The sequence below is a fragment of the Micromys minutus genome, assembly GCF_963924665.1.
Source record: "Micromys minutus genome assembly, chromosome: 4".
Classification (NCBI taxonomy): Eukaryota; Metazoa; Chordata; class Mammalia; order Rodentia; family Muridae; genus Micromys; species Micromys minutus.
This window is the reverse complement of record NC_137973.1, coordinates 62,199,848-62,334,161: the sequence shown is the minus strand read 5'-3', so window position 1 is coordinate 62,334,161 and position 134,314 is coordinate 62,199,848. Positions and strand designations below refer to the sequence as shown.

Sequence of the window (134,314 nt, the reverse complement as noted above, 5' to 3'; positions counted from 1 at the left end):
ATGGTGATAGTGGTGAAGGTTGTGATGGTGATGATGATGGTGACATGGTGATAGTGGTGATGGTGGCGATTGTGAGGATGATGGTGACATGGTGATCGTGGTGATGGTGGTGATGATGATGGTAAGGATGATGGCGACATTGTGATGTGATAGTGGTAATGGTGATGGTGACGATGGTGAGGATGATGGTGGCATGGTGATCGAGGTGATGGTGGTGATGGTGATGATAGTGATGATGATGGTGACATGGTGATAGTGGTGATGGTGGCGATTGTGAGGATGATGGTGACATGGTGATCGTGGTGATGGTGACGATGTTGAGGATGATGGTGACATGGTGATCGTGGTGATAGTTGTGATGGCGATGATGATGGCAATGGTGATGATGGTGATATTGATATTGATAATGATACAATTAAAATTTATTCGTGAATATTTTTATTTAGTCAACTCTGGTACCCTTTTTGAGATATTCCCTGAGAAGCAAGATGCAATGAAAACAACACCAGTTAGCACCTATTATCCCAAAGATTTACAGCCCTCAATGACCAAGCCGAGGATGGTGGGTCCTACAAAAGCCGCAGAACACTATGTCGGATTAGACTTTTCAAAGGACTCTAGTTCAATACCTGTTGTGTGTAAGTGAGGAAAGTATCTTCACAGGGACAAGTGACTGAGTCATCCTGGGTCGCAGCACCCTTGATCCAGCTTCTTCTTGTGCTAGCGCACTAAGTGCTCACCTAAGGAGTGGACACCGCCATCATTCTGGTGTGAACTGACAGCGAGGTTTGTGACATGCCCCAGAGACAGTCCGAGGTTCCCTGTGATCTTCTAAGTAACAGAAAGGACGTGCCACCAGCCACCTTGTGGCTCCACCCTGCTTGCCCCTGTTGCCTTATGGGCTGGCTGTGTTAAATTCACACACAGGCTTGCTGCGAAGTGGTTGCCTGATGGTCATTTTATTGTTATGAATCATAATTTGGACATTCTTTTCTTTCCAAAACCACTTATTCACATTAAGCCATTCAGATGGGTGTTGGGGATAAAAAGGCAGTTTTGTGGCTGGAACGAATCTAAGATTTGAGATTCCTCACATTTAAACCCTCAGGACAGGTTCTTTTTCTGCTCTATTTTATTCATGCTAACTGACAGGTTCAGAGAATGACTGGTCAAGGACTGCCAAAAGAAATTTGTTTGGTTTCTGGTCTATTCCTTAGGCAGAAAGAGATGCATTGATATCTGCCCCTGCCTCCGTAAGTGGTTCTCTCATAAAAGGATCAGTTTGTTTTTTTAAGATTTATTTATTTTATGTATGTGAGTACACTGTCACTGTCTTCAGACACACCAGAAGAGGGCACCAGATCCCATTACAGATGGTTGAGCCACCATGTGGTTGCTGGGAATTGAACTCAGAACCTCTGGAAGAGCAGTCAGTGCTCTAACCACTGAGCCATCTCTCCAGCCCTGGATCAGTTTATTTTATTTTATTTCATAAGCTCTCATGTAGTCTGGGCTAGCTTAGAATTCCCTATGCCTCAGGATACCGTGACTGGTTGAACCTCCTGCCTCTGACTCCTGACTAAGGTGACTACAGGTGTGTGCCGTGACTGGTTTATGCTGTGCTAAAGACCTAAGAAAGGGAGTGGAGCTCTCTGGGCTAACACTTTACAACAGAGGTATATCCCAAGCCCCAGCGTATGGTTTCGAGTGGATTCTTTTAACATTGGATGATTCTTTTAAAAGAGATTCACTTTGAAGTTGGACAGAAGTGGGTTGGAGGGGTCGTTCCGTAGTATCCCATGGGCTGATGGGCAGAGAGACATCATCTACCATTGCTGGGCACGGATTATTTTAGATGCTTAATCAGTTAGTAACAGCGGCAGATGCTGACTGAGAATTTATGCACCAGGAAGACAGAATTCAACATCCATTTAAGCCAACCATAAGACAACAATGGGACGATGGGACCATTGTGCGTCAGGTGAAGTAGCAGTCCCTGGTCACAACTAAGGCGGAAGAGTTTAGCTTTCTTTACTCTGTTTCCCATTATCTGCCCCTTTGGAAAGCTCTGATGACTAATAAAGAAATGGATGTGACTGGTGTTTCTAAAGCCTAGCATGAGAAACCTCTATAAATATCCATGACCACCATGACACTGCTCATATTTGATCAATTGTAACTATGAGAACGGCCCTTTTGTATGGTTCAGTCAAATGGTTACCACATTGTGATAATGTTGAGGAAGGAGATGATGGTGGTGATGGTGATGATGATGGTGGTGGTAGTGGTGATGGTGATGGTGGTGGTAGTGGTGATGGTGATGATGATGATGATGGTGGTAGTGGTGATGGTGGTGATGGTGGTGGTGGTGGTGATGGTGGTGATGATGATGATGGTGGTGGTGGTGGTGATGATGATGGTGGTGGTGGTGGTGATGATGATGGTGGTGGTGGTGGTGGTGATGATGATGATGGTGGTGGTGGTGGTGGTGATGATGATGATGATGGTGGTAGTGGTGATGGTGGTGATGGTGGTGGTGGTGGTGATGGTGGTGATGATGATGATGGTGGTGGTGGTGGTGATGATGATGGTGGTGGTCGTGGTGGTGATGATGATGATGGTGGTGGTGGTGGTGGTGATGATGATGATGATGGTGATGGTGATGATGATGATGATGGTGGTAGTGGTGATGGTGGTGATGATGATGATGGTGGTGGTGGTGGTGATGATGATGATGATGGTGGTGGTGGTGGTGATGGTGGTGATGATGATGATGGTGGTAGTGGTGATGATGGTGATGGTGGTGGTGGTGGTGATGGTGGTGATGATGATGATGGTGGTAGTGGTGATGGTGGTGATGGTGATGATGATGATGGTGGTGGTGGTGGTGGTGGTGATGATGGTGATGGTGGTGGTGGTGGTGGTGGTGATGATGGTGGTGATGGTGGTGGTGGTGGTGGTTGTGACGATGACGTAATATTGACATTATTGATAAACAGGTTTTCCAGACTAAACAAATATTATGTAAAAACCAGTAGGGAATGAAAGACACACATGTTTCATATGAGGCTTTATTTTAAAGTGAGTTACAGGGAGTAGCTCTTCTTGCGTTGCTCTTGTGATGACAGGTCAGTGCTGTGTAACGACCTGGATATGAATGAAATCCCGACAAACATCCCTGTGGACACCTCGAAGCTTCGCATAGAGAAGACTGTGGTCCGCAGGATCCCCGCCGAGGCCTTCTACTACCTGGTGGAGCTGCAGTACCTCTGGCTGACTTACAACTCAGTGGACAGCCTAGAAACCAGTAGCTTTTATAACCTAAAGCAGCTGCACGAGCTGCGTTTGGATGGGAATTTTCTGACCGCTTTCCCTTGGGTGTCTCTGCTGGACATGCCCCGTCTGAGGACACTGGGCCTGCACAATAACAGAATAGCCAGTGTGCCAAATGAGGCGGCCAGATATCTGAAGAACCTTACCTGCTTGGATTTGTCAAGCAACAGACTAACCACACTGCCACCAGACTTCCTGGACAGCTGGTCTCATTTAGCGATGTCACCTTCTAGAAACCCGGACCTTCCACCAAGAAGAATTATTCTTGGTAAGTTTGAAAGCTTCTGGTCATCTTATGTATAGGAACCTTGTTATGCATAGTTTTAAATGTGTGTGTGTGTGTGCGCGCGTGTAAGTGAGAGAGAGAGAGAGAGAGAGAGAGAGAGAGAGAGAGAGAGAGAGAGAGAGAATCTAAAGTGGGGTCTTGCACCAGCTAAGATATAAACATATGTCAGTGAGCTACACTGCACCCCCTGAATTCAATTAATCTACACCTGCTTAGCTGTGTTTCCTGTAATCTGTAATGGCTGTGCATGTGAGCGCACCTATGTGCATGTGAGCATGTAGAAAGCATGGGGAGAAGGCTGCTCTTGATCTGAGTTTTACCAGCCTGCTACACTCCATATGACCACACCAATGTCCACACAGCTACTCTCTGTTTTCAAGCTCTTACTCGATCCTTCGGTACTGAACGGGGTACTGTTGCTTTTATTAAATCTGCAGAGAGCCACACAGGGCTACACAGAAAAAACCCTGTCTTGAGGGGGAATGGAGTTTCTACATATGCCTACTTTTCTGGTCTTGGGTACTAATTGTGGTAAGAACCATTTTATAGTATTTATAGATAAAGGCATAAGGCACAATCAAGCCGCTTGCTCGGATTTGCTCACCACACAGTGGGGAAGCTGAGGTAGGACTCTGGGTCCCCTGGGCCCCAGATCCATGCCCATCCCCATTTCTGTGTGATGTGGTGTGGAATGTATGCTCGCTTGGACGGCCGTTTCTGATCGTGTCTTTAATTAAAAGAGAAGAAGTAGGGACAAACTTGCTCTCTCTGATCTAGAAGAGGAAAAGCACCAACTTAGAACATTTTAATGTATGGATAAAACCCTAAACTAGAGTCACAGAACTCAAGTTTAAAATCATAATGCTCGTAGACTCCCAGCTCTTTACAGGAACATATGTAAGGACATCTACTGTTTAACCTCGGAGGGAAACCTAATAGTTGGAGAGAACACCAAATGTTTATTCAGTAGTTTTTAATTGATACCCAAATTTATCCACTTGTAAACATGGTAGAATTTACAGAATTCCCCAAAGGCATTAATTTAGTTCAACAACCATTTCCCAATATCTGTGGATACACCCTGGCTTCTTGCTAGGTCACAACAGCCTGGTGGGGCTGGGGAGTCGGTCTATAATTATCACCCCCTCTTACAGGCGAGGAAGGAGGTAGAATCAAGTCTCAAATTCACCATTCAGACATCATTTGGCTTTTATAAGTTTTTTTTTAACTGAGGGACTGACATATACTTTGTATATTGTGAAATACAAGATCTGAAGTATACAAATCGGTAAATTCGCACATAAACATGCCCTTGAAAAGGATACCATCATTAAGATGGAGAATATTCCATCACTTAAAATGGCCATGGTTTTGATCTTTCACGCTAGCGATGCTGCCATATTGTGGAGATGACATGTTGATTTGCATCACCTGTGCTATCGTGCTACAGGAATAGCATGTGACACCTGTGGCTTCTGTCACTCGGCAGATGTTTCCGAGGCTGATCCATTCCTGTGACCTGACAGCGGTTCCTTACTCCAAAAGTTCACTGCACGGACCAGTTGTTCTGCTTTTCTCTGAGGATTCTATGAATTTACATACTCTCATACTACCACCAAACGGTTTTATGTGGTGTATAATTTTATTTCTCCTGCATAAGTTTCTAAGGTCAACATAGCTGTGTTAAAGAATGGCCGAGTGTGTAATTTTTAATGAAACTGCTCATTTTCCAAAGCCGGTACACAGCACTATGTACGTATGTACGTACCCTGGCCCTGTGTGACAGCCTGGTTGTTCTGTGTCCTTCTAAATACTTCATGATGTCAAGCCTTTGTTTCAACTCTTCCGGGGAGTCAGCAGACCAATCAAGTAGCTGAATCATTTTGCTTTGCCTTAGTGACTAATGCTGTCAGCCAGGTTGCTATTTTTCTCCCCAGCCTGTTTTTAAGGGTCATTTTCCATTGGACTTTACTGCTGGATATATCTCTTTAATCAATTATGCGAATTATAAACACTTTAATTCTGGATGACCCATTCCCTTCTATGTAGTGTATTTGGTAAGAAATATTTAAAACTTGATGGCATGTGACTTATTATTACTTTACTCTTAGAGCCTCCTGGGAACCGTTTAAGAAATATCTCTACACCACAAGATTACAGAGAGACTCTGCTTTCTTTATAGGTAGAGTCTTTAAATTCAGTTTTTAGCATTATATCCTTATCTTCCATGCTTTGGGCTATGACTAGTCATAAGAGTCTCTGCAGAGGTTCAAAGCAGAGCACCCTTTGTTGAAGAGGCTTTCCTGTCACACGACTGCACATTGCGGCCACCACAAAGCTAAACGGGGTCCTCCTCGATTTGGAGGGTTACAGTTCGAGTACTAAGCTTTGTACTAGGACCTGTTTCTGACTTCCCAAACACACACAGAAACAGTCGATTTAATCCAACTATTCAGATGCCTAAAAAGTACTGAATCTCTCTGAGAAGGGATAAAGCAGCGCTCAGTGGCCCTGTCCAAGAACAGCCCTGAAGTAATTAATGCAAATCACTCTGTGACTTGTGTCTTTCCGTCAAGGAATGCGAGTGATAGTTTAACCTTAGCAACCTCTTGTGCCTTAGTACCCAGGAGGAAAAACACCAGGTGGACGAATGGACCCAGTCAGTTCTCATGTAACCGTCTTTAATTCAAATCTTAAAGTCTACACCTCTGACCGTACATATTTCAAGATTAAAACAAATAGGCTTCATATTTTTGAGGAATTAAAAAAAAATCTTTCCACTTGGTTTATATAACTTTTATATGTAACCAGTAGGGCTGATTTTTTTATTTTTTTCCTAGCTGCTACATTTTAATAATCGTTTTAAAGCATGAATGGAGCTGTTAAAGTTCTAATTCTTGAATATTTCCCTGTATAGGTGTTTGTATTCCAGACAGCTGTTGCTGCTTTCGAAGTTCCACTAACAGATAGTAGCCCTTAGCGCCACCGCCCAAAGGTGCGGGTGTTTTCGGTTGGCTGAGATGAACTGTGCTAGGTTTATTAGATTAGGAGGCTAAAGAAATGTGGGGTCAGTCGAGACTCTAAGAGACTTAAGAAATCAAAGAGGTAATCTCTATGCTTTAGCTTCCTCTGGTGTGGAATCGGGAAAAAAAAATCATCCATCTTCTTAAGGTGGCAAAGAGCGGAGTGCGGTGTGAGTCACAGCAAGGTAGCCTGCTGGAGGCTTTAAGATCCGGACACCTGAATTCAGATCCTGCCTGCCCAGTTGTGTAACTTTCGACAAGTTTTCCTCCTCCTAGAACCCCGGACTTTCTATTGATGCTGTTGTGAGAACCCAGGGCTGTTTGCTCAGTGTTCTTAGCCAGCAGTTTCCTGTGCTCCACTTTCTGAATGTCTGTGAGCACAGCTGATTAGCGATGCTCCCATTTATTCTGCACGAATTTGGCGATTTTTGTTAAAGAAAAAGAAAAACTCTGTGTGTTAGAGATAAGACTCTCCCCAGAACAAAAGTCCGGTGCGTTCACAGCCAGTATAACTAAGAAACTTACTTTCCTCACAGCTGTGGTTTCAAGGCCTTCTACTCTGGTGAAAGACCCACACAACCATGGCAGGCTGGCTTGTCCAGGATTGAGAGGTTTCTCAAGCCGTGGTTCTCGGGAAAATCCTGGGCAAATGCATCTTGAATTGGGGTAGAATGCTGACGCTTTTGTAGTACTTGACAAATGCTGTATTTGTCACGTGGGAAGGTGTTCGTGAAGAAGAACGTCCAGCAGGACCAATCAAAGAGTTTTTTTCAAAGCAAAGTGTTCTGCACACATTAACTGTTATAGAACGCGGTGACTTTGATCTGTTGGTTATAGCTTGAACAGAGGACCCTTCGAAGCCCACCTCCACAGTGATGCATTTCCTCCATCATGGCCACACCCACTCCAATAAGGCCATGCCTCCTAGTAGTGCCACTTTCTATAGGTCAGGCATTAGAACACGAGTCTATGAGGGCCGTTCCTATTCGAACCACCACTCCCCGTCCCTCATGTCTTCCTCATACTGGGAATTTAACTTAGGATGGCAAGCATGGTTGGCAAGCCACGCAAGGCTTCCATAACCAGGGCTACATCTTAAGTTCTTTGGTTTCTTTTTCTTTCTTTTTTATTGGATATTTTCTTTACTTACATTTCAAATTTTATCCCCTTTTCCGGTTTCCTCTCTGGAATCCCCCTATCCCATCTCTCCTCTCCCTGCTTCTATGAGATATTCCCCCACCCACCCACTCCTTCCCATCTACCGGCCCCTACACTGGGGCATTGAGCTTTCATGGGACCAAGGACCTCTTCTCCCATAGATGCCTGATAAGGCCATCCTCTGCTACCTGTGTTGCTGGAACCATGGGTCCCTCCATGTGTGCTCTTTGGTAGGTGGTTTAGTCTCTGGGAGCTCTGGGGAGGGAGGGTGTTGGGTCTGGTTGGTTGATATTGTTGTTCTTCCTGTGGGGTTGCAAACCCCACCAGCTCCTTCAGTCCTTTTTCTTAACTCGTTCATTGGGGACCCCATTCTCTGTCCATTAGTTGGTTGAGAGCATCTGACCCTGTATTTCTCAGGCTCTCGCAAAGCCTCTCAGGAGACAGCTATATCAGAGACCTGTCAGTATGCACTTCTTAGCATCCACATTATTGTCTGGGTTTGGTGACAGTATTTAGGATGGGTCCCCACAGTCTCTGGATGGCCCTTCCTTCAGTCTCTGCTCCACATTTTGTCTCTGTATTTCCTCCTGTGTCGTTCTGACTGCAGTGAGATGAAATATTAATTTCAATCTGCATTTCCATGATGACTGAGGCTATAACACATTTTTGTATGTTTATTGACCATTTATACTTTGAAAGGTGTCTGTTCAGATAATTTGTCAGTTAGTTAATCAGATTATCTGTGCGTATGCTGTTTAATTCTTTGAGTTCTGGTTTTTAATCCCATGTCGGATAAGTGGCTAGGCAGGGTTTTGTTTCATCCCGTCAGTTGGTTATATTTTTGTTGCTAATTGCTTCCTGTGCTGTGCAGAGCCTTTTAATCTGATGCAGTCTGTTTGCCAATTCTTGCTATTACTTTTTGAGGTATTGGAATTTTATTCAGAAATTAATTGGTTATGCCTGTATCTTGACATGCTTCCTCTGGTAGCTTCATAGTTTCGGGTCTTATATTAAAGGTGTTGGATCTGTTTTGGAATGGTATCTATACCAGCTGATGCAGAATGATCTTTTCAGAACAGTGGTTCTCAACCTTCCTAATGCTGTGACCCTTTAATACTGTTCTTCATGTTGTGGTGACCCCCAACCATAAAATTATTTTTGCTTCTAATTCATAACTGTAAAGGAGATAGAGCTTGTCAAAGGGGTTATGATCCACCTGTTGAGAACCACTGTTTTAGACGTTTTTCCGGGTTTACCTCATCATAATAGTTAATTCTTTCTGAATTTCCTTTCTTCTAGTTAAGTGTATTCTTGTCCTATCTCTCATGTGTGTATGGATTTCTTTTCTCTTATTATATGGGTAGGATTCCTTTAGATGTCTTCTGCAGTATTGCTTAGTGGTTGTAAATTGTGTTTGTGTTTAACTTGGAAGGTCTATTCACTAATCAGTTTTAAGAGACAACTTTAATGAGTATCATGACTAGGTTGGTGGATATCTACTCTTAGAATTTGGAATATATTACCCCATGATTGCCAAGCCCTGTCCCAAGAGGTCTTCTGTTATTCTGATCGGTGACCTCATGGGTAACTTTGTGCTTGATAGACAGTTGGTGCTTCTGTCTGGCAGCTTTCAGTATTTTTGCCTATTCTGTATTCTTGATATTTTAACTATCATGTAACACAGAGAGCTTTCTTTTCTGGTCACATCTAGTTCAGGTTCTAGATAACTCTTGTACTTAAATGCACGGGTTTCCCCCGGTATTTGGGGAGTTTTCTGCTAAACTACATTACTTTTAAACTCCATTTTAGGTCCCTCTGTATCAAAGCTTTGTGTGTTTGTGTGTTTGGTTTCTTAGACATGTCTCAGAGAGCTTGAATGTTGTGGTCATTATCGTGTGTGTGTGTGTGTGTGTGTGTGTGTGTGTGTGTGTGTGCGTGTGCGTGTGTGTTGCTATTCAAATGTAATATTTTTTCAATCTTGTCTTCAATGCCTGATATTCCTTCTGCTTGATTTATTCTATTGGTGAGACTTCCTGCTGACTTTTAATTTTGTCTTGTATTGGAACTGTCAAGATTTATGTTTGGTCTCTTTTCAGAATCTTTACCTCATTAGTAAATTTCTCATTTAAGACTTGACCTTTTCATTCATCTGCTTATTTGTATTTTCAAGGAGGTTATTATTTTCAAAATTAGACTTTTGAGTTGTTTGTCCAGTAGTTCGGTTATTTTGATATTGTTGATCTTTGAGGTCATATTGCTTGGCTTTTTGTACATTTCTTGTGTTTTCCTGGCCACAGTGATGTGTCCTACTGCATTGACTGTATCTTCTAGCTTTATATGAAGGGTTCTTCTTTAATACTTTTTAACTAGTTTTCTAAAGTTAGCACGTATGTAGTTTTCACATGTATACATTTCACATGTATACGTTTCACATGTATACATTTCACATGTATACATTTCACATGTATACATTTCACATGTATGCTTTGCTCATATTCAACCCCCCACACACACCGACCTCCCTCCTGTACCCCTTGCTGCTCTCTTGCTCATCCCCTTCCTTCCCAAGTCATCTTCCCACTGCCTCCAGGTCATATTTCATTACCACATCTCTCCTCCCTGCTCACAATATCCTCCTCCCCTCTCCTTGTCCCTTTTCGGTTTTCATGACTTATACATACATACATGTGTCCACCCAGAGATATAATTTAAACCCGGATTCTGAATGAAAACATGCAGTGCTAGTCTTTCTGAGCCCGGTTTATTTCATTAACACAATGATTTCCAGATTCATCCAATTTCCTGGGGGAAAAAAAAGCCCCAATTTTGTTTTTTCTTTACAGCTGGAAGAACATCTGTTGTATGTATGCCTCACGTTTTGTTTATCCTTTTGTCTGCTGTTGGACATCCATGCCAGTTCAATGTCTTGTCTGGTGCAATAGTATGACAGGAGACAGGATTGTGTGTGTCCAAGGTGTGCTGACTTAGAGTCTGTTGGGTGTATCTATCCCCTGTAGTGATGGGCCTGAGTGATTTGTAGTCTGATATTGTTTTTTGTTTGTTTGTGTGTTTGTTTTCAGGAGCCTCCACGGTGACTTCCATAGTGGCTGCTTCAGCTTATGTTGTTGGTAACAAGGTATAAGGGCGAATATAGGGTCAGAACAACCTTCTCTTGAGGTTTCAATCCCCGCTTACACTCAGGGGAGAAAGCAGATGTTCTGGTTACTCCTCTATTGCTGAGACACTATGCAAGGAACCCGATAAAGAAAATTTATAAAACGTACAAATCAAGCAATTAATTGGAGGGTTCCTTAGAGCGCCAGATCATCCATGATTGTCATGATGGGCAGTGTGGTGGCAGGCACACATGCATGGCCCTGGGGCTGAAGCTGAGTGCTTACATCTAATCCATATGCCTGTAGCAGGGAACAAGAGACTGGATCTGGCTCAATGCTCAACCCCAGCGACACACCTGCCCCAACAAGACCACACCTCTGAATCCTTCCCAGACAGTTCCACCAAGGGACCAAGTATTCAAAAAATGAACCTACAGAGGTCATTCTCATTCAAATCCCATCAGACCACAGTAAAAACAGCAACAACACAAAACCAAATGATACTTTTAAGTACAGAAACAAAAAAGGAAGCAGCAACTCTATTAGAACACCTTGTCTGTTTCTATACCTACCTGGATAGATAGTCCTGGAGCCAGAGCTGCCCTGTCAGGAAGCTTTCAGGCTTTTTCCCTTCTCTCATTTAGACCTCACTAAGGAAGATCCTCCCCAGACTGCTGTGATTCTCAGCACATCATGTGGAGTAAGCCAGTTGAGTTCTAAGAGATCAAGCAAGCAATGGTCCGTGCATGTCTTCTCTCTGCTTATGACTGTGGATGTGATGTTTTAAGAATCCACCTTGACTTCTCTATGATAATGAACTCCTAAGCCAAATATCTTCTCTCCCCAACCCCTGCTTTTGGGCAGTGTGTTTTATTACTACAACAGGAACAAAACCAGGACAACTTGTTTTTGTGTTAAATCTAGTGAATTACTTAATCCAAATTTATTAAAACCAATTCATTAATTAGAGACAAGTCTCACTATTTAGCTATGGCTGGCCTAGAGCTTGCTATATAGACAAGGCTAGTCTTGAACTCATAGTTTATGAAATGTGTCTTCCTTTTTCTCCTGAGTACTGAGATTAAAAGTATATACTGCCATACCTGGCCCTACTTGTTTTTATGAATAGGCACCTTTCATACCTCAACTGATCAATTAAAAATGTAATTCTACCACATTATTCTGCTTCAGACTGGTGGTGACTGGTTGTAATGTTGATTTGCTGTTCAAGATTAAATGTCTCCCAATCCATGATTATTATTTTTATTTTATAGACTGACAGGCTCTGGAGATTTCTCAGTTTTCTCCACTTACAGATGAAGAGGTAGGGGCTCAGAAGCATCAGGCTTCCCAGTCCCCATTGGAACCCCCATACAGTAGGGCTGGTGAAGGTGCCATTTCCTCTCCATCTCCACTCACCTTCCACACCGTATGAAAACCTTTCCTTCGTATGTCAAATCAGCTGTACTGACAGCAGTGAAGGAATATCTAGCCATCTAGGAATGAAGTGAGGCTGAAACTCGGCTGTATTCATTTGCAGTTAGAGGTGTGCTCATCTTACCATTTAACGCTGTCAAGGGCCAGAAAGTGCAGATTAGAGAAGAGAGAATCAGTGTACTAACATTTCTATGTTATTAACTGCTTATTCACAATTTGAAACTTTGACTATATCAACAACAGGTTTAAAGTATTATGTTTAGGAAGGATGGTTAAAGTTTACAGATGTTTTTTTAATCACGGCCATCCTTTGTCAGATAGTTTATATTAATTAGTAAGTTAACATTTATGTAAATCTGTGACAGAGTAGCTGCCCTTTTATACATTCTGGGAGAGGTTGCCGCATCTCTCCAACGCTGTGGAGCTTTCTAGAATTGAAATTTTAGCTTAGATATTAGGCTTCAGACTCAAATTTAGTTATCCTATATAAGAAAGAAAGAAAAGCAAAAAATAATAAACCGAGAAATCTGCTTATGGCACGTAACCAGGTGAAGGAACCAATATTCAAAAGAAAAGAGTGCAAATTAGCATTCATTAGAGAACTAGTCACAGATTCACAGGATTTAATGTAAGAGGAAAGGGGATTCAAGGTTATTCACCCATAGGAGAAAAACAAACTTCTCAAATAGGAGATTAAAAAGTAACCAGTCCTGGCAGGAAAATGAGCCCCATGGCCTGCCATGACCAGTAGGCAGAAGAGAAAACACAGGACCCACAAAGAACACTTCTGTGTCCAGCACTGTTAGGATTCCTTCCGTCACAGTTCTACCTTTTCTTCTGAGCTCAGACCCCAGACCATCAGCAACAGCTGTGCCTACGTATCTCCAAGAACAGCCCTTGTCTAAAGCTATCGGGGAAGCCGTTGGTTAGAGGACCGCGTCTTTAGAGAGACATTTGTCCTACTGCCTGTTATAAAGAACCGCCCCGGGTTACCGTGGGCTGTTTTGTTCTAAATGGCTTTCTTAGTCTGGTAATTTTGCAGAGGCTGGGAATGAGCCAAACAGCTTTGGTTCTTTTCCATCGAGCGGTTCTTCAGCTGCACCTTCGTCAGTTACAAGAGGCTCTGTCTCCAGCATCAGCTTTGGTGTTCGGCCTGGGTGTCCCCTTAAGTAGAGATCATTCCGCTAATAAACATGTGTTCTGTTCTTTGCACACACCCCAGACAACAGTGCCACTAACCTTTCTGCCCTTCCACAACAAGACTCTTTCCTTTTCCTTTCTGGAAACCGCAAAGCGCTTTCCTTTAGGCGCTCAATGACAGGACCCTTGAGGGTCAAATGATGTCAGCTCACAGATCCCGAAGCTGAGGTAGATGCCGAAGGTACTCCCGGATGGAAACCTTCAGCCTGTATGTATGTCCCTCGCTGCTGGTCCCTCTTGTGCTGAGATTCAGGCACATCACCTTGGCGGCCACCACCTGTGGCATCCATTCAAAGTGACTTTCTGACCTTATCTTCTCCTATTGCTTGTTCTCATTCTACAAGCCTCATTCTTTCTCAATCTGTCTTCCAGTTACACAAACCCATGACACTCCAGGCTCTGCTAGGCAGCTCTTAGCACTCTCTGAGTACTCCAGGACTGTGTGTCTCTGCCACATTCTTATGGCATTCTGTGGTACCTGGGTTCAATGACAAGGAGGGGGCATCGCATGGGACGTAAGTGAATAAGTTAAAAAAAAAATATATATATAATATATGTTGGAAATATATATTCAAAATTCAAAATATATAATTATCATATATTTTAATATATAACATATATAATTATTTAACTCTACTCGAATCACACCCACCGGTGGCAGCGTGTCACCCACCAAAATGCTCTGAATTCTCCAATGAAAGACACGCACGCACGCACGTATGCATGCACGCACGCACGTATGCATGCACGTGAAGCTTTCACTTTAATATGCCTTAAACATTGCGATGGCCGGGCTGCTCTTAAGCTTCCATGTAGCCAACACCTCCCCTCTGATACTCCTGCATCGTTACTTACTAAAATCTGTTTTCTATCTTTGCTGGACAGTCCCGAGCTGGGGAGAGGCCCCAGGGGCTGCTCTTCCCTGGCTCTTACATGGCTGATTCTCTGTCTTCCGCAGCTCTCAAGCTTCCATCCTTTCCTTTTCTGGCATGGCGATTTTAAATCCTCTTCTTCCAGTGGTAAAGCCCCAATTCTGTCTCCCTGCGCAGCCATTGGCTGCCCAACTTTATTTACCAATTAGAACTAGCTGGGACCCCCAGGGTCTCACAGGCTAGTGAATTCCCGTGTAATTTGGGACCCAGTTAACATAATATATGCAGTAAACCAAACCCACAACACGTGTATAGATTGAAGGAAGTGCTAGGTATGAGTGCTATAACTAGAACGGAATATACTCACTGAGATCGCTGGCTTTTGACATGCCGGTGACTCTATTTGTCCCTCCCAGGACTTCTCTTAGGAGAGAGACAATGTGGCAACCTCCCGTCACAAGACAAGCTGTGCTGCAAACTTACTTCTCAGGATGACCCTTCCCCTTTCTTTCCGTGCTTTAGGTCTACAGGACAACCCTTGGTTCTGTGACTGTCGCATTTCCAGAGTGATCGAGCTGTCGAAAGTCGCCGACCACACTGTGGTGATTCTCGATCCTCTGATGGTCTGCAGCGAACCTGAGCGTCTCCAAGGAATCTTGTTCCAGAGGGTGGAGTTGGAAAAGTGTCTGAAGCCATCAGTGATGACGTCGGCTACCAAAATCACATCTGCTCTGGGTAGTAATGTTCTGCTGAGGTGTGATGCCAAAGGCTACCCCACCCCACAGCTGATGTGGACCAGATCGGACAGCTTGCCAGTTAACTCTACAGGTATAGTTAGTATTCCGACTTGAAACAAGTTTACAAAAATCTGGATTGCATCTCTTGCTTTTGTGCAAATTTAAATGTCTAGGTATGGTATGACAGCAAGATCACTGGATACAAGGACACGGGTTGCAGTAGCTATGTCTTCATTTTCAGTGGCCCCAGGGCCTTCCTGTGCGTGCTAGGCAAGTGCTCTACCACTAAGTCACGCCTTCAGCTACAAATTCAAAACCCAGGGCTTTCTGTACCTATGTTCCTAGTTCTGTGGATGCAAGGGGTTTCAACAATGCATCTTATTGATTAATATTTTCTCATTTTATATAAATACCTAGAAAATAATTAGACAATCAAGTCATTTTCTTTCTTTAGGTAAAAATTTCATTTGGAAAAAAATGCACGATATCCACCGAGACTTTTTTCTTGTTCATTTCTCTTGGATACATTCATTTTAAGCTGTAAAACCTAAGAAACAGGTTCAAAGTCTTTCATACAATTTTTGAACAAGTATTTAAATACTAAATTATACAGAGAGCTTATGGTGGGGCAAAAATACTTTTAGAAATATTTATTATTTAGATTTTTTAAAATGCCTATGAAGATCAAGCCCATGCTTTGGGTCACTTAAGCAAAGATGTTCTGACAATTAGAAGAGACTCTTTAAAATAAAATTAAAATTGAGGTTTTAAAATTAAACTTGATGAAATATAGGAATTAAGGTCTAATATTCCTATAGATTGCTTGTGGGTGATCCACAGTTTAAGCTCCCGAGGTTTAAGTTCACAAATGGGCTGTTGGCACCCTGCGTTCTGTAATACTGTTTCTAAGGAATCTTCTGTCTTGATTTCAGATAAAAATTTTAATGCTTAGCAAAGAAATACTGCAATATTCTATATATTTTATATGTTACTCTGTGAAGAAAGAAGCTTATAGTTTTCTAATTTATCTGAGTTCAATATGGGATAAATGATTTAGAATAGAAGTTATAACTCTATGCCAGAAAATGACATTTTGTTCCTCTAAGTATAGGCAAAGATGCATTTAATTACAGCAGTAAAGAATTTTTTTGAGAGTTAAGTATATTCTTACAATAAACACTTTATAGATTCACAATCAAAACTGAGAGGGAACTTTTAAGTTTAGTTTTTCTCATACTCTTGTTTGACAAACACGAGCCAACTGTTTGGGAAGCAAAAGTTTACTATGATCCAGATCTCCTGATTTTTTCCCTACACACTTCTAAACAGTCACTTCCAAACAGACAGACACCACAGCACTTGGCAGGTCCTAGACTTCATGTGTACACATTTGTTTTCTTCTAGTAATTCAGGAGTCTCCAGGAGAAGGAGTCCAATGGTCCGTCATAAGCTTGTCAGACATCTCCTACAAGGACGCTGGGAATTACAGATGTAAAGCCAAAAATCTGGCAGGGATGTCGGAAGCTGTGGTTACTGTGACAGTTGTCGGTGCTGTTACCACCACCCTTTCACCAGATACCTCAGAAAAAAGCCCTGGAGAGCACCCTGAACAGCCGGGATTAGGAAGATCAACATCTCCATCTACATCCTGGTTCTTGCCAGGATTCTCTTCCACCTCTTCCTACCCCACTTCCTTGGCTGCTCTCTCTACATCTACATTGTCTCCTCCTCCCTCCTCTTCCTCTCCCATCTTCTCGGCTGCTTCTGCAACCACAAGTGTCAAGACCAGCATCTCGGGAAGCACCCCCAGGACTAGCTACCACCCACCCCTGCTCCACCCCAGTGGGAAAAGCAATACGAAGATAGAGAAGAACGGAAGGAAGTTTCCCCCACTCAGCGCAAGTAAGAAAGAAGAGTTGGCGCTGTTGGATCAGGCTGTGCCAATGGAAACTAACGTCACTATCCAAGACCTCAGGGTGGCCCGTGAAACCAGCGTGAGTGTGACTCTGACCTGGAACAGCAGCGGTGGCGGCCGTGGCGGTGGTGGTGGTGGTGGCGACAACACACAGGAGTCCCCTGTGACTGTGCTGTATTCTAAGTATGGTGAAAAGGACCTGCTGCTAGTAAATGCTGACCATGGCCAGAACCAGGCAACCATAAATGGCCTGGAGCCCGGCAGTCAGTATGTGGCATGTGTCTGTCCAAAAGGAGTGGGTCCCCGGGAAGATCAGTGTATCACCTTTTCTACCAACAGAGTAGAAGGGCGGGACTCACAGTGGTCACTGCTCGTCGCGGTGACCAGTACTGCCTGTGTTCTAGTCCTGCCCCTCATTTGCTTTTTATTATATAAAGTATGCAAACTGCAATGTACCTCAGACCCTTTCTGGGAAGATGACTTGTCAAAAGAGACATATATCCAATTTGAGACCTTGTCGCCCAGGTCACAGAGTATTGGGGAGCTGTGGACACGGAGGCACAGAGACGATGGGGAGAAGTTGCCGCTGTGCCCCAGTGTGGACTCTCAGATGGATGTTAGGCCGGAGTATTACTGCTGAGGTTTGGCAGGCGAGATGAATGCGAACAAGGAAACAATCCAGCAAAGGCTACCTGTTGGGTGACTTTTGGACAGACTTCTGTGTGATCTGTGAGAATCATAAAAGGGGTATTTTTTTTGATGTATTTAAAAATTTTTTTAGTTGAGAAACATCTCAACTGAAACAACAAATGATCCTGATTTTTATTACACGAAAGACATCTGTATAAATGATTTTCCAGTGGTATTTAAGAAGCCTGTAATAATTTTAATCTTAGGGAAATCTAGTTCCTAAAATAAAATTGACAAGAACATTTTCAGTATAGGTAAACTCTGCATTTAAGGAGAGAGAATATTTTGAAGAGTAAAAGAACATTAGCCTAACCAGTCAAGCCTGATGACCCCGAATGCTCAAAGTGCTTTTGAAGGTTTGCTGTGGGCTTTTGCTGCTGTTGCTTGGTGTGTGAATGTGGGATTCTAATGAATTTTGTGTCAAGAGATAGTTTTTTTTTCTCATTGTTTGCAGTTAGGAATCATTCAAATTTAGTACAAAAAGATCATAACGAACACAGAATTTTTATAGAATTAGTGGTTGTATTTAACACAGTTAATAGATTGTATGGGTTTCATGATGTGTTAGTTTAAGAACAACCTTCTTAATTTCTTTCATTTTTCTCCTCTTAATCTCATTGTCTTCCTTCCTTCACTTTTTTATTCATCCTTTAAAACTTCTGTGAGGGTCAGAAGACGAACAGCAGCCAAAGGACTCTCTAAGCTCAGCCGTCTTCTGCTTCAGTGTATTATTTATTCTCTGGGCAGAGCAAAGGCCTGTGAGGTTTCTTTGCTGCTGTTGTTGTTGAGGTATAGTGGCTTCATCCTTCATTTTTTATTTTTTCATTTTTATAGGGATTGGTGTTTTGTCTGAACATACCTTTGGGGATCATGTATGTGCCCTGTGCCCTCAGAAGATAGAAATGGGCATTTGGCTCCTTGGGACTAGAGATTAGACCACTCATTCACTGCTATATAATGAATGGGTCAAAGGAAATCAAGAAGAAAAAAACATGTATGTATGCATGCATGTACACACACAAACAGGAGGAACATTCACAAAGTCCTTCTATACAGCTAGTTTCATGCTAATACCAAACCAGGTAAAGATACAGCAACAGAAGAAAGAGTGTTGTAAAGCAGAAAAGCTAGCAAAGCCATCAAGGAAGTGGGAAAAGAGAAAGAGGCCAATAGCCCCAAAGAACATAGACTCAAATATACTCAGTAAAATACTGGCAAACAAAGTATAGACATACATTATAAAGTTTCACTCACCATAGCTGAGTTAGCTTTATCCCTTAGACACAGGGGTAGTTCGATGCATGCAAGTCAATATGAGTAACAGTTTTCTTAGCCGGGGTTTTATTGCTAAGATGGAGCAACTCAGGGAGGAAAGGGTTTGTCTGGTGTGAGCTTCCATATCCCAATAGTTCGTTATCAAAGGAAGTCGGGACAGGAATTCAAACAGGTTAGGAACCTGGAGGTAGGAGCTGATGCGGAGACCATGGAGGGATGCTGTTTACTGGCTTGCTCTTAGTGTCTTGTTCAGCCTGCTTTCTTATAGCACCAACAGGCCCAGGGATGGTACATGGGCCCTCCCTCAACAATCACTAATTAAGAAGATGCTCTACATGCTTGTCTATGGCCTGATTTTACAAAGGCAGTTCCTGAATCGAGGCTTCTTGTTCTCTGATGACTCTCGCCTGTGTCAAGTTGACATAAAACTAGCTAGCACAGTAATGAGCCACATAAATGGACTGAAAGACCATGTCCTAAAAAATGTCTTAAAATTTTGAAAGAAGTGTTGGTGGATTCATTTGTTTGTTTTGTTTTGGTTTGTTTTTATTTTTTTTAGTTAAAAAAATGAACAGAAATTGGAGGAGGCCCATATACACATAGAAGAAAGAATTCATAAATACTATTTAGTTTTTAATTTTTTTCATAAGTATTGCACTCATTATAAGAGGTAGTATGACTACAAAGGTGGTCTGGACTGAGATGTCCTTGTCTATGTCATCAGACTCTGTGGAATGTGGCCACGGCACCAGCATTGGTCCCTATTCATCTTCTACAGCACTTTCGGAATGAACTGCTAACCAAGACAGGTCGTTGATGATTGGTTCGAAGGAGAGAAATTGGATCTTAGCAGGCTGGCCTGTGCTTAAACCTGAAAACTGTTAAGACAGGATTCAGCACTTAAATGAATTCTGATGGGCATTCGGTGGCTGGACGTGGTGACGAACTTCACAGTGCTGCTCCGTGAACTGCTCCACAGTGGGCCTGAGGGCTTTGTTCTGCTCGCTGCCCTTACTGACCTCTGCACGTGCTTTTGTGTGTCTGCTATGGACACGCCAGGCTAAACCTGCCAACATTGTTCCCGAGTTGGTCCAGCCTCTTGGGAAGATAGACAGGCTCTGATGAGGGGGAAAGGTCAGGAAGACATCCTGGCTGGAAGCAGTGAGTGCCACATAGTATGTCTCCAGTTCCAGATGTGTGGTGGAGCGTCTCACCTGGAAATTCCTTGGCACTATAATGCCAGGCGGCCAAAGATGGCCAAAGAGCATTTTCTCTTCGGGGTGCTCTAGTGTTGTCCGTCAACATAGGGACTGATTAAACACACCAGCAGAGTCACAACATCACCCAAAAGGATTTGACTGAGGTCCTCTGCCCATCCCTACACTATCTCAGTGAGGCAGCTTGGCCTCTGGAGGGGCTTGTCATCTCCTGTGACACATGCTGGGGTCCAATGGCAGCAGACCATGAATAACATGCTCAAGTCCTTCTGCCAAGTAGATTGAAGGCTTTAAAATAATCTGAAGTTTGCTAGTCACTGCAGGAAGCCCACAGCTTAGAAAGCAACTGTCTCTGCCACATAGTTCTGCGGGACACCTGGCCTGGCTGGCTGCGTATCTCTCACGTGGCTGCCCCTGGAGAAGCATGACTGCTCTGTCCTGGTCACGGTGTTTTATTTACATATAATCTCGTCCACCCTTTAGGTTCCCTTAACATCCCTGGTGTGGCTGGAAATCTTGCCTGTGTTCTGAATTACAGGTGCACAGTGGGGCTTCTGTAGAACACTCCACTACAGCAAACTCTGTTTTCCCTGCACTGTGAAGATGTGGAGGCGTGGGATAGATTTCTGAAGTTGTGTCGGGAGTTCTGAAATATTCTGAGAGGCGAGTTCTGATGAAATATATTTTGTGTGAGATGCGTGTTGGCTTTTAATGTACTACACTGTAGAAATTATAAGTAGCTGGGGAATTAAGTTATTCGAAACGTCTTGTTAAAAATTAAAAGGAATTTTAGTTTAGACATGGTGTGCATACTGAAAGAACAGCTGCAGATGGATAGCTTGTTTAGATTCTAAAATCTTCCCTGTGGCCCATAATTTCCTCCTTTTCTTTCCCTCCTCTTTGCCTTTCTCTTTCTTCTTTCTTTCCTGTTTCCTTTACCCTACCCTTCACTTCTCTCGGCTTCCCTCCTCTTCCCTCTTCCTCCTACCCCTTCGCTTCCCCCTCCCTTCCCCCTCCTCATCCACTCCCCTTCTCTCTTCTCCCCCCTCCCCTCCCCTTCTCCCTCCTCTCCCCCATGCCCTCCCCTCTTCTCTTCTTTCCTCCCCTCCCTTCCCTTCCCTTCTCTTCCCCTTTCCTTCCATCCCCCTCTCCCCCATTCCATCTGCCCTCCTCTTCCCTCCCATCCTCCCTTTTCTCTCCTCCCCCCTCCCCTCCCCCTCCCTTCCATGTATCTTTGGTGCTCTCACCACTGAGTGCATTGTGTAATGATCTAAAGCTTTTAGTTTATTATTCATTGTTAAGGATTTAAAAACACTTTTTATAAATAACTTTCTTTAACTTCAGTTGATCTTAGATTAAATTATTATAAATTAAAAGGTCAATAAACTTTTATTTATTTACCATTCTATAGGTGGCATTCAATTTTGTCATCATGTATTTAAATGGTTCAGACAAATGCTAAGTCATTCACAGCATGTTCTATGACTGTAGGGGAATGTTACAGATTTCTGAGCCAGCAGTGGATACGGGGAGGAGCCTAAATTATGCAAAGAAATTCGTCAAGACAGAGGACTGGACCCTCAGAAGTGATATATTACTGATTTCCTTCAAAACAGGTCCAGCTGGGGGTTGATTCTGACCATCAAGGAAAGGCTGGTTGGGGATGTGGAGTCAAGGGGCTAGGAGTACATGCTGTAGTATTGCTCAGCCTAGTAATGGCACATGAAGTGTGTTACAAGTAATTCACGACTAATAGTGAACGTTGTAGCACTGTAAGTTGTATATCTTAAAAGTCAGTGTCCCAATGATGCCATTGCTATTCTGGCTTTCTCAGGGAAGAAAGGAAGATTTGAGTCCAGATTGGGCAACATGAAATACGTAAACTAATAACTTAATCATGTTAATGGAGGCACCTGCTGAGCAAGCCTAAATACCCTGTAACTAATGGGTGTGCCAATTACCAACAGTTATGAGGTAAGATGGTTCAGCACGTAAAGGTCCTTTCTGCCAGAGGATGACAATCTGATGACATGAATTTGATCCCTGGGACCCATGTCAAGACAGAGGAGGGAACTGACAACCCAGTTGCTCTGTGTTCACCAGAGCTGTGTCATGGCACAAGAGCCACACGCACTAAAATCACCCCTCTCTCCCTCCATGATTATGGTATTGTACATTTAGGAAAAAACATTTTATTTTGTTATCTTGTGCTCTAACGTGAAACAATGAAATATCTAGATTCCTTTTTTTTTTTGAGATTTTATTTATTTTTATTTTACGTTATGACTCTTTTGCCTGAATGTATGTCTCCCACACAATATGTGTGCAGTGCCCATGGAGGTCAGAAGAGGGCATCAGATGCCCTGGGACTGCAGTTAAAGTTAACAGTTGTAGGGCACCATGTTGGTGCTAGGAATGGAACCCAGGTTTTCTGGAATAGCAGCCAGTTCTCTCAACTGCTAAGCCATCTCTTCAGTGTTAAATATCCAGGTTCTTAAGATGTTCAAAAAGATAGTACCAAATAGAGTCAAGCAAGTATGTCCTGGATTTTGAAAAAACATTCACAAAAGTTTAAAGGAAAAAAAACAACTTTTGACCCTTAGACTTGGATCTCAAAACACAAATGAAAAGATAAGATGGTTCTGTAGGAAGAGTGAGTGATACACAAGCACACGTTCTTGCACTTACATTCCCTAGCGTGGCTGTGTAACAGCGGTGATTCGCCGACACCTTCAGCAGAGGCAGGTAGATCTTGGAAGCTTGCTGGCCAGCCAGGCTAGTCAAAATGATGAGCTTGCTTGCTCTTTTTTTCTTTCTTTCTTTCATTCATTCTTTCTTTCTTAAAGGATTTATTTATTTCATGCATGTGAGTACACTGTCTTTAGACACACCAGCAGAGGGCGTCAGATGGCTGTGAGCCACCATGTGGTTGCTGGGATTTGAACTCAGGACCTCTGGAAGAGCAGCCAGTGCTCTAACCACTGAGCCATCTCTCCAGCCCCTATAACAAGCTTTCATCTCACTGAGAAGCTCTCTTAAGAGAGTAAGGCCAAAATCTGACCTCTGCATGTGCTCATATGACCATGTGCATCTTATGTTCAAGGTCATGCAACACACATACATACACATACATTGCCCACATGTATAGATGAACATTTGCATGGACACACACACACACACACACACACACACATACACACACTCCCCCCCCCACATGAACATATCACAAAAACCAAAAAGAATGTAGATAATGCAGAGGGAAAAAATTAAAAAGAAACAAAGCTGAGCAATTTCATTGACATGTGTTCATCTATAATAGATTGTAAAACTGAGATTTAAATAAGTAAAAATGGTAATAATTTCTTATGGGAATTTACTACAATTTTTTTATAGACTCACAACCCCCCCTAAACCAGGTGTATCATCAAGTGTCTTTCTGACTATATAACTGCAGAATTATCATTTCATTATCGTTGTTTAATTTTTTTTGAGACAAGTTCTCTGTAAATCCCAGAATGACCTTGAACTCACAGTTCTGCATCGGCTTTCTGAGTACCTGGATATTCCAGGTACCCGTATTTCACTGCTGCCACGGGTGATGAAAATGAGATCTTAAAGTCAGAAACGTCTAACTGCACAGCCAGGAAATAATTAGAAGGCTCTAGGCCATAGCTCCGGAGCCTTAGTGACAAGGCAGAAAAGAGAGAAACAGAGCAAAGCTGTTGTCAAAGTGTCAAAAAGATCATGGGTAAACTGAAAGAGAAAGAAAGAAAGAAAGAAAGAAAGAAAGAAAGAAAGAAAGAAAGAAAGAAAGAAAGAAAGAAAATGCCTTCTCAGTAGGAAAAATAAGAAAGGGAAGGGAAGGGAAGGGAAGGGAAGGGAAGGGAAGGGAAGGGAAGGGAAGGGAAGGGAAGGGAAGGGAAGGGAAGGGAAGGGAAGGGAAGGGCGCTCCTGGTCCATTCCTCTCCAATGTAAGGCTCATCCAGCAGCTCCTCACCTATGAGAATGTGTTTGTAAAACTCGCCGAACTGGCCAATGAGCCTGAGATGCTGGCTTGGGCCTCAGAATGAACGCAGGGCTCGCTGGAAGGGTAGGGGCAGTCTGACTTAGGCTGTCTTCCCCCTCCCTAGCCCCCTCCCACAGCACCCCACAGATGGGCTGTGCCTGGAACCGTGATTTCAGTAGTGGGCAAAGACCACCAGACCTATACCACAAGTTAGGTCCTCTAGCATCCTGAGATGCTGTCCAGAAAACTCCTTGTTAGCCCTTGGGGTACAGAGGCCAGATTTTCTGTGGTCAAATAAATAAAACGAAGCAAAAGAGGTAAGGTGAAGACACATTGCCATTTTTCCTGGCTTTGGCATAGGGTACAACATTTATGAATTAGGAGAAAACACGTCATGTTTGTGCGTTGGTTTAGTGTAGTTCACTGTTTTTCTATTGCTGCTGTTATTTTAACACTCCCTTTATTAAGTGTTACTTATTTTGCTTTACCCAATTTCCTAAATATTTAATGTCATGGCAGAAGTTATATTCCTAAAATAATTTTATAGATGACACTGAGGTACTTATCAGATTCTTTGTGGTTCTTGTTGTTAAAAGATGACATCCTGGGTTTCGGCACCAATGTTAGAAAAAGGATGAAGGGAGTGGGGGGATATGGAGGTGCAGAGAGGCCTGGGGGCAAGGGGGATGCCTCTGGGGGGCCCATATTGGGAATCCCTCCCCCGCTGAGGGACCAGCTACATGAAGGTATAGTACAGAATAGAGTTTATTCTGGTCATGGTGGAGTTAAGAAGGTAGTAGAGGCAGAGCGAGAGAGAGAGAGAAGAGAGGAGAGAGAAATAGAGGAGTAGAGGCCGGCCATGAGCACATGGAGAGAGGGGGGAAGGGAAGGGGAAGAGGAGGGGTAAGGGTGGGAGAGCAGAGGGCAAGAGAGAGGGGAGAACAAGAGAGAGAGAGAAGGGGGGGCAAGCAGCCCCTTTTATAGTGTCAGGTAACAGATGGAGCATACCTGGTTATTGCCAGGTAACCAAGGGGTGGGGTTTACCGAGCTGTTGCCAAGTAACTGAGAGGTGGGCTTTAGAGAATCCCAACAGTTCTTCCTGGGGAGAAAAACAATCTCAAAAAGCAAGACCTATAGATCTGTATGTTAGGTCTATATGACAACGGTGCACTCCGTGTGCTATGGTATCTCCATGCATCTATTCCCAAATGACAGTAACAAATCTTATAAAATACAAATATGGTCACATATGACCTATGTTTTGAGGGTTTGCTACCAGCTAGAACATATCATGGACTTCAAATTGCTTTTGAAAACACCAGAGGCTCACCTACTGCCATGCAGCTCGGTTGACAGTCAGAACACAGCGAGAGGCCTGCCTGCTATGGGGCCACCTGCAGAGGGTACCACCACCACCACTATGATGTCCACGTTTGTGGTAGAAAGATGAGACACACACACAAACACACACACACACACAGAGAGAGAGAGAGAGAGAGAGAGAGAGAGAGAGAGAGAGAGAGAGGGAGGGAGGGAGAGAGAGAGGGAGAGAGGGAGAGAGAGAGAGGGAGAGAGAGAGGGAGAGAGGCAGAGAGGCAGAGTAGTTTGAGAATTGTGAAGAGAGGCAGTCCTGGAGATGTGAGTGTGGAAAGGAACATCCCCGTGAGAGCAGCCTGCCCCACCACCTGAGGCCATGGTGAAATCCCAGCCTGTGCTGCCTTGGGGAGCAAATGCGACACAGATGTCTCCTTCCACTGATACTTTTCTGAGCGCTCTGACCAGGTTCGAGTTTCTGCACTAAACCAACTTGTGCCCCACAAAGACACTTCTTTGATGATGTCAGAGAGCTCCACTAATCTATTAGAGAGCAGTTCGATACTACGTTCACTTAGCAAACCGATAGTGGTCAAACTCACCCTGGGCCTGTAAGCATTCTTCAAACCGGGATTTTTCTAGAAAGCTAAGCTGTCCTTTGCACTGCCACAGACAACAGAGATTTCCTAAGAATCTTAACGATTTTATAGGAGAGGAGTTTAGGAAAAGCCCCGTTGAGTTGTTCTTGGCTAACCCACATGATCTACATGACAACAAGGGTGGCTGGGGCCGCGGGACACGCTTTTGGGATGATCTCTTTCCTGACGTCTGATGTCCTTGTGGGCACGGAGAGAGGCTAGATTAAGCTAGATTTCTCTTCTCTGGATAACTGCAGAGCCCCCTGGTAGTCTTTGTCGTTGCATGGTTGCGCTGTTACAACAAAATAAAAGACAAGATAAGGCATCACTAAAGTTCGTAAGGGGAAATAAACCAAGTACCCAAAGCAGGGGAAGGGCTGTCTCTACCAGATCTTAAACCCTGTTTGGTTTTTAAGAGTTTTATTAATTTGTTTATATGAGTACACTGTAGCTGTCAGACACACCAGAAGATAGCATCAGATCCCATTACAGGTGGTTGTGAGCCACCATGTGATTACTGAGATTTGAACTCAGGACCTCTGGAAGAGCAGCCAGTGCTCTTAACCACTGAGCCATCTCTCCAGCCCTAACCCTGGTTTTATGATGGAAGATTTTCCTCTTGAGCACGAAGACAAATATTAAAATGGGATACCAGGGAAGACTAGAAATAGCCTCAGCATCATGTGGAGAGTTCGTGTACAGTACCGAAGGCACCGGAGACAGTGGCCAGCTTCAGTTAAATGCTGATGCTGTCGCCATTTACCAGTTGTTTGGAAGAAGGTAACGTTGGGCCGGGTTCTCAGCATGTGCAGAAAAACAAAATGACTATGCATCAGAGTCTAACTACAAAACCCGAAACTTTGCATGTAATAGAAGGCAAGGCTTTCTCTAGAACTTGCTTTAGAAGTCCACTTAATATGATTCAAAATGTAAAGGCAATAAAAATTGAGATATTTTTACATAAAGGTGAAACAACTTTCACATAGCAAAAAGATAAACATTGAATGGAAACTAATATTTCAAAACTGTCACAAGTTACCAATCGCTCTAATATATACAGATCTTTAAAATGAAAGAAAGACACTTCCGTTGGTAAGAGGAGAAGGGGGAGCACCGGTAGTCCACAGAGGTGTCTGAAGGCATTAATATATTCTGAGTTTAACTTGCAGTAAGAGAAATGCACACTGTACTGAGAAAATAAATCCGAGATATTATTTCCTCTTCTGTGTGCTTGGCAACAGTTCATAATCTTTACAATTTATTCTATTGTTGAGATAGAGCTATTTTCTTATGCCCTGCGGGGACGAATTCAAAGTGCACTGCTCTGGTGGAGATCCCGCTGGTGCCTACAGAGACTTCCATATGCATGCAGCAATTTAAGCTCTTGAAATTTATTCTCAAGCTCTGCCTTGAGCAAAATAAAATACCTGAAATAAATACTTTCCAGTATTATTTGTCATTGAAAATAGATGGATGTTATCTAATTCCCAAGTCTTGAAAAGTAGTGGAAAAATAGAACCTGGAACTTCGAGGTAATGGAACGAACCCTCTGCTACTCACTCAAAAACTGAAGGACAGATGCCCACGTCTTGGGCGTGGCTGCTGTCGCGAAATGAAAACAGGCTGGAAAGGGGGTGTCTCTATCACCCACGCAGCTAGCTAAAGGAGCGTGGCTTCTGGGTAGAGACGGGGAAATAATAAAACACGATCGGATGGGTCTGCATGTGCTTGTAAAAGGAGTCATGGGAAGGCACAAGAGAAAGCAGAAAAACAGGTTACCTACAAGGAACGCAGCGTCTAGGGAAGGGCGTGGTCAGGGGTGGGGAAAGGATCTGTAGTGTACCATTTTACCACTTCAGAAGCTTCTTACTGCTGTATGACGCTTCAGGAACTCAAAAGCGAAACTAGTAAGGGTAAATGAAAAACTAATACTAAAAATAAGCAGAAACAAGTGAATATCACCTGTATTTCTAAGACATAACATTTAAAGAAGAATAAAGGAAGAAAAAAATACAACAGGCAACTTCATTTTATTTACTTTTTTATTTTTTATTTTTAAACAAAATTTATTCGGTTTATTTATTTATTATTTTGTTTTCTTTTTATTGAATATTCTCTGCCTTTACATTTCAGATGTTATATCCCCTTTCCCCATTCCCATCCCCCCTCCCTCTCCCATTGCCTTTATGAAGATGCTCCCTCTCCCAACCCTCTCCCGCCTCGGCACCTTGGCATTCCCCTACACTAGGAGAACGTGTCTTCGCTGGACCAAAGGCCTCTCCTCCCACTGATGCCAGAGAATGCTGTCCTCTACTACATATGCACCTGGGGCCATGCGTCTCTCTGTGTGTGCTCATTGCTTGGTGTTTTAGTCCCTGGTAGGTTTGGTTGCTTGATAATGTTGTTCTTCCCATGGGGATGCAGACCCCTTCAGCTCCTTCAGTCCTTTCTCTAGCTCCTTCATTGGGGTCCTCATGTTCAGTCTGATGGTTAGCTGCAAGCATCCTGCTCTGTATAATTATTGCTCTGGCAGAGCCTCTGAGGAGGTATCCATATCAGGTTCCTGCCAGTAAACACTACTTGGCATCAGCAATAGTGCTTAGGTTTATTGGCTGTATATGGGATGGATCCCCTGGTGAGGCAATCTCTGGATGATCTTATATTTGTAATTAAAATTTTTACTTCATTTTAAAATTTGTTCTTTTGTTTTAGTGTTTTGAGTCAGGGGGACTCTTTGTGCAGTCTAGATTAGCCTGAAACTTAGGATTCTTCCTAGTGGTTTTCCTAGTGCTGGAACTATGGGCTGTTGCATGTATGTGATGCACATGTTTGCATGTATGTTTGTGTAGGCACACATGCATGGCTGCGGGGTTGGTGTGCACAGAGACTGCCATTGCATGTCTTCCTTGACAGCCCCACTTTATTCACCAAGGCTGAACTCAGACATTGCCCATTCTATCAGGGTAGCCAGCCAGCTTGCCCCAGGCTATCCCGTTTCCATGTTCCAAATGTTGAGATGGCAGGTAGGCCATCCCTTCATTACCTTTGCTATGTGTGCTGGGGACCCAAACTCCAGTCCTTACCCTTGTACAGCGGCTTATCCACTGAGCTATCGCCCTGGCCCTTGCTTTTGTTTTTTAAATATTACCTTTTATTTTGTGCTAATTGAGATTTCACATGAAGTTGCTATTGAAGAGGGGTTAGTAGGGTAGCATTATAGAACCTGGCAGAGGTAAAAACCTTCGGTTTTTTCCTTGTTTTTTTGCAGGCATGGGTCTGTTGCCACCCTCTTTTCCCTGTGGTATGTAAGTGGAGTAGTTATTGTTGAACTGGGCTGGTCATTGTCCTGTTGGGCTAGAGAGTGTGATGGCTGCCACTGTTGTCATCTGTTGTGTAGCTATTGCTGGGTTGGCTGGTTGAGCTCCATGCTGGAACGTCTGAGGCCCCCAAACCCAGCAGCAGCAGCAGTGACAGCAACAGCAGCAACAGTGACAACAGCAGCAGCAGCAGTGACAGCAGCAGCAGCAACAGCAACAGCAGCAACAGCAGTGACAGCAACAGCAGTGACAGCAACAGCAGTGACAGCAACAGCAACAATAGCAGCAACAGTGACAGCAGCAGCAGCAGCAGCAGCAGTGACAGCAGCAGCAACAGTGACAGCAGCAGCAGCAGCAGTGACAACAGCAGCAACAGCAGTGACAGCAGCAGCAGCAACAGTGACAGCAGCAACAGCAGTGACAGCAGCAGCAGCAACAGTGACAGCAGCAGCAGCAGTGACAGCAGCAGCAGCAGTGACAGCAACAGCAGCAGCAGCAGCAGTGACAGGAACAGCAGCAGCAGCGACAGGAACAGCAGCAGCAACAGCAGCAGCAGCAGTGACAGCAGCAGCAGCAGTGACAGCAACAGCAGCAGCAGCAGCAGTGACAGCAGCAGCAGTGACAGCAGCAGCAGTGACAGCAGCAGCAGCAACAGTGACATGAACAGCAGCAGTGACAGCAACAGCAGCAGCAGTGACAGCAGCAGCAGTGACAGCAGCAGCAGTGACAGCAAAGCAGCAGTGACAGCAGCAGCAACAGCAGCAGTGACAGCAACAGCAGCAGCAGCAGCAGCAGTGACAGCAGCAGCAGTGACAGCAGCAGCAGTGACAGCAGCAGCAGCAGCAGCAGTGACAGCAGCAGCAGTGACAGCAGCAGCAGTGACAGCAGCAGCAGTGACAGTAGCAGCAGTGACAGCAGCAGCAGCAGCAGCAGTGACAGCAGCAGCAGCAGCAGCAGCAGCAAATGAGACAATGGGAATTCAGGAGTGAACTCTTCTCAGGTCTTTAAGTCTGTGGCTGTTATTTCTTCTCTTCTTTCTATATTGCTGTGTTTATTCTATATTTGAAGGTTGGTGCTTTTAATTAAGTTAGAATTATAAAACGGAATTTTTGTCTCCTCGGTTAAGAAAGCTCCATCTCTCTAGACCCTTCCTCAAATATATTTTGAGTATAACTTAAAGAAAAAAAAAAACCAAACTGAAAGAACCCAAAGCCACTATCCTCATCCCCTGACTTGAGGTAACCAAAAGAACGTGTCATGGCCGTCTTTGGTGGGTTTGTTCTGTGTTGTACTATTGGTGCCATGATCCTGAAGCTAAAACAAATGAGCAGATGTGTTGGTATTTCAGAACCAGGATTTTCCTGGGGTAGAAGAATACATATGTGAGGAGAGAAAAGGCAAGGAAAGGCCTTGTGGATTGGATTGGGGTTTGGAGTCTATGTGTGTGAGTGTGTGTGTGTGTGTGTGTGTGTGTGTGTGTGTGTGTGTGTATGTTTATGTATGTATATATGTATATGCGTATGTATGTATGTGTGTATGTATGTATATATATGTGTATGTATATATGTATGTATGTGTATGTATATATGTATGTATGTATGTATGTGTGTATGTATGTATATATGTATGTGCATATGTATGTATGTATGTGTGTATGTATGTATATATGTATGTGCATATGTATGTATGTGTGTGTATGTATGTATATATGTATGTGTATGTATATATGTATGTATGTGTATGTATATATGTATGTATGTGTATGTATATATGTATGTAGGTGTATGTATATATGTGTGTATGTATGTATGTGTATGTATGTTCAACAAACACTGCAAGAAACGCAGCACCTCTATAAACATAACTGACCTGGCTCCGAAGCGTCTTAAAGACAGACAGATGTTAAAGCAGTGGTGAAGCCTTGGAAGTTGAACGTGGATACGGATGCGATTAATGTGTCTTTTTAGAGAGGACACAGCGCTGCGCATGCATGATGAGAACAAGACTGTGTAAGGCTGGCATTTGGGGTATTTGTTTAAACACGATCTATGGCAATTACCAGCCAATGTTCAAACAGCAGCTGTTTCTCCTTCCTCTGCACTGATGCAGTAGCTCTGGGAAGTACAAATGGAGCACTCACTGGATGTCCTTTCCTGAAATCTCCTTTCCACACACCCCTTGTGATCTCCACACCCCTTTACTCTCAGCGGTATCTTACTCCCAGCCCCAGCAAAATTGGACACCCAGGATTTTTTAAGGGTGTGTCCCAGTTTCCTGGCTTCTTTCAACATGCACATGTGTGCATTCTTGCATGCCCTGAATGGTCAGTCTACTCCTTCATAAACTTGTCTTTCTGCATGCTTGTGGAATTCACATAGACTTCTTGACCTGTAGCTGTGTATGTTGACTGTGGATGGGATGTAGAGGCCATACTTGCAGAAGGATTGACCACACCTATCTGTTTGCTGAAACTAGATATGTTTGTTAAACATGTGTTATGGTGGTGAGCACCAGAACTCGTATGGAAAATATAGGTAGGTTTATGGTCCCCATACTCACTATGTTTAACCCAATGGTTATTCTTTAACTCGCTTGCAAGAAATAGATCTTTACAATAGATAATGAAAGATTAAAATGAATGTTATTTCCTACCATAAGAATCCCATCTGACTATATACATTGTGTCCCCTGGTCCATCCATCCATCCATCCATCCATCCATCCATCCATCCATCATCCATCCATCCATCCATCCATCCATCCATCCATCCATCCATCATCCATCCATCCATCCATCCATCCATTCATCCATCATCCATCCATCCATCCATCCATCCATCCATCCACCCCTCCATTCATTTTATTTACTTATGACTACTTGTGCAATACAGGAAAAGGTAACACTGGACTCATTTAAAGCCAATCTTTTGAAATATTTTGGCTTCATAATAGAAAACTTGAGAGCCATATATCTTACAGATTAATTCACTATTGTACACAGAAAAGGAGCTCAAAAAACAATTGATCAGTTTAAATCTATTAAAAATCTATGCCAGTGTTTTTTTAAATGTAATACTGTTTATTTAATTTCAAAAACATTTCAGCATTCTAAACATACAAAAAATAACAGAATGTTGCAAAATTGCGTTTAGATTCAGAGGGTCTTGAATGTCCATTGATGCAGTAGTTTTTCCACTTTGCTGACAATGATGAGTTCTACAGTTTCTTTAAAAAGTTTAAAATGCACTTAACTAAAGAAAAAACTCCAAACACTTCTTTCTCATGCCAGCTGACCCCTCCCCCCTCACAACTAAGAATGTCAGCAGAATGCTATGCCACTATATACAAAAACAAGACAACCTGAAGCTAAATGGATGCCCACCGCAGTATCAACAGGTCCAGCCTCAGTGCACACCCTGAGCTACGCCCCCCCCCCAAAAGGCATCTTCCCTCACGGCCTCCACACCAAACAAGGATATGCCAGTGTTTTATTAGCTATTGAGCGTGGGGCTGCCCAGGAAGCTGGTGGCAGTGTTTTTCTCCTATTGCAGCAGCTGTTCAAAAGCAGCTGCATGAACCAGAGTGTCACAGAGGACAGCTATTGTTCTTTCTAAAGTAAAAACAGCTTTACTATGTTGGGTTATTATAAAAGTAGTGTGTTTTTCAAGTGGCTTAGAAATGTTATATTGTTAATATTATATATTATAGTAAAAAACAAATGAAAGATCATATTTGTTCTATGGTGACCTAGCCATCCATATCTTTAGTTTCAGGGTATTCAACACCCTCTTCTGACTTCCTAACATACAAGGTACACGTATGGTGGTTGGGCATACATGCAGGCAAAACACTCCCACACACACATAAAATAAACAAATACAGAAATGTTTAAAGATAATAACTTAAAAGTCAGTATATTGGCTTGGTGTGTGACTGTAATTCAGTACTTGGAAGGCTACTGTACTGGTAAGAGGTTTAGGACTTTTAGACCACCCTGAACTACACAGTAAGTTCCAAGTCAGCCTCCATGGACTTCGTGGAGAGATTGTGTCTTAAAAAGAAGAAGCAGTTGTACATAGCATATTTTGTCAGACTTTTAAACAAAAAATGTTTTACAAAGGAGAAGAAATCATACACATTATTTCTGAAAGTGTTTTTTATCACAAATATTTTTAAATTTAGTGTTAACACATAAAAGTATTAAGGTGTATGTATTAATGGTGTCCTGTGCAATGTTTCTAAACACTGAGCTGTTCACCTCATTAAACACTTATTTCATGATGATGAAAACTTTCCAAATCTGTCCAGCTTTTTGAAATGTGAAGTTCGTTGCCACCTCTTTGTCCGTCTTTGACCCTCTGTTCTATAAAACCTCAGAACTTCATGCCCCATCTAACTGGAGCACCCTTCCTTCACCCACCTGTATCCCCGTGGAATGACATGGAATGGCAGTGACTTGACATCATCTTGGAGCCAAGGACAGAGAAACAACAAGGTGAGAAGTCAGAGAACTTGACACCTGTGCTGGAGAGATGGCTCAGTGGTTAAGAGCACTGGCTGGTCTTTCAGAGGCCCCGAGTTCAAATCCTAGCAACCACATGGTGACTCACAACCATCTGTAAGTGGATCCAATGCCCTCTTCTGGTGGGCCTGGAGAACTTGACACCTGCATCCCCTCATTTGAATTTTTGATATTTTTGTACCTTTCTTATTTCTTCTTGACACTATAGTGCTTGTGGTTTCTAATTGCTTTTGGTGTTTATACTGTAGACACAAATGGTTACAGTTCTTACAAAGCCACAGTGTTTCCATCTTACTCATGTGGTTACTCTTAACAGCAAGTTTTAGAGTAGTGGCTCTCTGCCTTCCTAAGGCTGCAACCCTTTAGCACAGCTCCTCTTGTTATGGTGACCTCCCAACCATAAAATTGTTTCCATTGCTACTTAACAACTGCAATTCTGCTACTGTTATGAGTTGCAATGTAAATGTCTGTGATTTCCAATATTTTTAGGCGATCCCTATGAGGGGGTCTTTCAACCCCAAAGGAGTCTCGATCCACAGGCTGAGAACCACTGTTTTAGACGGCCTTATGTTGTCTTTTAGCCACTAATGTTTCTTCTGCTTTGAAATATTCCTTAACAATTCCAGTCAGTCAGAGCTGGTAGAAAGTTTGTTATCTTTCCTTAAAACAGCTGCTTTAAACTCTCTGAAAGCTCTCCCGTACTTCTCCATGCCGAGTGTCCTTCCTCAGGAGCTGTGCGTCTCGGTCTTTGAGACAGGTTTTCTCATTGGCCTGGTGCTCGGCAAGTAGGCTAGACTGGCTAGCTAGAAAGTTGTGAGCTCCATTCACCGTCACTTGACCAGTGCTGGGGTACTGCCATGCATACGATGTTTTAGGTGGGGTCTGGACTTGAACTCAGCTCTCAGTGCTTGCTCGATAACCATAAGGACATGTTGACTCCTGCATTATTTCAGTGTATCAGTTTTTCATTTTGTTTTACCAAAGGCAGGCACTATCTCTTATCTGATGCACTCGGGTCTTGTGATGGTAGTGTGACTTGTGACTATTTATTTCACTTGTGCTTGTGGGAAGACATTATCACAAGACTTTAAAGTTCATCTCATCCCACTTCCAGAAACTTCCAGAACCATCTTTTAAATCATATCATGAGCTGTGTCCCATATCAATGACTAGCCCAGCCTTATCCTTTTAGATAAATATAAACTTTTATATCATTTTTTCTAATAAAGATAAACACTTTAAGACAGTAGTTTTATTGAAACTTTAATACAGCTAATTTTGATCATACTTTCCTCTTTTCCCATTAACTCCTCCAAGTCTGTCTTCACTTCCTGATCCGCTGACTTCTTTCCTTCCATTCTTTTCTTCCTATAATGCTCTGACTCTAACTTTGTGCTGCCCACATTCTCCTGGACATGTGTCCATCTCCTGGAGTGTGGTGGACCTACCAGGGGTCACATCCTTGGAAACCAACTCTCTGACCATACTCCAGTGGGGTGCGGCTCATGAGCTCTTTCCTTCTTCGTGTTAGCATGCCGTCTGTCAGCCACAGCTGCTGTGAGTTTCTGTCATGTCCACAAGGCAAGTTTGTTCCCATCCCCCCAACCCTCACAGTCTTTCCACACCTTCTCTGGAGGATGTTTCTGAAGCTTGAACAGGGAATGAGACATAGACACCCCACATGTAGCTGAGCAACCCGCTTGTGCTTATTCTTTATACTTTGATCAGCTGTGGGGTTCCGCAGTAATCACCATTCGCAACACAGCCTCTGAGGAACCGGAGAGATGCATTAACCTATGGGTAGAGAAACAGAACTTAGAGGCAGTTCGAACAGGACTAGGTTTCCCCGGGGGTCTGTGAGCTCGTGAATCCTAGGCTCTTATCTGTGGTACTAGTCCTCTGTGTTGTAGGCCATGAATTCTTAGGCAAACGAAACTTCTCCCTGACTGCGGCTGTACTGGACAAAGTGCTTGAGCAAGTGTCCTAATTTACACCTCTCTGCCAATGTGTCTAACTGTTCTCTGATGTTAGCTATCAGAGGAGTGGAGACAAATTACCTCCCACCATTGTGATGTGTATTTCCAAACTGCAGCTCACCTGGGATATTAGGTTCGTTTTGTTTAGTGTGTTTGTTTTCCACACACCGATGAAAGCACTAGGTAGTATCCAAATAAATTGCCTATTCAATGCGTGGCCAAATAATCCTCTTTAAATTCCAACTTAAATTTGTGCTTTCTTTGTTGAGATTGAACATCTGTTTAAACTGCTTAGTTGGTTTTGCTTGTTTATTTTGTTGTGTTGTGTGGATAGCTTGGATTCCACACATTTTCTGGTTGATGAAGATATTTGCATCTGTAAGTAAATGTGGAGGGAACCATGGCTCCAGCTGCATATGTAGCAGAGGATAGCCTTGTTGGGCATCAATAGGAGGAAAGGCCCTTGGGATGCCCCCAGTGTAGGGGAATGCCAGGGCAGGGAGATGGAAGGGAGTGGAGTGGGTGGGGGAGCACCCTCATATAAGCAGGGTGAGGGGGGGTGATATAGGGAGTTTCTGGAGAAAAAAGCAGGAAAGGGGATAATATTTGAAATGTAAATAAAAATATTCAATATAAGAAAAAAAACATTTACTTATTAAGAATATCAGTTACCATGTGTGTGTGTGTGTGTGTGTGTGTGTGTGTGTATGTGTGTGTGTGAGAGAGAGAGAGAGAGAGAGAGAGAGAGGGAGGGAGAGAGAGTATGTGTGTTTATGGGGGGGAAGAGACTTATTCTTACCTTGTTTTACTTTCTAGTATCATGTCTAGTGCATTACTTCCTGTGTCATCAAATCAGAAGACATTCTCTCTAATGACTTCAGTCTTTACTATGCCCAGAAACGCCTCCTCTTCCCACACATAGCCTCTTAGGTCTCTGTGTTTTTTATAGTTGTATCTTACTTTGAAATGTTACGTCTCTATGCACCTGTAATTTATCTATTATGTGAGATAGAAGGCAGATACAATATCACATTTGAGTGAAATAAAAGTAAACACAATGTTCTTAAATTAACAATAGTTCTTGTAACTATACAACAGATCAGACTATTTACATTTGAAATGTCATACTTATGATAAAAAAAAAGAAGAAGAAAAGCGGTCCCAGTTGTCTCTGAGGTGAATTGGTAACTGGAGGGTTTGTTTGTTTGTTTGTTTTAAGAGTTATTTATTTTGTGTGAGTACACTGTCGCTGTCTTCAGACACACCAGCAGAGGGCATCAGATCTCATTACAGATGGTTGTGAGCCACCATGTGGTTGCTGGGATTTGAACTCAGGACCTCTGGAAGAGCAGTCAGTACTCTCAACCATTAAGCCATCTCTCCAGTCCTGGAATTATTCTTTATGAGTTGGGGAGCATGCCATAAGGAGTTTCACAGTTTACCCAGATGATCTGTGTCGTGGAGAAACATGGTCACCTGGGAGATATGCTATTTTAAGGACATGGAGAGAGAAGAAAAGCTTCTTCTCTACGTCCAGAAAATGGACTGCCCCACTGGACCTTTAAAAGATGCCAATCCAGTCACCAGCCGTTCTGCCTCATCAGACGTGCTCTTGATGTGCTGGGTTACAGAAGTTCCTGGGCACCGCTGAGGCTGATGCTGTGCACGGAACTACACAGCGTATGGTGATGCTAAGAGCCTTTGTTGTTCTGTGCATTTGTGTAGGTGTGGGGTGTGTGTGTGTGTGTGTGTGTGTGTGTGTGTGTGTGTGTGTATGCTTGCATACTTGCATGGGTCCATGCGTCTGTGGGTGTATGCATGGGTGTGTGCATAGGTGAGTGCGTGTATGAACGCCTAGTCATGAAGCCTATCCCATAATACACACTACACGTGGAGACATGATTGGAGCTATATTTTCTTAAACATCTGTTCAAAGCTCCAATTTCTGGGGTATCACTGCCTTTCCTATAAAACCCACTAGGGCCTTCCTTGGTCATGGGTTCAGAAAACCTGCACACCCCTCTAGACACATTTAAGTATACACAATGAATTTAAGAGAATTGAAACAGAGCTGTAACTAATTCCAAAGTGATTTCTGGGAATGAACCAGAACTAACCCTTTAACCCAATGGTTCTCAACCTCCTAAGACTGCAATCTTTTAATACAGACCCATGTTTTGGTGACCCATCCCCTCAGCCATGAAATCGTTTTCATCACTACCTCAGAAACTGTAATGTCCCTGTTGCTGTGAACCATAATGTAAATATCTGTGTTTTCTAATGGTCTCAGGCAACCCCTGTGAAATGATCCTTCATCCTCCAAAGAGGTCTCGACCTATAGGTTAAGAACCACTGGTTTAAACTGTGATTTCTTTGCAGATTCAAGATGGAGGCCTGTTGTAAAGGCTTTGTAAAAGAAAACTTTGACACAGATGCAATGGCTCCACATTTTTTCTTTTTCAGAGGGCCATGAGAAAACCCATCAACTATGGACATTAGCACCTCTGGCTTGCCAGTTTCGTGCAGGTGAATTACTTGGTGCTGAGTTAAACCGGGTCATTGAGGTCTGCTCGGAAGTTTAGGGATCAAGTGTGCAATAGAATTTGCTTTTGCTCAATGAGCTTAAAAATCAAGGCAGGTAACCCAAGGGGACTTCAGGGGAGACATGTTCTCTTGAACATCACCTGGACATTCTTGGCACCAGAGACTAGGAAAATAGCTGCAAGTACTATTCTTCCTGTCCCCAGAAAATCTACCTTTTTTAGGAATGCAATTAAATGGCTTGGGACTATAAATTAAAAATAAAACCACGAGAGGACCAATGTGCTACAAAACACTCTTTATGCCCTTCAGAAAGCATAGCTGGTTTCAGCCAATTAAGGGAAAGGCTCGTTGCTGGGCGTTGGGTCCTTTGTGCTCAGTATTTCCAGGTGAATGTTAAGGCAAGGTCATTTAAGTTCGAACTGCAGCAAGCTATGCTGCTCTGGAGCGCTAGAGAAAATGGGAACTCGGAGCCACCAACTAATGCTCTAGGTTAAAATGGGTCCATTCTAGCAAAGGTCAGCTCTAGCAGCTAGTGGGTCCAGCTGCCAATTTCACTCCCATGACCTTAGCCAAAGCTCTCTAATTTTGTGCCCAGTTGGCCTCTGCCTGGTCCTTGCCATCCAAGAATGGCATGGACAGCTGTGATTAAAAAAACAGGGTGTGTCACCTGCTGCGGGTCACAGATGCCACACTCCAGAATCTTTCTCTCATGGTGGCATTTTGAGAATCATGCCTTGGCTTCGTCCCCTGAGTGACCGAGAGGTTGTGTGAGGTTTCCACAGCTTCTTGGCTTCTTGTTTCTCTCCCCAAGTGGTTTTATTTCCTTCTATGGTAAAAATGACCCGTTCTCCTTGGGGATTCTTCAGATGTTCCCAAATTGTCGGTGGGGTCTTCCTATGAACGGATGTTGTATATGGGGGTTGCCTCCACAAGAGGATGTCACTTTTGTAGTGGTCAGCATTGTGGAGGTTTGGTGGGTCTGTCTTTTGAGAATCTCTGTGCTTAGGTTTCCATGTGCACCTGCTGAAAAAATATTTTCCTCTGCTTTTTTTCTTCACTTTAACCTAATAGCCATTCATTCATTTAGTTAAAAAATATATTTACTAAGGGCTCCTCTGCTGTAAGCACGCTGCATGGAGAAGAGCCCTGGTTGGTCCTGTGACATGTGAACCTGGCAGGAGTGTTTTGGAGGGACCTCCACTGAGGTAATTCACCTTAAAATAGAAACGTGCCATCCGCTGAGCGGTTAGGTATTTTAGGGACCTCAGGGAAGAAGTGGAGTGAAGTTTATAATGTCAGTTTTTAGTTGGATGATCAGGAGTCAGTGAAAGTCTTCATTATTTGCCTCAAAACGAGGAAGTTTGCAAAGCAGTGCACCAAAGCTCCCAGGGAGATGCCAATGCTGTCCTCCATGACTTTCCAACAAAGAAGACCCTGGAAACATCAAATGTGAGTTAGCAAATGATTTGCAATTTAATTTCATACTTTTTTACAATCATTTATTTATTTGTTTTGTAAAATACTATTATAGCTCACAAAATTTGTTACATAATAATATATGATGAATACACGATTTTTTTTCTAAGAAGGATTGAGGCTTCCACATCTAGGCATTCCTTCTTTTTGAGCTTCATTATATTTGTAAGTTGTTTCTTGAGTATTCAGAGCTTTCTGGGGTTAGTATCCAATTATCAGTGACTGCATATCATGTGTGTTCTTTTGTGACTGGGTTACCTCACTCAGGATGATATTCTCTAGTTCCATTCATTTGCCTGGAATTTTGTAAAGTCATTGTTTCTAATAGCTGAGTAGTACTTCATTGTGTAAATGTACCACACTTTCTGTATCCATTCCTTTGTTGAAGGACATCTGGGTTCTTTCCAGCTTCTGGCTATCATAAATAAGGCTGCTATGAACATGGTAGAGCATGTATCCTTGCTATATGTTGGAGCATCTTTGTGGTATATGCCCAGGAATGGAATAGCTGGGTCTTCAGGTAGTACCATGTCCAACTTTCTGAGGAACCACCAGACTGATTTCCAGAGTGGTTGTACCAGCTTACAACCCCCACCAACAGTTGAGGAATGTTTCTCTTTCTCCACATCCTCACAGCCATCTGCTGACATCTGAGGTTTTGATCTTAGCCATTCTGCCTGGTGTGAGGTGGAATCTCAGGGTTGTTTTTATTTGTATTTCCCTGATAACTAGGGATGTTGAGCATTTCTTTAGGTGCTTCTCAACCTTTCGGTATTCCTCAGTTGAGAATTCTTTGTTTAGCTCTGTACCCCAATTTTTAATAGGATTGTTTGAATCTCTGGAATCTAACTCCTTGAGTTCTTTGTATATATTGGATATTAGAACTCTATCAGATGTGGGATAGGTAAAGATTCTTTCCCAGACTGTTGGCTGCCATTTTGTTTTCTTGACAGTGTCCTTAGCCTTACAGAAACTTTGCAATTTTATGAGGTCCTTTTTATCAATTCTTGATCTTAGACCATAGGTCATTGATGTTCTGTTCAGGAAAATTTCTTCTGTGCCTGTGTTCTAAGATTTTCCCCACTTTCTTTTCTAATAGTTTCAGTGTATCTGGTTTTATGTGGAGATCTTTTTTTTATCAATTTTATTTCTATAAAAGTTGAAAATATGAAAATGAGAATCATTATAGTGTAGTGTTAAACTGTCTGTTTTTTTTTAACATCTTTATTTTACAAAACAAAGGTAAATGTACAGATTTCAAGGATTTTTTTGCGTAAAATTATACAATACATTTTTGTTAGTACGTTTTTTTCAGATTTTAAAATAATTTTTACATAAATCTATATGAATAGTCAGTACTTGATCTTTTTAAAGGTTTGACAGTATGCATAGAAAACCCAATAGTTACAATGAGCACAAAGTACATGCAAAACAAAATGTAACATGAAAATAGTCAAAGTTTTCTTGTTGTGTAAAGATTTTTTTGTTTTGTTTTGTTTTCTTTATTTCTTGGACTTCCTACAGTCTGTGAGTTGTTTCTGGGGCAGTGCGAGCCTCTGGGGGTTAGCATCCCACTATCAGTGACTGCATATTATGTCTGTTCCTTTGTGACTGGGTTATCTTACTCAGAATGATATTCTCTAGATGCAGCCATTTTCTTAAGAATTTGGTCAAGTCATTGTTTCTGGTGGCTGAGTAGTATTCCATTGTGTAAATGTACCACAATTTTTGTATCCATTCATCTTCTGAAGGGCATCTGGGTTCTTTCCAGTTTCTGGCTATTATAAATAGAGCTGCTATGAACATTGTGGTGCATATATCTTTGTTGTGTATTTAGGTGTCTTATGTGGAGATCTTTGATCCACTTGCACTTGAGCTTTGTACAAGGAAATAAGAAAGGATCGATTTGCATTCTTCTGCATACTGACTGCCAGTTGAACCAACACCATTTGTTGAAGATGCTGTCCTTTTTCCATTGAATGTTTTTTAGTTCCCTTGTTAAAGATCAAGTGACCACAGGTGTGGGGGTTAATTTCTGGGTCTTCAGTTCTGTTCCATTAATCTACCTGCCTGTCTCTGTACCAATACTATGAGTTTTGTTTTTGTTTTTGTTTTTGTTTTATTTTAAATCACAGTTGCTTTGTAATATAGCTTGAGGTCAGAGATGGTGACTCCAGAAGTTTTCTTGTGGTTGAGAATAGATTTTGTTATCCTATGTTTTTTTGTTATTCCAGATGAATTTGAAAATTGCTCTTTCCAATTCCATGAAGAATTGAGTTGGAATTTTGATGGGAATTGCATTGAATCTGTAGATTGCTTTTGGTAAGATGGCTATTTTTACAATGTTGATCCTTCCAATCCATGAGCATGGGAGATCTTTCCATCTTCTAAGATCTTCTTCAATTTCCATCTTTCGAGATTTGAAGTTCTTGTCATACAGATCTTTCACTTGCTTAGTTGGGGTATCACCAAGGTATTTCACATTGTTTGTGACTATTGTGAAGGGTATCTTTTCCCTAATTTCTTTCTTAGCATGTTTATCTTTTGAGTAGAGAAAGGCTACTGATTTTTTTGAGTTAATTTCATATCCAGACACTTTGCTGAAGTTGTTTATCAGCTGTAAAAGTTCTCTGGTGGAATTTTTGGGGTCACTTAAGTATACAAACATATCATTGGCAAATATTGATGTTTTGACTTCTTCCTTTCTGATTTGTATCCCTTCGACTTCCTTTTGTTGTCTAATTGCTCCAGCCAGGACTTCCAGTACTATGTTGAATAGGTAAGGGGAGAGTGGGCAGCCTTGTCTAGTCCCTGATTTTAGTGGGGTTGCTTCAAGTTTCTTACTATTTAGTTTGATGTTGGCTACTGGTTGCTGTATATTGCTTTTAGTATGTTTAGGTATGGGCCTTGGATTACTGCTCTTTCTGAGACTTTTAACATGAAGGGGTGTTTTTTTTTTTTTTTTTTTTTTTTTTTTTTTCAAATGCTTTCTCAGCATCTCGTGAGATGATCATGTAGTTTCTTTTCTTTGAGTTTGTCTATATGGTGGATTACGTTAATGGATTTTCATTTATTGAGCCATCCCTGCATCCTTGGGACAAAGCCTACTTGATCATGGTGAATGACCATTTTGATGTGTTCTTGGATTCAGTTTGCAAGAATTTTATTAAGTATTTTTGCATCAATGTTTATGAGGAAAATTGGTGTGAAGTTCTCTTTCTTTGTAGTGTCTTTGTGTGGTTTTAGGTATTAGCGTAATTGTGGCTTTGAAGAATGAGTTGGGTAGTGTTCCTTCTGTTTCTATTTTGTGGAATAGTTTGAAAAATATTGGTATTAGGTCTTCTATGAAAGTCTGATATAATTCTACACTGAACCCCATCTGGTCCTGGGCTTTTTTTGTTTGGAAAGCTTTTGATGACTGATTCTATTTCTTTAGGTGTTATGGGACTGTTTAGATGATTTATGTGATCCTGATTTAACTTTGGTATCTGTTATCTGTTTAGAAATTTGTCCAGATTTTCCAGTTTTATTGAGTCTAGGCTTTTGTAGTAGGATCTGATGATTTCTTGAATTTCCTCAGTTTCAGTTATTATGTCTCCACTTTCATTTCTGATTCTGTTAATTTGGATTCTCTCTCTTTGCCCTCTAGTTAGTCTGGCTAAGGGTTTATCAATCTTGTTAATTTTCTCAAAGAACCAGCTCCTGGTTTTGTTGATTCTTTGTTTAGTTCTTTTTGTTTCTACTTGGTCAATTTCTGCTCTGAGTTTGATTATTTCCTGCCATCTACTCCTCTTGTGTGTATCTGTTTCTTTTTGTTCTAGAGCTTTCAACTGTGCTGTCAAGCTGCTAGTGTATGCTCTCTCCAGTTTTTTTTTTTTTTTTTTTTTTTTTTTTTTTTTTTTTTTTTTTTTTGGAGGCACTCAGAGCTATGAGTTTTCCTCTTAGTACTGCTTTCATTGCATACCATAGGGTTGGGTATGTTGTGCTTCCATTTTCACTAAATTCTTAAAAATCCTCAATTTCTTTCTTTATTTCATCTTTGACCATGTTATAGTTGAGTAGCACATTGTTCAGCTCTCATGTGTATGCAGGCTTTTTGTTGTCTTTGTTGTTATTAAACAGCAGACTTAATCCATAATGATCTGATAGGATGAATGTGAGTATTTCAATCTTATATATGTTGAGGCCTGTTTTGTGACCGACTATATGGTCAATTTTGGAGAAGGTGCTGTGAGGTGCTGAGAAGAAGGTGTATTCTTTTATTTTAGGATGAAGTGTTCTGTTAATTCTAATTGGTTCATAACCTCTGCTAGTTTTGCTGTATCTCTGTTCGGTTTCTGATTCCATGATCTGTCCATTGATGAAAGTTGGGGTGTTGAAGTTTTCCACTATTATTATGCTTGGTGCAATATATGCTTTGAGCTTTAGTAAGGGTTCCCTTTATGAATGTTGGTGCTCTTGCATTTGGAGCAGAGATGGTCAGGATTGAGAATTCATCTTGATAGATTTTTTTCCTGTGATGAGTAAAAATTGTCCTTCCTTATCTTTTTTGATAACTTTTGGTTGAAAATCTATTTTATCCAATATTAGAATGGCTACTCCAGCTTGTTTTCCGGGATCATTTGCTTGGAAGGTTTTTTTTCCCCCAGTCTTTTACTCTAAGATAGTGTCTGTCATTGTCTCTGAGATGAGTTTCCTGTATGCAGCAAAATGCTGGATTCTGTTTATGTATCCAGTCTGATAGAGTATGTCTCTTTATTGGGGAATTGAGTTCATTTATGTTAACAAATATTAAGGAATAGTGATTGTTGTTTCCTGCTATTTTTGTTGTTAGAGGTAGAATTATGTCTCTGTGTCTTTCTTCTTTTGGTTTTCTTACTTAGTTATTTTCTTGCTTTTCCTAAGGTGTAGTTTCCCTTCTTGTGTTGGACTTTCCATCTATTATCCTTTGTAGGGCTGGATTTGTGGTCAGATATTGTGTAAATTTGTTGGTTTTGTCCCAGAATATCTTGGTCCCTCCATCTATGGTAATTGAGAGTTTTGCTGGATATAGTTTTACTGGTCTGGCATTTGTGTTCTCTTAGAGTCTGTATGATGTCTGTCCAGGAGCTTCTAGCTTTCGTAGTCTTTGCTGAGAAGTCGGGTGTAATTCTGATTGGTCTGCCTTTGTATGTTACTTGTTTTTAGGATTCTTTCTTTGTTTTCAGCATTTAGTGTTTTGACTATTATGTGTCGGGAAGAATTTCTTTTCTGGTCCAATTTATTTGAAGTTCTGTGGGCTTCTTGTATGTTCATGTTCATCTTGTTCTTAAGGGTAGGGAAATTTTCTTCTATGATTTTGTTGAAGATATTTACTGTGCTTTTAGTTGATATTCTTCACCCTCTTCTACACCTGTTATTCTTAGGTTTGGTCTTTTCACTGTGTCCTGGATCTCCTGAACATTTTGGGTTAGGAGCTTTTCGGTTTTTGCATCTTCTCTTACTGTTTTGTCTGTTTTCTATGTTGTCTTCTGCCCCTAAGATTCTCTCTTCCATCTCTTGTAGTCTGTTGGAGATGCTTGCATCTGTGACTCCTGATTTCTTTCTTAGGTTTTCTGTCTCCAGGGTTGTCTTTTTTTGTGGTTTCTTTATTGTTTCTATTTCCATTTTCAATTCCTTCACCTGTTTGGTTGTGTTTTCCTGTAGTTCTTTGAGTAATTTCTCCTGGTTCTCCTGTAATTATTTAAGGAAGTTATTTATGTGCTTCTTGAAGATCTCCATCATCATCATGAAGTATGATTTTAAGTCTAAATCTTGTTTTTCTGTTGTGTTGGGAAATCCACTACTTGCTGTGGTGGGAGAACTGAGCTCTGATGTTGCCAGGTTGTTTTGGTTTCCATTGCTTTGGTTTTTGTGCTTTCCTCTTGCCATCTTGTTGTCAGTGATTGTAGATGATCTTTTTGTTTCTGATTGGTGCTTGTCTCTCCTGTAGTTCTGATGGCTGGTGGGCTCAGAAGGGAGATTGCTCCTGGATGTTCAGCTCTTTGTGGGCAGCCAATGAGTTCTGATGGCAGTGACTCAGTTCTGTCTCCATGGGCTCAGGTGTTCAAACTCTTGTTAGGCTGTTCTGGGAGCTCAGCCCTCTGCCCACATTATCCTGAGTAATAGTGGAGACCTGGCTCTCTCTCTCTCTCTCTCTCTCTCTCTCTCTCTCTCTCTCTCTCTCTCTCAGCCAGAAAGGATTCTTTTCCCCGAGAGCACCACGCTCCCTGCACTCCAAGAACTCCCAGTGTTCCCTCGACATACAGCTGGTGGGCCTGTGCGTCAGGTTCACCCTTGGTCTAGGTGGAAGAGCGCCTGTGCAGCTAATCTGGGAGCTCAGCCTCCTGAGGTCAGATCCTGAGTCCCGATGGTTGAGATGTGGCCCTCTCTCTCTTTTTAAAATAGTCTATGTAAATACAGGAGATTCACAATGTGTTTGCTTCTGTATGTGTAATGGGAGCAAAGAGTAAAATTCGATCATTTTCAGAAAAACAGAGAGAACTGGAGGGCTTGTGTAGGAAGCCACCACATTCGCCATTACAAGATGGCACTCAGCCCAAAGGGAGGATGGCCAGTTTTGAGAAAAACAACCTAAGTGTGCATGCACAACCTGTCTGTTTTGCTGAATCATGGTGACTCTGAGTATGCTAATTAGGGCACACAGAATGCACCAATCAGGTGGCGGCACAGTCCTCCTAAGCATATATAAGGAGGGTTGGTTTCTGGGCTCGGGGTCTTTCGCAACTACAATCAAACCTGCAATAAACGCCTGTAGAAGGATCCTGTTGTGGCGCGTCTTTCTTGCTGGCGAGATAGGCGATCGCTGCAGGCTTGTAGCAAAGCAGCCATTTATCAACTGAGACACAAAGTACCATGTGTTAGCATATAGTATAAGAATACATTCTAGGGTAAGGACAAGATCTGTCATGTCAAGAGGTCAGGCAGTCACAACCCTCTGTTCTGTTCAATTTGGATGTAACTGTGGAGTAAAGCGTCTCTTCTTAAGTTAGGTTTTGGGCAAGCTGTGGCTTAAGCCTCGTGTACAATAAATAACCCATATTATTTCTGCCACAGCATACAGGTAGGAGAGAGGTTATAACAGTGTCCGTGTGGTCACATAGTATCTCATTTTATCTTATGGTCTCTCACATCAGAGGGACTAGAAATAAAGGCTAACACTGGCTCATTCTGTGAAATCAACAAAAAACTCTTTTGTAGAGTGAATAGAATCTGACCCACAGTCTAGAGCTGCCGCACACGGGCCATTTTGTTTGTATGATTTCTCAGTTGTCTTGATTTGTATTCTTGCTTTAGTGTAGCCAAGATACGTGTCCTAAAAGGGATGAGATGAATGTGCAAATGCACTCAGGGAAATTAGAGTCCTCGTAATCCTGACAGAATCACCTCTTTCAATGGTGTGGATCAGCTAAGCTGTCATATGATCTTAGCTCCTGCGATTTTTAAAATTGACTAAGTTAGTCTTTTAGTCTCAGCTAAAATGGCTCCATGTCTTCCTTCCTGTCCTTCTCAGTGCACTTAAAATCTTTTTGTAGAACTTGGGGTCCCACCATCCGGTGGTTATGCACCAGACAAGACATTCACCTGCATTCATTCTTGGAGCTGTTTTCATATATTCATATTTCATTTCTCTATCCTGAGTGCCTATTTAAGCATTCCTGAAGACCAACATGGCTATCCATCAAATTTAATGCTGACTCTTTTTCTTATTATCTCTAGAAACAGCTTTATGGATCACTGAAAAAGAAAAACTGCTCCATTTTTGCCAACAGGGCAAATTATGGCATTCACGAGCAGCCAGAGAAACAGTAGAGGTGACATTTTGATTGCGGAAAAGACATAAAAGATGTTGGTAGAAATAGAAGAAAGGGTAGTCTATGTTGGGGTTGGAGATACACATTATCCCGCCATTGTCTTGGGGTCATGAGCAGAAGTAGAGGATACAAACATGCTTGTTCTGGTATTATTAATAAAAGAAAAGAAATGCCTGTGATTTTAAGAAAGAAGGAGCAGGAGAATTTCTGGTTAAAGCTCAACCTGGGTTACCTAACAAGACTCTGTCCTAACACTTCCCTGTGCCCAAATAAACAGGGCAGGAGAGTGTGGTTTAAGTACATAGTAGATGTTCCAGTGACAAACTTAGGCTGTAAATAAAATCATCCCATGGTTTATTAATGATGAATATTTGGGACAAGATGTTGGCTTTTTTGACTCCAAGCTTATCTTCTATCAAATGGAATTAATGTCTATTTCCAGAGAGCCTAGACAGAAACTCTCTTTCCTTAGTCTTCCTGGGCGTGGGTCCTGAAAGACTGTAAACAAAGGTGATTGATGTTTGGAAAAATGTCGTGGGATCCTTTATCACATTTCGTTCCTGATACTGTGGAGGAAACATTAGGCTTCGCAACTCATCAAACTCTAGATGTAATGAAATGCATATCAAGGAGAAAAACGAAAAGCTCATTATATAAAATTCAATTTTATGTAAGTTTCTATAAAGGACCAGAAGAAAATTGAAAAATAAAATTAATAGAAGCAACCCATTTACATGAGATTCACAAGCATAATTTGACCAAAAAGAAAAAGAAAAAGACTCTACATTCAGTCAAAAAATATTGTTGAGAAAAATGTAAGACTCGTAAAAGCTGAGAAACATGCTAGGTTCATAGGGACTCGGTGTTGTTAGTTCTTCCCAACTGGCCTACAGGATTAAAAGGCATCCTGATAAAACCTTCAAAAGAAAATTATGTAGAAATGGCCATGTTAAATCCCCAAATTTACATGTGAATGTAATGAAGCCAGAATAGCTAAAAATAATATGGAAAAAGAAACCAAATTGGAGAGGATACTCCAGCATGTGTGAAGACTCCCTCCAGAGCAACTTGGCATTGCCATAAGTCCTGCAATCACTACAGTAATAATCCAAGATGTAAATCCTAACAATAACTAGCAAGTTCAGAAACAGACCCACCCGACATTGTTGTAATTCTACAGAAAGATTGTCCACTTAATTAAAAAGAAAACTCTTCATGAACGGCACAGGAACAATGGGATGTGGGGGAGAATTAAACTCCAATTGTAGTTAATACCCAGATAGTAATTAAGATAAATTATGAACCCAAACACAAGCACTCTGAAAGTACCCAAGGAAAAATGAAAACCTCTGATATTTTAGCATGGTTGATGATTTTATGGAGTGAGAACGTACATGCCTAAAATGTTAATTATAGCAGAAAGACATGAATGAACTGGTTGGACTTCATCAACGCAGAGTGAAGGGACCCCTGTGGAACAATGGCTAGCCAGCCTAGCCTCGTTGGCTACCTGGGGGTCCCAGCAAAAGACTGACTTGAAACACAAAGGCACCCAAAGAATGACACTCGAGGATGACCTCTAGTAGCCTTACATGAACACATGCACATACATGAACGCCCACATGGACACATACATACAAGTAAGATTTTGGATAAACAAGTTTTATTGTGTTCTCACAGAAGGATACAATCCAGCTCAGAATAGAGCGATGTGCTAACATGCACAATCCAGATAGATCTCCAAACCTGCTGAACAGAAGAGCCCCAACGCAAGTTGCCATTGCAAGCCTCTGACGTTTAAGAACAAAACAACAGAAATCTAATTGAGGAAAGAAAAACAAATGGCTGACCGTGAAATGGACCCACTGCATTCTGGCAATGGAAGCATTTTGTATTTGACAGAGGCACCGGTCAAGTATCTGCATACAGTTATAAAAATTTATTAGACTGTATTCCGTACACTAGAACTTTACTATAATAAATATTCTTAAAAGAGCTAGAAGCTTGGTTGAAACAAAAGCAAATAAAAGCAACTCTGTTTCTCTGGTCTTTGGAATTTGAAAACTCTAATATTTTCCCATCTTCTATTTTATATCTTGCTATGTTTTTATTGGTAAGTCACAATTATTTCCACCTATGATTTATGTTCATGGAGGTGGAAGAAGGAACAAAGGCACGGAATCACAGTTTTATCAACAGAAGACCAAAGGAAGAGCAGCAGATGATGCTAGCTCACAGTTTTTTAGCTTCCAGCAGAGTCTGCTGTTGATAGCATCTCCAAACGTTCTCATCAGGGCTTTGTGCTTTATGGAGCTACATGTTTTGCGGAGCCAGCAGTACCAAACACTGGGAAACAACACATTATGAATGACAGAAAAGCCGAAGTTCTTACTCTAAATTTTAACATTTGAAGACGTTAAGGAAGAAATAGGCCAGTGAAATTGTGTCAGCAGTGCTAGGCAGTGTCAAATGAACGATTTAGGAGGCTGGAGAGGAGCTCGGTGGCTAAGAGCACTTGTTAGTCTTTCAAAGGACCCAAGTTCAATTCCCAGTACCCTCATGTAGCTCATAGCCATCCATAAATCCAGTTCCAGGGGATCTAGTGCCCTCTTCTGACCTCAGCAGGAACCAGGCACAAATGTGGTTCACATACATACATGCATGTAGGCAAAAGCAGTCATATGTACAAAATAAATGAATTAAAATTTTTTTCAAAGAGGGGTTTATGGGGCTGGAGAGATAGTTCCTCAGTTAAAAGCACTGGCTGCTCTTCCAGAGGTCCTGAGTTCCATTCCCAGCAACCACATGGTGGCTCACAACCATCTATAATAAGATCTGACGCCCTCTTCTGGTATGTGGATGTATATATAGCAGGACACTCATACGTTAAATAAATTCAAAAATAAATAAATAAATAGTTAAATTAAAAGAATGAGTGGGTTAAGCTTTTACATTTAAATTGTGCTGCTCCGTCGCTGATTTAGAAATCATACTTTATGGGCTGTTATACTCCTGAGTTATTATGTATCCGTTTTTAGATAATCTTTATGAGCTGTTATACTCCTGAGTTATGTATGTATCAGTTTTTAGATGATCTTTCTTAACTCCGCCTGAGAAACTTTTCTACATGGTTGGGGTTAAAGTTAGCACATGAGCAGAACCAGGAACTTTAAAAGAAAGTTCATTCATAGCAGCAGGTTTATAGTTTTAATACATAGAACTGAGTCATCAGCCTTCTCCTTTTCACTGTTTTCAATCACTGGGGTCATTTTTAAGAGCAGGGAAACATTTACAGATCAACGAGGAAATATGAAGAATTTCTATAGTTTCCAAATTGGTGACCAGCATCATCTTGCCTTCGTTACCACTGGTGATCCAATACGAGTTCACTGTTTCTAACCACAGTTCAGTTTACATCATGATTTTGTCGTATCGTTTGTTTCTACTGAATAATAATATTCCGTTGTGTGGATGTCCGGCAATTTGCTGAGTGAATTCTTGGATCCTCCCAACTTTGATAGCCATGAGTCAGCTCTCTCTCTGAATATTACTTGAGTCTGTTGGAGGCAGGGTAGAGATATCGTCAGTTATGTGAAGACAGACATGTTTCCAAGTCACTTTAGAAATGCCCGTAAGTGTTGCCCTTCTTTTGAATAAGGCTTTCGAATCTGGCCTTCCTAAAATTTGTACTCTTACCTCAATAAACGATCGTTGCTCCATGTAGCTGCCAGTGCCCCTCACAACCTCTTTATTTTGGTTTTCATCTCATTGTCTCCCACCAATGAGTTACATGGAATGCCAGGGACACGCCAACTACATTCTGGAGAGGACAATTCTCTTCCTGGCATGCTGACCTATGACCCAGCCTGTGCACTTACGTTACCTGCTTTTCTGTTACTGTGATAAAGCACTGTGACCAAAACGCCTCACAGAAGGAAATATTTCAGGGGAGATAAGAGTCTGTCGTGGTAAGAGTCACGGCAGGAGGATCAAGCGACTGAGAGATTGTGTCCCAACCACAAGGACAACGCAGAGAGAATTGCAAGCAGGAAGAAGATAAAGACTTTCGCAGCTCCCCTCTAGAGTCACTAAAGGAAACCAAGTGTTCAAATATCTGAGGCTGGGGGAGACATCTCATTCAGACCACCACGTTCTACTCCCTGGTCCCATTACTTGTGGCTACATCACTATGCAAAATGCATTTAGTTCAACTTCAAAAGTCCTGGTAGATTTTCACATTCAATTTTTACTTATTTATTTTCACGTGTATGGGAGTTCTGTCTGCATGTGTGTCTGTACACCATGTGCATGCTTGGTGCCTGTGGAGACCAGAAGAGTGTGTTGGATCCCCTGGGACTAGAGTTAAGACAGTTGTGATCTGTGCTGTGGGTGCTGGGAATTAAACCTGGGTTTTCTGGATGAGCAGTTAGTGCTCTTAACCACCGAGACACTGCTGCAGCTCGTCTTTAACATTTTGAGCACTGTAAGCCCCCTGTAAATTAATATGTATATATACATATACATATGTACCTCCGGCATGAAATTCTACAGAATTATCATTCCAAACGTGAGGACTGGGGTCTAATGAGTAAATACTGGACCAAAACATAAAAGAAACACATCAGGACAAACCCCAAGTCCTGTAGCTCTGTGACCATTCATTATCGGGGACTTTAACTCCAAAGGGCATTAGAGAACATCTTAGTTAGGGTTACTACTGCTGGGATAAAACACTATAGCAAAAAGCAACTTAGAAAGGAAAGGATGTATTTGGCTTGCATATCATAAACTACAGTCTATTGTGGAAAGCTAAGACAGAAATTCAAACCAAGTAGAGACCTGAAATCCTAGGAGCTGATGTAGAGGCCATTGGGGAAGGGGATGGAGTGCTGATTACATGGCTTGCATAGCCTGCCTTCCTATAGCATCCAGGACCACCAGCCCAGGGCAGGGCACTACCTACATGGGCTGGCCCTCCTGAATCAACCACTAGTTGAGAAAATGGTCTACAAGCTTGTCTAACAGTGCAGTCTTATGAAGGCATTTTCTCAACTGAGGTTCCCTCCTTTCAGAGGACTCCAGCTTGTGTCAAGTTAATACAAAGTATTCAGCACATGTAGCTCTGTCTTTCCTGGTTGTCTGCCTGCAATACACCTTTCTTTTGGGCTCTTTCAGTGGTCAGTAGCTCTCCTTAGTGGACGCTTCATTACCCTAGGATATCTACCATCTTGGAGTCTCCACTATAACCCAGGCTTCACTTTTACACTTCATGAAGTGGTCTCTCCCAGCCTTTTGCTATCTCGGGGACTTCACACAGGAACCCCTCACCTTGTCACATTCAGCCAAGTCTCAGTGGATCTCTGAAACTGTGACCCCTTTTCTTTTCATTCCTTCATGTTTCAAAAGCCAGCACCATATTGATGACACTGCCAAGTTTGGCTGTCAGCCTAGGATTGATCCTGGTCTTCTTGACTCACATTAACAGCAATCTGCTTTTCAGTTTCTTTCCTAGAGCAGAAAATGCCTTAGGTTCTTTTTCACCCCTTGGAAGCTTACATGGTAGGGTTTTGCCTTGAAGGTTTAGTTTTAGTTCCAGAGCAGAACAGAATTTTCCTTTATGGCACTAATCTCCTTAATAGTTATAGCCTTTCTTCCAGCACATGCTTCGGCTGTAGCTGTAAGTTTCCTAGTGTTCCTTTTCTCTCCAAACCACACATTTGACATTTCTTTCTGCCCCACCTGCTCTTTTTTTTCTGCAGATCTGCATAAGCAGGATCAAAAATAACTACACTACAGACTCAAAGTTATGCAGTCTTGACATTGTTTCCATCAAAGAAATTAGTTTGTTACTTTTTAACTTAGCTTCAGGCAAGTTCTCAGGACACAAACAGAAAACAACCAGCTTCTTAGCCAAAATATACATCTGGCCTCCAGCCCAGTTGCTGTTACAATTCTTGCTACTTTCTGAGATCCCTGGGGCTCCTGTTCACAGTCTTCATTATTCTCAGCAATGTAGCCTAGGATCTTACTAGTATTGGCTTTTAAGCTCTGCTTAAAGCATACGTCCATTTATCTAATCTAATGTTCTAAAGTTTTCCACAATCCTCCAAAAATCAAGATGGTTGGGTTTTTCCCAGCAATAGCCCACTTTCTGGCACCATCTTCTGTATTAGGTATTTGTATGTTGCTGTGATAAAATACTGTAATAACATCAATTTACAAAAGGAAGGGTTGGTTTGGACTTCCAGAGGGGGGTATGAGTTCATTACAGAGAGACATGTCAATAGCAGCAGGCTTATTGGGAGCAGGAGGCTGAAAGATTATGTCTCAACCACAACCATGAAGCAAAAAAAAAAAAAGTAAACTGCCAGTAGAGAGAGGAATATGAACTTCCATAGGCCATCTCTAGTGAAGTTACTTCCTCCAGCAAGACTATACACCTTAAGCCTCCTTGAATGGTGCCACCAACTAAGGATCAAGCATCCAAGTCCATGGGGGACAGTCCTTGTTCAAATAACCATAGCATTGTTTATTTAGGTGCATGCCAAGTGCTAATAATCACTTTACGAACACAGATGATCTGTCACTTCTGGCTTCTGCTCTCCGGGCTCTTGGTGATCTCTACCTGTTCGTTCAAGTCCTAGGCACTGCATAAGAAGGAAAGAATAACACTGCAGGGTTCCCATCCCTCACAAATGTGGACAATCTTCTATGCCTCAGTTGGCGACATAGGATGATAATATTAACCCCTTGGCAAGCTGATGTTTATGGTTAGAGGTGGCATGCATAAAGCACATGGTACAGAGGAAGCAATCTTAGTGACATGGTGGTGGGGATGACTCTTCAGAAGACACACACACACACACACACAAAACTCCTTTCTCTTTGCCATTATTACCCACCCACACTGAGAAGTACCTAGAGGAATGACCTTGCCATTCCCTTACAAGCCTGCCTGAGGGTTCCCTCTGCCCTCCAGTGTCCCTCAACACCTAAGAATCTACTAAGTCATCAACTATTTTCTTTGTCCATTCTTGACCCTCATCTTCTTGTCACCATGGCTTTCTCCTCTTCTGAATCCTACCCCAAGGTCCCAACCATTACACTGAGCAGCTCACTGCTTGTTTCTAGTTCTTTTGCTCTGCTGTTTTCTGCTCTCCAGAATACTTGGTGATGAGGATTCACTAGCTCAAGCTTCCACACTCTTTTTATTGTTGTTGAAAATCAACTCTAGCAAGCCCTTGATGTTAAGGGCTTCTGTTCCTCACCACAGTGCCTTATCAATAAAGAAGTAAGAATACGGAATTCCTCTGGAAGCCCACTGTTATTGAGTGGCTCAGCTCAGTGGTTTTACTATTTGGGTAATAGTGGGTATTCTGGGAATTCGATGGATTGATTTTTTTTCTTTTTTTACTATCAGCTATCAATTAAAACCTCAATTCTCTCTCTTGTTGATTCCACACTCTTAGGTGACTCTACTGTGTTCCTACACCAGTGCCATTAGCTCAGATGGCATGTAATGAGGGAAACAAACATTTAATTTTTTTTGTTGCAATTAATTTATGTGTGTGTGTGTGTGTGTGTGTGTGTGTGTGTGTGTGTGTGTACTTAAGTGTGGGTGAGTGTGCCATGCACATCAGTGGAAGTCAGAGGACAACTTGCAAGAGTGGATCCGCTCCTTCCACCATGTAGGTCCCAGTAATTAAACTCATGTCATTGGTCTTGGCAGCCCTTCCTTCGACCTGCCTGAGCCACCTCACCAACACGAAAACAAATGTTTTGTAACTGAAACTGACATAACTATTTCCAAACCCAAATAGAACGTGGTTGTGGGTTATGTCGTATTTATGTTTCTACTAACACAATAAATCACTTTCATGCTATACTGTGTTCTAGCTCCCCTTGAGAACCAGTGCCCTTGTTGATCACCACCATCAATACCAGCAAGTGTGTTTTGCTGAAGGGGACATTCATGGACAATGTTAGTGACAAATACTCAGCGCAGGTTATTTGTAGGACATTCATTCTTAGTCTTGAGTCTCCGTGAGTCTAGAAAGCAATAAAACATTTTGCACATGACTTCTGTTGCTCCTTCAGGGTCTGTTTCTCCTTATACAGGGTCAGAGCTGCCTGGGATAAAGAGAGTGGAATTTGAGAAACAGAACGCAGTTAGGCACGGGCAGAGGATTTGGGGCTGTTCTGTTCTCTATGATGATTATCTACAAGTGCATCTCTTGCCTTTGAGATGATTGCCCACAGCTATAGCTACATTTTGATTTGGATTTGGAACCTACCTCAGGGCATCTTAAAGAGGAACCCATCTCCAGGGTGAAGTAAACAACCAGAATTTGGGGGTTCTGTGTATATTCACGAAGGAGCAATGGTGTGGTCTATGGAGAGCTGACCGCCCGTGGAGAGCCAGACTATTGTTTTCTATCACTGAGATGTGACAGATGGCCCAAGTTGTCTGAGAAGGACTTCTTCTCTAATATGCTTCATGGGCTCCCAGCTTTGACACAATTCCCTTGTATTCTTTTTCTAATACAGTTCAGTCATAACAATCCACGCCCGCCCCGCTCTCCTGACCCATGGTGATGCTTTATTACACTAGTGCTGAGAGGAGACTCATCTGTCCACCTTGTATCTCTCCACTTGGCTACAGGGATTTCCCTTTGGTATGGAAAAAACTGATCTTACAAATTCCACTATAAAATATACAGGCGAGAGCTGAGATTAAGCTGCAGGAATGTGAGCTGCCTTTGACACTTCCTTCAAATAATGAGCTGAAGGTGAGCTCTCTTTGACATCACTCACGTCAGTGATCAGTTATGATACATTGTCTGAACTGGCGACCATGTTACTCACCTTTGATTTAAAACGTGTGGTTTAATTTCGTCTCCGTTCTCCAAGATACACGGACCGAAGCGGTACTCAGCAGGTCTCTCGAACCATTAGCTGTGCCACACTCCCTAATTGCTCTTTCCCCTTCTCTGCCCTGAATATTTTTAGTGAGTAGCAACTATCTCTTCCCTGGCACCCAGCCCTGCTCCGTGGAATTGCCCTCATGGGTGTTTGCAAAGAGGCTTGTCTGCTACTCAAGTGTCACTAAGGAGAGGGGGTGGGGCCAGAAGAGCTTTAAAAGGGAAAGGAGAGTCTTTCTGGGTTCCAAAAGGAGAAGGCATCAAGGAAGGAATCCTATCTGCATATTTTGTCTTTAGCCCCATCCCTCATCCCCAGTGGGGTTTGAAACTTTCCACCAATTCTTTCCCGTCTCATTTCTTTCTTTGAGCCTCTGCCTGGTTGTGCCCGTCACAGGGAGAAATCAGTCACCGGCAGGTTTTCCAGCGCCCTTAGGCTCGGTGAAATTTGTCATACGGGGTGTCAGGTATTTCTTATTGCTGTCCAAAAAAAAAAAAAAAAAAAAGTGAGATAAAGAACTCTCCCAGGGCTGCACTCAGAGGCTCTCAGCAGAGAAGGACCTGAAAGGCAGCCTTAAAACAGCTAAATAAAAGATGCCCTGGGGCCGAAGGCCAACCTGGCTGGAAGTTCTGGGGGTCAGAAGTGTGGGCTCCGCCTGCTCCAAGCTCTAGCAACTTAAGTCACCCGGGGAGTTGTTGCTTTTTGTCTTTTTTAACCTTGAGCCACTGAGACCATGCTGTTCTCGCTCACCTTCCTGGTGTTTTTAAAGATTAGTGTACTCAGCGTCACAGCACAGCAGCCCGGAAACTGTCAGCCAGGTCCTCGAGAAAGAAGCAGGACTTCCATTTGTGTGAGTAAGTAATCCAAGAACAGGAGCCCACCGCCCGGGCCAACGCCTCCAGGCATCTGCCTTGTACACCCGCGCCTTTCCCCCTGCTTTGTTTTTGGGTGTGTATGTTATGTATTCTGAATTAAGTGTGTGTGTGTGTGTGTGTGTGTGTGTGTGTGTTAGTAGATAGAGACAATTATAAAATGCCACTGTTCTGTGCATGGGTAAATAAGCCTCACTTAAAACCAACTGAATATTTGTTTAAACCCCAGTCTTTATTCTGGCGAGATAGTAACACCTCGCTGATCAGGTTGGTATTAGAAATTGGGAGACCATATGGTGGCAGCTGATCTTGTTGAAAAGCCTTCCTTCAGATAACTTCATAGGAAAAAATGGCAAAAGTCAATAATGTTTTTTTTTAAACAAACAAACAAAAGCCGGTCTCAAGTTCAACCTCTGATCCTCCCCACGCCGAAGCTCTGACAGGCTCCTGTTCCTACTAACAGGTGCGTGGTGACTCTGCAAACCGCTGAGAAAGGAAATAGCAAGGAGCCCCAGCTCCTCTCCTACAAACAGCAGTTTCTCCAGGAGGAATTGGGAATTTTTCTGATTGCACATTATGGGCACCTAACACTCCAGTTGGAAACATTTTCTTACCGTCAATTCTTTATGGGGTGGGGTGGGGCGGGGCGGGGTGAGTCCCTAACCTGCTGCAAAGGCAAGGAAGTTACTTCCATTCATCCGAGGGTCCACACCGTCCTGGAAATCCTTTCTTGTCATTTTTCACCTATGGTTTTGAGACGCTGTCTTTCTCCATAGCTCAGGCTGTCCGGGGACTCACTGTGCTTCCGAAGGTGGGATTTCCGGTGCGCACCACCACGACTCACTCATTTCTTATCCTCCAGCTCATTTAAGATGGGGTATGAGTTCCCAATCAAACAAATAAATAAAGTAGATTGATGAGGACATACTGTGCTTTCAGAAGAGAAACCTCTGCAAGATAGAAGAGACTCATGGGAGTAGGCTGCTGTGGTGGGGACCTCCGGCCTGAGTTGTTCAGAGGAACTGCACAGAAGGAAATCAGGCATTCATGCCCACAGGCCCAGTGTTACCAGGAAGCATTCACTGCAACTGCAGAGCAGATCTCTGGGGTTTTGAAGGAGAGAGTGATTGCTAATTACATGCGTATCTCCAGGACCCAGGGCATTTCCACTTCACATATACTCAGATAATAACATCAGAAAGGGGTTGACAAAAGACAGAACTGAGCCCCCTGTGAGCCATTAGCTATTGGAGACAGAAGAGAAAACTCTTGGGCACAGTGGAATGTTACTGGGGTGGAGGAGAGCTCTTGGAGTAGCTGGAGAGTGACCAGAGGCAGGTCCTGCTACCCGTGTGGTTACCGAGAGGTAATGGTGGGAGTCTATCATGCAGCTGGTAGCTAGAAGAGATGAGTCCAAAACAGAGCTTACAAAGAGGAAGCAACCTAAGCAATGATCATGCGTGTGTGGCTCTTGGTCCTCGGGAATCGTGTGTGATTCCTCTGCCTTGTTTCTAACCACTCATGCCGGTGGCTTCCGAGATAGTTTGCATCAGATTCACAGGAAGCTCAGACAGAAATAATGACGTGGGGAGAGTGTGCCACAGTGTGGAAGAAATAGATTTTGGAGGCAAAAAAAGCTAGATTTCAAGTTTGCGTTGCCTTCTTAAGAGTTGGGTTATTTTACAATATCCCGGGAAGTGAGTGGTTGGCCTCCATTTCTCAGGATCGTGGTCGGTATGACTTGAGGCACTGTGAAATGTCCCTCGCCCAGTGGTTGACTCCATGCCTTGACTGAAGTCCTTTGATCAGATCACTCCTTGGATTGTACTGTTCTTTGAACACCGCAGCAGCAGGGTGCCGGACTTCCAGAGTGTGGCCCTCGGCCTCTTTGCTCCCCGTTGTTGCAGGCCACTGTTTTAAGCCCTCTGCTTCACGATGCATCTTGGGTTAGTGGCGAACTGCCTGGATCACACCCTGTCGCCCGTGCATTCCAGCGGATAGCATTTCTTTCTCCTCTGTAAATAGATATTGGTGACATCGTCTATTTTCTTCCCCCGACTAAAATCCTGCTTATATCTCTTGCCTTTGGCATCGAGACTGTTCACCTACGTGGCCAAACTGACCCAGCAAGAAGAATGCTTTGTGGCCAAACAAAATCCAGGTGAAATGTCGTGAGGTTGCTGTTCATGTAAATGTCAGTCAGCCAAACCAAGAAGTAGACGGGATCTGGAGTTCTTTCCATTCCCCAGACTTGAAATCAAACATTTTCTTGGTTTTTATTTAATCGAAAGACGATGAGAACAGTGGCGAAGAACAGTTAGTGAGTGGTTTCTGAACTTTAAAGCTCTTTGCCCTGGAGGACAAATGTCAGCTGGACAGGGAACTGTTCCTGCCTGGCGTCTAACCTGTGTTATTTGTTCTTGGTAAATGACAGTCTCAGAAGAAAACCAGCCTCAGAGAACTGATTGTGGGAGGGATCTGGGCATGGCAGAGATCGAGTTAGCTCACAGGGTAGATTGCTTTTAGCAGTAGACAATGAGGTCACTGATTTCAGAGAGGCTGAAGCTTGGTTGGCCTCCCAGTCATGTGCAACGCAGAGCCATTTTCAGATAAAAGTCTCATCATGTTTTAGAAAAGTCTCTTTTGTTACCTACAGAGAAACTGTGGGACCGTGTTTACCTGTGTCCTGTCTGTCAATACAAACTCTAGTAACAGACACCCCACCCTGCTCAGGCTACATGTGAAAGGTCTGTCTTGTTTTCTACACCAGAAAAGAAAGCTGGTTGTGCTGTACTCGTGGGATTGTTGTCACTGTGTACCGTGCTCCTGTTCCTCAGTTGCTTAGAGTCACCCGCAGAAACAATACACATTCTCCCAAGGAATTCCTAAAGGTTTGTGAGAAAATTTCCAACCTGGTGAAGCAGCCTAGTGTTTACTTTAGCGTTAATTATTGCTGCCAACCTGAACAATGCTAAACCAAGAGAACAGGGTGGTAGTTTTTTTTACGCTGTACTTTCTAACACTAGAGTTTCACTAGGAGTCCTGGGGATGAACCGTCTTTGCTGTTTGCCCAAGTCTTCCCTGCTGCCCCATTTGCTAGGTGCTGAGATAAAAAGATTACTCAGAGTCAGGCCTGGGCAGATGATGGCTGTTTTTGCCAGGTGTGAAAGAAGAAAACTTTTTAAAAAATAACTTTTTAAAGAAAAACAAAGGGATCTTTCCATTTTCTGACAGACCACTTGCCCTCTGAAAATGCATTCTCTTCTGTCGTCGAGCTACAAGCAGGCAGTTATGGGATGGCGCATGCAACCATGTCTGCTTTAATAGCTTTGCTCCTTAGCATTGGCTTTCAGAGCTGAGAATTGGGGACTTTAGAGAAACGCAGTTCTCTTAGCCTGGTGCAGGCAGGACCTTGTAGTCTCTTCACCTCTTCACCCTTCCAAGCCTAGAGTTTGAATCCACACATCTATTTTACTTCTCTCCTTGGGTTTCTGGTTCTCCCGAGCAGGCCAAACATGCTCATATCTGTCAGTGTTTGGATTTCCCAGCTATTCCCTAGGATACTTCATGTCCTGGAATTGTGTGAATGTGCAGGTATTTCGGACCCAGCTTGCTTCTGTGGTAAAGATTTGTGATAACTGCTAGTTTATTTATTTACAAAGCCCCCAGTGCACAAGCTCTAAGGGATGCCCCATTTCATTCAGAAGGCAGCTCTTTCTGTGGGTAAGGTGTTGCTAGGATACAGAGACTCAGAAGAACATCCCAGCAGCTGCCTTGATCTTCCATGTGGTACCTCAGTTAAGAAGTAGCATTTCACCTCACTCATCTTAGGCATGCCTCTGCTTTGTGTTACTCTAATCATATTCTTAGAGGCTGCAGTTAGCTCTCTGGATGAGCCAAATTTAGGATGCTATCATCCCTGACAGCAATGTATGTTAATATTTTTACTGTTACTGTGATCACATTTGCTTTTGACGTTTTAAATAAACCCCTTGTTTAAAGTATTTTTCAGTGTATTTCTGAGAATATAAGCTGTGGGCTAGAACTCAGGTGTGGCCAGATTGTGACAGAGAACAGTGAGAACTCAGGAGTAGGCTTGGCACCTTGAAGTGTTTTTCTTAACACTTTCTGTCTTAAACACCTGTTTGGGTGAAGTGCAGCTGCACAGGCCTTTACTCTCAGCTTTCAAGAGGCAGAGGCAGGTGGAACTCTGAGTTCAAAACCAGCTCTATCTATAGAGTGAGATCCTGTCTCAAAATACAGGAAAAAAAACTAAGAGCATTCATGTAACATGTATCTATTGGCAAGTATGTCTATGTTTAAGCCCTGCAAATTGAGAAACATTACTTACATTTTTGTTTCTTAAAAGCAACAACAAAAAAGGCAGTTGTGTTTGTTATAAATAAGACCTACATCAGATTTTATATCTTAAAATTTACTTAAAGATTCTAAGCAATTGACTAATTTTTTAGATCTTCTTTGGGGTGTTAAACATTAAGTGTCACTGGGTGAAAGTTGTTTATTTTGGGTCATTTAAAAATGCTTTCTTTAACAGAGATCTTAAGGGCACATTTTATCCAGTATTAAAAGCCTAGAGGAGCAAAGGAAAGGGCATATTTCCCAGACATAGAGGCCGGGAGTAAAGATATTTACCCAAGAATTTAGCATAGGATTATGCTTTTTTATAAAACTGCCTCAAGAATAGAAATGTAGAACGTTCTAGAACATTCTAGAACGTAGGCAATTAGGAATTGAGGTGATGGATATTATGGCAAAGGCCTTTGGGGGTCGTGTAGCTGACCTGCAATTTGAGGTGGAGGTCCACAGAAAGGCCACGGTTCAGGGGGATCCTCTTCTGCACACAGAGAACTCCAGGCTCATGCCCTGCACAGTTACAACGCACACTGGCACTTCCCAAAACAGGCTTTCAAATGTCCATCCACGTGACGATTTATTGGTTCTCCTTGCCAAAAAACGTATTTCTAATTCTAACTTGGATTAAGAAAACTTTCTTGGGACATCTGCTTTATTGGGGTCTGTCTTTGTGTATGTATGTATGTATGTATGTGTGTATGTGCACATGTGTGATAATCCTGTGAGGGTGTGTGTTAACTGTCTGTGTATCATGTGTGTGGTGTGGGGGTGAAGAGCACACATGCGGCACAGAGCTCATGTCAGAGGACAGCTTGGGACGTTGCTTCTCACTCTAGCTGACCCCATCTGCACCTCGCATCTCAATGTAGGAGGACTGAGATTACAAATGTGCAGTACCACATCTGACCATGTGAGGGTCTGTGGATTTGAACTCAGTTCCTTATGCTTGTCAGGCAAGTACTTTACCCACTGAGCCACCTTCTTAGGTCAGAAAAAAGTTTTCTAATTCTTTGAGTTTATAAATCCAATGAGTTTAGTTATAGTGCTCTTTCAATAGGTGAGCATAATTCATGTTGAGCAGCAGAGAGGTACTTAAACCGCTCACTTAAAATGAAAAATCCCTTACAGCGCAGATCATTACAATAGTCCATTGTTTCTCCAAACCCCTTTTTTTGAAAGAGCTTTTCTGGTTATCTTGACTGTGGAACTGGCCAAGAGACTAGCACATGACTCGATGGAACAGACAGTAAAGTCCAGATATGGATTCACAAACATGCCATTGGATCCTTCATGGAGCTACAAGCGCCATTTTATGGTGAATGAGTTTTTTTTTTTTTTTTTACCAAACAGTGTTACACCATTGAGACAGCTAGCGGGCCGGACGCTCACTGCACACTCTACACAAAAGTGGGCTTGAATGTATTGTAGGCCTGAATTCAAAGCATAAAACTACAAAGCTTTTTCAAAGGAGACATCTTTGTTCTGGGGTTAAGTGGGAGAGTTCTGAGACATGATACTAAGAACAGAATTTATAAGAGAAAAATTGATGGGGGGCTGGAGAGATGGCTCAGTGGTTAAAAGCACTGACTGCTCTTCCAGAGGTCCTGAGTTCAAATCCCAGCAACCACATGGTGGCTCACAACCATCTTTAGTGGGATCCACTGCCCTCTTCTGGTGTCTGAAGACACAGTGTACACATGTACATAAAATAAATAAACCTTTAAAAAAAAGAAAAAGGAAAAATTGGTGAATTGTATTTCATCAAAATTTAGAAGTTGCTCTGCAGAAGGTGGTGATGACTGATGAAGCCAAAGTCCTGCTGGAAAAAGACTGCAGCCATCCGAGTCTGTGTGCGGAAGGCGCATCTCGAAATGGATTTTCAAAGACCCCAATAATAAACAACAATGTAAAAACCGACACGGACTTAGATACTTAACAAAAAAGACACGAGGGTGTCAGGTTAGTCCATGGACACGTGACCAGCACTATGTCAGAGAGAAAACTATGCAGTCCCCATTCACCTTAGTAAAATGAGGATTCCCACAGGGTAATGGCAGGAGAGTGGGTTTATAGAACGGGAATAAGGACCCAGGAATAAACGACTGGGGAGCAGCTTTGCCTTGCATCATGTTAAGATTTATTTCTAGGCTTTAAAATGGTGCGTGTATGCATGTGTGCATGTGTTTGTGCATGTGTGTGTGTATGTGTATGTGTGTGTGTATGTGTAAGTGCAGGTACACATGGATGCCAGAGACAGATTCCTCTGGAGCTGGAGGTACACCACTTGATTCAGGTGCTGGTAATCACATATGGGTCTGTTAGAAGATCAGTGTATGCTCTTAACTGCTGAGCCATCTCTTTAGCCGCTATATTATGTTTTCCCAGGGATTACAGTGGTGTGTGTGTGTGTGTGTGTGTGTGTGTGTGTGTGTGTGTTCCTATTGACAATAGTTTGGTCTTTGGGGAGAAATTGTTACTTCTTTCAAGCTTCAGTTTGGATACATTACACTGAGGGTCAATTTGGGGCTGGTCTTGTCTCTTGGGGGAGCCTAGTGGGCTTCAAGCACTGGCATCCCATTGAGCTATACTACAAACCAGTCCATGCTTAGTTCCTGGAGTCTGTGAGTGTTACCTTCACATAGAAAACGAGCTGGCCTCCCTCCCTCTCCCTCTGTCTCTCCCTTCCTTCCTTCTGCCCTCCCTTCTGCCCATTTCCTTCTCTCTCTTCCCTGCTCTTTTTGTTATGCAGCCTTGACTGGACTAGAACTCTTGGCCAATCCCTCTGCCTTAGCCTCACAAGTTTTTTTTTTTTTTTTTTTTTTTTTTTTTTTTTTTTTTTTTACAAGTATGCCCCACCATTCATGACTGCAAAGGGAACTTTCTAGATGTGATCTTGGGGTAATGCCAGGAGCTATCCCTAAGGGGGTCAACTACTGAGGAAGGACACTGGTCCTGAGGAAGGCCAAAGGCTGATGACCTCTAGTCTGTAACTTTTTCTTCTGTTCTGGGGACCAGAAGCTGAAGCTGATGAATTCTGACAATCTTTCTCTGCCTCTGTCTCTATCTCTATCTCTGTCTCTGATGTCTCTGGCAATCAACTCCTGCTGATTCTATCAGGGGAGTAAGAAAAGAAACTCAGTCACTTGGGCTCTTTTCTCTTTGACTTCTGTGGGGTGTCTCTGGCCAGGTGAGAGGCTGGGAGTTCATTAACTCTTCATGAGCCAGAGAGAAAAAAAGGAAGGAAAAAAAAAGGAAGAAAGTCACAAACACATGTACACTGGGCGATGCAGAAAGGGCTATACCCAAAACTTTATTATTGCTTTCAGCTTTTTAGTAAAATTTCTCTATGTAAAATTTTTACATAGAAATCACCTCATAGATAAAATGTTACACAAAAAAGTGAGTTACAGAAGGTTGATAGTTCAAAGCAATGTTTCATTCTATAAGCTTATTATAAGTTCAAAGCAACAGTTTCACATGACCTTGCTTTATCATATTGAACACCTGTGGCTTCTTCCTTGTACTTGACCTAGACTGTTCCTTGATCACAGATCTGTCTCAAGCCTATTTCTCTTCTTAGTATAAGTTATGACAGCTCATTGTATTTCTTATTATGCATCCTGTACTTAACTATTCTATGAAGAGGGAACAGATTCTATTCTTGATTCTAACTGTATTGCATCATCTGACAAACCAACTAAAACCATTTCCTTAAACTTTCTTCCTAAAATTATTTTAATCAAATCATGAGTTCTATAAAGTCATTAATTCATCTAAACAGCATTAATTCGTGAAAATTCTTCTTTATGTTGGTCTGTAGAAAATTTGCCCAATAGGGTAGGCTATTATGCAGGAAGTAACCATACCCAGATATAGGCAGTGAGGGTCTCCCGGTGTCCACTCACACCAAGCCAAACAAATGAGGAGTATTGCTGTGTTTTTACAAAAAGACCAGGATATGCTTTATAGAGAGTGGTATGGTGCGGTGGGAGGGGTGCCTCAGTGGGCCATGCTGAGGCATCCCTTCCCCCTGAGGTACCAGCCATATAATGGGTATAGTGTAGAATAGAATTTGTTTAGTATATGGGAAGGGAAGTTGAGAAGGGAGAAGAGACAGAGACAGAGAGGCCAGCCAGAAACAAGTGGAGAGAGGGGGAAGAAGGAAGGGGAGAGAAGGAGAAAAGTAGAAAGGTTGCAGAGAGAGAAGAGAGTCAGAGAGAAGGGAGGGGAAGGGAGAGCAAGGGGCCAAACAGCCCCTTTTATAGCAAGCCAGGCCTACCTTAAGGGTGGGAGGAACCTAGAAGGAATGCTAACAAGTATGCTACAAAGAAGAGAAAGCACAGCAGTAGTAAGAAGCAATCCTAGTACAAAGTCTCTAGGGTTGTACTTCACTAGAGTGAGATGATAGATCATCTCCAGGGAGCTCACTTGTCCACTGCAGCTCTTCCTGCATGGAATCCTCCAGGGTAAAAGGACAATCTTGAGTTCTGGGGATAGCATAGAAGGAAGTCAGAAGGGGGAAGCAGGGATTTTTTAAGGTGCTTCACTGCAGTTTTCAAGATGGGAAAAGGAGCAGGAAGCTAACACATGCAAAGAATGCATTCCATGTGAGCTTCAATCTACCACAGAATTGAGTAGACAGTTTCCAAGTGGTGCAGTTTCAGGAACATAGGAGTGAAGAAAGCAGCCTTGCAAGGAATATGCCCAAAACAGCATTTCCTACCGTGAGTTCTTAGTTCTTCAGAACTACAGCATGCCAGACACTAATGGTTCCTGGTGTGTTCGGTTTGAGATCAGTAATGCAGCCTGCGGTGTAGAAGCTAAGATCTGTAATAAAAAAAAAAAAAACCTTACCTTACTTAGTAGATTGAATCAACTAGGTCTTGGCTTTGGGAATCTGTGGCTAGGCAGCTGCTCCAAACGTCAGTGTCTTCTGAGCAATAGGGGTGGTGGCCACTTCCGTAATACTATCCAATTGATGGAAGGGTACAAAGTGCTTCCTGGATAACTGACATACTGCCTTTCTCTTCTGTTAGTCCCCAGCACCTCCTTGGTACATTAACTTGTGTAATAGCCTTAAACACAGAGAAATCCAGTTGGAAATGAAGGTTTACATTGAAGAGACTGCTGGTTTGATTATGGCCCTGAGGACTTAGAGCAAACCTGAGTCCCTTGACTGTGGATGGGGTTAGGAGTTAGCACTGGCTGTGGCTGGCTTGGGCGGTGATAATATTTTGTCACTTATCGGGTCTCAGGTGGTAACCCCATTTATTTTTAGGAAGTGAGACTGAGCCCCAGAGAGTTATCTGCAGAGCTAAGACTCAAACCTTGCAGCTTTGGTATCATTCCTGAGTCACCTGGACACTACATCCAGCCCACCTTGATTCTGTTCTTTGTGAGTGAGACAAGATGAAAACAGCGGTTCTCAAAGTCGCTTGGTACCCGTGAAAGTACCGTCACTGTGAAGAGACAGGGCGGTCTCAGCATAATATAAAAGTGTTCTTTACGTCATACTAGTCAAGCTAGGCTCTCTCTCTCCTTCAAGTCACCAGGCTGGGAGCGGTGTTAAGTGACCTCCGTGGGGCTTCAGGTGGTTGCTAGGCTCAGCATCTCCAGAAAGTGGCAGGCTTTCTTCCTGGGGCTCCCTGTTCAGAACCAAGTTCTTACTCATGGTGTGGCTGAATCCTGAAAATCCTGAAATTAGTTCATATTCACCTCCTTTGTCCTGGGAACCCTGTGTAGCGACAGGGTGCAGCATCAGCCACTTTTTTGTGTTAATCTAGTGAGATAGTTCTGGTGGCTCCTTGATCCACTAATGCTTCAAAGGCTCCAAAATGAGGAGAAAATTGTCAAGGCCCCCCCCCCCACTCAGCCTCGTGTTAGTCCCACAGGCGTACAGAGATGCTTTGTCAGTTTCCTAGTTCAGTCCTCATTGGCCTTTTGTCTCTCAGTTGTGCCATGTCTCTCAAAATGCTTCATGCCTCTTGGACTCTGTTCTGGTCCCTAAAGTTACTCTACCAACCCAAAGGTTGAGAAACCAGGGGTTCTCGTTGTTTTTGTTCCTTAGAAAAGTGGTTAGATTTTCCTAGCACTTTCTTCCTATTGCACTATGGATTTGTTTGTTTGTTTGTTTTTCTGAGATGGGGTAACAGAACCCTGACTGTCCTGGAGCTTGCTTTGTAGACCAGGCTGGCCTAGAACAAAGATCTGCTGGCTTCTGACTCCTGAGTGCTGGGATCAAAGGTGTGTGCCGCCACACCTGGCCTTCAGATCACTTTCTTGTATAACAAAGTTCCACCTGCTCAGAGTGGCACTGCCCACAGTGGGCTGAGTCCTCCCACATCAATCATCAATTAAGAAAATTCCTCACAAACAAGGCCATAAGTCAATGCCTCAATTGAAGTTCTCTCTTCCCAGGAGGCCCTAATTGGTCACAAGTTGACAAAACTAACCATACAATATCTAATCTGTCTGGTTCATGGTACCATATGAAGATAAATAACATGCTGTGAAAATCTGCTGCTATTATATCTCCATTAAAATAACTGACCCAGGCTTGAATGAATTTAGTAGATCTATTACTCTCTGTGCCTTCTGAAAAAATTCCAGGCAAATAAATAAAAAACAATTATTCCTTGACTTTTTTACTTTAAAGTTTATTTGTGTGTGTGTGTGTGTGTGTGTGTGTGTGTGTGTATCACATCCTCTGTGTCTACAGAGGCCCCCAAACTGGAGTTACAGACTGTTGTGTGCTTGGAACTGAATCCAGGTCCTCTGGGAGAGCAACCAGAGCTCTTAACCACTGAGCTAGTTCTCTAGCCCCTGTTTCTTGATTCATTCATTCATTCATTCAAAGAGTTTTTTGAGTGCCAATTATGTGCAAATAAAGAGACTATAATCTGGGGTGATGAATATTTAAAAAGTTAGACCACCCTCCATGCTTTTTAATCTACAAACTCTCCATGAAGTGACATAAACAAAAGGTTGTATTGATTATATCAATATATCAGTGCAACAAAAATTAATCACATGTGTTCGACAAATCATTCATTCTTTTTAGAAAAGGCATGCTATATATGAACAAGAAGACCCTTGTCAATAAACCTAGTAATCTGTAACACTTTGTGGTTCACAAATTAGTATCTCTAAGCTTAGGCTGCCTTTCCTCTATAAAACAAATTATGCCCGCATTCAAGTCCCTGGCTTCCCATTGAACAGTGGCACAAATCTGTGTGGCACAGCCTGGGCTGTGGGAAGGCGCAGCAGAAAGCTCCTGATGTGTGGCCCTCCATCATTAACGAAGTGCCTTCTCGTATGTGGTTTCACTTTTCCTTACTCTAATAGTCCCATAGCAGGAGAAATTCTGGAAGACGGTCAGAGAGCCTTGCTAGCAAGCACAGGAAGACAGGTATGTCCGAGGAGTTTTGTGCTGCTAGGTCCAGAATAGCTCTTCAGGAGAAAGGACTTAGGTTCATAGGTTCAGAGTTTTGGTCTGTACTTGCTGGGCTGCGTGTTTGGTCCACTACGAGGCAGAACATAACAGAAGCGAGAACATCTGTAGAACATCTGTACCTCTCTGCTGGCAGGAAGCAGAAACAGCAATAGAGGAAGATGCCTCGGTTCCACAGCTCTCAATGATGCACCCCTACTGACTCACTTCTGCCTTCTCTACCTCCTAATAACGAGTTGTCCATTGAGATTCTCGTCCATTGCTATTTGGAGACAGCTGACCTAGTTGTCTCAGTAAATGGCCCCAGACATGAGCTTGGGTATTTTATAGGGTCCGTGTGTCCTCCTCTTTCCCCTGTTGGTCCTGTTTGGATACCCACCTTGTTGCTTCTCCTCACGATGTCTTCCAAGAATAAGAAGCTATTGCTCCCCCCCCCCCCCACATCTCCTGTGTACCCATATTGTGCTGACGTTTCTCCACGGTCAAAAATGTTTCCTGACATTTAGAAGCCAGTATCCAAGTCTCTCTGCTTCCACTTAAGACTCCCCTCTGCTCTTCACCCTATTCTGTGTCAGTACCTGGTGGCTTTGGCCACAAGGAGAAGCTGGAAGAGAGAGCATCCATTTCCACAATAGTATCTGTAATTGTTATGGTTTGGATCTGCTGTGTTCTCTGTGGGCTAATGCTTGAGCAGTCGGTCCTCACGTGCTGCAGTGATTGGAGGAACCTTCAGGAGGTGTCACCACAGCAGATAACCAGGGTTGGAGTCAGTATTTTGTCTCTGCCGCTCTTTTTGCTCTCTGGTCCACTATGATGTGAGCATCCTTCTCCACGCACTGGTGCTACCCTCATGTAGCAGCCTCCCCTCCCCACCACAATGGGTTTGATGCTATTACACTCTGATTCAGAGCAAATCGATCAGGCATTTTGGCCATAGCAACCCTAAGTGATTAATGTAGTAATTTTATTCCCAGTTTACACAGCTAAAACCAACATCCATACAGACCCTTTTTTATGTTAGAAAACCTTACCTTGTTTCTTGATAATGTGTATCAAATGTACATCAGTAGAACATATATGTCTCTTTAAAAAATTAGCTTTTTCATAATTAGCAATGCACATTTCTTATAATCCACCTATAAAGACAATAGTTTGTAGGAATAGGCAGAAGTCCTCTATTCTGTATAGAACAGCTTTTATTTAAAATATAAGAGTAAAAATTTAAGTTACTTCTGCATATATTAGTTGTCATGGGAAGTATTTTATGTATATAATATTAAATATCACTGAAAATTTATATGTTGGTTTCTTTCTCCCCTCCCCAACCAGGTCCTGGCCCCTTCCTGCTTTTCTCACAAGGAAACAGCATCTCTCGGATTGACCCAGATGGAACAAATCACCAGCATTTGTCGATGGATGCTGGTGTCTCGGTGCTTATGGATTTTCATTACAAGGAGCAGAGACTCTATTGGGTGAATTTAGAAAGACAACTTTTGCAAAGAGTTTTCTTTAATGGGTCAGGACAAGAGGTAAAGTACCATTATCCCACATGGTATATGAAGAATTTATACAAAAATCTGACAAATGTATAAATTTATAATACTAAATTTATAATGTGTAAGTAATTTGTCTAAGGTCGGAGTTCTCTGAATGGGCCTGATCTTGGGAGCTAAAGAGTACTTAGAACTTGGATGGGGAGATACCCAAAAATACACCATGGTTCAAAGGCGCAGGGGCTAACTGTAGGCATTTAATATGCACACTGATCAAATCGACACTTGGAAGCCTCTATCACGGGAGAATAAGTGTAATTCTGAAAACATTTTATCTTAAGTCCATTGCCATGAAGACTTCATTTGCATTTTGTACCTCAGATGGTTTTGTCCCTCTATGAATATTTGACAGCTGTCTTTTTTGGTTGTCACAAGTAAATACGATAGGCAACGAAGATGCTTCAGGCATCCGGTGGGCCCAGGGCAAGGCTATTGATCAATGTCCTGTGATGTCCTGTGCTGTGTGAGACAGCCCCGTAGTGAAGCACTACCCACTTCAAGAGTCAGTAGTGTGTTAGTGAAGAAAGTCTGTTTTATCTGTAAACATTTTTCTTCTCATGGACAGTGGGGGGGGGGGCGGGAATGCCAACAGTACCCCCCAAAGTTGGCTTTGTATTCTCAAAGTATTTGTACCCTGGGGGGGGATGAAGCCAAGGACAGATAAAAAGTGTTGTATTTCAAGTACATACAAAAGACCCTTAATCTTTCTCTTGAACTGGTAGAACTCAGCAGTGAGTCCCAGGAGGAATGTCCCAAGGGATGGATTACAGAAAGCAGGTGATTAGCAGAACCTTGAGCATTTATTCCCAACACAAAGTGCTCAGTGTTTGGCTTTTTTTTTTCTTCTCTTCCAAACTAAACCTCTCTCCTTCCAATTATCCCTAAAAGCTTCAATTAGGTGCTAATCTGTCTTAGCGCATCTCTAATGCTGGCTAGCCTCACTTTAACAAGTTCTGCTGTTCCATACACTCCAGCCATGTGCTAGAACAGCGTGGAAATCTAAAAGTTTGGAGGATCTGGAGATGGAGGGCACCCTCAAGTGCTCAGACAGTTCAAGGCCAGTCTGGAGGACCTGAGATCCTCTTTCAAAGGAGGTTGGGAAGGGCTTCCACTTGATAATTCTGCTCAAAACCCCAGTGGAATTTTACCAGAGTTTAGAAAGACCTAAAATTGAATTCATGTTATAATTGCATCAACAAATGGAATTTTTAAAAAAATGGTGGGTTTTTTGTATTTTGTTTTTAAAGATTTATTTATTTTATGAATATGAGTACATTGTTACTGTCTTTAGAAACACAAGAAGGCATCAGTTCCCATTGCAGATGGTTGTGAGCCACCATCTGGTTGCTGGGAATTGAACTCAGGACCTCTGGAAGAACAGACAGTATTCTTAACTCCTGAGCCATCTCTCTATCCCTTAAAAACTGTTTTAAGCATTTTTTAAATATCTGTGAAAAATATATTGTGGCTGGTGTTCTGATTTCAATAGTCTATAGGATATTTTTAGGTTTCAAAGCTATGATATAAAATGTCTATTCAAAAGGAGGGTTGTACTGTTTGTGAATCAAAATGAAATCTCTGTGAGCATCTCATTATTTAAGAGATACAGGGAATGCATTTAAATGCTAAATACTAAAATGGCAGACTTTAAATGTGCAATAAAGTAGCAATTTCATTGTGAACTGTGAAATATTTATAAAGTTGAAATTTGGTTTTGCAGACAGTGTGCAGTGTAGAGAAGAATGTTTCTGGGATGGCCATAAACTGGATAGATGAAGAGGTTCTCTGGGCAGAGCAACAGAATGGAGTCATCACCGTAACAGATATGAGAGGGAACAATTCCCGTGTTCTCCTAAGTTCCTTAAAACATCCGGCAAATATAGCAGTGGATCCAATAAAGAGGTAAAAAATGAATAAATAAGTAAAATCTGTTGGTTTTATTTTAAAGAAGATTGAAATGAGCTTCAAATCTTACCAAGATTTGTACATTGTATTACTTGAAAGGACTCCTGCGAGAGATGCACGTCTTTGACAATACACGGGCGCCATTTTCCCCAAAACAAATGACTGGATTGGGACTGTAGACCGGTCTCCCTGCCTGACGCTATTCTATAAACGCTTACTTTCCCTTCCCACTTTCGATCATGCGGCGCTTCCAGTAGGAAATACATACACATATTTAACTTCTCGTTCAAAGCGCTCAGACTCCCCTGGGCAGGCACCAGAGGTGGGATCCCCTAGAGCCCCCCACTTGAGTGGCTGCTCATTCAGTAATGGTTCTGCATGATGTGTTGACCCACAGGTTGATATTTTGGTCTTCAGAGGTGGTCGGCAGCCTTCACAGAGCAGATCTCAGGGGTGTGGATGTAAAAACACTGCTGGAGACACCGGAGCAGATATCGGTACTGACTCTGGATGTCCTGGACAAACGGCTCTTTTGGGTTCAGGAGAGCAGAGAAGGAAGCCGAGATTACATTCTTTCCTGTGATTATGACGGAGGCTCCACCCTTGTTATCAGACATCAAGCACAGTACGTTTTGCTTTTGACATGCAGCCAAAGCAATTAGTGTAACAAATTAACTTTACTCTTGTCAACCATCGGTGACTTTGTTAATGTACCTGATTTAGGTTTCCTTTAACATGGTTCTGGTAAGAGTGTACGCGTTTGTTGGTGGCTTTGTGAAGATTAAGTAAATATATGCGAACAATACTTAGCAATGTGTGTTAGCCTGGGGTAAGCTTCTACGGTTGATCATATTTATATGTCCTTCTCCTTTATTTTCCAATCTATTTGTGAAGCACAGTCTCTTGTGAGACTTGCTCAGAAACCAGCTTGTGGAGAAAGCACAGCCCACCCTGGTGTGAAGCTACCAAAGTCAGCGTTTTACTCAGAGGTGATCCCTGGTTGTGTCTCTGTTTTCACCACACCAGCGACAGAGGATCAGGGATCAAATGGAAGTAAACGATTTACCCTAGTCAGTCTGAGTACGGCGACATAAGCCAGATCTTACACCTCATTTGTTCTTCTAAACCAAAGTGAAGACTGAAGATAAAGTGACTAAAATTCAAACAAAAACAAACAAAATTCATGTGGGGGAGGAATTCAGCTCTAAAAATTCAAGTAATACACGTCCTATTATTCAGCCCCCCCTCCACCCCACCCCCTTTACTTTCTGGTTGTTTTTAGGCACAGTTTGTTTACAATGGCCCTTTTTGGTGACCGGATATTCTACTCGGCGTTGAAAAAGAAGGCAATTTGGATAGCCAACAAACACACCGGGAAGGACTCGGTTAGAATTAACCTCGATCCATCCTTTGCACCGCCCAGAGGACTGAGACTGGTCCACCCACGTGCACAGCCCCGGACAGAGGACAGTGAGCAGGGCTCCGGTGAGTCGCTAGGTACCTGGCTTGTATTCACTTCTTCTGTCCCGGCTCAAGCTAGATCAGGAAGTAGGGTGTGTAGGAAGGTAATATTTTTAATTCGCCCTCCATCAGTTCTTAGCTAAGGTAGTTCTGCAATAAAACAGATTACAGAGAGAGTAAAACACATGCATTAGCATTGGCCTTTGTATATATGAGGGAGACATTCAGGATTCCTAATGAAATTAAGCCTAGGAAGTGACTAGACTTAGTCAATTATTCATTTATTTGGCTAACATTTCCTGGTCGAGATTCACTTTTTTATGAATGGCCATTGTATGTGTGGTACTTAAAACCCAAATAATAAAACAAAATAAAATGGTTTGACTTGATATGCTTGCATGCTCTATATGAACAGATGGGAAACATTTTTTTTTTTTTTTTTAAGAAAAGCAAGTTGATACATCATAATGCATTGTAATGAGTTCACTGAAGGGTACACTGAGAGCAAAGCTGAGCGCCAGGGGCTGTTTGATTGGCTGATGGAAAAGGACCCATCTGAGCACATGGGCCCTTAGAGAACATATTCATGGATGAGTGAGTGACAGAAAACAGTCTTTGAGTCCCTGCTGGTGGCCTCTGTGGGTGGAAAAATTAATGATGGTCAGAGGCTGCTGGGAGCTGTTAGAATCTACATCTCTAGGTTTGTCTGGCAGGGAGGGCGAAGCTAACTTTGGTACTTTTGTCCTTGCCCTCCCTGTGAGACCATGCCTTGCCTTAGGCAGGAGAGAGTGAGGGCAGAGATCTTGCCTGGGCCTGAAGAGGTTAAATTGCTCTCAGCTCAACTGTCTCAATATTTTTGGGGATATAGTCTGGGGGATCACCATTCCCCCACCAAGTTCCTTCCATTCCCCCTCATAAGTTCATCCCAAATGTGCAATCTCTCTGCTATACCAGATGTCCTTCAGGTCCTCCAGCAGCTCCTGCTGCTCCTGCCTTTAGGCTTCATTAAGTTCTTCTGCCTGGTCTGGGTGTCCCTGAGTGTCCTGTGTGCTCGGATCACATTCCGAGTGAGTGCTCCCTCACCTCCTGCTTCCGAGTGAGTGCTCCCTCACCTCCTGCTTCCGAGTGAGTGCTCCCTCACCTCCTGCTTCCGAGTGAGTGCTCCCTCACCTCCTGCTTCCGAGTGAGTGCTCCCTCACCTCCTGCTTCCGAGTGAGTGCTCCCTCACCTCCTGCTTCCGGGTGAGTGCTCCCTCACCTCCTGCTTCCGAGTGAGTGCTCCCTCACCTCCTGCTTCCGAGTGAGTGCTCCCTCACCTCCTGCTCCCTCATCTCCCAGTTGCCTTTCATTGCACCTGTCATCGGATTATTATTGGGTGTAATTATGCATTAGCTCGCTTTCGTCTCTGTTTTCCTTCCTGCTTGTTTCTGTGTGACACGAGGAAATGTATAGCCAAATCGTACGTCTTACTGCTGTGTATTTTTGGCCATTGTAACTGCAACATATAATTGTGAGTTTTAAATAATGTTAGCCAAGTGAATGAATGATTGACTAAATCAAGTCACAGACTCAAATTTCAACTTCCAAGCGTAGTAGGTTTTCATTGAACATTTAAGCATCTAATTGCTGGGGTTGCATGTTTCAAAGTGTGTGTATTTATTTATGTGTGTGTGTGTGTGTGTGTTCGTGTGTGTGTGTGTGTGTGTGTGTTTGTGTGTGTGTGTTAGCTAGTTCAATGTGGAATCTGCCACATAACTTTATATTTATTAGCACAAATTACTGTGTTTTGTGATGACATCTTTGCACATGTGCTTTAATCAAGCTCGCCTCCCTTGCCCTCTCTAGAACCCCTCCCACTCTTCCAACCAGTCCCTCCTCCTCTCTCACCCTCATGCAAACATTTTAAGGAAGTTTCCAAATACCCTTAGTTTTATTCCCAAATAGCCGGATGAGTCACTCATGGTAGATGTCCTGAGTCCTTCCTATTGAAGGCCATAGGGTTTGCTGATAGTGTGGACATGTTTCGGGCTGATGGTCTGTGCTGCATGTATGTAGATGTTCTCATGTTTGGGCATGTCTCCTAAGGGAACCACACAGCTGAGCAGGTGGCCTGGGCTCGTGGGAGGGTGGCTGTCATCAAGGGGGAAGGGGCTCACCTTGCTATCTGTCTCGAACTTGAAGAGCTAACAGTGAGAATCTTTTTTATTTGGCTTTAAACCTGAGCTAGAAAGTCAAACTTCTGTAACAGCGATGCTTCCAATGGAAGAAGAGCTGCAAAGAACAAAAACACTTCGATACTTGGTGAAGTGCTCTGACTTCTAACTGCTGATCTCAGAAAGGAATTATCTGAGAGCTATAGCAGTGCCTTGAATTTCGACAACCTGGCAGCAGCTTTGTAAAATAAAAACTAAAAATGGTCCCCAGGTGAAGGCTGTGAATTCCAAAGGCTGCCAGTTTCTTCCCAGAGCAGCCTGACTCACCGCCTTCAGCTAATCTCACTGCTGGAGCGCTGATGGCATACAGTAAACACAGAACGGCTGCTTTGGGGAGGTGTTCATTAGTCTTAGTGATTTCAGTTAACTGTTCTCACTTACTAAATCACAGTTACGGATGTTGGCCATCACCACCAGCTTCCGTATTTCCATGGTGCCTTTGCACCTTCCAATGTGTGTCCATGTATGTCACTACTATGCTGGCCCATCAAGCAGCATTGTGAAATAACTGGAATCATTGTATGTATGTCCTAGTTCTGACCTTAGAGACCCGGAGTGAACCTTTTGGTGACTAGACAGCTAGTTAATGCCCAGTGGCCTTTTCTCAGCTCTTAGTTTGCAATCTATGGATTTTTTTGGGGGGGGGACTACCATTCAATACTTCCGATTATGTTTTCTCTACCATGAGCATATCTCTCCAGAATCCATGATTCTTGGCCAGCACTTTTGATAAGTATTCAAGTAAGACCGTTGACAGCATGATTTTCAGAAGATTTACTGAAGAGCAGCCTCAAAACACAAGACAATGAGTAGACCTTGTTTGGAAAGCCAAGCCCAGTGCCAAACCATAAGCCTGGGAATTAGCTCCAGTCTTTGACCTAGGTGTGACTTTCATACGTACTCCATGTGCAAGGCACCTGTGGATTTCAAGAGCATTGCCACATTGGCCATCATTAGTGAGTTTAAGTTGTTTTTAAGTCATTAGAGAGCAGGGGTTCTTCATCTGGGACACAGGGGACCAACACACATTGGTTTTATGTGTTAGATGACGCATATGAAATATATCATTGTCTCCCCTAGGGATAATATAAGCATATTACTTTGATCAGGTCCTCAACGTGCCTGAGACCTTTTAACTATAAAGGCACGCTTCTCTGGAGACTGCTGGGTTCCTTCTTCAGGCTTGTCTGTAATTAGAGCTTCTCTGAGAGTGGTCAGCACCCACGCGGCTGTGAAGCTACTTCTGTGAGGGAAAAATTAAGTAGCCCAGCTGGTGTCATTTTTTGGTATGGCAAGTACTTGATGCAAAGAGCATCCACAAATTTATTTCTTCTTGACAATAACTAAGCCACTCCTTATCAGGGATGTGCTATAAGATTCTGTATGTGCACTCCAGAAGGACCCTTCCAAGGCCAAATGACTCTGGGATGCTGGGTTTAGCAAGTGGTTTAAGCAGGCTGACTCTCCTCGAATGGAGCATTACATATGGTTAGATGCACTAAGGACCATTAAGCTTGTAGCGTTTTCCCATGTGATTTCTTAAACATCAGTCCATGACTTAAGTCTGTTCTTTCTAGAGCACACCCAATCTTGACAACTTTGACTCTAGACAAAATTTAAATTGTGATGATGTTATTGTAAAGGAAAGCTGCAAGGGAGATAGAGTCAAAGCATTGAGACTTATCCATAATGTTTCATAGGGGGCCAGGCAGAGATGCCAATCATGGAAGCAAAGCCAATTAGCTCTTCAAAAAGACTGATGTGCTGGTCTATGTGTATTCTCATTCCTGTAAGACAGGCTGACTTTACACATAGAAGCTTCATGTTACTGCCCTCTCATTCTTGGTAGGAGGCAGAAAGACCTGCTGGCTGGAGAGCTCTTTCCTTGCTTGCTCTGTGCATCCTGCAAGGACAGGATTCTGCATCACAGACAATAGTTGCATACACTTGGTTGCAGGACATCTTCACTGAAGCTTCCATTTCTGCCTTCTGAGCATCCTTCCTGGATATCTTTGCTCCAAAGGGGATAACTGACCTGTGAACCTTGACCACCACCCTGCTGTCTCCTAGTCTCTCTAGCTCAGTGAAAGGGGTCAGTACTGACCCTGTCTCCCAGACTAGAAATCCAGGAGTTGCTCCTTCCCCCCTGTTTGATGTCCCAACCTCCAGATCCAAACAACTCTTCACCTATAAGCAAAACTTGGTCCTGCTCCCACAGCTTCCCCTCTTCACTGTCCCCACCTCATCCCATGAAGGTAGGTACCCTACCTCCATTGCCTAGGCTGCAGGGACCAACAGCCTCCACAGGTGAGAACCTGACCTTGTCCCACCTTGGTTAAAACCTTTCACAACTCCCAGCAACAAATGCATAGGCTCCTCACTGGCCCCTCTGCACATTTCACGGCTTTTTATCTTACAAGGGCACTTCATTTTCTGCCATGGTGTATTTCATTCCCTGTCCCAGACAGCCTCAAAGATGTGACATTCTTCCTGAGGAGGGTGCCAGGCCAGTCAGCACACTCAAGAACCCTTCTCTTCCCCTCCCCCATTCCCCCTCCCTCTCCTCTTCTCTCTTCCCTTCTTCCCCTCCCTCCCCTTCTCTTCCTTGGCCTGCTTCTTATCCCCTGAGAAATAGCTCTACACCACCACCTTCGAGAACACCTTTCCTGACCAACTCAGTGGTTGTGCCTCAGAGTTCTGAGACTGTATTTGCAGAGAATGTGTTCTTGGAGAAGTTCTCCAATCATATGGCACCAGCAAGCCTAGTTGTCATTGTCTGTCTAAACTTCCTTAGCAGCTAAGACAGGGAATACAGTTCTCTATTGTGCTCCAATGCCAAGAAAATGTAAGCACCGCTCCACCCCCACCCCACCTTTGTCACACCCTCCTCTAGATTATAAGGAACCGGTTTTTAAGACAGGCAGTACCTAGGAACACTGCCTTCATGCGTAAGAGCAACAGGCCTGCTCACTGAGTGTCCCCAGAGTTTTCTACTTGGAGCCTTTCCCTAGATTGTGTCCTCTAACTTTGTGATAACTTTCTGGACAGGGGTGTGATTTGAGTACTGTCTTACAGACTAAAAACACATCTCAGAGGTTTTTCATTGTGGTGGGGTTGGATTTGAACTCAGGCTGGTTGACACTGTACGTCCCTTCCTCGGCCCTTGCTGGACTCTCATTCCACTGGTCATTTGTTTCATAGCACAGATTTCTTTGACGTGTTTTGGGAAAACCTGTTTTCTGCCACATTGTCATCTACCCTTCACACTATTGATGTATTAACAGTGAACTTCTAAAGACTTTATGTTTTGACTGCTCACAGGTGTGATTTTGTAGAAGGTCTAACTTTATCACTATTATTTTTACACTTTCTTCTGCTTTCCTTAGATGTAGACTCGAGCTTTGAGATTATGAGTCTCGAAAATTATTCATTGGCCAGCAGGGGAAGCCGTCATCCAAATGGTGTGAAAGATTTTTAAAGTCACTTCATGCACAAAATACCACTGGCTTTCTTTAATTCCAGAAGCTAGTATTTGTAGACATTTTAAATAAAATGTGGGTTGTTCTATCCTTCACAGCTACTGCCATAGCTCAGCGAGCATCAGAAGCCCGTGCTGCCGGGTGAGCAAAGCCAGACTTGCAGTGTAGGCTTCTCCTGCTGCTGCGAGGGCTCACACCATGCTGGTTCCCGCGTGCCTGCTGAATGGGGTCTCTGATCATTCTTTAACCTGTGGCCTTTCCTTGTCATGTGTTTGTCCTAGAGAGCTGTCCACTTTCTGAATTCTCCATACTGAGTAATGGTGTCACTTAACATGTTTGTCTCCCTTGTCATTCCTAGAATTGGAGCGTTAGCCCCAGAGGCCTGGTAAGAGCCCGTATGCTTTTTCCAGAACACTTCCCAGATGAGACTGCAGGTGGCGCTGCATTCCTCCTATTGTACCAATTTATGGACGCACAGGGGCAGCTCCTGGTCTGGTTTTGGCTAACAAGCAGGTCAGAAGTTGACAGCTTGGTCTATCATCTGTAAAACGTCCCGTCTTCTCTTCTCACAATGGCTTTAGAAGCTGCTGATTAGTGCCTACGTCACTAGCGTCATTTTTTTTTAAATAAGAGCTCAGAGTGAAACCATCTACTCTAACACTATGTATCTGCTAGAATTCCTTTACACAGAGGAATCTTTCTATATCAAGTAAAGTATTGCTCCAAGGAGCTAGTATAGGAAATGCAAATTCAAAACTTGATGCTTTACCTTGACATACATGTTTGCAGAAGAAAGAATTAGCTTCCCAGGATCACCCAAAGCATCTTTTATAAACCGCTCCCCCGTTTTTAAGTGATTGGCATGTTTCTGTTGGTTGTTACTATTCTCTTGATACTCAAACAGCACCATCTTTCCCCAGAGAAGCTTGTCTGAGGCTTGTCTGCATGAGAAAGATGAACACTAGGCTCTCCTCTCTGTGGCGATGCTGATGCTAGAGGCCTGAGATGCAGGGCCAAGGCCAGGCTTAGAATGACCATTGGAGTTGTGCAGCCACTGTGTGAGTGGGGACACAGGTGACCTGGGAGCAGGGCCGTGCACACCTCAGATGCCCCACCTTTACTCTGTGGGATGGCCAGGCTTGTCAGACATGGGCATGAAATAAGAAAGCGAGGGTGTCACCGATGCTAGTTCTCTCTACCTTCCCCAGTGCTGGGGATTGAACACAGGGACTCGTACATACCAGACAAGTGCCTGCTACATCCCCAGCCCCAAAGCACCTATTTTTCAACTACTTCAAAGCCATTGGTTGGTTTACATTCTAATTCTTAAAGGACTCCAGAAAAATAAAAATAGCAAGAAGCCAAATCCTATTCAGGTGATATCTTTAGTGTGTGTGTGTGTGTGTGTGTGTGTGTGTGTGTGTGTGTGTGTGTTCACAGAGAACCCTCTTGCTCACCCCCCAAATCTATGCCAGATACTTTGGGGAATCTTTGAGGAGGTTCAGGCAATGATTTATGAGAGCTCACCAATAAGAAAGGCAATAAACAAGTGAATAAAAATGTAATCACAGGTTTTACAGAGCTTTAGCACACTGTAACATTTTAATTATTATGTACACAGGCACATACACATGCACACAGAAAGAGAGAGAGAGTCCATATATACATGATAGAACATGTAGTCTGCATTCAGAAGGCCTGAGGCGGAGTCACAATTTTACACTTATTTGATCTTTCACTAATTCCGATACTTTATCGGTAAAACAATATCTGTTGTAACTATTCTGAGGGTTTGTTCTGAACATTGACATAATTTACTTTGTAAAATGGTACTCTAATTCTATTGATATGTGCTAAATATTTAGGGAATGCCAAATACTGACTTATAAGAATCATTAGGGTTGGGTGGTGGTGGCTACACAGAGAAACCCTGCTTCCAAAAAAAAAAAGAACACCGAATCATTAGGGTAAAATGACTGAACAAAGACTAGAAAAGCTTTCTTGGTGGGGTGTATGCTACACAGAATTTAAGATAGAATCAAAGCACGAAGCACAGGGAGTGGAGGGGCGCAGGCTAGGAAATGTCATGCACCCTGCTTAGAACTAGACCAGGAACAGGCAGCTGAAGGCACGGTAGGCTGTGGACATTAAACTCCACCATCGGGCTTCAGTTGATCTGGAGATTAGGTAAGCCCTCTGCCGGCCCTGCGGAGGGGTGTTACCTGAGGACAGACGCAGTATTTTGAGTGTTAGCTTTGGCTGATTTGGAAGCTAAAGAATGGCAGCAGCTTAAAACGATTAAACAAAAATACGACTCTCAACCATGTGTTTGGCAGCTTCCTGAAATGACCTTTCAAGTGTTTAGCGTCTGAATTCAGGTCACGCAATCAGCATAGCCACAGAACTGGGATCATTACGCCCCTCCCCCCCCACCCCCTGTTTAGCGTCGGGGAGTGGCTCATATTAATACTGGCTATCACTGGAAACCACCAGCAGGGGGCAGAGGAGAACTTTCAGGTTCTCAGTTCTATCAGCAAAGTTGACTGGGAATTCAAGGGCAAACCAAGCAGGGGTGCAGTTACCAGGACCACATGATGGTCTAACAGAATAGAAATAAAAAGTACGATCGTCAGTAGTAGACTCGAATAAAACCCAGCATACCTCCTTACAGAGCAAGGTTTTCTTCGTCAATTAGTTTGATATTTTTTATTACCGTATATTAAGCAGTCACCAAGTTTGACATCTTTGAGTTGTAAATTTAAAGAATTACTATAAACAATTCTTTTTAGAATCATAACTTTTTCTAAAAGAAGAGCTGGGGGTTGTGGTTCACACCAATCATCCCAGAACTCAGGAGTCTGAGCATGAGGCCCGAACATTTGAGCTCAGGTTGGATTACAGAGCATGGCCCTGTTTGGGAAGGGAAGTGACCTGGGGGTGTCGGTCTGTGGTAGAGCGCTCGTCTAGTGTTACAAAGCCATGAGTCTGATCCTTGGCGCTTCAAAAATAAATTTAAAACAAAGAGGGAGGGGGTGTCAGAGAGTATCTGTTTCAACAATTCCATTTCATGGATTAGGAATGGAAGGTCAAAGGCATAAAGTGATTGTGGAAGGCAGAAACAGAACTTGGTTTTCATGGCTCTTAATCCTATAATTATCTACCACGCTGGACTCAAAAAGATGTTTATAAGGAGTATTTATAGGAAACATAATCTTCTTTCTCCCTTAGGGAAGTGGTAGCATTTTGGTGACATTGAGAGGCTGATGCAGCCTCCTCTGGATTGTAATGTGCACGTGTAAAGTTACAAAATTAACATGTTTATGCTTTGATTTTTTAAATTGAAATGACTATGTTTTGTTTCCAATAACTATGCATTTCTAATTTTACTCATTCTTTATTTGAGCCATTTTATTTTTAACATTACTTAACAGTTAATTCCTTTCTTCTCCTCCTTCCTTCCTTTCTTTTTGACAAGGATTTGTACACCAGACTGGCTTTGAACTTACCACATAGCTGAAGATGGCCTTCATCTTCTCTCCTGCCTCCACCTTCTGAGCATATCATAGATGTACAATGATAAGCCCAGGGCTTTCTGCAAGTTAGGCAAGAACTACATCCCTGGTTCCTAATTTTGCTTATATCCGAAGCACAGAAATATTAATAATTAATATGTGTGCATAACTGATATAAAACCAGAGAGTAAACAAAATTTTAGAATTAATTTCCAAAAGACTGTCCACATAGCTCAACATATCCAGTAGACTTTGAATTTGTATTGCTAGTTGGCGAGACCGTGCACTTAGTTGTTTGGGGAAAAATTAGAAATATTTAAGGAAATAAGACAGATTAGCTAAAAGTAGTTACCCACAAGTAACACATGGCTATACTCAGTTCTAAACACTGGGCTAGAGTTCCTAAAAGTCTACTTTGAATACTCCCAGCATCAGAATCACTCTAGAGTCTGTACTGTGTAGACTCCTGGGGTTCCCTTTTCTATGTTTCTCATTGACACTGACTAAAAATGCCACTGGCTTAGACGGAGTGTGAAGCTGCCCCGGGACAGACCCAACCGTATGACGTTCCACGTGACCGATTGTTTCCCTAACCTGAGCAGTCAGGAGAATGGCCATAGCCAAGCCCCCCCCCCCCCACGTTCCATCCCCCGCCCCCAGTCCTGCTGGTTTAGCCCTGACAAGCGGGACCCCAGCCAATCTGGTCTCCTATTGCCACTTCCTCTTTCCCCGCAGGCCAGTGGTTCGGTCCCTTGCGGCTCACATAGCGCCTCTCCAGGGTTAGATGAACTGTTGCTCGACTTATGGATTGCAAATAAAAGACAAAGACCTCATTTAACTAAATTCGTTCAAATTTTATCTTTTGACAGTGACGTCTTGTTTTTAAAGACAGAGTCTCGCTAGACACATTCTTGCCTTTGCCTCCGACTACAGTGTACGGGGGTTAAAGGTCTGTGTCTCCACGCCCACCTCCAATCTTCTGTCTTGATTGTCACCTCTTCCCAGGTCTCTGTCACTACATCTCTAGCATTCTGAAAAATTTCACTCACCCATAGGCTTACTTCTGTACTTCTAAAGCACTTTACAAAAGTTCTAAAGCAGTTTATAAGGGGTCTACAATTAAAACTGGTAAAATGTGGGAGGGAGCAAAATGGACAAAGCTCTTGTTAACATTTTGAAAAGGGATACATGTTACCGTTGTTAATTCTTGACGTTTGGGTCTGAAAAGTAAAATTACTATATGAGCCATTTATTCATCAGTGAATTTAACCTAAGCCTCAATTTATGGTTAATAACTACATGTAACAGTAGCATTCAGCTAAATGTGACTTAACCCAACTCTGGCTAATTCGCCCCAAGCATTCGTTTTACTGAGCATACTTTACATTTTTCCCTGGGATATTATTTCATGACATACTGGATGCTACCAGCAGTAAAACAAAATATTCAGAAGTAAGGCAAATGCCCATGGTATGAAGTCTAAAACCCGATTCTTTAAATAATGGCCATAAAAAACCAGACCTGAGATGTATTTTAGTCAAGAAAAAACGCATTTTAAAGTGTGAGGCTTTTTAAACTCAAAGATATCGTATTGTAGTTTTAATATACAAATGTAAAGCAAAATAAAAGCGCTGATAAACGACGCTCATTTTGCAAATTGAATACCATCTCCAGCTAATTAGGACGCCCTGCCCTGACCCTGAACAGGAGCCTAGTGATTATGCAAATTAAGAGGCTTGGCCACCGGTGGTGCAGGGAGGGAGATCCTGCTGGCCGACTGATTGGAGCGAGCTGTAGGCGGCACCGCTGTGACGTCACTGCGAGACAAGAGTTCTAGCATGGCCCTCTGTCAAAAATCCGCATCGCCCCTTGCTCTGAAATAAATAATCTTCTGTTTTAGACTCCGAACGTTGCAAACAGAGAAGAGGACAGTGCCGTTACAGTGTCTGTGAGCAAGACCCTAAGTCCGGTTCGTGCGCATGCGCTGAGGGCTATACGTTAAGCCGAGACCGGAAGTACTGCGAAGGTAATGTGCACATGCACCGAAAGCTATCCTTTGACAAGTGCAAAGAGCTCTGCTTGTTAAGTGCGTCTGTTTGTGGCTCGCATCCCTGGGGGCGGGTTGTCTAGGGCTCCCCAAAAATCAAATTTGTTTTCTTCCTCTCTTGCTCGCTTCCTCCCTTCCTTCTTTCCTCAGAAAGAAACTTTTTCTTCTGTCTTAATTTCTAATATACTCTCAGGTCTTTTCATATATATATATATATATGAATAGAATCATCTGGACCTGTAATTAAGAATGTGAGCCATCGTGTGGGTACTAGGAACCGAACTCAGGTCTTTTGTAAGAACAGCAACTGCTTTTAACCTCTGAGCCATGTCTTCAACTTTAAGCCAGAGGTTTCTGAATACAGTCAAATAATCACTCTCCCTTTCCCTCTCACCCTCCTCTCTGTGTGTCACTGTCTCTCCCTCCCTATCTCTTTCTCTCACACTCTCTCCCTCTCTCTTCTTCCCTCTCTCTTACTTCTCTTGTATTTTGACTTTGTGCAAAATATCAATATGAGCAAATTCTTTTCTTAGATTTTATATGTTTTTAGGAATAATTCCATAGGTACCACCAGATTGAGAGTCTTCCATACATATCTCACCCCTCATGAGATCTAGAGAGAACCTAGGGAAACTGAATCCAGCTGCTTCCTTATCTAGACCTCCTCCTGTTCGGAAGTTCCTGGTCCAGTATAATCAACCCTGGAGCCCTGGAGAAGTGACTTGTGTTTTAGAAGGTGCACGTTCAAAGGAATCCGTTGACTTCGGGCACATCTAGCTTACAGAGTACAGTCCCTTGCTCATGCCCAGAGCTGATGCTGCTGAGGCAAAGGCTGAAACCAGGCACTCCAGTCAGAGCAGAATTGTTGAGAAGTGTCCCTCCTGAGGAGGGGAAAGACCAAAAGCAGGGAATATCCTAAACTGGCTAAAATGTTCTAAGCCCAGCATCAAGGGAGGCCGGAGTAGGATTGCAGTTCAAGGCCACCCTGGGCTTCATAGTGAGTTCAGGCCAGCTGTGGAGGCTTGAGGAGAACCCTTCTCACACAGAGAGGAAGAAGGCATGCAGCCGAGTGACTGACACAGTGACACCCACAGATCGATCCTCAGAGTAACAAAAGGGAGTTGGGGATTTCATCTTAACTTTTCTTTATTTTTTAAAAAGATTTGTTTATTTCATGTATGTGAGTACACTGTCACTCTCTTCAGACACACCAGAAGAGGGCATCAGATCCCACTGTAGACGGCTGTGAGCCATCATATGCCGGGAATTGAACCCAGGACCTTTGGAGGAACAGTTAGTGTTCTTAACCACTGAGCCATCTCTCCAGCAGTAAAGGGTAAATTCTGTCTATCGCTGTGAGAACGTTGTCTCTTAGTAACCCTGGACCGATGGAAATTACTTTCGTGAGCACTGAAGTCTTCCATTGCCCTCTCTGAGGGTTGGGAAAGTGTCCCATGGTTATTTGTGCCAACTAGGGGACATCACAACTTGTTTTCAAGGACAATGTGACTGTGGGTTGCTGTTGTCGTTGTACAGATGTCAATGAGTGTGCCTTTCAGAACCACGGCTGTACTCTTGGGTGCGAAAACACTCCTGGATCCTATTTCTGCACGTGCCCTACAGGATTTGTTCTGCTCCCTGATGGGAAGCAATGTCATGGTAAGCCACAGCGACTCATCATTGCGTTGCTTTATTTGCAGTTGTGTCCCTAAGGTGGCTATGATCTGAGTTGGTGTTTGGTTAGCAGTGGGCATCAAAATTACCTGGGATTTATTTCACTTTAGACAACATGGCCGGCTGAAGCTGGGCATTGTGGTGTGAGTTGTACACCCAGCACTCTCCAGGCAAAGGTAGGAGAATCACAAGTTCAGGGCCAGCTTGGACTACAGAGAAGGACTTTGTCTTAAAAACCATCAGCCACATGTATAACTAGGCTCTACTACAGACCCATTGAGAAAAAGAAAAGACAAAGTCCAGAGCAAGGGAAATAAAACTATATAAACAAACACATATATTTCTATTTTAATCTATATCACCTAATACTTCAGTGTGTCTTTAAAAGAGGGGCATATAATAACCAGGGATGATACATTATTACATCTTAAATGAACTATGACCCCCTAGTATAATATCTGTCAGTTTTTAGATACAATCAAACGTTACTGTTATACCCCTAACATTGACAATAATTCTTTTTTTAATTACAAAATGAAATTTATTTCAAAAGCATAAGGGAACATTTACATTTAAACAAAGGGATAAGCAGGTGTCCATGCAGAAGAAAGTGATTCATGGAATGAAAATTTTCTTTCAATTTTTTTGAAGCAAAAAGAACACTAAGTTATGAACTACTGACTAGGCAAAGACTAGGAACCAAAGGATGAGGAGGGAATGAATGCAGCACACTCTGCAGTAGATGTGAGGTCAACTTACTTCTCAGTTTAAAAACACCACCAGACAAGAGAGGAAAAATTACTCTGTTCAAATTTATATTGCTATAGTTCAATTCATTTTAGTACTTGAAGTGGCTTCAGGCCATGCTGACTTATCTCTGAGGTCCATAACTAGATGGTCACAGTATTTAAAAAAATCACTCCCCCTTGTGAGCATCACTACACATATTCATGGCGAAAATATTTCTGCAAGTCTAGAATGATACAAGTGAGCAAACGAAGTTGGTCAGCTTGACTATGGAGTGCTGGCAATAAACTCAACATTCGACAATAATTCTTAATAGCATCAAGTATCAATTTTTTCTATTATGCAACTGTATAAAACACGAATAAAAACAAAAAATGTATAATTTTAAGCAAAAAATGTTTAAAATCTGTACATTTATCTTTGTTTTGTAAAATAAAGTCGTTTTAAAAAATAAAAAAAAACACAAAACCTTCAAGTATACATAAGCTTGTGCTGCAGAGGGTGTTGTTAGTTTACAACATCTTTAAAAATTGTTCTACAAAACAGATTTGTTTGAATCCCATGTTTTAGCTTGATGCACCTGTCTCTCATAGTCTCTTCTCATCCCTCGTATAGTGTTAATTAAATTAACTATTTTTATTTGCTCCAGAGCTTGCTGCTTTGTGGCTTTTGTCGATTACATTTTCTAAATGTCCCTACAATGTTCTGTGAACTTGTAATTATACCTATAAACTGGATTAGATTTGGCATTGACATTTCTTGGCCAGAATACATCGTAAATATATGTGTGCCTCCACCACGGTATAGATAATGCCCTGTGGTTCCTTTGTATTGTGAGGTCAGCCATTCATGTGTTATAGAGCTCACCAGTCACATTTTTTAATATCTCCCAGATCTATTATTTCACCAATAGTTTTGAAGTAATATTCTTGTCCTTCCATTTCTTTCTAATTATTATTATTATTACTTAGGAAGCTTTTGTAAAGGAAACTTTATCTCATTAACTGTCTGCTTTCCCAAGACACAATTCTTACAGTATAGGACAAAACAAATGTGACAAAATTGTATTTAGAGGAGATAATTTGCTAGTGAATTAGTCGTTTCTAAATTTGGGGGGTATCAATGTTAGCGTGTACTTAAAGAGAAACAGAGAATATTGTGAATTCCTGTGGGTACCCCCCAGTGAAAATTGAGGATTGCATATTCAGATATTGTCTAGTCCTGGTTTTTAATTGACTCTTAGCATGACTAATGTACAGACACGTGTTTGAGATCATGCTTATTATGTAGATGGTGAAGAATTGGTCTGTCTGTGTATCATCTGGTTTTATGAAACCTGGCTCATCGGAACTGATGGATAATAAATAACAAACTGTATGGAAATTACCTATCATCACTGACCTGAAAGACTAGATGTAAAAGGGTAGAATATAGGCCCCATCATATGCCAACAGGGACACATACAGTTTTACTTCACTCCCAAAGCTTCAAGAACTTTAATGATAGACATGTTAAATTTACGTTCAAATTTGATGCAGTTAATTTTTATGCAGGGTATAGAATAGGGTTTAAGTTTCTTAAACCATGATGCAGTTGGACTGTATTACTGTTGGACTTTTATGTGTACACCTGTCTGAAATAACACTTTCTCTAGTACAAGTTTATGTGCACTTGGAGGTTTTATTTTCATTAGGTTTATTTCGACACTTTAGTATAGTGTAGGTTGGCCCTGATCTTGAGGTTCTCCTGCCTCAGCTTTCTGTGGCTGGGATTATAGGTGTGTGACATCACTCCCAGTTGGAGCCCTTTCTAATCTGAATTTTCTATCCTTTCCTGATGTCTTCCTTTCTCTTTTCCTGACCCCATTTCCCAGTGTTCCAAAGTTGCATGTTAGCACACATACGTGGTGTATTCCTATGTATTTATCATAAATTTTGGTATTTCTTAAGAGCCTTTCATTTTTCTTCCAACATTTAAGTATACATACAATACCTTTGCTGTTTCTGACTTGTATAATCTCCAGAATCACTTGGTAAAATTCTATGTAAAATATTTTGGAATTTTGGTTTCTAACAACTTAAAAAATCTCATTCAAAGTAGGAAAAACTCATAGGAGATTGGTGGTAGTTTCCCAAAATTCTCGTTTTTTACATTTTTTAAACTTAAATTGATATTTTGTTCCTTGTTTTGGTATTTCTCAATATTGTGGTATCTCATAAATGTTAGATTTTTTTAAAATTCAACTTTCTCCTTTCAGAGTAGCAACTGGTTACAACCAATTTAACACTAATCTTCCTTTGTTCTTCTTAATTAGAACTTGTTTCCTGTCCAGGCAATGTATCAGAGTGCAGCCATGGCTGTATCCTGACATCAGATGGTCCCCTGTGCATCTGTCCCACAGGTTCAGTGCTCGGGACAGATGGGAAGACATGCACTGGTGAGTTTATCGGCCCTTCGTTGACTTAACAATATGAATCTTCTAAGAGACACTGAAAATTTTACTCTATTGCCAAAACAGACTAGGTTTACCAGTTACCACGTATTGAAAGACATTTATGTAACAGATTAGTAGATAAATCTAGGAGGTTCTTAAGACAGTAGAGTGGTTTCTAGAATGTCCTTTGACATTGTTAGTCCTGGGCTAGCATTACCAGTTACTAGCAGTTTTGTAAACCCCTGATGTGACTCGGTGCTCCAGAAGGATAGAGTGCTCAGCATATTGGAGGCAGCTGATAAATATCCCCGTGGTTTTCTCTTGCTAGAAAATTAAGCACACAGAAGTCTGGATAGAACTCATGATTGGCAGAAGAGTTTTAAGTAGTTTTTAATTATTTAAATAAAATTTGTAAAATATTATGACTCAGAATTGTTGGGATTTAGTATTAGCCAAATCTAGAATTGAAAATAAAGTGAGTTAAGATTGCTGAAAAGCAAAACAAACAAAAATGCCAAAGTCAAAAGGCCAAAATGTATGAGACAGAAAGATTGTATTGCCCAGCAGAAGAGTTAGGACAAACTCAAAATGCATTTCTTTTTTTTAAAGATTTATTTATTTTTATTTATATGAGTACACTGTAGCTGTCTTCAGACACACGGATGGTTGTGAGCCACCATATGACTGCTGGGAATCGAACTCAGGACCTCTGGAAGAGCAGTCAGTGCTCTTAACCAATGAGCCATCACTCCAGCCCTCAAAATGCATTTCTTTGTTCAGGCAGCTGCTAGTGTGTGTGTTTCTGGACCTAGCGGTAGAACACAAGAACGGGGGCCAATGGAATGTGAAGGGTTAACATCCAAATGCTGGGTTAAGGGGAATAGGATGCTGTGACAGACATTTCCTCTAAACTCTGAAAAGAAACTTGGTGGCAGCACTATCAGTGATGAAGAAAATGGGTCTAAAGGACATACAGTTGGTTCCTCAGAGTACTTTCCTGAAAAAAAAAAGTGACATTTTGTGTGCTATAACATCATTACCTGGTGGCTGTTTTTTGTAGGTTGTTCATCACCTGATAATGGTGGATGCAGCCAGATCTGTCTTCCTCTCAGTCCAGTGTCCTGGGAATGTGGTTGCTTTCCTGGGTATGACCTACAGTTGGACCAAAAGAGCTGTGCAGCTTCAGGTTAGCACCGTGGTTGTTTGAAAGTATCAACTTGCAAAAGAGATTACACAGAAATAACGTTACATTAGAAATATGCCAAGTAAAATTGCTTCTGGGTTCCTGGTAGAAAATATTATTTGGGAAAAAAAAATGTTGGAAGTAGGAAATGAATCTTGTTACTATGAGTAATTATAAGTAACTGCAACATAAATAATGACTATTTCTTACTTAAGGGGCATCCATATAGGGTCTGGTAACTTTGGTAGATAGAGAGGCCATCATGGGAATGGTCTTAAAGAGCTTTACAGTTAACTGATGTATATTACATATTTGTTGACTGATTTGATTTTGATCTCTCCAGTAAATATAGTAATCCTAACACTTTGACAAATTTTTCCCCCTCAACTTTAATGTGAAGTTTTATGCTTCAGCTGCTTCTTTGCATCTGATGATACCGCGTCTTTTCTGTCTGTCACCACCTTTGGAAATCTTCGATTTATGCCATATTGATTTTTGTCTGTTGGGGGTTGATCATACCGATGATCTAAGATGCTGTAATCCTGATTCTGTGACGCTTGCCTAAGTCTGACCTCAATACTCTTGACTCCTTAAGGTCTTGGCTAATAAAACATAATGAGCCTAGAGAATGATCAGAGAGCCTCATAACTCAAAGGATTGTATGATCCCCTTTCAGAAGAGCACCCAGCCATGAAATATGAATTGATAACTTCATCCTGTGTGAGTGAAAGAGGTTACAGCCAAAAAAACATCAGAGGGATTTGACTGTGCTTTAGATTAAGGTCGCCCTTTCTATAAGTAAGGACCCAGAGATGGACTCTCGCAAAGATACTTTGCAAGAGGGGGGTGGTGGTCGTCTTTCCGCCTGCCTTTGCTTACGTAACCCTGATGGGAGATTGAGCAGACTAGTATTGCAGGAATCAAAGAAGATCGTGCAGTGAAAAGCAAGTGTCACAAATGCCGTGGGTTTTAAAGCACTTTCAGTTCAACTGCATTTGAAATTTTTGTTAACAGGACCACAGCCACTTTTACTGTTTGCAAATTCCCAGGACATCCGACACATGCATTTTGATGGAACAGACTACAAAACTCTGCTCAGCCGGCAGATGGGAATGGTTTTTGCCTTGGATTATGACCCTGTGGAAAGCAAGGTACACTTTTTTTTGATGTATGGACAGATTATGAAATTGGAGGAGTTTAGTGTCACTGATGACCCAAATGCTCTGCCACACTTGCAGTATTAGACCCAAAACAAGTTAAATATATGCATTTGAGGATCGTTAAGAACCTCTGTGCTCCGATAGCCATACCCTGTTCCCCATTAGCCATCTTCCTGGGGAGACTGCGCAGCATCTTCTTTCAGTAGCCTCTCTGGAGGGGCAACGGGGAGCCCAGCCTGATGCTTGCCCATAGCTGTTCCAGCATCAGGAGACCAGCCTGATGCTCGCCCATAGCTGTTCCAGCATCAGGAGACCAGCCTGATGCTCGCCCATAGCTGTTCCAGCATCAGGAGACCAGCCTGATGCTCGCCCATAGCTGTTCCAGCAGGAGGGTTTACATTATTTACTAGTATAAGCAGATGATGGGTTGGGCTTAGGGGTGTCAGAAGTATGAGTTAGTAATTGGCATTTGATATAAGATCGGGAGAGGGGAACAAATGACTTTCTAAGTATGAAAATCGGGAAACAAGCTTCATGACTTGTGAAAACAGCAGCCTAACACATAACAGTTTACATAAATGATTCTGAGCATAAGTCAGGGGCTGTTCGCCATTCTCATGATTACAGTTCTCATTTTCTTGCTACTCAAACTGTGGTCTTTGGTCCATCTGGAGCTTATTAGAACTGCAGAATTCTAGGCTCCACCCCAACCACTGAACTAGAACCTGAGTGTTAGCAAGAGCCCCGGGTGACAGATTAAGCCCTATGGCTACTCCTCTTCAGAAGCAGCAGAGTCTATGTCATAGCTGAATAGTCACCTAGAAAGCACTTTGCAGCTGCAGAGTTGGGCAAGATGAAGGACTTGAGATGAAATGAGCTTCCGGAGATAGCTGACCAAATGTCCTCATGTTTGTAGTCTGGGAAATTGAGGCGTCACGCCTCGGCTGAGACAGGTGAGGAAGCAAGCATCCATGTTTTCTGAACTGACCTGAAGTGGAGTGCTGGGGACATGACCAGTGCAGATACAGCTTGGCTTCCATTCATCTGACTGCAAATCACTGTTTTCTGTCCAACTGAAGGAGCTACTAGAGGTTAAGTAGAAAGGCTGTGTCATTGAGCAGTGGTCCAAGATAACTAATAGTGTAGGGGCTAAGAGTGTGTGTGTGTGTGTGTGTGTGTGCGTGTGTGTGTGTGAAAGACAGACAGAAAGACAGACACAGGGAGAGAGACGAGTCTTAGGGTTTTTCTTGCTGTGAAGATACACCATAACAAGGGCGGCTCTTATAAAAAACATTTCACTAGGGATGGCTTACAGTTCAGAGGTTTATTCCACTGTCAGTATGACAGAAAGTATGGCAGCCACACCTCTCCAACAAGGCCACACCCACTTCAACAAGGCCACACCCACTTCAACAAGGTCACACCCACTCCAACAAGGCCACACCTCCTTATAATGCCACTCCTTGGGAGGAATCATTCAAATCTATGAGCCTATGGGGACCATGCTTATTCGGAGCACCACACACAGATTAAATTGCTCAAGGTTACTTGTATTCAGAGTAGCAGAGTTGGGGCTTACTGTAGCTAGCTATGTCTGTCTATCTCTGATAATTACATTGCATGACCTGAAGTCCTCCTGTTAATCCTTCATGCATAGTCTACATGAATATTTGAAATACAAACCAGAAATGCCTGGTTCTCTCTTTCAGATATATTTTGCACACACAGCCCTGAAGTGGATAGAGAGGGCTAATATGGATGGCTCCCAGCGAGAAAGACTTATCAAGGAAGGAGTAGAGACGCCAGAAGGTCTTGCTGTGGACTGGATTGGCAGGAGGATCTACTGGACAGACAGTGGGTATGTTTCTTGCTTTGGTTTTCTGTCACAGGAGATGATGGAGGTGAGGGGACAGGCAATACTGTTGCTTTTAGCCTCTACTTTGAACACAGGGAAACACGGCTGGCCACTTTGTGAGTTCGAGAGATGACGCCATTGGTGTTCATACCCCTACCCTTCCCCACCACCAAGCAAGGCACTCCTTTCACGGGATAGGGTCCACAGTGATGGGCTTCCAGGACCAAGAAAGTGAGGCGTGCTTTGTGGTTCAGACCATTGTCAGCAGTGCAGCCTCAAACCTGTCTGAGCACCATCAGGCTTGCACAAGGCTCTCTCCCAGGTGTCTTCCTGCAGAGATGGGATCCATGTTTGTGGTCAGCTCTCAGTTTAGCTGAGAAGAAAAGACAGATTTTTCCCATTTAACAAATGACTACAAATGCTTGGTGTTAACAGAGGTAAGGGAAGTGTGGGGCCATGCATAAACACTTACCCAAGGACAAAAAGGTACCTGAGGCAGAGGGATCGGTGGGCCCCACCCCTTCATTTTCCAGCCCAGAGAGGCTGAGGTTGTTCAGGGTTGTTTACAAGCCTGTGAATGGCAAATCTTACACTAAAATCCTTGCCCTGGCTCCTGCTGAACAGTCATGAAAGGCTCCCTAGAGATGGGAAGACATTGTCAGAGGTTGGGCAGGGTGTGCTTCTTCCCTTTGTGGGTGACAAGAGAAATGAAGTTGGGACATTTCTGTGCTCTCAGCCCCCTCTGTCCCTGTGGCCTCTGTGAGCCTGAGAACAAACAGGGCTGGACAGGAGGAGGATGGATTGAGGGGAGGGGCTTCCTCCTGCAAGAAAACCCACTTCCTTGCTGCTGCCAGAGAAGCAGGAAGCAGACTCCCTCACAAGAGGACTTGAGAGAGGCCATGTGCCCTATTTCTTCCAAGTAACTGGGAAACACTGAGTGATTGGTGAGGGAGCTGAGCATCTGGAACGTATGCAGCTATAGAAAAGGAAAGGAAAAACAGGGCTTCACATCTGGGTGGACGCTAGTGCCACTCAGAGAGCAGAGTCCCAGGGACCAGGCACATGGGCTCGTGCACAGCTATTCTGTGCACAGAAAGCCTCTGGTTATGGGAAACGAAGGGTTCTTTACAGTGAGCCTGGTGTGCGACGAAGTGCTCTCGCCATGTCCTGGTTGTGTCCTGGTTGAACATGGCTCTTTACTCAATTGCTTATTTAGCCTTCACCTTCATTCTTTTATGGTTTGTACATCTGTCTATTAAGTAATTCGACTGTGCCAAGGGGTTCCATCTAGGAAGCTATTAAGTCCTAAATGGCTACGCTTCCATATCTCTTAAAGATCAAGAGAATATATAATCACAGTACTAAAACAACTTTCCCAGGGTTAAACAGTGAACTCAAGGTTAGCCATTCCCAGAGGCTGTTCCTGACTCATCACAGAAATGAGTCTGGGGTGCTACTTGTGGTAGAAATGCACTTAGCATGGGAAGGCTTGGGTTCAAGCCCCAAGACCCTAAAACCTTCATAGAGGGGTACTGTCTCCTTCATTCAGTGTCAGGATGGGTGAGACCCAGAGTCATGGAACAGATTAAAATCAACTCCTGCCAAAAACAATTATAAGTGTCATAATAACAGCCTTCTCCATGTTGAGCTGACTTAAAAGGATGTTCCCCCTGTCAGCTGTGGGTAATGACAGAGCTCGTATGTGGTTGTTCAGAGTGTAAACGTTTATCAGGGTTACAGATGGCAACAGCTCTCAGCTTGTCTGGGGTAGCTTTCCTCCCACTTCCACACACTCAGGGGGCACCTCTAATTTTACCAGAGTGTGATTAGTGCCTACTGCCCAGGCAGTGCCTTCAGAGGGGCACAGCTGGAGCTCAGAGTCCCAGACCTCCCATTCCCGGCCCATTGACTTCAGCAATAGCAAACCCTCCTTAAGCCCTCTCCTCTCTGAAAGACAGCTGCTTAAACAAAACCTTTAATTTGTCTGGAAATGAGAGGTTTGTAGTTTAAAAGCCTTGATATTAGCTAGAAATTTGATTTAAGTAACTGAAACTTTAATCCTAGGTATTAGATTACGTGGCAACTCTTAAGTCAATGAAAACCAAAGAGGTGTGCCCCTTTTGGTGAAGAGAAAAGATATTCATGAACATGACCCATTGATAATTCTATGCGATTATTAATCGGCATCAAGGAATCCTGACTTCTAAAGTTAGTTCAGCCATAAAGGAAAAGATGTATGTGTGCTTGTTTTTTGGGGCCCTCTCTGTGGAGAACTACAGCAAACACAAATTGTCCCTGGGTCTTTGCTTTCTTATCACCATCCCTGGAGTCTCTGCTTCGTTTTGGGCCTGACCTGAACAGCACACGGGGAGCTCAGTTCTCATTGCCTAACTCCTGCTCCAAGCAGTTGAACTTATTAGTGATGTAACAGTGAGATCAGAGAGGGTGGTTTTTATTACCTCTGGTCACACACTTCAGAAGGAGAGAAATACAGCCACAAAGGAACTGAAAGTATGGGGAGCTAAGGGAAAGATAAGGGCTGACTACAGCACCCCATTGGCTCTGAAGCAAGGTGGAAGAAAACTGAAGCCCATGTGAATCTCCCCTGCTGTCCTTATGCTGGCTCGTGCCTTCTTCCCATGATCTGTGACCTGGCCTCCTATGACTCTCCTGGCCTCCTAGTCTCTGGCTTCCGTGAGTTCCAGCGGGAGATGGAAGGTGGTGAAGAGAAAGAGACTAAATAAATATTTGCTTTTTGGCTTTGTCTCTGCCAGGCTGCCCTTTGTCCTGTCCTGTGCCTGGGATCAGTAGGAGATGCTAGTTAACTGGTGTTTTGTTTGTTTAATTGGTTGGTTTTTGGTTTTTCAAGATATGGTTTCTCCATGTCTCCCTGGCTGTCCTCGAACTCACTTTGTAGACCAGGCTTGCCTCAAACTCAGAGATCCGCCTTCCTCTGCTTCCCAAGTGCTGGGATTAAAGGTGTCTGCCACCACTGACTTGCTGTATTTTAAATCAATAGAATTTTTTTTATGTAGAGAGCTTGCTGGTCCTAATTTGATGAGTGTGTGTGTGTGTGTGTCTCTGTGTGTGAGAGAGACAGAGACAGAGAGAGAATATTCGTGTGTCAGCATGAGAAGAGGAAAAAATTTATTTGAAAATGATGAGGTAACACCTCCCTACTTACATTTACCTCTTAGGAAATCTGTCATTGGAGGAAGTGATTTGAGCGGGAAGCATCATCAAATAATCATCAAAGAGAGCATTTCAAGGCCACGAGGAATAGCTGTGCACCCAAAGGCCAGGTAGATATTTATGAAAAAATGGTACCATTTATCTGAGTGTATGCAGTTGTTCATGTCTGCCAGGCTCATGACCAGAATTTGTGCTAAGACTTCAGGTGGTCAGTGCAGTCCAAAGGCAAGCAAATCGGTGAATTTTGTTCAGATCTTCAGAACCAGTATGTCCAACAGCTTATATCCCTACCTTATCTCTTGGTTCTCATTAATCAACGGTGCTTAATTCCATGACTCTACTTTTCTTAAAGATCTTAAGGAGAATATAAAGAGTTTCTTCAGAGTTATTAAAAAGCAAAGAGAAAAACAAATACCCTTTTTTTGTTTTATTGATCATTTCAATCACAGACTGTTCAATGCCACACCAATACATGTCTGTTAAGTAGTCAATTGTAATTCCACTGGGTTCCAGTGGGTTACATCCAGCTCTCAGCATCTGGCCAGAACCTTATAGTTTTTATTTTTGATGGAAATTTTATGGTGGTGTCTGGATAATGTATTAATAGTAACTGATAATTGATCTGGAGTTGATCAAATGGCTAAAACAAAGAGAACTATCTCTAAACAAGCCAACTAGATATTAAACCAGATTGATATTTTTAAATATGTGAAGTTAAAGTTATCTTAGAAGGCACAATACCTTGCATAACTCTAAGAAACAGGTAAACACACTATTTCTTTTATGCTGTAATTTAATATGTGCATAATCTAAAAATGAGCTACCAAATTGTGTGCATTTTGCTGCTAATTTACTACTGTTCATTCAAGTACAAATTTGAATCATAATATTCTACAATTTCAAAAATTCCTTTTTCATCTAATGATCTGATACCATTTTTTTCTTTTTTCCTTTTCTGGATGCTTTATACAGACCAGATAATTAAGGGTTTTCTTTGTTTCTGTTATTTAATTGGTTAGCATGCATTGATGCATTTTCTCCTTGAATATTTCTTGGTTTGCCACTCTTTAAAGTCATTAATATTGGTTTCCTAAGTCTTGAGAGAGTATAAGAATTTTTTCCTGCAAATCTGACTTGTGAGTTTTCTTGATTGAAGGAGACTATTCTGGACAGACACCGGGACGTCTCCACGGATTGAAAGTTCTTCCCTTCGAGGTTCTGGACGGATGCTGATAGCTAGCTCCAATCTGCTGGAACCCAGTGGAATTTCGCTTGACTATTTAACAGACACGTTGTACTGGTGTGACTCCAAGCTGTCTGTGATTGAAATGGCCAATCTAGATGGTTCTGAACGTCGAAGACTTACCCAGAATGATGTAGGTGAGGCTTTGGGCTATGTGACTTTTCTCATCTTTACTTTAGTCATACTATTATTTTTTAAACTGTGTAACATATGTATGTGTTTGGGAATGTATGCTTATGAGTGTGTGTAACCACAAGGGCCAAAGAGAGTGTCAGGTCCTCTGGAGCTGGAGCTTCAGGTGGACTTGGGTGCTGGAAGCCATACGTGGATTCTCTGCAAGAACAGTACTTGCTCGTGGTACTGGGGCCATCTCTCTAGCCACTGACATCCTTGATTAGTGCTGATGAATGTTAAATCCAGAGTGTGCTTACACACGTACACACTTAACCAGACTAGAGAGATAGTTTTTTAAGAATTATAAAACAGAAAGATTGCCCGAGCCCAAGCACTGGAATATTGAGTAAAATGTAGTATTGTATAATCACTTTTCCTCAAGATTTCCCCATATAAAAGTGAAAAATCTTAATTTTTTTCCAAACGTATTTATGAATAAAAATCTTATTTCATGTTGTTGTTTTTAGTCTGTCATACCAGAGAAGATATCACTTTCAGGCATTACTGAATGTTGGTCAATAACACGAGCAAAGATTAATTAAGGAAGTTTTCTCCCCTATTGCTTTTTCGAATTCTTCAAGGGAGATCATGAATTCTCATAAATATTTTTAAAGCACTGAGCCAGGGGCTGGAGAGATGGTGTAGTGGTTAAAGGCACTTGCTCATCTTCTGGAGGACCTGAGTTTGGCTCCCGGCAGCCATGTCGGGCAGCTTACAACCACCTATAACTTCAGCTCCAACAGTTTTGATACTCTCCTCTGGCCTCGGCAGGCACCCATACAGATATAGGCAGAACACATACACACACACACACACACACACACACACACACACACACACACACACAGTAGCCTATAAAGGAGCACAGTACAGGGAGTCTACAAAGGACCCCTCTGACCCTTTTGAACTCAGCCATGTGATAAGAAGACCTGTCAGGATAAAGTACGTGAACCTAATTTTGAATTTACTAAGGAAACAGTAAGTGTCCTTGAGCAAGAGATATATGTAACAAGATTGCCATTTCAGGGTAGCCATTTAGGTTACAGCTCAGTGGTCAGATTGAAGTCTAGAGAGAAGGAAATCAATAACAAGCTTAGTGCTAGTCTACACATCAGTTCTTGAAGACCCAAACCACATTGTTATTAAACGGAGAAATAGAAGATTAGGGTATTAACACTTATTGTGAATAAAACTTAGAGAGGGTCTGATGGCAAGTTGGTATAAGGAAAAATGAGAGCTCAGCATGTTGGGAGGGAGGGTTTAAGGATTTAGACACTGGCTGGGAAGATCAGAAACCAGTCTTATTTAGCAAGGAACTAATCAAATAGTTACCTTGCTAATTCTCTTTAGTTTAAAAACAATAACTTTCTAGATAATATAACATGAAATAGAGCATAAAAGATACTTAAATTGTATGTATTTCTAAGATTCTTTAAGAAACCATATTCTTCATAAACAGTGATAAGCTTACGTACATAGTTGGACCATATCTATCCTTACACTTGGCAGATTATATGAACTGTGGTGATTATGTGAACATTCCTAACATGAAGAAACCATCACATTCTGGATCCAAAACCATAGTATATAATATTCTACTTTATTTATTCTGGGCCAGGGTCTCAGGCATTCCAGTCTGGATTTGGACTTTCTGTATAGTGGAGGATGACCTTGAACTTCTGGTCTTCCTGCCTTTGCCTCCAGGATGCTGAGATGATAGGGCCTGTTTCCCACACACAGTGTAGATGGTGCTGGAGATTAACCAGAGCTTTGTGCATGATAGGCAAGCACTTCACCAGCTGAGGTGGGCCAGAGATTTTTTTTTTCCTTAAGATTTTATTATTTCATGTGGGTACACAGTCGCTGTCTTCAGACACACCAGAAGAGGGCATCAGATCCCATTACAGATGGTTGTGAGCCACCATGTGGTTGCTGGGAATTGAACTCAGGACCTCTGGAAGAGTAGTCAATGCTCTTAACTGCTGAGCCATCACTCCAGCCCTTTAGCGGAGATTTTTAATCCTGTTACAATCAGGATAGTGCAACTTTCTCCTGAAGAGCAATTTACATAATGTTGAGTTTCTCTTCATCTCTACTCTAGAGCACCATCTACGCAGAGACATGTGGTGTGGTCTCAACTGACAGCTCAGGGTTGGTTTTTTTCTTCTTCTTTTGTGTATATGGCTGTTTTTGTTTGCTACATGTGTGCTTGGGGCCATGGAGGGCCAGAAAAGGGCATTGTATCCTCTGGTACTAGAATGATAGACAGCTGTGGGACACGATGCTGGTGTTTGGACTTTAACCCAAGGTCTTTGGGAGAGCATTCAGTGTTCTTAACCACTGAGCCATCTTCTGAGTGTCAACAGTTCAGGACTTTTAATGAAGAGATTGGATGAATTTATCTTTAATCAAAGTACAATTAATTGTGGTTCTTAGCCTTAAGATAAGGAAGATGGTGTCTAATGTGTTTGTCGAACTTTGTAGCTAATTCTAGTGTTTTAAATGAACAGACCTTGAGGATATTATGCTAAGTGAGTAAAAAGACAAATCGTGGACAAGCAGCCTGGCAGCCTCTTATGCAAAGTGGAATAGCATCTCTGCGGGGGGTGGGGGTTAGGGGGAAGTTGGCATAGGGTTTCAGATTTCCAAAAAAGCAAAAATTCTAGAGATTGGTTGTGCAGTAGTGTGTGAGTGTACTTAGCATTTCTGAACATAGAGGCTAAGGTAGTCAATTTTGTGTTGTATGTTTTCTAATCACGATAAAAGAAAAAAAGAACAGTAGTCAGGTAGAACAAATTTCCATGATGTATGTATAGGTTTACTTTGAGGCAAAGGACTAGAGGCTGAGATGAAAACTAAACACCCTGGCCAACAGAGGTGAAGTGGAGGAGGCTTGCTGTGGCCAGGACAAGTCATTTGTGTTTTCTACCACAGGGGGGAGACATTCATTACCCAGCTCCAAACACATGCCTCCTCCACCCTGGTGTCTAGCAGCTTGAGACCCCCTGGGTGGCATTCTCCTGAGTAGTGGTCCTTGAATCCCTGCTCCCAGCAATTCCAGAGGCCTGCAGAGGTGGTTTTGGTTGAGCAGGAGCTCAGAAGGTAGCACACTGGATAGGAGCCGTGGAATCGGAGGCAGTAGATAAATGTGTTCAAAAACCTCCTTCTGTAAGGCAGGAAAGAGTCAGAGAGTCTAAGGGGCTGAGGGAAGGAAGCCATTAGTAAGGAAGGTTAGGAAGCTAGTAGGCTAAACTTGGTAAGGAGAGTGCATATGAAGAGATGGGATCATTTTTGGCAGCATCGAGTAGGCATGGGAGAAGAAATCCAGAAGGACAATCCTGGGCTAATGTATAAGAAGAGAGAGCAAACAGGAAAGGTTAACTGGGGAATACAGTGAGAGAGAGATGAAGTGTTTGAAAAAACACTGTTCAGTCACCTAAATTAAGAAAAAAAAAATCCTTCTAGCTACCTGTGGGTTAATTCTACTGCTTATGGCAACCACTTAAATGACAGGGACCCAGAGCAAAGACCAGCAAGAAACACACTCAAGTCCAGTCTATGGCACATGAGTACAGAACATGCCCACCTTGGCAACCTTGGTGCTGCTCAGACTCACGCAGGACAGCAACACCAGTGATGGAGTACAGCGGTTCTAAGCCTTGGCCTCTTACAGATGCCCCAGTGAACAGAACCTGCCTGTATTAACAGTCTTACAGATGCCCCAGTGAACAGAACCTGCCTGTATTAATGATCTTTCACTTGCTTCCAGGTTACCCATTTGCTCTAGCCGTGTTTGAGGATCATGTGTGGTTCTCGGATTGGGCTATCCCATCGGTAATAAGGGTGAACAAGAGGACTGGTCAAAACAGGGTACGTCTCCGAGGCAGCATGCTGAAGCCCTCGTCACTGGTTGTGGTCCATCCATTGGCAAAACCAGGTACACTGGAGAAGTCCTGCAGGCCCTCCTGCACTGGAGACTGCCGCTGTATTAACCAATGGTAGCAGGCAGTGGGGGTGGAGAGGATTTTGTGATTTTAAAATTTTCCAAGATTTGGACATTGATTAAATCACAGCCCGGATAAGCTTGGTAGTTTGGTAATTTGTGCTTTATCCCTAATGTGGTGATTGATTTTAATAATCTGGGTTTTATCTCCAGCCACACTCCTCTCCTGCTCCCTATTGCTTACTTGCTACTTTTAAAAGACTTGGATTACAGAAAGTCAGGATAAGCAAGTTAGACTTTGTTCATAGTGACTAGATAGATAGGTAGATGATAGATAGAGAGGTGAGAGATAGATAGATAGATAGATAGATAGATAGATAGATAGATAAATTGAGAGATGATAGAGAGATGATAGATAGATGATAAATGATAGATAGGTAGATGATAGATAGATGATAGATAGATGATAGGTAGGTAGATGATAGATAGATAATTGATAGATGATAGATAGATAGATAGATGATAGATAGATAGATAGATGATAGATAGATAGATGATAGATAGATAGATGATAGATAGGTAGATGATAGATAGATAGATAGATAGATAGATGATAGAGAGATGATAGATAGGTAGGTAGATGATAGATAGATAGATAGATAAATTGAGAGATGATATATAGATGATAGATAGATAGATAGATGATAGATGATAGATATATGATAGGTAGATGATAGATAAGTAGATGATAGATAGATAGATGATAGATAGATGATAGATAGGTAGATGATAGATAGATAGATAGATGATAGATAGAGAGATGATAGATAGATAAATTGAGAGATGATAGATAGATGATAAATGATTGATAGATGATAGATAGATAGATGATAGTTTGATAGAGAGATTATCACCAAGTATAAACAACACAATAGAAAAAGGCCCCAACTGTAATTCTTAACACCAAATAGAATACTTTGGTATGTTAACAGTTATTAATTCAGGCAACTTAGATTTCTGCAGTGGAACTTCTACCCACACTTGGGCTCCCTTACCCCCATATGCCAGGCAGTGGGCAGCAGCCAGGAGCAACCCCAGGAAGAGGCATTCAGCTCCCTCCAGCATCTCCTTACCCTGAAGATCTCTCTGAGTTTTACTAGTTCCTGGGTCAGGAAATAGGCGTCGCGCAGACTAAGGAACCATACAAACAAAACTACCAGCTACGTTCAGCAAATATGCATAAAGTAACAAGAGTCTGAGCTGGTTCAGAATCAGGGCCTCCTCAAAGGAGCTCCTGTGAGAGTTTTAGTCACACCTTCTATTTAGAATGGCTGAGTTCTCTCTCACCCAAAGATGTCTTTGATTTGCATCAGCAACATCCCCGACCTCTCCGGACCCATCTGCACATTCTCTCTGCTCTCTGCTAGGTGCGGATCCCTGCTTACACCAGAACGGAGGCTGTGAACAGATCTGCCAAGGGAGCCTGGGCACAGCTCGGTGTTTGTGCCGTGAAGGTTTTGTGAAAGTTCAGGATGGGAAAGTGTGTCTTGCTCGGCAGGATCATCAGATACTGGCAGGTAACGTAGCATACCGTGCATCCAGACTACCTCACCCGGGCTCCACACACCGAGACATCCGGCTCTGCTTCTGATGTTTGCAGTGGTTCATATTACTGAGCGCTCCTGAGTCTTCAAGACCGTTGAATGTTTGGGTTTCTGCACCCCTTCCCCCAGGGAGGTTTTAGTTCCTTATCACAGTCTGAGTTAAATTGACCTCAAATTGTAAAAACTTTAAGCTTCACATTTTCCCCTATCTGTAGTGGGGCGTACCAGGGCTTAGCGATAAATGCCACCTTGTGACAATGTTTAAAGACATTTTGTTTTAGAATGTTATGTTCTTAATTTCAGGGGTCATAAAAGACAACCTCCTCCCCACACTAGAGATCTTAATAGGAAAACTTGAGTTCTTTATAGAAATGACGTTACTGTATCTAACAAGTGTACGAAATGGGTGCTTAGGTCATGACCCCTCTCTTTGCAACTCTAGTTGAGAATGAGGGCGGGAGAATAAGCCTTGCGTGATGGATGACCTTTCTGCCTGCAGTGCATGCCCAAACGGGGTGGGTCTGCAGTCATCTTTTGGTGTCTTCCTAGCAAAAATGTGCCAAAGATAATTTATATTTGTTAAGCCTCTTTAAAAGTGCATAATTACTTGGTAGGCATGTTATAAATATAAGCTAAGTGGCAGGTTGATAACAGTGGATGAATGGCCCTGTCCATGGAATGGAGTTGTATATTGGATTTTCAGTCATGGGGTTTTTCCTATTGTTGTTGTTGTTGTTATTATTATTATTATTATTACTATTATTATTATTATCATTATTTTGCTTAAGGATAATAGTTTTATACTTCTAAAGACTCAAAACTTCATTTTAAAAGACTTAAGATCCCTAAAGTGTTTTTTTTTTCTAAAGGGTTTTTGTATATGTGGATTATATTTATCAGTTCTTAGGATATTGAAAATTTTAAATTATTATTATTATTTAATCTTTTTTTTTTTAACAGTTCAGTCATTATCCCCCTCTTGGTCCACCCTCCAACTGTTCCTCATCCCATTCCTTTTTTTTCATCTCCAAAAGGATGCCCTCACTCCCATACTCCCCCCACCTTACCAGACCTCCCCACTCCCTGGGGCCTCAAGTCTCTTGAGGGTTAGGTACATCTTCTCTCATTAAGGCCAGACCCAACAGTCTTTTGCTGTATATATGTCAGGTGCCTCATACCAGCTGGTGTATGCTACCTGATTGGTGGCTCAGTGTCTGAGAGATCTCCGAGTTCCAGGTTAGTTGAAACTGTTGGTCTTCCTATGGGGTCACCCTTCTCCTCAGCTTCTTCCAGCTTTTCCCTAATTTAACCATAGGGGTCCCTGGCTTGTGCCTATTGGTTAGTGTAAGTATCTGCATCTGACTCAGCTGCTTGTTGGGACTCTCGGAGGACAGCCTGTCTGTAAGCACACCATAGAATTAACAATAGTGTCAGGCCTTGGGGTCTCCCCTTGAGATGGATCCCAATTTGGACTGGTCATTGCTGCTTTTCCTTCAGTCTCTTCTCCATATTTATTCCTGCAGTTCTTTTAGACAGAAACAGTTCTGGGTCAGAGCTTTGACTATGAAATGGCAACCCCATCCCTCCACTTGATGCCCTGTCTTTCTACTGGAGGTCGACTCTACAAGTTCCCTCTCCCCACTATAGGCAATTCATCCAAGGCCCCTTCCTTTGTGTCCTGAGCATCTCTCACTTCCCAGGTCTCTGGTACATTCTAGAGGGTCCCCCTCCACTTCTCACCTCCCAGGGTTGCCTGTTTCCATTCTTTCTGTTGACCCTCAGGGCTTCAGTCCTGTCCCCCCGACAATACCTGATCATGTTCCCCTTTTCCATTCTGTCCTCTCTCTCACCCAGGATCCTCCCTTCCTCTGCCCCCTCTCCTGTGATTGCTTTTTTTCCCTCCCAAGTGGAATTGAGGCATTACTTGGGCCCTTTGATTTGTTAACCTTGAGTTCTGTGGATTGTATCAAGGCTATTCTGTACCTTTTTGGCTAATACTCACTTATTAATGAGTACATACCATACATGTTCTTTTAGGTCTGAGTTACTTCACTCAGGATGATATTTTCTTGTTCTATCTATTTGCCTACAAAACTCATGATATCCTTGTTCTTAATACCTGAACAATATTCCATAATGTAAAAGAACCACATTTTCTGTGTCCATTCTTCCATTGTAGGACATCTGGGTTGTTTCTAGCTTCTGACTATCACAAATAAAGCCACTATAAACATAGTGGAACATGTGCCCCTGTGGGATGATGGGGCATCTTTTGGCTTTATGCCCAAGAGTGGTATAGCTGGGTTTTCAGGTAGATCTATTTCCAGTTTTCTAAGGAACATTCAGATTGATTTCCAGAGTGGTTGTACCAGTTTGCAAACCCACCAGCAATGGAGGAGTGTTTCTCTTTCTCTACATCCTCCACAGCATCTGCTGTCACCTGAGTTTTTGATCTTAGCCATTCTGATTGGTGCTTCTCGGCCATTCAGGATTCCTCTATTGAGAATTCTTGGTTTAGCTCTGAGCCACATTTTTAAAAATTGGGTTATTTGGTTTGTTGATTGATGTCTAGTTCCTTGAGTTCTTTATAAATTTTGGATAGTATTCCTCTGTCAGATGTAGGGTTGGTGAAGACCTTTTTCCATTCTGTGGGCTGCCCTCTCGTCCTGTTGACGGTGTGCTGCGCTATGTGCAGTGCTGTGTTAAGCTGTGTGCTGTGTGATGCTGTGCTATGCTGGGGCACCACGGCCTTTCCAGCACCACCTTGTATCACTACCCATGTGAGCGTGTGAGCGAACAGTAACTTTCAGTAGTGATGCGGGCTCCCTGGCACTGCAGCTTCTGTGCAGTGGGACCCAGGGGTCTGCAAAGCACAGCTGGGCAAAGTGCTGCCCTTGGGAGTCCATTTCCTCCTCTCCAAGGGCAGGGAGCTCTGTGTTCTTGCATGGTTTTTTATGCACAGCAGCTTCGAAAATGCAGTTAGCTCGGGGTACTATAAATACGGAGGAGCTAGCACATGAGAAGTTGGGGAGAGGTGGTGCCTCAACTTGTTGTTATTGTGGTCTGTAGTTCTGAGCTGATTATATTCAGAAGGTACATTGGTTTTTATCTAAAAGAGCCCCATTCTCTCCCCAGTTGGCTCCACCAAACTCTGCCCGTTTCCTTAAGTCTTACTAAAATGAGTCTGAATTCATAACCAATGAACATAATTAAATGAACCAATCAACATAAACGCAATCAAACTTTCCTTGAAATGGAAGGGCTTAACGAATCGAGCCTTTTGTCCTACAGGTGACAGCAGTGATCCAAGTAAAGAGGTGACATCGTTGGACAACTCCACGAAGGCCGAAGGCTCAGACGATGACAGGACAGAATCTTCCACACTAGTGGCTGAGATCATGGTGTCAGGGATGAACTGTGAGTTCCCCCAGATAGCTTTGCTTCTAACAGCTTCCATTCCACCAGCAGGAAGTTCTGTCTTCTCTTCCCCTGGTATATTAGCGAACTGTACTGCAGCCCAACATCGGACTTGGGTCCTCCTCTTTTGAAAAGCATACACCGTAAAGTTCATTTGGGTTAGACATGAATCATGCAGAGAGGCTCTAGGCTAAACCGCTTGAGGTATAATTGGAAGCAGAGGTAACAATCAGGCTAGAAGAAACTTAAGTATTTCCCCACCTGTACCTACTGTGACTTGCTCATTTAGATTTGCTCTGTCTAGCCAATGTGAAAAGTTGATAGTAATTGATAAGCCATAATAATTACTTAATTACTGCAGAAACTCCATAAACAGAAATGTTAGAATCTTTGTCTGTGTTGCACATTTATTAGCACAATAATTTGGCTCATAATAGAGTCTATTATGTTCTGTGTATGGCAAGCAGTTCTGATGAGCCCTAGAACTACTTACAAACCCACTGTCTTCACAGCCCAATGCCCATCACTCAATGTGGCTCACTCTGACTGAAACATTTAATCATATATGTATTTGAATTATATATACTATATTATATATCCATATCTAACAAATATAAATATCGACCTTACAGATTGCTCCAGAGAATCTCATCTCCATTTCCCAAGTACTATGACTATAGTCACACACCCTGCCATTTACCTGAAAGCTGGGGTCCCAACTTTATCCACTGAGCCATCTTCTCAGACCCTTTCGTAACATTTTGTATTAACATTATGTCTGTGGCTTTAAGCTGTTTGAAACCTCCATGATGAGACAGTTATAGAGTCTCCATTGACTTCTGTAGCCTGAAGAGCAGATGTTCAGGGCTCAAGGACCGCAGGCCCCATTAGTATGTTTTTGATAATGTAAAGAAGTACATATTTTCAGTAATGATGATAATTAATATTTATATGAACTTTTAACATTTGCCATGATTAAGTTATAATTTTGATTCCAGATAGATCTCATTATTTTATAGATGTAAAAACTGAGACTGAGGTGTATTGATTAGTGACTTGACTAAAGATTTTGAAAATTCTGATCACATAGGACTGGAGACATGATTCGGTTGGTAAGGTGCTGCTATACAAACATGAGGACCTGAGTTAGGATCTTCAGAGCCCACATTAAGAAAAAAATAAATAAAAACCAGGCATGGAAGTTTGTAATTGTTTCCCAGTGGTGGGATTGGATACAGGAAGATGCCCAGGACTGCTAGCCAGCCAGTTTCAATTAGTGGGCATGTGTACAGCGAGAGACATTCACTCAGAAGAATTAGGTAGAAAGTGATTGAGGAAGAAGCCCAGCATGGGCTTCTAGACTCCACACACCTACACGTGCACACATACATGAGCACTTATGTACACACACCCACATAAACATCTATGTATGCACACTTACATATGCACACACACATGAACATCTATGTATGCACACTTACATATGCACACACACATGAGCAAAGAACTATGACCAAACAACCAATTCCTATTTAAGAAGTTCCAGAAAAATTTGCCACAAATAAAAAAATATATTTATTTGGCTACTTTTTGGTCATAAACTGTCCTAAGTGCTGGGGATACCAGGGCATGCTAAATACAGCCACAACCTGCATAGTCACAGCTTAAAGTGAGAACTGGAAGCCTCATCAAATAAAGCATCAGGACTCGTGGGCTAGAGACCACTTTCAGACTCAGCGGGATTCTTACAGGCAGATCCTATCAGACTGAAGATTGATAGACAAAGATCCCTGGCAGAGAGTAACTTGACTGCGTTGGGGGTCAACAAGTGAGGGCCAGAGGACTTATGTCACTGTTTGTGTTTGGCTTTGTATTCACTTAGCCCCCAAAGACAATGTATGGCAGCAGAGCCTTTGCCTGCATCCTGCATTACTTTAGGTTTATCACTCAGTAGGACCTGGGCACACATTAGGTACTTCTGAGTAAATTTAGTTACATAGTTTAGTTCCCAGAGTTGCTTCTGGTACTTGGGGCTTTATCTTTTAGGTACTGGTGCCCATGCTTTGCCCATGTTAGAACCACTGAGGTACACCCTCACTCCTAGTTATTAAGATATCACTATGCCCTTCTTTTTAATTATTAAAACAGTTTGATTATTTTATGTGTATGAATTTTTTTGCCTGCATGTATGTTTGTGCACAACTCGGGTGTCTGATCCTGTCAGATCCCCTTGTCTGTGTACAGCCGTGTGGGTGCTGGGAATCGAACTGGGAACCTCTGAAAGAACAGCAAGTACTCTTAGCCACTGAGCCAAGACTATGGCCCTGACTATTCCCTTCTTTGTCATCTTTATTTAGTTATGTATATTGAATTTTAATTTGCAGAGGATTTTTTTTAAAGAGTCATGCTTTCTTTGGTTTCCAACAACAGTCATGCAAAGCAGCATTCCTGTTAGAAGTCCCTACTCTTAACAGAGGCCAGTTTTACCAGTGTGGCCACAGCTCGCCCGTGTCTCCTGCACCATAGCTGCTGCTTTCCATCATGCAAAGCTGACTCCAGGTTTGCAAAAGTCCTGCATCATATTCTAATGCAATCACACAGTGGTTTCAAATGGTCGCTGTGCTGGCATGCCGTCCACCCCTACTCTCAGCAGCCTTGAGAACTAAACATTTTAATGAGCCTATCCTGAGTTGCGAGTAACAGGGTGTAGCCAAGAAAGCACGAAGGGTGTTGTGTTCACCCAAGAGAAATCTTGGTTCCCCCTGGACAATGGTGGTACATGCCTTTAATCCCAGCACTCAGGGAGTCAGAGGCAGGTAGCTTTCTGTGAGTTCAAGGCCAGCCTGGTCTACAGAACAAAGCCCCTGTCTTGATAATCAAAAACAAAACAAAACAAAAAAAAAAAACAAAAAATAATAAATCCCCAAACCACGGTCACCCCAGTGCCTGCATAGGCAGCTGTGGCATGTCAGGTATTCCAACTCTAAAAGGGAGGCGGTGGGTGGCATTTGGGAAGTGACTATATGCACAAGCAGTTAAAGCAGAAAAGCAAGAAACAAAGAAAAACTTGCTCATGTCTGTGACTTGACATGCAGCTCTGTCCCCCGGGGCATTTGCATTTCAGTGGAGTATGAAATGAAATGATCTTTTACAACATTCGACTTGTAAGGTTCGTGACTTCGCAGAAGTGCCAGAAGGCTTACAAGTCAGTGCATAAATCTTGATAATAAGCACACACTGTGACATATATCCTATTAGATATGAAACACGATATTAGTAAATTGATAATAAATCTTTCTGTGAGTCAATCTCTTTGTCAGAAACAGATCTGCTTGCTACATTCATGTCTGTGTGTTTTGGGAGAAGAATAAATGGGCCTTTTGTATGTCCCAGTAGTTGGGGATTTTTGAGTAAAATTGTAGTAGGCTGCTTATATTCTAAGGCTAAACACTGGCTCTTGAGATCTGGTTGTCCCCCACAAACAGATCCTCACGTACACCAAGTAATGCTATGGAAACCTCGTTCCCCAATTTAACTGGTCAATAAAAGACCAGAGCCTGTGATTGGGTGGTGGAGGGGGAAAGGTGGGACTTGAAGATCCAGTGAGAGGGTTGCAGATAGAGAAAGGAAAAGAAGAAAGGACAGTGGTAGAAGAGGTCTCGATGTGAGGAGACGGACCATGAGCATGTGGTCAGGAAGAACAGCAAGTAACAAGGAACATAACATGGCTGGGAAGTTAGAATAGCTCCAAATCTGTCCAATCTAGGCCTACAGTTTGTAAATAAAATACAAACTGTATTGTGTGTCTTTCATACAGGCTACCTGGAGTTATAGATTGATATTTCATAAAATAAAATTGGAGTCTATTTTAAGCTCTATTAGAAGTTCAGATGTACAGATGATAAACAAGTCAACACCGGGCTCTCTGGACATCAGATGGTTCTTTAAGATTGTGGTTTACCTCGGTATGTGAGAGAAAGAGGCAGGAGGTTCTCACGTTGTGGCCAGCCTTGGCTACTTACTTTGTCAAAAAGCTAGAGCAGCAACAAAACCACAACTACAAACCAAAGCAAATCAAAACTAGCAAGCACACAAAAGCCGTGCAACTAAAGAAACATGGAAGCAGTGAGCTGTGTCTTCTAAATCAAGTAAAACAGACACAACATGCAGATCTAACCAGTTCTTTCTGTTTGGAGGCTAGCCCACACACACTTCAGGAACGGGGTGCTGGGACATTCAGTCCAGCACCTGGAGGTCCAGTTCCTCCTCGGAAGACTGGAAATAATTGCATATACTCTCTCACTGTTTGCAGATGAGGATGACTGTGGCCCTGCGGTGTGTGGCAGCCACGCCCACTGTGTTTCTGAGGGAGAGACTGCGGTGTGTCAGTGTTTGGAAGGATTTGCTGGAGATGGAAACCTGTGTTCTGGTAAGAGCAAAGACCAAATGCACAAGTTTGAAAAATCGTGAACCAAAAGCATTCCTTATTACCTTTTCTGACTAAAATTCCCCACAAGGATGTAAGTAATTAGTAGGTTTAAATAAATTATTTGATGTTGGGGGGGATTGTATGCATAGGAAATGAGACACAAAAGCAGTTTTACATATATTACCTCATATTATTAAACATTGTATTAAAGTTAAACAAAAAATGAAGTTGACACTAAGAGAAACATGAATTTAAGCCCAAGTCAAAGTTATGGATTCATAAAAATAGAACATTTTCTTCTGAGAACCCTAGTATATATTTTTTCATGAAGCAAAGAGACTATAAGTAGTAGGTTTCTATTTTATATTGATAGTGAGTTCATGATGACTGGGAAAATGTCATCCTTGTTATTTGAAACTCTGGAAGAAAGTAATTTACTTACACATACTTAGCTGTTTGGACAGGTGGGCACTTCATGGAAATTAATTGGGAAATGAGCTTCAAAGCCAAGATGCAGACTTTGCATTTTATTCACGAACAGTACCTGGGAGCAGCTGGGTGACCGACTGCACAGAGGCTCAGTCTTTCTTAACTGCTTTCCAGCATTGCCCAAACCAGTGGTTCTTAACCTGCCGAATGCCACGGCTCTTTAATACGGCAATTCTTGTTGTGGGGACCACCCCAACCATAAAATCATCTCATTGCTGCTTCATAATTGTAATCTCACTACTGTCCTGAATCGTAGTGTAAATATCTGATATGCATGCAGGATGTGATATATGACCTCTGTGTGGGTCGAGACCCATGGGCTGAAAAACGTTTCACGTGCTCATTATCTCCCCACAGACATAGATGAATGTGAGTGGAGTAGCTCAGACTGTCCCACCACCTCGTCCAGGTGCATCAACACTGAAGGTGGCTACGTGTGCAGGTGCTCGGAAGGCTACGAAGGAGACGGAATCGGCTGTCTCGGTGAGAGAGCACAGGTGCCAGTGGACAGGGACTGGGAGGAGGCCAGCTAAAGGAAGTTGTCAAAAGTTGCTGCGGGCTGATGGATGGCAGGATAGGGTTCAAATAAAACACATGTAAAGACAGAGGTAGTTTAGGTCTTAGGAAACAATCTCCTGGCTGTAACTGCACAAACTGAGCTGCTGAGGTAACTCTACCTCTTTGCCTTTCTAGTTCATTCTCTGGGGCTTGGAGGATGGAGGCTCAGTCAGCGTTCAGTGTTGTAAGCCGTCGGTGGGCAGTTGGTCAGCCCCTCTTTGTTACTGAGTTTGAGCTAGGTGGGTGTGATAGGAATCACTGTGTGCAAGAAGACAGGAGCAGGAGGCTCCAAGGCGGGCACAGGGTGTTTCTGATGGTTCAGTGGGTGAGAACTTCGGGCACTGACAATGTTGCAAGCTCAGAATGATTGAAAGCCTTTTCATAACCATGCTCCTCTGCCAAGCGCCGGGTGGGGCCGTGGGCTGGGAGTTCACTCTGTGGATGTCTTCTGCTGCCCCGGGTGTCAGGAGCCCAGTAACAATGCACAAGTGGAGGCCTGCCCTCCATACCCTCGCCTAGTGCCGCGCTTAGCTGCTTTCCCGGGGACTCCCAGCTCCTCTCCTAGGCTGTTTCTTTTCCTTCTGAAAGCAAACAGAGAAGGGCAGATGCCCTGGTGCACTTAGTGCTGGTGTTTTCTCTCACATGGGATGGTCATGACCACCCATTTGTAGCTCTGACTGGCTTAAGGCAGACTATCAGACTAGTTCTGTGCTATCTCTGGACCTCCAAAAACACACTTTAAAGCTCAGACTTGGCAGTCAGTCAGGAAAATGTCACTGTGCTAATTAAGTAGGCTCACAGATGTTTTGGACAAACAGACTTCATATTTCATTTCTTTTGGAGAGAAGGAGGTATATTTTCTCAGAGACTTAAGCTCTTTAGACTCCAGATTCCCACAATAACCTACCTCCTAGTATTAAATATGCCAAAGGGAGTCCTGGCCCTGCCCTGCCTGGTTCCATGAGGTCTTCAGGACCATAAAAGCCATGGGCGTGCTCTATCATTGGATCTCTCTCTCTGTTTCTCTCTCTCTCTCTGTCTCTGTCTCTGTCTCTGTCTCTCTCTCTCTCTCTCTCTCTCTCTCTCTCTCTCTCTGTGTGTGTGTGTGTGTGTGTGTGTGTGTGTGTGTTTGAGAAATGTGTCTTAATTAGGGTTACTATTACTATAATAAAACACCCTGACCAATGCATCATCGGGAGAAAAGGGTTTATTTCAGTTTATACTTCCAGGTAAGTCCTTTCCTTACAGGGAAGGGAGGGCAGGAACGCAAGCAGAGCAGGAACCTGGAGGCAGGAGCTGATGCAGAGGCCATGGAGGAGCACTGCTTACTGGCTTGCTCAACCTGACTTCTCGTAGAACTCAGGACCCCCAGCTCGGGAATAGCACCACCCACAATGGACTGGCTCTTCCACATTAATTACTAATTAAGAAAGTGCTTTACAGGCTTGCTCACAGCCCGATCTTATGGAGACATATTCTTAATTGGGGTTGTCTCTTCTCTCAAATGACTCTAGCCTGTGTCAAATTGACACAAAATAAGCCAGCACACTAGGTTCAAGCCATGGCACATACAGTCTATAGAAGAGTGTTGTGGGGCTGGTAAGACAGCTCAGTGGTTAAAGGTGCTTGCTGAGAGCCCAGTGGCCTGAGTTTAGTCCCTAGGACTCACATAAAGGTAGAAAAATACCAACTTCTGCAAGCTATTCTTTGATCTCTCCAAGTACACACACACAAATAAATAAAATCTTTAAAAAGAAAGTGTTTTGGGGGCTGGAGAGATGGCTCAGTGGTTAAGAGCACTGACTGCTCTTCCAGAGGTCCTGAGTTCAATTCCCAGCAACCATCTGTAATGAGATCTGGTGCCCTCTTCTGACATGCAGATATATATGCAGAGCACTGTATGTAATTAATAAATAAAAGTTTTTTTTTTTTTTTTTTTAAAGAAAGTGCTTCAACAGTATGTCTTGCTGTAGAGCAAATGAGCTCACTCAAGCTGAGAGAGGATTGCTGTTTGTTTTTTCTTTCTTTTTGTTTTTCTGATGTTGTTGTGGTTTGGATGGGTTTGGTTTTTTCCAGACAAGATTTCTCTGCATAGCCTTGGCTCTCCTAGAACTCACTCTGTAGGACAAACTGGCCTCTGACTCACAGAGATCATCCTGACTCTGCCTTCTGAGTGTTCATCTAAAAGGTGTGGGCTACCACCACCCAGCATGGAGAGATGGCTTAGCTGTTAAAAGGGTGGGCTCATAACCAAAAACATGAGAGAGGATTTCTAAATTGAGATTACAACAGGAGTCCTGGTTTGTTTTGAGGGCTGGAGGTATGGTTCAGAGGTCAGGTGCTTGTGTGGCATATGTGAGGCCAGAGGATCTAAGATCTTTCAGAAAAAGAAGGAATTAAAAATAAAACACAGGAAACAAAGAACAGGAGTCACTTTGACCCACCAGGACAGCTGTTCAAAGCTGCCGTCTCTATTAGTCTCAGAGGAGCTTCAGGAACCGTGAGGACTACCAAGATGAGGAAGCCCATAGACCATGGTCTAAAAGAAAGACAGCTTTGATAAGAGACACAGACAGAGGTACAGCATGAGGGGCAGAAACACCGTGAAGCTGAGAACTGGGAGGAATGTCAGATTTCCTGAAGGAAGTGTCATTTGGGCGGGGCTGCGGAGAATGACTACGTATTACTTAGGCAAGAGTGTGAAGGGATGGGGAGTATCCAGATGTGGACAAGTCCCGTATCTGGGAAGTGGGAAGCAGCGCTAAGTACAGGCTGCGTGTGAGCAGAGGAACAGCAGGTACATAGCGTGGCTCGGGTCTCGGAAACTCCTTTTTCTGCAGCCCTAGGGGCTACAGCCCTCCATGATGGGTGGTGTAGTCTGGTGAGTGAGCCATTTCTGGCTTATGGGAGCCACTTTCTCACTGCATCCTCAGTTTCTCCTCTGTGGTGTACAGAAACCCTGGTGCTCCTTCATCTGTTAACGACACAGTTCCGTCAGGACAGCCTCCTTATCTAGTAGCCTGTCCCAGACCAGTCTGCTGGGAGGGAGGTTGTCAGGTCTGCGCGTACGGGGAGGCACTTCTGTCCCTACTATTAGCAGATGAATTAATTGTCTTACAGACACGGAAGTCAGCTATTGTCTTTATTTCCTATGTCAGCCTCTCTTACGAGTTCCAGCTGCTGTTTTATGAAAATGAAACAGTTGATTTCAGTTTAATAGTGCATTTTGTGTGCTCTAATAGATTTAAAGTAGTAACATTTTACAATTAGTTGGTATTTTAGATGTTTATATTTTAACTTGCACATTAAGACCTAAAACTCTGCTGTGCCTTCTGAACTGACAGCACCATCTGGACCAGAAGACTAGATGCAGTTAGAGAGCTTAATACTCCCGGAGGGCGGGTCTCCATACTGGACAGCACAGCTGTAGGCACAGTCCCTGGCTCATCCCAGGTCTGGGGAGCAGGAGAGGCTCTGGTGTCTGGGAGCCGCCTGGAGGACAGATGAGATGTTGGAATATATTGAGGCAGCTGTCCTTAAGGTCACTTAGCGTAGACAATGGAAAGACCTAATTGTTAGGGTCGTACCAGCTGAGATGGGCACAGGTGGGCAGCGGGGCTAAGCGGGGCTCAGTTGTTTATATAGTTCATACCTATAAGATAGGGTTTCTCTTTGTAGTGTTGGTTGTCCTGGAACTCACTCTGCAGACCAGTCTGGCCTAGAGATCTGTGTCCCCAGTGCTGGGATTAAAGGTGTGCACCTGACTTGATATGAAAATGGTGCCTATGAATAAGCATCTAGTTGCAAAAGTGAAGTCCGAGTTTTAGGATACAAAATGCTATTTGCTCGAGGTGCTTTACTGATTGATCTCTGGCCTGGAGCACAAGTCTTGAAGTCTTTCCTTCCAAGTGGAGAGAAATCCTGTCAGAATCCCGGGATCCCTGAATAGCCATGGCAGGGCCCCCCAACATGCATAGGGCCCTGATCACGAAGCGACGCACAGACGAAGAAACCCCTTCTAGACAGCTAAACTCTGTGGTTCCATAACCCTTCCTTTCTCTGCTCGCCCTTCCTCTTCTCACGGACTCCCGGGACAGATATTGACGAGTGCCAGCAGGGGGCGCACGGCTGCGGCGAGAACGCCACCTGCACCAACACAGAGGGAGGCTACAACTGCACCTGCGCGGGCCGCCCATCAGCACCTGGACTGACTTGCCCTGGTAGGTGGATGCGTGGTCCCGACCAACCCGGAGGAACTTGGTCCAAGAAATCCTATGCTCCGTTCGTTTGCCCCCGGGATTGTTTAATCTGGCTGGAGAGAGCTGAATTTCATCACCAGATTGGTGCTGGGCTACAGAATTTGAGGTCCTTCTGGTTTTGTTCATTTCACAGCATCTGTAATAAACTTATTATTATTATTATTATTATCATCATCATCATCATCTCCTTTTTCTCATCTTCCTCCTCCTGGTTCAGTATAGGTGTTTCTCCTTAACTCTGTGACTACTTTTTTATTGGTTTGTTGTTTTCAGAGGCTGTGGAAAAACTTAGCTGTGCTAGACAGGTCAAGACTATATCTGGACTTATAGTAGTGTATTTTGTTATTTCAGTATATACAAATGTCAAAACCACTCAGGCATGGTGGTGGATGCCTTTAATCCCAGTACTTGGGAGATAGAGGCAGGTGGATCTTTGAGTTCCAGGCCAGCCAGGTCTATAGAGTAAGTTCCAGAATAGCCAGGGCTACCCTGTCTCAAAAACAAAAACAAAAGAGAGCTAATCTGTATAAAATCTGTACAAAGTCTACTTAGATTTGATACTGCATCTTAAAACCCGGTATGTAGTTTACACAGGCAGCACACCTCAGTATGGACCGCAGACCACGGCACCGCATGGTCCAACACAGGTGGTAGCCACAGGAGCCTCTCAGAGTTTTCAGGAGTGTGGGCCGTGATGGGAAAAGAGTCATTTTCAGGGATTTTTGTCACTGTCGTTGTTAATTCTTTGAGATGGGGTTTCTCTGTGTAGTTCCAGGCTGGCCTGGAACTCAGAAATCCACCTGCCTCTGCCTCCCAAGTACTGGCATTGATGTGTAAGCCACCGTGCCCAGTTTTCTTTCTAGGATTTTAAAGTTGATTTTTAACGTCAGCACATCTTGACACGAATTAGCAACCCAGCCAGCTTTTGTTTCCCTTAAAGGCATCACCAGTACTGACTTCCGCTTCCTCACCAATCCAGGCTGCACCTCACAAAAGCACCCCACAAAAGGCCCTGTCAGCTAGGACAGGGCTTGCCCTCTATGTTCTGCAGACAGAAAATGTCTTCAGGGATATCCGTACTTGCCTGGCCTCTGGGTTTATAGTGAATTGTTGTTTTTCTCGGTAAATATTCTCCACTTAGAAGGCATTGAATACAGGTGTGGTGGCTGGTGCCTACATTCCCACGAGTTGGGAGGCAGAGGGATTGCCATGAGTTTGAGGGCAGGCTGAAAAACTTCTTAGCCAGTTTCGAGCAGCAGTGCGTTCCCTTTAAGGAGTAGGAAACTGTTCAGAACCACGGGGGGCTTTCGATCTTGACTTTCCTCCATTATGGTAACATTTTCTTCCCATCACTTGCTGTAGTCTCAAGTCCAGGGGACACCTAAAAGGTAAACCAAGCTTTAGAAGAAAGCGTTTTGTGGGATAAGTGTTTGTGACTCCCTAGGTCGGATGACGATGGGTCAGGCAGCTTGTGAGCCATATTGAGACCCCAGTTGTTCATTTCGGATTTAGGGTTGTCCATTCTTTCTTTGCCACTGGTATGATAAGGGAGAGAAGGGTTTAGCTCTTGGTGGGTGACACAGGCTCCATTAGGAAGGTGAGATTCCACACTCCTGTGACGCCTGCCGCTATCAAGAGACCACAGTGCAAGCTGTTTACAGAAACACAGAAAACCAAAGTAATGCCTTTGACTATTCCAGACTCTACTGCACCCCCTCTCCTTGGGGAAGATGGCCGTCCTTTGGTGAGAAATAGTTACCCAGGATGCCCACCATCGCACGAAGGGTACTGCCTCCATGGTGGCGTGTGCATGTATGTTGAAACAGTGGACAGCTATGCGTGCAAGTGAGTAAGCATCCTTCTGATAGCCCACGGTGACGCTGTGTGTTCCATGCCTTTCAGGAAGTCTGTAAAATTTATACGGAGGAGCTTTTTCTATCAGCAGTGATGACTTTCTTTTTACGGAAACAGTTTGATGAACATAATCTGGAAATTCAGTTCCTCATTCAACATAAAGAAGGCAGATTTGTAGGAAGTTTACTAAAACCAGTTTGGTTTCAGTCAGATTGTAGATTTATAAAAATAACGCACCAATATTCACCCCGAACTTATTGCTTCTGGTGTTTAAAGCTTTTTTTTTTTTTTTAAAGTTTTCTTTCTAGTAGTTCACTTTTCATTGTTGTCTTGGCAACAGCAGTTGAAGGATGAAACAGCTGCTGCTTGCTTCCTTTAGCTCCCTGAGAGGTATGACAGGTCACGTTCTCGCCTGAGATGATTCTGAAGACCTAGAACTCTGAGATGCTCCAGGTAGTAAAGCTACACATAGGGCTGAGGAGAAGGGAGCGTCAGTAAAGCTGTGTATGGGGCTGGGGAGAAGGGAGCGTCAGTAAAGTGCTTACAGCAAGGGAAGGGAACCTGAGTTCAGATCTCTAACGCCCATATAAAAACCCAGGGCTAGAGGGGGGGGGGGGGGACTAGAGTTCCCTAGCACTTGCTGGGTCAGTGAGAGACTGTGCCTCTAGTTATGAGGTGGGAGGTCTGGCCAGTAGGCTCCTTGGACAAATACTGTCCCCACCAAGTCCGGGACCTGAGTTCAGTCCCCGGGATGGTGGAAGGAGAGGACAGACTAGTGCATGTCGTCCTCTGACCAGCACACATGCTTTGGGCCATCTATGCACCATACACACAAAGAAGTAAACAATGACCATTAGGAGGTGGAGAGCATGGTGACATCGGTTTGACCTGATGTCAAATTCTGGCCTCCACGTGCACTGGCATGCACACCCACACACGGATATCCACACACAAACCCAAGTGGGCAGTATTTAGTTCAGGACTACATTCTACTTCTGATTTCACATGTTCAAGGTAATGTGGGGGCACAGACACATGTGTGCATACATGTAGGTCTCATATGCTGGACCTGTGGCCCTGAGAAATAGATGTTACCGGCTTAAACAATTTTGTGGTTTTTCTGCTAATACTGATGAAAAGAAACTAAGTTATTGGAGGAAGAAGGAGCTATACTCTTTGACTGAGTATGGTCTTACATTAAACACATCAGCTTGACAAAAATTGTGGAGATATTTGAAACTATTAGTAAAAAGGACTCAACCCTAGTAGAACTCTGCTTCTGAGTTTATATCACCATGCCACGATTTTATAACGAAAGATGCTTTCAAGTATAGCAACATAATTCACTTTTAATTAATAGTTAATTAATGTTAGCAATCAAATAGTTTTTATCTACACACTTAATCCTAAAAAGTTACAAAACTGGATGTGTCCTTGATGGTCTCTGGCTTATTTCCTTCGTGGTAGTTAACTTTAGGTCCCCAGAGCACTGTTGCAGGATGGAGGATTCTAAAGGGCCAGGGTGCACCGTCATAGTGCAATTTCCTGATCAGTCTGGTTCTGCCGGTTCGGCAACACAAAGCTCTTTTATTAAGTCCCTATGGAAACTTCATCTTTCATCTTTCGCCTCTGACACCCAGTGAGCTGGAGCTGGGGAGGCACAGGAGCATACATACCTACAATCCCAGCATCCCTCGGGCACACCTGCAATCCCAGCATCCCTTGGGCACACCTGTAATCCCAGCATCCCTCGGGAGGTCGTGGTGGAAGAATCCGGAGTTCTAGGTCATTCCATTCAAGGCCAGGCTGGATCACAGGAGGCCCTGTCTCTTAAACAAACAGGCCACAGCTAAAGATGCCCCTCACATTTAAGGACCTTTAACAAAAAGCAATGTTTAAAGTCACTGGTGTCCATGGTCATTGGAGCATAACTTTATTTTGAATTGATTTGATAAAAATGGGGCTTAACGAGTTTTCACTGCTTCCCTCTGTTTGTCCTGTCAGCCTCCCTCATGTGTGAATTCCGCAGTAGCAAACCTCAGGCGTTCCTGGAGTGCAGCTTTATCAGGGCCACTGCCCAGTCTTTCTGCACAGGGTGGCTTCTAGTAGCCCTTCCTTCCTGGTTGGGAGCCAGATGCAGAGCCCAGGCTGGTGATGTAGGGGAGTAAGGCCTGAAGCATCCACGTCCACTGGCTCCCTAGAATTTTGCTGGCCTGGATTCTTGAGCTCAGAGGACATCTTTGTCCTTTTCTGTTTGGCTTTGGCCAAACATCCTTCTGACACATCCTTTTCAAGGCTGCAAGCCCTACAGCAGGGTTGTGAAGCTTTTTGAGGATAGGGAGGTTGGAGAATGCTTCCAGTTCTGCTCTACCCCTTGTGGACCTGTGACCTCAACTCATCTAAAAGGCTGCTTAACCCTAACTTGGTCTAGAGTGACTTCATAGTGTTTGACCATGGAAATGGTCAAATGTATTTACCCAGAAAACCTTCTGTTTGGTTTAGCCAAACTAATTAATAATTCAAATAATCCAAAAGACTTGTGGCTGCGCCCCATCCTCTGAAGAAGCATTGGCCATTTACTGCCATGGACCAAGACACCAGAGCACTTCCTTTACAAATGGAACCCGTTAGCATCCAACAGGTTTTCTCCTGCAAATGACTTTCAGGTATTGTCAACAAATAGCTCTAACCAAAATGAGCTAGAATTAAAAATAGACCCCAGGAATCCTGAGCAGCCTTTTGGGCCCCACCTCAGCGCCTGCCATCTCTTCCGTGGTCCCAGAGCAGAGTAGAGCAGAAAGCCCTGTTGAAAACAGCCCAGTGCTGAAAACAGCGTAGGTTTTGGCATCTGAGAACCACGTGAGGCAGACCTGCCCATCATTAACCGTGTAACCTCATATGAAGTATTTAATGCTGAGTCTGTTTCCTTACCTGTAAATTAGGGGGCATCCAAACACCACCCAAAGTTAAAAAGTAGCAAGTAAAAATTGTGTGTAGGATGGCATCAGTTATGGTGACTAATAAGTGTTGCTCCTTTTCTTTCCTCCTGAAGAAGTGAGTTTCTACTTTCTCATGATGGGCTAAAGGTAGGATTAGGGAAGAGACTCCAGATCTTCTGGAACTTTCAACAGGGTTCTTCCATGTTGTGTCTTCCCTCCAGAGCTGCTGGTATCATTTCTGTGGGTTTGTCTTTCGGTTCTTTTAGAATCAAGTGGGGAAGTTGGTGGTAGATCTGGGGCTAAGAGAAGGGAATCTTAACGGGATATTTTTAAAAAGGTTTCTAGAACCCAGCACTTCCAGTAGGTGGCAGCATTGCTTCACTCACTCCTGAGCATCGCCACAAACTGATAATTACACAAACTGATCTCATTGGACAGGAAGGAGTTTATAGACAAATGGCCCTTTTCCTTCAGAATAGCTCCCCACCTCCTATCTCTCTCTCTCTCTCTCTCTCTCTTTTTTTTCTTCACGTTTTCTCTTGGGCTAGTGGTGAGTTTTACAAAAGCCAATAGTCCCTCCTTAGCCTACAGGGCTCTGCTTCCAGTGCGTGGTCTATATGCACACTTCTGTTACATCCTGGTGTCCAATAAGGGTGTCTGCTTTCTAGTTCTTTCCTTAGGACTGCTGCAGTCTGACCAGACATCTGTCTCCAGGAGTCTCCTGACTTGGGTAGGTTTAGAAAGGGAGTCTCCTTAGGACTTTAGCCTGAGAGTTTACCTGTAGTCGGTGTTTTGCCTTATAGAGTCGGTGTGCAGATAGCTCCCCATCATCCCAGAGACAGGTTGAGGAAAGGAGGAAGCCTGTGAGTGGTAATGTTGTGAGTGTTGATGTGTGAGCCTATTTTCAGCTGACATCATGGGCTCACAAAGCTATATCTACAAAGGTGCAGGACTAGAGACAATGCATATCGAATCTGTGAGAATCGGGTGCCAGGGGCCTCTAGTTGACCTCTGTTTGTGTGTCATCAACAGCTGTGTCGTTGGCTACGTCGGGGAGCGATGTCAACACCGAGACTTACGATGGTGGGAGCTGCGCCATGCTGGCTACAGGCAGAAGCGTGACATCACTGTGGTGTCTGTCTGTGTGGTGGCGCTGGTCCTGCTGCTCCTCTTGGGGATGTGGGGGGCTTACTACTACAGGTAACCATTCTTTACCCTGAAGCTTGACACCCTGTCTCTAAGCTCCCCCAGGGAATGAATGCATACTTCCTTGGGATAAACTTGAGCGAAATACTGCATTGAAAAGGAGGCGTAAGCTCTTTAAAAACCTAGGCTTTACTACACTAAAACATCCTTCCCAGCCACTGTACATGTATGATTTGTGATCATCCGTTTTGGTGATGCTGAGGACTGAACCCAAGACCTTGCACATGAGCTACATCCTCACATCAGATGTGCTTATCTCCCACAATGCACCATTGCAGGCCAATCTCTTCTTTTAGCATCACATGGCCACATCAGCCGGCATAACTATAATTTTTCATGGTTGCCTGCTGATAATTACCCACAAAAATCTACTTTTTGTTAGAGAAAAAACATGGTCCTCCCTAACTTGGAAAGGAAGTCTGGTCATTGGGTTTTTTTTTTTTTTTTTTTTTTTTTTTTTTTTTTTTTTTTTTTTTTAGTAATTTGAAGTTACAGGTTTTTAAACTGAGAGACAGTAGTGTGCATTTTGTGTGAAAGCATCACCTTAGCGTCGGGGAGCAGGTGTCCCGGGGCTCCTGTTCCTTTAAATGATGATGATGTTTAAAATGATGATATTGCACTGTTATTCACCGAAACAGCTTAGGAAGTGTTATAACAATCTGTGCTGTTAAAAAAATAAACAGGGAATCACAATACATGGGCCGAAGGGGCTTTATATAATTGTCCCGTGGCCCACCTACCTGCCAGGCATCAGCTTTCTGGTGATATGTAAGGTACCTACTGCCATCAGAAGGTAAATATCCAACCACATTTACCAAAGCTGAACAAGCACTCAAGTTACAAATCTCTGGAAAATTGAGCATCAGCAGGCCAGGCGCTCTCCTGGAGACCCTGATAGCATACCTGCTATAGCATGCCGCAGCAGTTAGCAGTGCTGGCTCTGGAACCAATCGCCCCTTTCTGATCCAAGTTAGTGCCTCAGTACCCTCAGCATGCCCTCTCGTTCGTGGGCATTGGTGTCCTGTGCTCTGGGAAAACAGTACTTCTTTCAATGGTCACTGTGAGACTGAGTTAGTGCGAGTTAAGAGTTTAGGCCTGGTGTGTTGGGTATAATAAACGTGACTATTGTTTTATACAAACAGTAATCTTCCTAACAAGAGGCATATATACTTGAAAACCTTCTCCATCACCTGTGGGAGACAGAGTCCCAGGGAAACTCTTGAACTTTTACTTTGGTGGCCCATCAAAATAACTGCACTTTTAAACCTATTATTTGGATTCTGTACGTTGTTAGAAAAACATTAAGTTATCGATGGCTATTCCCCTGAAAAAAATTTCAAACAAAGATAGATATAAAAAACAAAAACAAAACAAAAAGCAAACAGAACGTTTTCTGAAGGAAACCCAGAAAACGTTCCCAGTCATAGTGGTGCAGACCTTTAATCCCAGTACTCAGGAGGCAGAGGCAGGTGGATCTCTGTGAGGCTAACCTGGTGTACAGAGTAAGTTCCAGGATAGCCTGAGCTACATATATACATATGCATACATATATACGTATATATACATATTCATATGTGCATATATTCATACACACATGCATGCATATACACATGCATATATGCATATACACACATATACATACACATACTCATATGTGCATATAGTCATACAAACATTCATGCATATATACATACACAAATATTCATATGTGCATATATGCATACATGCATGCATGCATACACACATACACATATACACATATACATATATCATGAGACCATATCTCAAAAGAAAAAAAAGAAGAACATTTTAACTGAATGCATGATATAATTATTTTGGGTTTTTGATGTATTAAGACATATGGCTTAATATTTTTCAGAAATTTAGATTTTTTTTTAAAGTAGACAGAGTCTTTCTATGTAACCTGGACTAGCCTCAAACTCATGATTCCTTTGCCTCGGCCTCCGAGTGCTGTGAGTTCACGGCTGCGTCAGTAAGCGTGCCTGAGCAGCGGCGGGTGTGGATTGAAAGCTAATGGCTAACGGATGGTGGTTTTCCAGTTTCAGGTATATAACTGCAATAGTCCAATAACAAAAACGATGAAGGGCCCACGTAAATGACTCAGTATGTAAAGTGTTCGCCATACGAGCCTAAGGACCCAAGTTCAGTCCTTAGCACCTACGTTTAATAAAGTACAATGCAATGCAATGCAGTAAAATCTAGCAGTGCATTGTGCACTTATATCTGCAACAGTCGGGGGACAGAACAGAATTATCCCCAGGACTTGGTGACCAGCCAGCCTAGCTGAACTGGCCAGCTCTGGGGTTACTGAAGATACTGTTTCAAAATAAATAAATAAATGAATAAAACATAGAAATTGAGAAGGATGTACACTTCTCACCTCCACATGAGGGCATACTTCCATACGGGTGCACACACACACAAACCTGTGTTTACACACACAAATGATGAGCGCTACCCAGAAAAGCTTGTTAGAACTCTGTGATTGCACTGCATCCAGAGTTAGCATCTCTTTAGCCATTTGCTTAGCAGGACTGCCCCCTGGAGGTGCTACAGGACTTGTGTGTGCTTTTGACTATGTGCGTGCTATCTATAGATCTAATTTGACAAAATAGTTGCTTCAGGGTATCCTGGAGTTGGACCGGTGTTTGCTTTTGTCTTGAGATTGTCTCAGGTCTTTTGGTTTTATCTTAGGACTCAGAAGCAACTATCAAAAAGCCCAAAGAACCCTTATGAAGAGTCAAGCGGAAACGTGCGCAGTAACGGGCCTGACAGCAGTGGGGCTGGGATGTCTTCTTGTCCCCAACCTTGGGTAATGTTATCAAAGTACATGAAGCTAAGAATTGCTGGATACGTGCCCTTATTCATTTTCTTCTTTATTCGTGGTGTTCAGAGAAACTGAAATCCGTTCCAGCTGCTCTAAAAATGTCTTTTAACCTTAGCATCCAGCCAGTCTTCAACAAGTGCTTTAACTTCTAGGCCTCTTATCCTCTTCTGTATAAGTCTGTTCCTCTGCGGTAGAGCTCTCTGAAGATGCTAAGATGTATCTTCATCAATGCCATGTGATTTAGGACATGGGCAGGGCTCCGTTCCTTGAGGTCTTATGACTTTGTGGATGGCTAAATTACCTGCATTGCACTTGACAGACGGTAGAAATTTAGATTGCAAGTTTAATTAATCTCATTTAAGTCAGAGGAGAGGAGACATGGTTTCTGCCCGTATGTGTCTCTTTTAAATAAAAAAAAAAAGTAAAATTAAGTTTTTTTTAAAAAATCAAAAATCCCTGCTGCGGTGGCAAGCAGCTTACCGCCTCCGAGCTTCATTCAGAAGCCGGGGCTGCTGAGCTGTCTCCCCCAGCTGTCGGAACTGCTGTCCACACCGACTGCTGCTGCACACGTCACAGGGAGTCGGGGAGAAGCCGAGTTCCCAAACCCAGAGGAGAAGCAGCAAAAATAAATCTGCTCCCATCAGCTCCCTTCCAGGCAGCCTGAGTCATGGAGCTCCTGTGCGTCCGGCAGAGAGGCATGTGGCTGGAAAATCTGCCGTGTCCATCCTCACTGGAGCTGGAGACGATGAGCCTTCATCCTTACTCAGCAGGCCGCTGTACGGACTCTGCGGTGTGGCACTGCAGAGAGACCATTAAGGCGGTTCTCTTGATGAGAAAGCTGGGTCCTCCACAGGAAGGTCCTTCCTGTGGAGGACCCAGCTTTCTGAACTACACAGAAGTCCTGGGGCAGTCCTCCACCTGGTTACTTATTGACAAGGAAGGACTTCACCAGCCTGTGTCCTGTGTCCAGAGCAGGGCTTACTTCTATTCTTCCTCTTTCTGTTTGACTTCTTTTCATTCCTACCCTCTCTGGCCCGTGGGCAGGCCAGTCGGCTCTGCTCAGCCTGCGTGGGGAGTGTGCAGTGAGTGAGAGAGCAAACAATGACCGAATGCTGGTTGGGCTAAGAGAAGCACCGCTGTGCTGACCCGGGCCTCCCTTTGAGCATTCTGCCTCCTGAGCTGCTCACCTATGAGGAGACAGCTGGGGTTGTCTGCAAGATGGTAGCTATCCGTCCTTACTCGTGACCTTAATTACTATATATGACCTTATACGTGCACACACACACATCGGTAGCCTGTACACACACACATGTGAGGTTATTCATCTGGCCAATGGGTGGTACTTGTGATACCTATGGATACTTGTACAATTTGCAGCAAAACAGTAGCCTCCGGGGATCCAAGATTCTTAACCCAAGATTTCCAGAATCAAAACAGATTCTCCAGAAAAGATGGTTGTGGGCCCTAACAGAAATTAGTGCAAGGTTTCCAGAAGCTTTCTGGATGCTCTTGAGCTGGAGAAATACTCGGTAGTTGAGATCACTGACTATCCTTCCAGGGGACTGGGATTTGATTCCTTGTACCCATAACATGCTGCCATCTGTAACTCCAGTTCCAGGGGATCCAGAGCTCCCTTCTGGGCTCCACGGGCATCAGGCATACATGTAGTACATAGACATACATGTAGTCAAAACACATGTACACACAGTAAAATTATCAAAAGAAAATGTAAAAGACAGAGTCTCTCATTAGATGAAGAGTTGACAAGGCCTTCCTTTCCACCTCCACCTTCCACTGCACGATGTAATCACTTAAATGTTTATTGAGGTGCCTTCTGGACCATGGCAGTCATCCCCTGAACCCTTTTCTTTCCTGCAGTTTGTGGTCCTAGAGGAACACCAAGAGCCGGGGAGTGGGAGTCTGCCTGTAGCTGGCGCGGACGGTGCAGTCACAGATGCTGGCCTGTCTTCCTCTCTGCAGCCAGGTGAGTAGGTATTTTACCTTAGTTGAAAGTGTTTGTCACTGAGGAATGTCACCTCACCACAAAAGGTCATTTAGCCTTGTCTAGGCTGAGTGAGTCATGGGAGGAGCTACTGTACCAAGGAGTTTAGAGAAACACATTTGACTGCATTTCCCTCTTCTATAAAGACCCTGCGTAATCCATCTCCAGGCATAATGCAGTCTGCTACATCACTCTGAGAAAGCCCACAGGACTGAGCCCCTTTCTGTGAGCTGCTCAGGATGGCAGGCCATCCCTAGAACTGGCTCTTACCAGTTGCTGTGAGTGTAACTCCCCTGGAGAGGGAAATGGCTCTCCCCAAACAGGTTCCATGGGCTGGTAGGAGTGTTCTTATTAATGAAAGTTGATCTGGCTTTGTCCTAGGGATTTCAGATATTCTAGTCTTATCAGGGGCTAGCCCTCAGCCAGACTCTTGGCTGAGAAGTCCAGTCAGACCACTAGGGACGATAAATCGAGCCAAATTTTTAAGCTGTCCTGGAGCGTATTCTGTTAGAAGAAGAGTTACATGTCCTTTGCTATGGTCCTTTTGCCAGGATTGTATTGTGATCTGTCTCTTGGGTTTGGGTCTCAGATATCATTGTTCTTTTTACAAGCCAGAGGGCAGCTTTGAACATACTTTTGTGTCATAAGGCATTGGGACAGCAAAGGAAATCTTTGAGCCAACAAAAAACAGGCCCCCTGCTAATAGCAGGAGCCGGTTAAATGTCGGGGCTACTTATATTTCCCGATAGCTCCCATTAGACATGCCACCATACTGCCCTCATCCTGTTTCCAGTGGGGAGAACCTGGGATCTTATTACAGAAAACTCATTCTAAATTTCCATTTTGAACATGTTCTGCGCTGTAACCTAAAATGCTAAATTCAGAAAGCAAGGCCAATATATCAAGGCTCATTAAGGAATTGAATAAGAACTGTAATAAATGTTTATGTGTGGTGACTGTTGTCTGTATACTTTTAAAACTCAGATTTTTTTTTTTCCAATAGTTGCCTAGGTTTTGTTGCTAGCACTGTCAGAAGGTAAAAGGTTGTCTTATACTTTTCCTTGAGCAGCCAAGTGCACACCGTTCCTTTTAGAGAAAATCTACTTAGCAGGAACATGTGGTAAGATTTTACAGCTTAATCCAAAGCTCAAAGATTTGACAGAAATGTGGTTATGCCAGAGGCAGGGGCTTCATGTTTTTAGAGCTCTACTCCAAAATGAATTAGAACAGCAGTTCTCAGCCTGTGAGTTACAACCCCTTTGGAGGGCAAATATGCCCAAGCCTGCTGGAAAACAGACATTTCCATTCATTTCATAACAGCAGCAAAATTACAGTTGTAAAGTAGCAATGAAAACAATACTATGATTGGGGGTCACCAGAGCATGAGGGTCACAGCGTTACAAAGGCCTCAGGGTTAGAACACTCCTGTTGTTACGCACTCGGCAGCAAATGTGTTGATCCACTCGCTACCTTCCCATGTGAGTAGTCCAATCCTCCACCATGAGTTCCCACCTTATAGGTATATTCAGTGAACTACACGCAGAGGTTGGGTGGAGGGACAGTGAGGAAAGAGTTGAAGATCAGTTTTGGCTCTGAGACAGTGCACCCTCTGCTCCTAGAAAGGCGTGGAGGCGTAGGAGTAGTGCGTGAACACAGAGCCAACTTCATGGAGCCTGGCCAGCGCCAATGGACAAGGGTTAAGTGAAGAGTGTTGTGTTGCGGGAAAGAGAACCGTGCTGGGAAGAAATGTGTTTCAAATCTAAACGTTGTTCTAAGGCATTTGTGGTCCTGATGTGGAGATAGGACTGCACAGGAAAGGCCAGAGAGCACTCTTAGCTCTTGAATCATCTCAACCAACCGAGATTTTGCCATTTTTAAAAGTAGAGCCCCAGAGAGGTTGGGAATAGGCTCCTTTGTTTCTTATGTTTAAGTCTCTTATCTCATGACTGTTACAAGGATCTGTTTTTCTGTTCTTTCCCTCCTCTCCGTTTATCTCCTCTTTCCCCTTCTTCCTTCTCTCTTGTCCCCCTGTCCTTCTTCCTTGAACAGGGTCAGTGCATCCGACTTCATGGAGACAGAAACCCCACATCTATGGAATGGGCACAGGGCAAAGCTGCTGGATCCCACCACCAAGTGACAAAGGACCGCAGGGAATGGAGGGAAGCCCCCACTTACCTTCCTACAGGGAATGGCCTCTAGCTTTGGGGGCTGAGAAGCTGCCTTCTCTCCAGTCAGCTAACGGATCGAGTCAACAAAGGGCCCCAGACCTGCCACAGCAAACAGAGCCAGCTCAGTAGAAACTGGGCGCAGACGGTACAGAAGGAGAAATAACAAACCAGGCTGAAGGATGGTAGAGTGGAACAGATTTGGTACTCCAGTCTCCACGGCTAACACTGCTCAGGGTCCTGAAGTCAGCTGCAGAGCTGCATGGCTGCATGGCTGCAGAGCTGCATGGCTGCAGAGCTGCGACTTTCACTTCCAGCTTCAAGCAGTCCCGTTGAAGATGTCCAAAAGAGAAGTAGAGAAAATCATCAGAAACCGAAAGACATCCACATGTTATAAGCCGTGTCCTCTTCACTGGACTCTTTGACTCTTTCCCTTGCTGTCTCAGGGGAAAATGGTTAAAGCAGGCGATCACATGCTTTGTCGGTTGAAAAGTAAATTATATGATCTACATAGAAGTCTTAGCTCAATCTCATGAAATGGTTGGAACATTGTAACTGTCGCTAAGATATACTGCAAGTGTGGCCTGTGCTCATAATCTTGCCTCCAGAATTGTGATAAATTAGTGAGAATAATTGTAACTTGGAATCTGATTTATTTAGAATTAGATCATTTATTTTTATACTATAAAAATCTTTGAATGAAAATATTTCACTTTAAAAACATTTCCTAAGAGACAACAGTGTTCCTTAACCATTGTCTTTTCTTCTTGAAGTCTTTCCCAGTAAAAAAAGGTAAATTCTGCTGTTTGCATAGATTTTTTAAAAATTTATTTTAAGATATGAGATTGTAAACAAATTGCTTGATTTATTTTCATTGATTTATTCTAATTATTTAAATAAAATCACCTTAAGACAACCACATTTTATTATAATCTGATGGCATTTGTTATAGTTTGAGCGGAACCAGACAACTCTATCATTGGGAATTAATTTTATTTTTAATCTTTCTATATTTTAAAAAACTGGTCTTACTACTTTAGAATACTTACTATTTTAGAATATTACTGTGCTGTTAGAATACTATTTAAGATGCTTAGCACAATGTTTGAATAGACAAGACAGTGGAGAGGAGAGAGAAGAGGGCTAGGCTGTCGGCTGGGGGACTGTGCCTTTTGTGTTTGACAGGGAGAACACAGTACTGGAATCTCAACAGCATGGTTTCCTAACCTAAGTGATACGGTCAGTTGTCATGTCAGCAGGAATAGGAAAATCTCACAGGGTCCCTCTAGATAAAGCACTTCAGGAAACCAACAGCTGCCGAGACAGACAGAACTAGAGGGTTGAGCCCCTCGCTCGCTATTTGATCCCAAATCAAATAATCAAAGTAAATACATTTAGCACCAGAGGGGTTGGCAAAAAGAGAGAGAAGTAGGTAATTATGTAACCACAGTACATATATATGAAATTCAAACAATAAGTGAATGGCATATCCTTATCTTGGTCCTGCTCTAAAGGGAGCACCTTCAGCATTCCACTGTTGGGTAAAATGTTTGCTGTAGGTTTCGGATGATTTTCTTCATCACATTAGAGAACTTCACTTTTCCTATTTGACTAAGAAGTTTTGTCATGAATGCATGGTTAATGTCCCTGTAAATACCTTATGCCTGGATCATGGTTTCTTTTATGTTGTAATATAATTGAATAATTTCCACGCTATTTTGAAATATTCAAAAGATGCTTCATTTATTACGCAATTGACATTTGGTCATGAAATGCTTTTAAAGCTCACTGCCTGATTCATTGCTAATCTTTTGCATAGACCTTTGTAGTTGAGTTTGGTTTTTAATCACCCTTTTCTGTTTCGTACTAGTACTGAAGAAATAAAGGCTAAAACAAGGTGAGGGGCACTTCCCCTATTGTTACATGATACAGGATACCTGAATATTGCATATGCTTGTTGTATCAGCCAGGGTTCACACAGGAATCAAATCACAGGATATTACATAGTAGGTAGTTTATTACAGAAATTAAATCCTGTATGATTGCAAGGTGCATTGGGAAAGTCAGGTCTAGAAGGAGGAGAGCCTAGTTATCTATCAGGACTTGTGAGGCAGTAGTCCTGTAGGCTGTAAGTAGGTAAGTAAACGGGCAAGTAAGAGCTGTAGGAAAACCATGGGACCACCCCTCCCTCCACCCCCAGCGGTAGCACCTAGTAGAGTAGGTTTGTGGGAGCCTGATACATCTGGGTGTGGTGGCAGGCCTGAGCTCACTGGTTCTTACGGGATTAATAGACAGATAATCAAGCAAAGGACATGAAGGTGCTCACTAGGTGAAGCACTCAGGAGACCAGAACCTCACCTGGGCCAGCTGGCCCTGGTTGGGAAGGTGGGGGAGAGCCAGCCGCGTGGGCGCGAGAGAGGGAGAGCTGCCCCCCTGTCTGGGCAAAATGAGAGAGTCAACCGGTGTAGCACAGGCACGGGAGAGACGGTGGGCTGACCAACTTTGCTTCCACCCTGGCCCAGACCCAGGGCGCTGAGTCGGCTCACCTAAACATCTTTCTCATCTCTGAAGTGCTGGAGTGTGTGACGGGGTCAGCCCGTAGATCCAAAGCTACAGGATCTCCATGACACAAGGCAACAACAAAATATCAGAGAGGCATCCCAGTAAGGGTCCAGTATTGATAGTGTAGCAGAAGCCAAGGGCCTTGAACCAGACCAAATGACTCAAGACAATGAACATTTCCGCGTTAAACTGTTCGGGCAAAAGGATATATACTTCATGACACAGTGCGGCTTCCACAGTGAGATTTATTTTTTTCTTCTTTGTTTGTTTATGGAGGTTCAAGGGCAGAACGCAGATACAACGGGGCAGAGAGATGAGTGGTATTGGTATATGATGTAAAATTCACCAAGAATCAATGAAAGTTTTAAAGGCTGTGTGGGGATGGGCAGCCTGGCAGCAGTCACTGTGAGGAAGAGTGGGCGGAGCCCCGCTCCTGCGCACTTCTTCGTGACCAGCTGGAGGGGAAACCAGTTGCTACACCTCCGAAGAAAATGAAACCTATCCCTATAACTGCACGTGGTCTCTCAGTGAAAGAGGGCGCTATTGTGCATGTAACCACCCCTGCGCTAAGTTTGCGAGGGCAATAGCCATGCCACATCCAGAGGGCACTGGCTCAGATTGTTTCTCCCCAGCCTCTGGCTCTTACATTCTTTATCCCCCTCTCCTGGATGTTCCCTAAGCTTTTCAGG

At 43.0% G+C, this 134,314-nt stretch overlaps 2 protein-coding genes across 3 annotated transcripts in view; both read left to right on the top strand.

Annotated features, from left to right (window-relative positions):
• The window catches only part of LRIT3 (leucine rich repeat, Ig-like and transmembrane domains 3), a gene marked incomplete at both ends in the record, with an annotated part of 18,800 nt that extends 1,083 nt beyond the window's left edge, over positions 1–17,717 (top strand). Inside the window, 3 exons of the mRNA XM_080916033.1 lie at positions 3,129–3,601; positions 14,948–15,253; positions 16,567–17,717. Coding sequence (XP_080772159.1) covers positions 3,129–3,601; positions 14,948–15,253; positions 16,567–17,717 — 1,930 coding nt within the window. The remainder of the gene's footprint in view (positions 1–3,128; positions 3,602–14,947; positions 15,254–16,566) is intronic.
• Positions 17,718–39,889: 22,172 nt separating this feature from the next.
• On the top strand, positions 39,890–131,982 carry EGF (epidermal growth factor). Of its 2 annotated transcripts, none has more exons than XM_080915758.1 (24): positions 39,890–40,024; positions 70,849–71,048; positions 72,793–72,974; positions 73,375–73,602; positions 74,260–74,462; positions 85,542–85,667; positions 87,225–87,347; positions 90,424–90,546; positions 91,604–91,729; positions 92,741–92,877; positions 94,596–94,744; positions 97,939–98,043; positions 99,090–99,313; positions 103,120–103,287; positions 104,721–104,870; positions 108,189–108,314; positions 112,627–112,743; positions 113,590–113,715; positions 117,888–118,010; positions 119,750–119,894; positions 123,875–124,042; positions 126,764–126,881; positions 128,775–128,880; positions 130,948–131,982. In XM_080915758.1, exons 2-24 carry the CDS (start codon positions 70,932–70,934, stop codon positions 131,193–131,195), a joined length of 3,438 nt encoding a protein of 1,145 aa, XP_080771884.1. In that variant the 5' UTR covers positions 39,890–40,024; positions 70,849–70,931; the 3' UTR covers positions 131,196–131,982. The 2 variants fall into 2 exon arrangements, with proteins under 2 accessions (XP_080771884.1, XP_080771883.1); XM_080915757.1 differs by lacking the exon at positions 39,890–40,024 and adding an exon at positions 57,088–57,677.
• Positions 131,983–134,314: the final 2,332 nt, after the last annotated feature.

What these genes read in the sequence shown, in the direction of transcription:
- EGF (XM_080915757.1), top strand. Translation starts at nt 57,557, where the DNA reads ATGCTGTTCTCGCTCACCTTCCTGGTGTTTTTAAAGATTAGTGTACTC. An exon ending in GCTGTGCACCCAAAGGCCAG is followed by an intron (nt 98,044 to 99,089) that starts GTAGATATTTAT and finishes TCTTGATTGAAG; the next exon opens with GAGACTATTCTGGACAGACA. An exon ending in TGGGGGGCTTACTACTACAG is followed by an intron (nt 124,043 to 126,763) that starts GTAACCATTCTT and finishes GTTTTATCTTAG; the next exon opens with GACTCAGAAGCAACTATCAA.